The sequence below is a fragment of the Carassius gibelio genome, chromosome A20 (genome assembly GCF_023724105.1).
Source record: "Carassius gibelio isolate Cgi1373 ecotype wild population from Czech Republic chromosome A20, carGib1.2-hapl.c, whole genome shotgun sequence".
NCBI classification, from domain to species: Eukaryota; Metazoa; Chordata; class Actinopteri; order Cypriniformes; family Cyprinidae; genus Carassius; species Carassius gibelio.
The window spans coordinates 25,435,868-25,555,981 of NC_068390.1; the positions used below are offsets into that span (position 1 = coordinate 25,435,868).

General features: G+C 36.0%; 8 protein-coding genes and 2 long non-coding RNA genes across 16 annotated transcripts in view; 5 read left to right on the top strand and 5 right to left on the bottom strand.

Annotated features, from left to right (window-relative positions):
- Positions 1-991: 991 nt before the first annotated feature.
- On the top strand, positions 992-16,749 carry LOC127938605 (WD repeat-containing protein 26-like). The gene is made up of 14 exons (XM_052535323.1): positions 992-1,535; positions 2,760-2,859; positions 6,744-6,800; positions 8,089-8,225; positions 8,443-8,540; positions 9,745-9,901; positions 9,988-10,126; positions 10,303-10,443; positions 11,681-11,800; positions 11,888-12,033; positions 12,123-12,201; positions 12,717-12,846; positions 12,925-13,119; positions 14,591-16,749. The coding sequence occupies exons 1-14, from the start codon at positions 1,330-1,332 to the stop codon at positions 14,614-14,616; spliced, it is 1,731 nt and encodes a 576-aa protein (XP_052391283.1). The 5' UTR covers positions 992-1,329; the 3' UTR covers positions 14,617-16,749.
- Positions 16,750-17,449: 700 nt separating this feature from the next.
- LOC127938921 (fasciculation and elongation protein zeta-2) lies at positions 17,450-25,307 on the top strand. Its single transcript, XM_052535838.1, has 8 exons — positions 17,450-17,749; positions 18,611-18,719; positions 18,804-18,920; positions 19,077-19,218; positions 20,597-20,862; positions 21,144-21,219; positions 22,574-22,639; positions 23,638-25,307. The coding sequence occupies exons 1-8, from the start codon at positions 17,532-17,534 to the stop codon at positions 23,652-23,654; spliced, it is 1,011 nt and encodes a 336-aa protein (XP_052391798.1). The 5' UTR covers positions 17,450-17,531; the 3' UTR covers positions 23,655-25,307.
- Positions 25,308-35,430: 10,123 nt separating this feature from the next.
- LOC127938669 (estrogen-related receptor gamma-like) lies at positions 35,431-50,828 on the bottom strand. The gene is made up of 7 exons (XM_052535453.1): positions 50,188-50,828; positions 47,636-48,015; positions 46,521-46,637; positions 45,846-45,950; positions 44,006-44,188; positions 38,686-38,955; positions 35,431-37,334 (listed from the first exon to the last, which is right to left on the bottom strand). The coding sequence occupies exons 1-7, from the start codon at positions 50,244-50,246 to the stop codon at positions 37,090-37,092; spliced, it is 1,359 nt and encodes a 452-aa protein (XP_052391413.1). The 5' UTR covers positions 50,247-50,828; the 3' UTR covers positions 35,431-37,089.
- Positions 50,829-53,767: 2,939 nt separating this feature from the next.
- On the bottom strand, positions 53,768-63,040 carry LOC127938670 (G patch domain-containing protein 2). Of its 2 annotated transcripts, none has more exons than XM_052535455.1 (10): positions 62,869-63,040; positions 60,698-61,417; positions 59,818-59,882; positions 59,557-59,730; positions 58,754-58,800; positions 58,615-58,670; positions 58,287-58,320; positions 58,128-58,192; positions 57,091-57,179; positions 53,768-55,803 (listed from the first exon to the last, which is right to left on the bottom strand). In XM_052535455.1, the coding sequence occupies exons 1-10, from the start codon at positions 62,916-62,918 to the stop codon at positions 55,634-55,636; spliced, it is 1,470 nt and encodes a 489-aa protein (XP_052391415.1). In that variant the 5' UTR covers positions 62,919-63,040; the 3' UTR covers positions 53,768-55,633. The 2 variants fall into 2 exon arrangements, with proteins under 2 accessions (XP_052391415.1, XP_052391414.1); XM_052535454.1 differs by having other exon boundaries at positions 60,695-61,417; positions 62,869-63,035.
- Positions 63,041-63,839: 799 nt separating this feature from the next.
- Positions 63,840-78,759, top strand: LOC127938075 (phosphatidate phosphatase LPIN1-like). Of its 2 annotated transcripts, XM_052534478.1 has the most exons (20): positions 63,840-64,007; positions 65,840-66,040; positions 66,140-66,235; positions 67,061-67,275; positions 67,590-67,676; positions 67,865-67,979; positions 68,113-68,380; positions 68,467-68,560; positions 69,777-69,937; positions 70,080-70,173; positions 70,263-70,332; positions 71,644-71,736; positions 71,832-71,887; positions 71,969-72,104; positions 74,381-74,529; positions 74,608-74,694; positions 74,777-74,929; positions 75,648-75,762; positions 75,888-75,991; positions 77,588-78,758. In XM_052534478.1, the coding sequence occupies exons 2-20, from the start codon at positions 65,849-65,851 to the stop codon at positions 77,742-77,744; spliced, it is 2,442 nt and encodes an 813-aa protein (XP_052390438.1). In that variant the 5' UTR covers positions 63,840-64,007; positions 65,840-65,848; the 3' UTR covers positions 77,745-78,758. The 2 variants fall into 2 exon arrangements, with proteins under 2 accessions (XP_052390438.1, XP_052390439.1); XM_052534479.1 differs by lacking the exon at positions 63,840-64,007 and having other exon boundaries at positions 65,903-66,040; positions 66,144-66,235; positions 77,588-78,759.
- On the bottom strand, positions 69,338-77,717 carry LOC127938076 (uncharacterized). Its single transcript, XR_008148622.1, has 3 exons — positions 77,580-77,717; positions 71,493-71,859; positions 69,338-69,909 (listed from the first exon to the last, which is right to left on the bottom strand). It is a non-coding gene; the product is annotated as an uncharacterized LOC127938076 (long non-coding RNA).
- A 284-nt stretch (positions 78,760-79,043) lies between the features above and the next one.
- On the top strand, positions 79,044-89,179 carry LOC127938598 (dihydroxyacetone phosphate acyltransferase-like). Of its 2 annotated transcripts, XM_052535311.1 has the most exons (16): positions 79,044-79,190; positions 80,684-80,875; positions 80,957-81,133; positions 81,208-81,337; positions 81,573-81,700; positions 82,468-82,543; positions 82,620-82,771; positions 82,867-82,997; positions 84,847-85,070; positions 85,624-85,872; positions 86,651-86,730; positions 86,799-86,939; positions 87,777-87,876; positions 87,985-88,078; positions 88,177-88,238; positions 88,352-89,179. In XM_052535311.1, exons 1-16 carry the CDS (start codon positions 79,179-79,181, stop codon positions 88,393-88,395), a joined length of 1,992 nt encoding a protein of 663 aa, XP_052391271.1. In that variant the 5' UTR covers positions 79,044-79,178; the 3' UTR covers positions 88,396-89,179. The 2 variants fall into 2 exon arrangements, with proteins under 2 accessions (XP_052391271.1, XP_052391272.1); XM_052535312.1 differs by lacking the exons at positions 79,044-79,190; positions 80,684-80,875 and having other exon boundaries at positions 80,963-81,133; positions 81,208-81,341.
- A 1,685-nt stretch (positions 89,180-90,864) lies between these two features.
- Positions 90,865-98,633, top strand: LOC127938599 (uncharacterized). 3 transcript variants are annotated; one of them, XR_008148745.1, is made up of 9 exons: positions 90,865-91,124; positions 91,521-91,586; positions 92,496-95,529; positions 96,421-97,061; positions 97,162-97,207; positions 97,418-97,509; positions 97,582-97,692; positions 97,866-98,140; positions 98,231-98,633. It is a non-coding gene; the product is annotated as an uncharacterized LOC127938599 (long non-coding RNA). The 3 variants fall into 3 exon arrangements; XR_008148746.1 differs by having other exon boundaries at positions 96,651-97,061; positions 98,231-98,632; XR_008148747.1 differs by having other exon boundaries at positions 97,418-97,692; positions 97,935-98,140.
- On the bottom strand, positions 98,482-105,253 carry LOC127938597 (uncharacterized). Its single transcript, XM_052535309.1, has 17 exons — positions 104,400-105,253; positions 103,872-103,956; positions 103,564-103,711; positions 103,010-103,211; positions 102,835-102,910; positions 102,307-102,587; positions 102,123-102,206; positions 101,743-101,787; positions 101,496-101,569; positions 101,321-101,383; positions 101,033-101,238; positions 100,804-100,900; positions 100,570-100,732; positions 100,362-100,465; positions 99,460-99,604; positions 99,261-99,384; positions 98,482-99,111 (listed from the first exon to the last, which is right to left on the bottom strand). Exons 1-17 carry the CDS (start codon positions 104,415-104,417, stop codon positions 98,750-98,752), a joined length of 2,277 nt encoding a protein of 758 aa, XP_052391269.1. The 5' UTR covers positions 104,418-105,253; the 3' UTR covers positions 98,482-98,749.
- A 2,522-nt stretch (positions 105,254-107,775) lies between these two features.
- Positions 107,776-120,114, bottom strand: part of LOC127938552 (DNA (cytosine-5)-methyltransferase 3A) — a 43,675-nt gene continuing 31,336 nt past the window's right edge. For both annotated transcript variants that reach the window (XM_052535253.1, XM_052535252.1), the window contains 10 exons: positions 119,930-120,042; positions 119,679-119,862; positions 118,204-118,288; positions 116,931-117,076; positions 116,750-116,840; positions 116,475-116,623; positions 115,301-115,386; positions 115,099-115,168; positions 114,851-114,969; positions 107,776-114,056 (listed from right to left, as the gene is read on the bottom strand). In XM_052535253.1, the coding sequence (XP_052391213.1) occupies positions 113,915-114,056; positions 114,851-114,969; positions 115,099-115,168; positions 115,301-115,386; positions 116,475-116,623; positions 116,750-116,840; positions 116,931-117,076; positions 118,204-118,288; positions 119,679-119,862; positions 119,930-120,042 (1,185 nt within the window). In that variant the 3' untranslated portion in view covers positions 107,776-113,914. The remainder of the gene's footprint in view (positions 114,057-114,850; positions 114,970-115,098; positions 115,169-115,300; positions 115,387-116,474; positions 116,624-116,749; positions 116,841-116,930; positions 117,077-118,203; positions 118,289-119,678; positions 119,863-119,929; positions 120,043-120,114) is intronic.

Genomic DNA, 120,114 nt, shown 5'->3' on the forward strand with positions numbered 1-120,114 from the left:
CATGCATCTCTTCAACAGAACATAACATTTTTTGTATATCATTCATTATTTTAATTCTATAATGAAAGCATCAACAGAAGGGAGAATTTTATTCTATATTTGTATTTCATGTATAGCTTTAACCAAGAATATCACAGATACCATATTCTTATTGACGTGTAGTCAGAAAGTTTTTTAACGAATGGCATTTTAATACTTAAACATCTGGTCTGTATCTCAATGCCAGCAGGCAGTCTGATGTTTTAATGCTTTTTTATACAATGACATTCGGTTTGTTTCATGTACACTCTGTGAAACTCATGGTTGTAGATCAGATTATTACTGATAATATATATATATATATATATATATATATATATATATATATATATATATATATATATATATATATATATATATATATATATATATATATATATATAATTTATTTTAATTTTTTGTAGATTGTGGATTTAGAAGCTCAGATTGACAGAATAAGAAATATGATTTAAAGAGTCTTAAAAAGGTACATTAAGCAGCCAAACTTTAGTAGATTATTGCTGACTTCATCGATAGATAGATAGATAGATAGATAGATAGATAGATAGATAGATAGATAGATAGATAGATAGATAGATAGATAGATAGATAGATAGATAGATAGAAAATAAATAAAATTTTATGCATTTAGCGGACACTTTTATCCAATGCGACTTCCAGTGCATTCAGGCTAACATTTTTTACCTAACATGTGTTCCATGGGAATCGAACCCACAACCTTTTGCGCTGCTAATCCAATACTCTACCACTGAGCCACATGAAAAATAAAAAGGACTATTATCAACAAGAAGAAAAAAACAGGTTCCATATATTTTTTTATAGATTCACTGATCTGATAATCTGTTAAACCATGTATATATAAGATCATAATTATTGATGAATTAATAGTCTGTGGTAAGTTTCTTCGTGCGCCCCCTTTTGGCCGGGCTCCGTCCGGAAGTGAGGCAACAGGGGAATGTCCGGTGACGTCAGCACGTCTGGACGCCATTAGATCTGCAGCTGTTTGGAGAGCAACAACAACAAGACGAAAGACCCTTGTACGGAACGCGCTCTGGACCGCGGGAGCCCGACGCCTCTTTCCCCTCCCCCGGGCTTCACCGGCTTCTAACCACGGCCGCTCTCGGTGAGGAAACTCTGGCCTCCGCTTCCTCCTCCTCCGACTCGGACACCGGCGGAGCGTCGCCGCCCCCGCGGAAGAAGCGCCGAGCCTCGTCGGCGGAGGGAGTAGGAGAGCCCGGTGCTTCAGCAGGCCTTACGTCAGCGACCCACCTCAGCCGAACCGGCACCAACATGCAGTCGAACGGGACGGGACAGGAACAGAACCACCCGGCCAGCGCGCAGAACGGAGATGCCAACGGCCTCCAGAGCAACGCAGGCTCGGCTTCGGGGGCCTCCGGGACAGGTTCGGGTTCCCTGAAGAAGAAGAAGCGTCTGTCTCAGGCGGAGGAGGACGTGATCCGCCTCATCGGACAGCATCTGAACGGGTTAGGGCTGAAGTAAGTGTCGCGGTAATGAAGAGTACCACCGGACCGAGTCGGTTCTGTTTTGACAGATCGCAGATTTTGTAGCCGATATGTGATCAACGAAGCGAACTCTCGACGAAACATCGTGTTTTATGACAGTCAAAACCTTTATAGTCTGATAAAATGACATACAGATATCCACAACGTAATCAGTTAACGCTAGACACAAAGAGACTTGCGATCACAGATGACAGCACGCCTGTCAAATATTTGTCGGGCCCCGAAAACATATTTGAGCTTTAATAGTGTCAAAAGTAACGTACAGATAAATTCAGTACATATCAACATCCCTCTGGCGATGTATCACATATGTGTTTTTACGCATTATCAATTGATTTTGACATTGTGTGTTTGCTTTAATGGCGGCTGTGGAATGTGTGTGTGTGTGTGTGTAGCAGCTGGTTTACATTAGAAAGAAGCTCGAATCTAATTTTAGTGAGATCTGCTAAAGCCATCAGCTGTCACTCAGATTCAAACACCAAAAACGATCGCAATGCATATCAGCGTACTTGAAAACTCACGTCCAAGATCTGGACTGCAAGATGAGCTGAAAACGTCAGTAAAAACTGAAAAAACATCCATCCCCTCCCCCCTTACACAAACACACACACACTCTTTCTCTTTTGCAATCATAGCATGACGTCATTCTGTCAGACCCTGCATTCAAAACACTTTCTAGAAACCTTCACCTGTCTGTAGCATCCCAGTCACCACCATCATTTTCATCAGCATGTTTGAGCTTGTTTTTCAGTCTTTAATAACCTAAAAATATATTTTCAGAAATGTTCAATTCTGAATATAGGACCACCACATGCCATAATAAATCTATATGACACACGTAAGAGTTACGATGTGGCAGAGTAATGCAGGTAATTACATATAAATTCCCATTGAACCCCTTCAGCGATGATTATTTTCATTATTTAGCAAGGCATTAGTGTGTTAATGCTTTAATGAAACAGGTAATGCATATGTTAGGAACACACAAGTTAATAGATGGCCTTTTAACTTTATTATTCATGTCAGATAGGATGCAAACAGTACTTGAGATGCCAGCTGTTGTTTTACTCCGAGATATAGCAATTAGAAACAATCAAGATTTAGTTATTGTTTTCACTACAGGTCAGATAAATGAGAAGGGTTGAATGCACTGTGATGCATTGCTCATGTTTGTGAGGTCTCTCTGTCTCTTTCCAGTCAGACGGTGGATTTGTTAATGCAGGAATCTGGCTGTAGACTGGAGCATCCATCAGCCACAAAGTTCCGGAACCACATCATGGAAGGCGAATGGGACAAGGTGAGCTTATGCCAAGCATCATATCATGATTTTGAGTCAGAAGTTATTGGGAGGGATAGTCACCTTTATCCTGAATCGGTCAAAGTTGACAATATTTTCATGCCATATGTGATGCATCAGTGCATAGTAAAGAAAATGTTTGTCCTCATAACCTTTCATCAAAATAAGAGTCTGTATTTTTTGGCAGAATTTTAACCTTGTTCCAATTCTTATGAAAAGTCTTTTCATTTTTTTAAAGTTTGAAGTTAGGCCAGATTTAGTTTTAAATATATTTAATCATAGATAGACATATATATATATATATATTTTTTTTACTTTTGTAATTTGTTTTTATTATTATTTGTTGTTAACAATTACATTTTTCTATTTTTCACTTGTCTCTAACCATGAATATAGCTCTGGTAGCTGGGATGGCACTAAATATAACGATAATAAACAAACAGTTTTTTCCAGTAATTTCCTAGCGGATAAAGTGGCTACTTTTCCTCATTAAATCTCTTACAGTGGGGAAAATATTTATTTGATCCACTGCTGATTTTGTAAGTTAGCCCACTTACAAAAAAAATGAAGGGTCTAATTTTTATGGTAGAATTATTTTTATGGATAGAAACAGAATACCAGCCAAAAAATCCAGAAAAAAAACACATTATATAAAGTTCAGAAATAGATTTTCATTTCAGTGAGTGAAGGAAGTATTTGATCCCCAAGCAAAACATGACTTAGTACTTGCAGAAACCCTTGTTGGCAAGCACAGAGGTAAGACGTTTTTTGAAGTTGGTCACCAGGTTTGCACTCATCTCAGGAGAAGTTTTACTCCCCTCCTCTTTACTGATCCTCTCTAAATCCTTAAGGTTTCTTGTCTGTTGTTGGAAACTCACAGTTTCGGCTTCCTCCACAGATTTTCTGTAGGACTGAGGTCTGGAGACTTGGCAAGGCCACTCCATGATCTTAATGTGCTTCTTCTTGAGCCACTCCTCTGTTGTCTTGGGGGTATATTTCGGGTCATTGTCCTGCTGGAAGACCAATCCATGATCCTTCTTCAGTGTTCTGGCTGAGGGAAGGAGGTTCTCAGTCCATTTGCCTCTAAATGCAGTGAAGTCGTCCTGTACCCTTAGCAGAAAAACAGTCCTAAAGCACAGTGTTTCCATCTTAGTGCTTGACGGTAGGGATGGTGTTGTTGGGGTTATTAAGATCATTAACAAGCTCCTCCCGTGTAGTTCTGGGCTGATCCCTCACCTTTCTCATCATCATCTTTGCCCCATGAGGTGAGATCTTGCACAGAGCTCCTGACTGAGGCCGGTTCATGGCTGTTTTGTATTTCTTTCATTTCTGAATAATCTCACAGTTGTTTCCTCCTCACCAAGCTTCTTGCTGACGGTCTTGTTGCCCATTCAAGCCTCGTCTCTGAATCCTCGGACAGATCTTTGGTCTCGTCTGTGGTGGTGGGAGAGGTTGGAATGGAAGATACAGATTGTGTGGATGGGGCCTTATACACCTAACAAACTGACATTAGTGACCTGTTTACACCTAGACATTTCATGTGTTTTCGCTGAAGGGATATCTATCTGATTTATCAACGTTTGTTGAAACATTTCCAATTACACTTGGCCACATAGATGTGTCATTTAAGAACGGATGTAAATCTAATCTTCAATTCCCGCACTACATTTCAATTTTAATGGAGTCAACAAAAACAAAAGATGAGCACTGTATTTTATTAGTTATCAGCTCATTTAAATATCAAAACCCACAATAATAGAGCGCGCCATCATCACTGGAAAGTTTGCACATCTGCTTGCTGAAGAAATGCACTTCAAACTTCGGTACATTATCACTGTCATATCTGACTATAGTGTCATGTAGCCTATAACACGCTTATTATTTTGAATGTTTTGAGAGGAGTAAAATTTACATATGTGGTTTCAGCAACCAGATGCATTTACACTTGTCCAGTTTAATCTGGAATGCATCCCGGACACTTCCTGAAGTGGTTTGAGTGATCGGATTTTTATGTCTCGAATGTGTTTGAATGTGCATTTACACCTGGTCTTTTCACGATTCGATAGCTATCCGATCAGAAAAAAGGCATGAAGTGACCAGGTGTAAACAGGCCCCTAAGAGGAACTTCTTAAAGTGACAGGACTAATCTGTGTCTGTGGAAGCCAGAATTCTTGCTGGTTGGTAGGGGATCAAATACTCATTTCACTGAAATGCAAATCAGTTTCTAAACTTTTATATAATGTGTTTTTCCTGGATTTGTTATTGTTAATATTCTGTCTCTATCCATTAAAATAACCTACCATAAATATTACAGACCCTTAATTTCCTTGCAAGTGGGCAAACTTCAGCAGGGATCAAATCCTTTTTTTTCCAGTTTCTGTTTACATTTAATTGTTTAAATCTGAATAATAAAAAAGGATCATAACATTTTATCGATTAAATAATTTATTATATTTTAACACTTATAGTTCCATATCATGTTTTATTTTTTCAGAACTTCAGTGTTGTCTGTTTACATTTTTCAGGTTTTTTTTTAATGATAAAATATTTATTTTATGGAAAATGGTGGTAATCTAATTAATGTATACAACTTGAACAATTTAAATAATCTTTTAAAATAAAATTTCAATTTCAACAATTCCTTACCATTTTGGCAAACAAAGTGCTACCCAACAGAGATTTACTTTTTTTAATTAAAACATCTTAATTACAGTTTTAATAATAATAAAAAACAATAGTCGTGGAAAGCATAGGTTTTTTTAATTGTGAATGCTGTGTCATGTTTATTAAGGATGAGCATGCAGACTGATGGGTGAACTGTAGGTCAAAGGTCATGTAAATGTCTATGTGGGGACGGTGAAACGTCATAAAAAAAAGCTTAATTCATTCTGATTTTGTGTGCATATAGATTTGTTCTTCTCTATCTTTGCCAAGACTTTAACATTTTGATTCTTTAATGCAGCAGTTGTAAGTGTGATTTAAAAAAAATAAAATAAAAATGAATTCGACCGTGAATGCATGTCTTTCCCTTTCTGTACACTTCATGAGTAAACTGAAAGAAAAGAGTCTAAAGCTGTTTGAAAAGTGGACTCTCATTTTTGACTGCAGTGCAGTTTAAATGGGTGGAAATAAAAACGATCCAGTTATGTTGTATTTCATCCAGGAAGAAGCAGGTTTATTTGAGAGAGGGGAGTTTGGACTGTTGAAACCAAGCTCTCGGGCAGAAGCAACAATCATGTCCAACCTTTAGGGAAATGCTTTTCAGAGCTCATGGTGGAGTAAGATAAACTCTAGAAATGATTTGCACATTTAGTTGATCGTGCTTCTGGCTTGAGGAACTGTTTGGACCGCTGAAGCAGAAGGTTTAATTTTCCTTGTCTTCTGGCTCCCTGAACTAACAGTGGCAAAGCTGAATCCTATTTTCCACCTTATTCATTTCTAGTTTTCCATCTGTTTAGAGAGGTATATACTGCTTCTTTTTTCTTTTTGTGCAGAAAATGCTGATGAATTTTGAAGCAATAGTACAATCAAATAAACTAATTCATAATGTACTCTCTTTCATTTGTCTCATTATCATTTTGAACAATATATCTATTGTTTTAGAATTTAAATCTGTGTTTTGCTTATTTAATATTTCTTTAAAATTCACAACACTTTTGGTGTTTTGCTATCTAAGATATTTAGACAATTGAAGAGTAACTGAAGTGTCCAGGGGCTATTATATTTAATTCCAATTAATTTAGTTTTTTAGGTTAACATGACTTATTTTGTCTGAGCTTGAGTGTTTTTAAAGTAAACCCTATATGGTTGATGGTGATATTTTTCCTCCCAAAATGCTGGATGAAAATACTGAACTAATGCTTTTGTTTCTTTGTGGGACACAGGCAGAAAATGACCTCAACGAGCTGAAAGCATTGATGCATTCACCCAGCGCTATTGTGGTAAGAGCACCGGACTGAGCTTCTGTAGTGTTGTAGAAAGGCTTATTACCTCGCTAGTTTGTAACTAACTCTTGTGCTTGATTTGGTTACACCACGTGATCTTAAATAGTTCAGCCAAACTTTAGATATGGAGTAATTTAGCATTACATCACTTGCTTACCAATGGATCACCATCAACAGTGAATGGGTGCCGTCAGCATGAGAGTCCAAACAGCTGATTAAACCATCACCATAATCCACAAATGATCCATACTGCTCCAGTCCATCAGTTAACATCTTGTGAAGAGAAAAGCTGCGTGTTTGTAAGAAACAAATCCATCTTTAAGACATTTAAACTGTAAACCATCGCTTCTGGTTCAGAAGTTCATAATCCATATTAATGCTTCCTAGAGTGAAAACATTCAGTAAATATTCATTTTGGCCTGAACTGTTCCTTTAAGGCAGAACATGACTAGTGAGTTGTAAGCGCTATGTAAAGTAATGCATAATCACAAAATATGACATTTACCCCTGATCAAATATCAGCCTTCAAATTAGAGAACAGAAGTTGTTGCTTCTCGTGTTAAGGTTGATTCTAACTTAATTTGTCTCACATCATTTTCTGTAAAAGTAAGTTTGATACTTTATCAAGAAATAGTGTAATTAAGTATTTTATATGGGAACAACAATCAGAAAATATTTGAAGTTGATGTAAATAAAAACTTGAGTTGACTTTATTTGACATGCACATTGAGGAATCGAACGCTGTTTAGATCAGGTTTATTTTGAAGAGCCGTTTATTCACATAATATTCTGTTAATTTAAAATGTAGATGAGTGTAAATGTCAACATTAAATATTTCTAAAGTAGGTGAAGAAATTAGCTTTTTGATGTGATTCACTATCTGCTGTTTTATTTCATCTGAAATTCTTCCAGAAATATTTAATTTATGGATAGAATCATTTCCATGGTGCGACAGAAAAATTTGGCATATTATTTTTAACGTAGTGCCCCTTTATGTACAGATGGAGTGACCACTAGTAGTTTTTAGTGTAGTTCTGTGAGTAAAGGCCAGTCTTTCCTTAAAAAAATAAGATTTAAGTGAAACATCTTTAAAAGAACCCAGTTGTCTTTGCATTCACACTGTCTGTGTCCTTAAAAGGGGGCTCAGATTTTGTGCCATTTTACTTGTAACCATGTTTTTAGTTGTGACTGTTGTGTGAATGTTAAGTGGATTATTGAGCCGTATATTTGAGAAATGTCACTGAAGTGCTACTGAAAGTCAATCTTTCTTCGATCTCTCTTCTAGCGGATGAAGTTTCTGTTATTACAGCAGAAGTATCTGGAGTATTTGGAGGACGGAAAAGTTCTGGAAGCTCTTCAGGTGTTGAGAGGAGAGTTGACTCCGCTCAAATACAACACCGATCGAATCCACGTGCTCAGCGGGTACTAAACACCACACACACATGCACATTAACATACTCCACTTGTAAGGTTTACTTGGTATTGCTAAAATTAAATTTTGCTGTATAGACTTAGAATGTCATTTTTATTTCCAATTTCCTACTGTTGTGCTCTGAAGAAAGTGAGAGTCATTTTGTGATTGTCTGTAATGGCTGTGACGTCTGTCGATGGCTCACTCTGATTGGCTGTGTGTTTTTAGGTATCTGATGTGCAGTCACGCTGAGGATCTGAAGGCAAAGGCTGAATGGGAGGGAAAAGGTGCTGGGTCACGATGTAGATTATTGGACAAACTCCAGAGTGAGTGCACAACCACAAACACACACATATATTTACAGAGCTATATAAGTGAGGACACACCATAGACTCAATGCATTTTTATTAGGGATGCATAATATATCACCCCAATTTTGGTTACGAGCCAATATGCTGTTTTATTGAGTTTTTCCACTGCCATTATTTGTACAATATTTATAAAATTAATATAATTTGTTATACTTTTTTCATTACACATAAAAGAAAACCGTTTTGCATTTTTTGAATGGATTGTTATTAACTGTCACCCCGTTTACTTCACTATATTACAATTAAATCCTAATCTAATCACGACAAACTATATACCATTGGAAAGGTCTAAGACTCCTAAATAGATATTTTACCAATCTTTTTTGTTAAAAATTATGTAGGGAAAGTAATAGATTAATTTATGGCAAGAGTGCACCTCAAAAAACTCCATCATATTAGAAGTTCTGACCTTTGTCCAAAAAAAAAAAAAAAAAGTCTTCTTTGTTGCCTTTTTCTCTATCACACTTTAGATATCATCAGATAATCACTTGATAAATCACTTGAAAACTTAAAATCTCAACCTATTTCAAAATCAAACATTGCGTTACCATGAAAATGGTAGATCAAAGTCATGTTACAAAATGTTTTCAGTCATGAATTATACAAATTTAGGGTAACACTTTAGAATAAGGTTCCATTAGTTAATGTTAGTTAATGTATTAATTAACATGAACAAACAATGAATAATACATTCATTACTGTATTTATTCATCTTCGTTAATGTTAGTTAATGAAAATACAGTTATTCATTGTTAGTTCATGGTAATTCACAGTGCATTAACTAATGTTAACAAGCACAACTTTTGATTTAAATAACGCATTAGTAAATGTTGAAATTAACATGAACTAAGACTTATAAATGCTGTAGAAGGATTGTTCTTGCTTAGTTCATGTTAACAAAACTAGTTAACTAACATTAACTAATGGAACCTTATTCTAAAGTGTTACCAAATTTAGGTTTGGATCATGCACTTTTGCACAGTTACCAGGTTAAGGACATCTCAGAAAGGAGAATTTGTCCAATTTCGCTCAAACTGTGTGGTGGCAGATTTTTGTTCTTCAAGTTTATAGACACAGTCTTTCGTTATTCACACTGTTCTCTATTATTTTCAGATCATGTATCTAGATGTATAATTGTGTGTTTGTGTTTGTTATTTAGCGTACCTGCCCCCGTCTGTCATGTTGCCTCCTCGCCGGCTGCAGATGCTGCTCAGACAGGCCGTGGAGATGCAGAGAGATCGCTGCCTTTACCACAACACCAAACTGGACTCCAGTCTGGACTCTGTGTCCTTACTGCTGGATCACGTCTGCAGCAGGTGTGCCACGTTAACTCTTTCTAACGCACCCCTCCGTGACTCCGTCCTCAGAGATTTCACAGGAGCGGCTGTTCTTGTGTTTGCAGGAAGCAGTTTCCCTGTTACACGCAGCAGATCCTCACAGAGCACTGCAGTGAAGTCTGGTTCTGCAAGTTCTCCAACGACGGCACTAAACTCGCCACCGGCTCGAAAGACACGACTGTGATCATCTGGCAGGTGGAGCCGGTGAGTGAGGATGTCTGTCACATGCAACAAAACATTGCTCTGTTTGTTTAAAGAAAGTTGGTGATTTTAAAGTGACGGTGACCCTTTTTTTTTTTTTTTTTAAATGAACCTAATCTTGAATAACTTGATTTAAAGAGACTCGATGGTCAGGTATGAATGTGCTCTCTCACACACAGGATTCGCATCAGTTAAAGCTCATACGGACTCTGGAGGGTCATGCGTACGGTGTGTCGTATCTCGCCTGGAGTCCTGATGATGTTTACCTGATCGCCTGCGGCCCAGACGATTGCTCTGAGCTCTGGCTGTGGAATGTTCAGGTAAACACAGCGCACATCTCTTTTTTGTAAGTTTTTCCCATTAATATGCATTTTCTGGATTTTAGCATGAGATTTTCCCAATGTAAAGTTGCGTACAAGTCAAAGACGATGAGTGCACATGAACCTAGCTGAAAATTTGCTAGAAACCAAAGATTTAGTCAATAGTACTCATGGCAGAAGAAAATTGGTATTTTATTGTATTATAAATTGTAATGATGGATGTGTGCTATAATTTAGTTTCTGTAGATTGCTTGATGCAGAATCGGTGTTAAGCATGATGGGAAGTTTAAAACCTCACTCATTCAGCCACATTTGAGGCTGACGGCTTATATGACATTTTCCATCATTCTTTGTGGCTCATCAAAAAGGATAATAAAAAAAAAAAAACATTTTTAGATAAAACATTCATTGTTTAAAACACTACCTTTGCTCTTCAGTTTGATGCATGACGCTTATGTAAAACATATTTAACTTACATCATCATTATTACAACATCCACAATCTCAAATAGGATCACGTTTTCAATTATGAAAGAATATTTATTAAGAAAATGTATTAATAATAATTTAAATGTGTATTAACCCTCTCAAGGCAGGCGTTGCTGATTTGCAACAGTTAAAAACTAATTACCTTATTACTCCAGATACATATTTTATGTATCTGGAGTACTAAAAACTTGTTACTAAAACTTAATTTGAGCCTGAGAGGGTTAAAATAACATGATGATTAATAAAGCTTAAAAGCTATTAGAAATGATTACATATATATTTAAAAATAAAAAAAATTTGAAAACATTTTTTTATAATTTATTCCAACAATGTAATCTTTCCATTTACTGGCTTTAAATCATTTTAATGATTAACACTTTCTAAATGGTATTAATAAATAATTAATAAAGAAATTCAGATTAATGAAAATAAAATTGTGTAGAAGTTATTTTTTATGTCAGAAAATCTTGTTAAATTGTATTGTATTATTCATTAATAAATTATTAAAATTAATTTATATTTTAAAATGTATTAATTTCAGAATCTTTTTCCAAATTCAAAATTATTTAAATATCTATTTATTACTTTCGAATTTTTTTTTTTATATCTGTGTGTTAGTATGTTATTTATTTTTCTATTTATTTTGAAATGGTGTAATAAATCTCAATAATTGCCACAGTGTTTTAGATGTAGCCTTCATCTGTAGCTCAGCTCTGACCTCTGACTCTCTTCTTCCACCTGGCGGTCAGACAGGAGAACTGCGGACAAAGATGAGTCAGTCTCATGAGGACAGCCTGACCAGCGTGGCCTGGAACCCTGACGGCAAGCGCTTTGTCACAGGAGGACAGAGAGGGCAGTTTTACCAGTGTGTAAGTTCAGAACGCACTTAAATAGGTTTGATTGTGGGATTCGCCAGGCTTCTCTTTAGTAATGAGTTGTTGGTTGTGATTGGACAGGATCTTGACGGAAACCTGTTGGAGTCGTGGGAAGGCGTGCGTGTGCAGTGCCTCTGGTGTATGGCCGACGGCCGCACTGTTCTCGCCTCTGATACGCACCAGAGGATCCGTGGATACAGTTTCGAGGACCTAACAGACAGAAACATGTAAACAGCTGTTTGATTTGACTTTCAGTCGCTTCTGAGTTTTGAAATCTGTCTCTGACCTTCTTCTTCTCTCTCTGTCTGTACTGTAGAGTTCAGGAGGATCATCCTATAATGTCTTTCACTGTTTCCAAGAATGGAAGATTAGCTTTGTTAAATGTAGCAACTCAGGTAAGCCCATGTGTCTCAAACATACGTTACATATAATATCCAACAATATCCAAAATGTTTACTTTTTCTAATTCATGTTTTTAGAATATTTTCTTTATCATAATAATCAATTTTTTCATATATTTCTTTTTTTTAAATACATTTTCACATGATTTTTATTGTAGCTATATTGCCTTTTATACATTTACTACCTTTGAATTAAATTGTGTAGTTTTGATAATTAAACTTTTATATATTTATATATTTATATATTTATATATATATATATATATATATATATATATATATATATTTTATGCATTTATTTTCAATAATTGTTTAGATTTTTTGATTTTATTAAGTGATGTTTTATTAAATAATAATAAATATTATTAATAATTCCTACAGTTATTTTTTTAATTCATTTTCAGTTATTTTTGAGATTATTGCATGAAATTGCATTGCAGCAATGTTATTCTTTTCATTTAGCATCTTTCTATTAAATTGTGTTGTTCTGTTGTTTGTTGATTATGCAGGGTGTTCATCTCTGGGACCTACAGGACCGTGTGTTGGTCAGGAAGTATCAGGGTGTGACACAGGGCTTCTACACCATTCACTCCTGCTTCGGTGGACACAATGAGGATTTCATCGCCAGCGGCAGTGAAGGTACTTTTGTTTATTCCTCAGCTTCTTTCTTCAGGTGTATTTCGAGTGAATCTCACTCAATCTTGCTGTGTCTCTCAGATCATAAAGTATATATTTGGCACAAGCGCAGCGAGCTGCCGATCATGGAGTTGACGGGACACACACGCACAGTGAACTGTGTCAGCTGGAACCCCTGTATTCCCAATCTTATGGCCAGCGCTTCTGACGACGGCACGGTCCGTATCTGGGGACCTGCACCCTTCCTGGACGCACAAGAGCAGGACGGCCTCAATGGTACAGACATACTCTCCAATCACAGAAAATACAGGAAGTGTAAATGCACTGAGAGTCAGAGCTTCTATTCTTCAGATTCATTGATAATACTAAATACAGACTGATGGAATCAAAGTTGAAATCATTATTGAGTTTCAAAAATGTTTTTAAAATGAGCATGATTTAATACACATTCCTGTTCATAACGTGAGTGTATTATTCACAAAATGTAGATAATTATACAGTTATAATATTATAATAATGCAATGTAATATATATAATGTTATGAATTAGATTTTTTTATATTTATATATACTTCCAACTTCCAACTGCCTGCCATAAAATAAAATATTTTTTTTTTTTACAAAAAAATAAAAATGTAAAAAGTTGAAGAAAAAAAATTCATTGTTTATTAAAACAGTTTTTTGGAAAGTATTGAGTTATTTATTTTATTGCAGAAGATCCCACTCATTTTTTGTCATATCTAATTGAATGCCCTGTTTCATATTGAAATGCTTTGTTACAGAATTAAAATGGGTTTTGTCAAATTCCTTTGGAGAATTTAAGCATTACTGCGAAACTATATAACTACTTTGCTACAGCTTAATCTTTTTTGAGGCTGTCAGACATTCAGCCAGTCGTACATTATTTGTAGTTTTGTCATGAATGCATAAACTAGCTTTTTCTCTATAAGGAACAGAGACTATTTTGTCACTTAGCAATATTTCTAGAGAATGAGACTTACAAAAGCCCAGTTGATTTCACTGTGTTGATGCGACTGACGTTTTTGCACCAAGGAATATTTGCTCTGATTACAGTAGTCAACATTTGATGTGGATCAAAAACGTGAATCAATGTTGTGAATCTAAGGCAAGACATTTTAGGTTTTAGGACAACTTTGATGAAAGGTTTTGATCCACTTTAAATGTTGACTGCTGTAGTCGCTATTTAACAGGAGAGTAGACTTTTTAATACAACACTCTTCTAAAAAAAACTGAAGAAAATAAAATAACCTTTGCTTTATTTGTTTGTCATTTATTTTTTGTTTTTTGGAGTCTAAATCACTCATATTTTACACACTCTTGTTGAAAATTTTGCAGTTGTTTTCTCCTCACCAAGGATGCATTTATTTGAGCAAAAAAATACAGTAAAAAAAAAAAAAACATTTAAACTGCTAAATATTAAAATGAAAATAAAATGTAATTTATTTCTGTGATCAAAGCTGAATTTTCAGCACCATTACTCCAGTCTCCAGAGTCACATGATCCTTCAGAAATCCTTCTAATATGCTTTTTTTGCTGCTCAAGACACATTTCTGATTATTATCCATGTTAAAAAGCAGTTGTGCTGCTTGATATTTTTGTGGGAACTTCTTGGATGAGTAAAAAATTTCAAAAGAACAGCATTATTTGCAACAAATCTTATGTAACATTATAAATGTCTGCACTTTCACTTTTGCTGAATAAAATGTATTTTTCTCTCATTTTCTCAGAGAGTTGCAGCAGTATGGACAGTTGATGGCAGCCCTGGAACAGATGACTTGTTGCAACAGAGAAAAACACAATTACAGCATTGTCCTCCTCCACAACGACACACGAGTCCAAATGCGAAAGAGATTGAGAGCCTTGTTTTCAGGTGTGCGGAGGCTGATTCGACGGATCTGATCTCTTTCCCTCCACGGGATTCCCACATTATTACCCTTTCATTAGCCCGAAGACAAGAGCTGGAGCGCCCGGGCGGCTGTAGAAACTCACACTCAACCTTTTTCTCTCTCTCGCTCTCAATCCTCCAGCGGCAGAAGACGAAACACTTTTTTTTAAAGAAATACTAGTCCTAGCAATTCTCTCTTTCGTTCCTTTAGCAGTCGATCAGCTTGGGCTTTAGTGTTGATGATGGAGTGCTGTAGTTTTTCTGTTTGTTTTTTTTATCTCTCAGAACATAAAAAAAAGCATTGGTTTCAACCGTCTCCCACGTCATGCATCAGCAGGGGTCAGAGGTCGCCGTTTCGTTCTCTAAAAGAGAATTCTGCTTCAGCCTCCCTCCTGTAGCAGAGCTGTGTGTATGTGTTTGAATGTGTGTGCGTGTGTGTGTTCAAATGTGCCTAAAGTTGGTGTACGTTCGCATGTGGCACTGTTCTCACACCAGCGTGAGTGTGTCTTTTGTTTAGCCGTACAAATCATTTTAACAGAATCTGATCGAAGCACAGAGACCTTTATCTGTGGAACAAAAACTTGAGAACCATTTTTTTTTTTTTTAAGAAAGCTAATAGCGAAGTTCCTTGTATTCACCACTTACCTTAGAGATGGGATTTGAAAGAGAGACTGTAATGTTAGTACAAAAATAAATTGACTTTGATGGTGAAACGCACAGCTTTAAACAGAGATACTGTGACACTCAAAATGTCAATCAGATATTCGGCTCCTGATGAGGAGTTTGTGGTGTATAAATGACCTATGCAGAAACGTTTGAGCTGAGAGCCCCCATATAAAGTTTCTCACAGCAGCCATACCAGCATTAAAATAAACCGTCTTCAAGCGCACTACAAATCCACGATGATTTGATCCACGCGAAAGCTCTGCCTGTACGCTAGTTCAGTTACATCCACACTGTCACGTTCCCTGATCTGAGCTGTTTACACCAAATATCCAGCTTCTGAGTCCCCTTTTGGAGAGAAATATTTGCTATGGACTGATATTAAATGTTTGAAAAGAAATGCTTTTCTGCCTGTTTTTATGGAAGTTTTTGTTACTTTTTTTGGTTTACAATATTTTTTTGTTATTGTCGACTTTATCTCTGTATCATTATATTAAACTATAATCAGATAAATTGTCTCCTCTTTTTTTTTTTTTTTTTTTTTTTACTTTTAAGAATTATTAGCTTTTTTTTTCTTTTCTTTTTTTATAAATAGTTACATTAACCATAATTTTAGTAACATCCACATATGCTTTCCACAGTCATAAGATGGTGCTAAACTCCCCGGCCTTTGCCTCACAGGTGAAAGTTCATTCGGAAATCCAAATTGTCCAGAAATTCTTTTCTAAAGTTACGTCACTTTAATACAGATACATTTTTAGGGGTTTATCCTTGCCAACCTGACAGCTTGTGGAAATAATTAGAAGCAATTATTTGAGAACAATTCCTGGATGATTTTCCAGTTACTAAAGGTTTGTAAATGGATTTTGATATCGAATGGCTTTGAATAGGTCACTTTTTAGTTTTAATTGAATTTTGCCTGTTTACTTGAGGACCATTTTGTGCCATAAGCTTAAAAATGGAATACAATCTAAACAATAATTGGCCGCTACTCGGACCAGGCTGATGCTTGTGCACTGTGACACATCTTTGCTGTTCATTTAGCTGATATGAGAGCAGTTTCTTTGGCTTTTACTTCTCCACATTGTTTTAAAGAACTAAATACAAGCCTGCTGGTTACAGCAGTGGACATGTTAGTAATGAGTATGATGATGGGGGTAGTATTGTTACTCTTGTACTGTGGGGTTTGTGTACTTTACGAACCATATGCAAGAGTGTCTTTCTTTTCCAGCTAACTCTCATGTTTGACTGAATCAGACGTGTGAGAAGTTTTCCTCATGATAACTGCTCCTGTACAAAGGGCATCCGTTTGCATTAAATGTGTTATTTCAAAAGTGATTGTACTGTTTTGTATTGTTGTGTAGGGGATGTGTTATGTATGCATATTTTCAATAAAGCATTCAGGGTTTTGAAACACAAAGAAGCATTCCACCTGGTCTGCATGGGTTAAACTGTGCCCCTTTACCTTCACAGAATATTTGGGTACTTTTGGTTATTTGGTGACAAAAATAACCCTGCTACAATAAGGCAGAATAGTAATAGTGGCAGATGTACAATAATTTTTACATAAAATTAGGACAACTACAAAGAATATTACTTTAATACTTCTATAAAGACACCATATGAATTTTTTCATAGCATTTAAATACTACTTTTTTTAAACTAAAGATATAATTACAATTAAAATCAATATACAAATATTCATTATTTACACGAAATAAAATAATAAAAAATGCGTATATAAAACCTGTAATGACAGTTATGATCCAAATAGAACTAAAAGTAATAATAACAAATGCTATTTTTAAATAAACATTGAATAAATAACATCTTACTGCAAACCACAATACATTTATTTATTCATAAACCAAAGATAAAACCAAATAAACAAACCACAACATTACAAATTAAATTAAATAAATATTATTATTTAAAAAATAATAACAGTTGTTACAGGTAAAAGAGGTAGACATAGTTATTAATAAAACAGATCCTAATATCTTACTTGAAAGGAGTAAGTTTGTGAAAGCGACTTAGTGGTGTTTGCGTGGCAGCTTCGCCCCGCCCCCTACGTCCTCTATCGCGCGCGCGCACGCTGCCTCCTGTCGTCCGCTACAGTCATGGCGGCTCCGGTCGCTCCTCTCGATGAAGACTGGGCGGATTTTAACGAATTCAAAGTAGCCGAGTCGCACACCAGCTGGACCGCGGCACCGGAGAATTCACCGCAGATACTAAGTTTCATATCTTTCGACGAGACGCTGAGCGCGAGCTTCCCTTCCTCTCTCAGCGCGTGCACGAACTTCTCAGTGAGTGAGTCCGAGCTGCTGCGCGACGACGAGTGAGTAACAAAAACATACTCCAAATATTATAACAACGTGAAATATGGCATGGAGTATTTCATGTTTTAAACCGTAAATATGTTTGTGTAAATATACTCGCTCCAGTTTTAATTAACGTTACTGAAATGAGAAGATAAATAGTGGTTAGGTTTCATATTTTTTTGCTGTTTATTTACACTACAAAAGTACCATGATTTACTGTGCTAGTACCCTGGTATTCTGGGAAATACCTTTATTGTAAGGGTATTTTGCATATGTCATATTAGCATAAAACTAAATATTTTTGTTTTTTTAATTAGGAGTCCAAAAAACACATAGGGTGAACACAAAACACAACAACAAAACACAAAAACAACAATAAAACAGCAATATTTCTGAAAAATAAGCAGAAATGACAAATGGGTAATAGTAGAAGTATTTAAATAGTAATAGCATGTATAATTATAATGATGATCATATTTTTTTAACTAAATATTAATCTCATCATACTAAAGACATTACTGAGAGAAATCGAGTTACAGCTGATATTTATGTATATTTCTTTTATCTAAATCTTATTGATTTACATTACAAGCGAACAAAATTTGAAATTACTTTCGGCCATATAAATATCAGCAGCTGCATCAAATTGCATATTTTTCCAAATCAGAAGCCTGATTACAGACAAAAACGTACATGCAAACTTTTTTTCGGATTTTGTCTAATTGTACAATAAACTATTCTATTTGAAAAAAAAAAAAAAAAATCATATGTTCCACAGGGTTGAGTGTATGAAGCCATAACCTGCATTTATGAACCTTATGAAATCTGGTAGATACTGTCTTTCTAATTAATTCTTCTGTTTTCTTGTTGTTTCAAAGGATATGGAACACTCTGACGGAGAACTACGGCAATGTGATGCCAGTGGACTGGAAAACATCTCACACTCGTTCACTTCACCTGCCCACGCTGAACATCAGACCTCAGGAGGTGAGATTCATGTGTCCATCCATTCATGCCTCTCTCTTTCAATCAGTACAGACAGAGCTCTTACTGTACGTGTGTGTATTTCAGACGGGAGATGTCAATAATCTTGATGTGTCTGATGACGAGGAGCTCCGAGATCAGATGGACATGCACACCATCATCATCTCAAGTGTGAATGAGGAGCCGCTGTTCACTGCAGAACAGGTTTATACACTTCATACCTTTGAGACTAAATTAGTGAGGGCCAGTTATAGATGCAATAATAACTTTCCTCGATCATTGAAACCTGTTAACAGCAGTTGATTTAATGCCGAACATGATTTGGGTGTTTTATAACCTCATAACCTGTGTGTTACTCAGGTCATAGAAGAGATTGAAGAGATCATGCAGCAGTCTCCAGACGACGAGGAATACGAGAGTCCGTCTCAGTTTGACCTCTCCTTGATGTCGCATGAGTTACATGTGCTCACACAATCCACATCCAGAAGCAGCTGCGAGGAGCGTAAGTACTGCATGTGTGTATTCATGGCTTTTTAGTGTCAGCTGAACCCCTTTTGACCTAAAATATTTCAAGTTAATATTTCAATAATTTAACTACATTTTTGCATGGTTCTCTGATTTTAGTTAATGGTCATGTAGCATCCAGGTATACAAATAAAATATTTAATCTTTTTGTTGTTTTATTTTAATTTGTTTTTATTTGTAAGTCATTTATTTTAATTTTATAATTAATGTCTCATATTTTTGTATTTTTATTAAATTATATTTTTTATGTTTTTACATTATTTATTCATTCATATACATACATATCTAACTATATACAGTGCAGGCCAAAAGTTTGGAAACATTACTATTTTTAATGTTTTTGAAAGAAGTTTCTTCTGCTCATCAAGCCTGCATTTATTTGATCAAAAATACAGAAAAAAAAATAATATTGCGATATATTATTACAATTTACAATAATTGTTTTTAAAATTATTATACTTTAAATGATCATTTATTTCTGTGATGCAAAGCTGAATTTTTAGGATCATTATCACATGATCCTTTAGAAATCATTCTAATATGATGATTCATTATCAAAGTTGGAAACAGTTCTGCTGCTTAATATTTTTTCAGAACATGTGATACTTTTTTAGGATACTTTGATGAAAAAAAAAAAAAAGAAGCTATAATTATATAATATAATTATCTTGTAATAACAATATACACTACTGGTCAGTAATTTGGGGTGAATAATTTTTTTTCTTTCTTTTAAAAATAAAATAAAATCAATACTTTTATTCAGCAAGGATGTGTTAAATTGATTTCCCAAATGGCTTCAATTTATATTATATTACTTTTCGTTATTTATATTAAGAGGATGCCCAGTTAATTGAAATCTTATATAAAATTGTTATATAATTTATAAATATAGTTTTAGATATATAGTTTTTATATGAGATTAAATGTCATATTGCAGTTCAAATCGCAGTCACAATACATTGTAGATAATTTTAAAACGAAAACGATCAAAATAAAACACTTATGTTTTATCTGTTTACTTGCATGCCATCTGGCCATCTGACCATTGACCAACATCAGAGAAAATGCAAATGTGTAATTTAGGAATTAAAATAGTAACTGAAATTCTCACGTATTCTATGTCTTTTGGGGTTTGGTTGATAAAAAAAGAATAAGAACCCATGCACTGGCATGTTTTTGTAGTGTATTTTACTAAAAAGTACTTTTGAGGGATGTTATATTGGAAGTTCACACAGATCTCTGTCAGAGAGTAGTGTTGAAACGAGTGTGTTATGAAATAACAGTGCTGTAGAAATGAAGATAAGCTTGTGTTTTTGAATGACTGCAGACGTTTTAGTCAATCGTTTCTGTCTCAGGGTTGCGTGGTCTGTGCGTGTCTGAGCTGCTGGAGCGTCTGGAGGAGGTGGAGCGACAGATCCGTGGTTTCTCCGAGGAGCTGATCGATCAGCTGGCGGTGAGGGAGGAGCTGGATTATGAGAAGGAGGTGAAGAACACGTTCATCTCGGCGCTCATCGACGTGCAGAACAGACAGAAAGAACATCGAGAGCTGCTGAAGAAAAAGAGGAAGATAAAGGCCACAGGCGGCAATCAGATTTCCAACCGCTCACATGTGCCAGGAACCGTAAGGATGCTAATCACTCATTATCAAAAACACACAAAAATCCCAGCCGCAGAAATCTCCAAAGCTCTGCGCAAAACCCTCGTCTGTTCAATTACCAAACAATTTGGCTAAATTCATAATGCTTTCAAATATCAATACTAATTTAGCTTGCCATGTTTAAATACATTCAGGGAAAATCTGTTCTCGGAGAATTATGATATATTTTTTGTTCATGTTCTGTCATTAAAAAAAAAAACTTTATAAAAATGGCATGTTTTTGATTGTCTTTGTCTATTTTCCAGTATTTGACGACGGTGATCCCGTATGACAAGAGCAGCGGAGCGCCGTCTGTAGAAGACCTGCAGATCCTGACCAAGAGTGAGTCAACGTGTGTCTCTGTTTATTAACATCTCTTCAGGGGGACCCAATTATGAATGTACAAAAATGATACTTTGGACAGGCCATTTCTGTGAACTTCCGATATATGTGCTTAAAAAGGTACTCCACCACAAAATTACAATTTAGTCATTAATCACTCATAACTTTTGGATGAAAACCTTGAGGCTTGACATTGTCCCATAGACTGCCTCGTATATAACAGTGTCCATAAAAGGTGTGAAAAGTCGTCGTCAGAATACTCCATCTGCCATTAGACATGCAATCTGAGTTATATGAAGGGACAGGAACACTTTTTGTAAGTGAAAAAAACGACTTTATTCAATAATTCCTTTGTCCATGGTCTCCTCTTTGTCACTCCATATCATTAAAATCAGTAAAGCCGGTTCTGTGATTAGTAGTAAATCACCATCACCTGCTTTCAGATTGAGCAGCTTTCACTACACAGAGCCGTAGTTCTCTGACAATTAGGCAAAATTGCCCTCATAATCGCAGATGAATCGATATAGATTTCGAACACAATATCGCCTAGCTTGTCAGAGAACTACGGCTCTGAAAAATCTGAAAGCAGGTGATGGTGATTTACTACTAATCACAGAACCGGCTTTAATGACGAAATGCGTATGACAATTGAATGGGATTAATTGCACAGCCCTACTATGGGACAGTCTCAATCCTCCAGGTTTTCATCCAAAATATCTTAAATTGTGTTCCAAACGACATGGGGGTAAGTGATTAATGAAAACATTTTCATTTTAGGGTGGAGTATCCCTTTAACATGATCTTTTAAACTGTATCTTGGATTAGTATAGTTGATTGTCATTAAAATATTCAATTATAATTTAAATATTATTTAAGTTATATAATGTAACCAGCTATTTGGAGTTTTGAAGAAGAAATGTATACATTAAATTTATCAAATGTTGCAGCAAAGACATTTATAATGTTTAAAAAGAACTCAGTTTTTAATAAATGCTGTTCTTTTTAACTCTAAAAGAGTTCTATTTATTTATTAAAAGAATCTTGAATAAAAGCAGCAAATCAGCATATTAGAATGATTTCTGAAGACTGGAGTAATGATGCTGAAAATTCAGCTTTGATCCCCGGAATAAATGTCATTTTAATATACATTCAAATAGAATATTTTGCTTCTAGTACATTCTCTTAATAGTAATTTCCTTCAAAATCATCATGGTAGTGCATATTTTGAATTCTATAATTAATTAATAGTAATCTAAGAGTGATAGTAATTTAATTAATAAATCTAAATTAATAGTGCACGCTCTATAAATCAGTGAAATGTTGCACATGAATAATTGTGTCTGTGTTTCTCTAGTTCTTCATGCCATGCGAGAGGACAGTGACACAGTTCCTGCTCTTCTGACCAGCTACATCCTCAAAGGTAGGTTATGTTATTTCAAATGAAGATGTCCCAAAAGGGATTACATTTTTTTTTACCTCATGTCTGGGGATCATTTTGTCTTCAGACCATAGAATAGAATAGCCTTTTATTGTCATTGCACTGTGAAGGTACAACGAAATTAGGGGTGCTCCCTCACCCATCAAGATACATAAAAACAACATACATAAAACAATGGCAGACAAACAAACAATATTCACTCATAAATGTAATAATTTAATATAAACAGTAATAAATATGTGCTAAATAGTATAAAAAGTATATATATACACCTATGTCTTCCTAACATTTTTCATATACATAGCAGCTAATAAAAATCTTTGATTATCTATAGTTATTTTAAAAACAAGAGAATGCAAAAGTACTTGACTTATTGCCTTGGGGCGATTAAGAATTAATTTCATTTAAGAGCTTGTGTGTGTAAAACCATGAGTATTTGCAGTTCGTATAGCCCAGGGGAAAAAAAACTGTTTGTCATCCTACTAGAATGTGATTTGGTTGACCTGTACCGTCTCCCTGAGGGCAGCAGATCAAACAAGCGGTAGGCAGGGTGTGAGGAATCAGTAGCTAAATAACCCCATCAGACACACAAGTGAGTGTGAAATAGATTTTTGTTGTGTGTAGTATTTGTTGTTTTCTCTGTGATGTATGCTAGGAAACATTATTTGTCACATGAGAAAGAAGATGCGGTGGAAATAACACGCATCAGAACAACTACAGTTCTTCTGAAAGTCTCTTATGCTCACAAAGGCTGCATTTATTTGATCAAAAATACAGTAAAACCAGTATTATTGTGAAATTGTTTTTTAAAACAGGCTTCTTTGAAGAATCAAAAAGCAGCATCTATTTGAAATCTCTTTACTGGCACTTTTGATCAGTTTAATGCATACTTATTCCTGACCCCGCACTGACCCCAAAATTTTGACCTTTATTTATTTTTTTTTGGCTTTTACTGATCTATCCTTTGTCTGTTGTTTCAGTGTTGTGTCCCACGTAGTGTTTCTGGAGCTGAAACGAGCAAATCTCATCGGTTCGCCGGATGTCCGATCATCTGCATCTCTCCAGATGATGTTCTTCTCTGATCTTGCACAGAACTGACCCGCCAGTGGCATTTATTTCTCAGTTTTGTTATGTGTAGATGTAATTGTGTGTTTGAGCATGAGTGCAGTATTTAGTTTATTTCTTAATGCAATTCACATTTCACTTACTGTCAGATTCCACTCTATTATCCTAGTGCAGCTGCCGTAACTCATGCACGTTTGCATCGTATTTGGTTTGTTTTAGCGCGGATCTAGATGCAAGTTTCCCTCTTTCGATATTTCCATCAAATTAAATTAGATTTCAGGAAGTCTAATGGCTAAAAATCATAGAAATTAATGGATTTTAATAATTGAAAAGCAATCTCTCCAGCAAAGGCTGGTACAAATATTTGTGTAGGAACTGTAAAATCGAAAGGTTTATCAAATTAGAATGAAATAGTTCAGTCATGCTGAACAGAATTAGTGGTTCTTAAAAACAACCTGATATTCATTAAATGCATTTCATTGCCAGTTAATAGATCGTCATACTCAGTTTTTGTTCTATTCGATCAGTTTTCTAACTTCTCTCTATAACAGTATTAATACTGAGTTGATGCGGCGTGAACAGTACGAGTATTTTCTAGCAGTTGTTGTGGAATCTGTGAGATCTCAGTGGTGAAGAAAGGACCAGATCTCTGGACTGGATTTCTGTTTGAAGGTATGAAGAGCTAAAACGCACACATAAAGAGATAAACACGTCTGTCTGTTCTCACTACGGTCCTGTAAGATTGTCTCTAGTGTATTAGTTTTTTGTTGAACGATTGGAGGTGATATTTTTGTATGTGTGACTGTCAAATCTGATTGTTGTTTTTCGATGGAGAGATTGAGATTACGTTGTGTTGATTCCTGCAGATGCATGACCTTAAGGAAATAGTTGATGTATGTAGGGTGACAGTTTTCAGCCAATTTCTCCGTTTAAAGGATTATTTCACCCTTAAAAAACTGTTTTAATTACTTTTGTGCATAGAAGTCCATACAGATCATGTGCCATATTTAAAATCATCTTGAAGGCATTCAGTCGCTTTTATATTTAATTTAATATTTTTGTGTTCCATGAAATAAAATCATGGACCATTAATTAAATTTCTGAGTTAACTACTACTTTAAACTCAGCCATTTCTGCATGTGAGGACTAAAACATCTTGCATGTCTCTGTTCTGTGGGTTGAAGGGAAGTCATTGTTTTTATGTTTGTAAAGCATTCAGAAAAGTAGAAGTTGCTGCATGCACTTTCAGTTGGTCTAAAAGGGAACAGTTTTGTAGAGCATGACATTTGCGTGAAGCGTTGAACTACAGATCTTCATCGTCGGATGCTCGTGGCCTGATTCAGAGGAATATTAGGAGTGCACAATAAATCAGGGTACACATAACAACTAGAGATTATTATATATTTTTTACAAGCAATAATGAAATGCTGCCTTGTCGAATGCATTAAATTTTGTATGTTAAAATGACCTTATTTTTAATTCTGACCAAATTTTTTACATTAATGGTCCTTTTGAATTAGAAATTTATAAGCAATGCATTGTATGTAGCAGAGCAGTTTTTAAATAAAAACATCTGTTAATTAAACCTGCTGTGCGTTTGTCTTGAATTAATGTGTATATATATATATATATATATAATTTAAGTTTATTCTTTAATAAAATATTCTATATTCGTAAAAATGTGGATATTTTATATTTAAATGTTTATGTATTAAATCCTTATCACGGGGTTGCATCAAATACAAACTTAGCTTTACACTGATAACTTGATGCATTTTTCCATTAATTTTCTTATGAATTGTCTTTTTTAAGGCAACAGCATTAAAAAAAATTGCAACAAATGGAAATCACCATATTTCCCCAGTTAATTAAAGTACATAGACAAACTTAAAAATGTAAAAATGCACTCAGTTACATACTTTTCAAGATGAGAAATCTGAATATTGGATAATTCAGACAGACTGAAAACTCTGGTTTGATTTTGTTGACACATTAAAGGCTTTTACAGAGGGCATTTTGGATCTTTATTTAAATACGAAAATCAATGCAAAAGTTGTATATTTAATATCTTTATTATGAAGTAGGCTCTTGCAATGTTCCCTCTAAAAAATATTTGGGGCAAACCTGTACAGCACATATAATATAATAAAACAAATATTGTCTTAATTCTTTTACAGTTAACTAAGCATCACCATGTAGTTTGCACACCATTACACCTGTGTGTGACTGTAAATGTCTCAAGAGTTTTGTTATCGCTCTGTGCTTATCATTTCCACTTACTTAAGCAACATGTGAAATTTCTATTTGTAATTGTATTTGCGTTGGCTCTCCTGTTGAGTTATTTCACCCACAACCATTAAAGTATTTGATCTCTACAGCGACTGATTTGATGCACATCATTCTCTTTCAATGAAACCTGTAAAATGCATTCATCGGTTCATACTGGTTTCATATCAATGTCCGCTGTATAATCATGTTTCCTCCTGTTGGTATCACGAGTCCATAAAGTCCCAGAGCAGTTCTGAATTCACCAAAACAGTTCAGTTCATTTTCCGCTCCGTTCTGAGATGATGTTTGGAGACAGTGCTGATGATGAAGGTCAAAGGTTGGTGTCGGTGAACATGGTGTGTTCCTTCCTGACTGTGCTGAAGCCTTTGATGGTGTCCACAAACTCCTCACCTTCAAACTGACAAACATACAACACATCATCAATATCATATTTCAGGAAAAAAAGAAAAAAATGTTGTCCAACAGCAGTAAGTGATGTTCTCACCAGGCCGCTGTCGAGGCGTCTGAAGTGTGGCTCCCATGATTCCTCGTCTTTCTTGTCAATGAGCTGACTGACGCTGCGCTGTAAAGGGTTTTGTGTGTACAGACCTGAGACTGTCACCAAACCATCTTCACCTTCAGCAGAAGGGTCCTCCATCACTTTACTCTCAATCACCTCCTGCACATGTGAGAAGAGGCTTCAGCAATCCTTCAAATGACTTTTAGAGCAACAGCTTCTGAACACACTAAAATGGAGCTAGTAAAATAAATAATTTTTAAAAGCATTAAAGCATTTTCATTTTATTTCATTTTTGCCTTTAAAAAGTGGAATTTTAAATGTATCATATTATGCATTTACAAATATATAAATATTTTTTACAAATTAAAATAAAGTCTAAATGAGATAAGTTTTAGATTTCTGTCAATTTATAGCTAGTATTTATTTTAGAAATTGTATATCATTAACTAAAATTAAATTCATAAAAATATTTTTCCATTACCTAAAATAAAATAAACTTTAAATCATTTCATTTTCTCTTTTAGAAAAGTGGAAATTCAAATGTATGATTTAATGATATATTAAACTTTTATATTTTTTTTTAACAAAAAAATCTGAAAAAGCTTAGGCCTAGACTTTAGATAGACATTAATTTAGATCTATATTTATGTTGAAAGCAGAGCTATTCTTGACAAACTAAAACCATTTAAAAAATGGTTTAATTAGCGGAAATAATGAAAATTTAGAAAAACTATAGAAATATTTGAAAAGGAAATACAAAAAGCATAACAAAATTATGAAAACTTTAAAACTAAAAAGAAAACTGAAAATATAAAAATAAAATCTAATAAAACATTAACAAAAGGTCAAGTGTGTATTTCTTTTCTTTTTGTATATCAAAATTGCACCTCCTGTTCCCATATTACTGTTTAAGCAGAGACAACTTATGTTTGGGGTCATTATTTATTCCACTTGGTGTCGCTAGTGGTGCAGATTTTTTTATGAATATAAAAATAACATTTGCACAATTTTATTGTTAAAGCTAACTAATATGACTATTTTTGCAACACGTGCATTTAAATAAAATAAACGTCTGACCTCCATGTGCATGGTGAAAGCTTTCAGTGTGACGCTGTTCGGAGAGCCCACGGTTTCTGGAATCGTGTCGAACTGTGAGGAACAAACCTGTCATTAGATAAACCCCTCACCCTCAGCAGGATCACAGGTGACTTACAGCCTCATCGGTTTAGGACAAAATTTTATCAAAATCATGTTTAAATAGAAAAACAATGGAGAACGTTCTCAGAACTAGGACAACGTTCTTTCAATGTTATGAACAAACATTCTTCCAATAGCGTAACATTTATAAAACATTGTTCAAAGTTATCAAGTTCTCAAAACGTTGTTTATACATTGTAAAGGACATTCATCTCATCTAATGTATATGTTAATGTTATTATTTATAACTTGTTTCAGAACGTTGAGGAAAACATTCGAAATGTTTGCAAAATGATGGATAATAAAACATTCCCTTAATGTTTTCTGTAAAAAAAAATGTAAAACTTTTACATTAAAAATGTAAATCTAGTAAGGCAAAATATCTAAAACGAAAAAGCTTTGAATTGGAATGTTAGCAAAACATTCTTAGAACCTTCTTATTTAGTTAGCCTGGCTGAAACATACACAATTCTCCCTCAGCCACATGTTTACATAAAAAAAATAAATGGAATACAAAATCTTTTTATTTGTGAATGCTCCCCATTTGTCAGACTTTCACCATAGTTTGAATGTTTCCTGTTCATTTATTCCTGTTCGTATATACATGCTGTCTTCATGCCTATTAAAACTTGCAAAATGTAAAATGAGGACGTTGTGGCCTCACCAGGTAGGAGTTGCTGGGCGGGTAAATGGCCCTCGGGCTGCGGCGCTGGAGGGGCAGTGGTACGAGGGGCGGCCGTTCCCGGGTGAATGGTGGTTTATTGAGGGCCTTGTGTAAAACTATAGCAAGTATGAGAGCCAACAGCAATAGTGCAACTCCAGCCATCAGCACAATGAACCACAGCTCACGGTAGAACGGCGAACCCCCCGCACCTGCACCGAGCCGACCGCCGGCAGGAGTGGGACCCTCGACACCTGAGAGACAAAACACAACACTGTCTGGGTTAGATTCGATTCGAAAGACCGAAGTTTTACTTCAAGAATTAGTTCACCCAAAATTGACTATAAAATAAATCACCCTCAAGTCATCCTAGGTCCATATGACTTTCTTCTTTCAGACTAATCGAGTCTGGGTTATATAAAAAATTGTCTTAGATCTTCCAAGCTGTTTAATGTCACTCAGCAGGTGTTGCAGTGCATCAGTCCAAAAGATGTGAAATAAAAAGTGCACATCCATAATAAAAAACAGCTCCGGGGGGTGAACAAAGTCCTGTATCAAATTGATGCGTTTTTGTAAGAAAAATATCCATATTCAAAACGTAATAATCACTTTAATGTAGCTTGCACCAACAGTTATACATGGAAGCAGCTCTGTACTGATGACGTATGAGGTCAACTTTGCACCCGCGCCGGTGAGTCTTGTGAAAATAAAGTTTGTTAACAGGAGCAAAGGAAACAATGTTTCCTTGCTTTAAAAAGTTTTTAAAGTTTCCTTACTTAAAAAACAACAACATTGTTTTGTACTTGTAATTATTGACTGTTGTTTTGTTTTGATCTCTCCATGCACTTCTGCGTTCGTTACTTCTGAGCGGGGCAACGCCAACAACTGCTTCTTCAGTGAGCACAAGCTAGGTTTAATTGATTATTACGTGTTAAATGTTAATATCTTTCTTATACAAATGCATCAATTCGCTACAGGAGGACTTTGTCCACCCACGGAGCTGTGTGAGAGCCTTTTTTTTAATGGATGGGCGCTTTTTATTTAGCTTCTTTTGGACCGATGCACTGCAAACAGCCGCTGAGTGCCATTAACCAGCTTGAAAAATCAAAGACAATTTTTTATATAACTCCGACTGGATTCGTCTGAAAGAAGAAAGTCATATGCACCTATGATGACTTGAGGGTGAGTAATTTATGTGCTAATTAAATTTTGGGGGGAACTAACCCTTTCAGTTATGAGGCTTAGCGCATGCGTAACCGAACACTGAGCCTTACGACACATGCACAATACAGATGATCAACCTTGTGTCTGCTCTTTATCTATCCCTAAATTAATCTCACATTCTTTATTCAACATTATTTAGAAGTAAAAACAACAAAAACTATATATATATATAGAGAGAGAGAGAGAAAGAGGGAGAGAGAGATTGTTTTGTTTTGTAGAAATGGTACATCACAATCTTGTTCTGACCAATGACATGAACTGATGTCCTAATTACAAATTCCCAGGACTTAAACGCACTAAATACAAGTATAGTGTGTTCATATACGCAGTATGCAACGATATTATTCAGTGCTGATAAGAGGCTGAATGTCACATTCTCCAGTTTCACTGAGGATCCGTTCAGATCTTTCTTAGCAGTACTCACATAACCAGAGATCTCTGTAATGAGACACGTTTGCTCTCTTATCTCTCTCTGCCAGGTGAGGATGTTTGATAGTTGTCCGTCATACTGCTCTTTAGCATTTAAATATGAAAGCCTATTTTCACCATGGAATAAAAATAAATAAATACAGATAATTGCTACTTTTTATCTCACAATTATTATTATTTTTAAACAATTGCAAGTTTATATCTCATATTACAAAAAATCTTAATTGTGAGATTTAATATCAGAATTAAGAGATACAAACTCAGAATTGCAAATATATAAACTCAGAATTCTAACAAAAAAAAGGTGAGATATAAACTCAGAATTGTAAGTTATAAATTGGGAATTGCAAGAAAAATATAGTTGTGAGATATAAACACAATTTTGAGGGAAATAGTCATAATTAAGATATATAAAGAATTGCAAGGGGAAAAGAGAGAATTGCAAGATATAAGATCTGAGATAAAAACTGTTTTGTGTGATATTCAGTATTGCAAGTGAAAAAGTCAGGATTGTACTCTGAAAAGTCTGAATTTTGGAATATAAAGTTGCAGATCTTTTTATTTTTTAATTCCCCAGCACAAATAAGTTTCGATATTTAAGCAGTGAACAAATGAAATATTAATGTGATGGACTGATGTTTACTTCTCTTCATTTTAGCCCAAATGACGCAATGCACATGGTTTATTCATTGATGCAAACAGAAACATCAAGCATACGACAAAGCTGCATGCATCTCATCTCTCAGAGGTCAAATGAACACCATAAAACAAAAATGATGGCAGGATAAACGTCACAGAGAGACAGGAGGAGTTTTACTCACCGGTGTCTGTGTCCGTGGTTCCTCTCATGAGGATTCAGAGACCCCAGAACCGTGTGTGACATGAGACACGGCCCTCGAACATCAACCAAGAGCACTGACCTCAAACATTTTATAGCTGTACATTCAGAAAACACTTCAGTGAAACTATTCAGTCTGTGTAGTTGCTTCAAGGTGAGTGTGAAAGGGACAGAAACTGTGTCTCTCTGAGTGTGTGTGTGTGTGTGTGTGTGTGTGTAAGGTGTCTCTGTAGCTGTAATTGTACTCCAGGGCTCTATGGTAACAGGAGGTGACAGAGAGATCAGTTACCACATCATTATGACCCAGTGAACACAAACTCTTTTTACCTGCTACACACTTTCAGTCTCACTCACTCTTTTCATCCCCAGATGGGACCTCGAGTTTAACCCTACTGACATTATGACATTTCAGAATATCAAGGATTAATGTGTGGAGAATATATTTTTTATTGAGCTGACATCTTTTAATCACATTCATCAAGATTAGAATTCGGCTTGTGATTCTAAACTAACTGAAGTTACGTAACAGTTAGGTCTCAAATAAATGAACTTAAAATATGAAATATGAAACTGATTTATTTGAAAAAGGTTATAAAACCAAGTCGAGCACAGAAATCTATTACCACAAGAAATTTGAGATTTGATTTGAACTGGTGTCAACAGACTTGAATTGAAACTTCAAGCAAAAGTAAAATGCAAAAAAATGTAAAGTAAAAATTAATTATAATTAAAAATATTAACCAAAAGTATAATAATAAAAAGTATAATATGCTAAAACGATATAGATATAAAATAAAAAAGCAAAATTTACTTAATCAGCCAACTTTAAATGATAACACACATATATATATATATATATATATATATATATATATATATATATATATATATATAAAATCAAAATATTAATAAAAACTGATAAGTTTTTTTTTAAGTAAGTATATAAAGATAAGTATATAAAACAATAGGCTACTTTGAGGCCAGTATTTATTATATTTTTTATCTAACATGTTATAGAGATTCAAAGTAATTCATGGTTATGCTAGCTATGTGATTTACAGTGTGCACAGCAGGGTTATTTATTCATTTACTTTCGTTGCAGCAGTGTGTGGATATTGCGGTTTATTGTAATGTCGCATATTGACCACTAGAGGCCACTGCAGACGCACGCGTAGATCAGTTCTGATAGTTTAATTCAGTAGAAACTTCGTCAGTTCGCCAAAATACGGAAATAATCGTCGATTTAACGTACTACTACTATTTACAATTTTGACAACATTTACAAATCACGTTTACTAGTAACTTCAACAAGTATTAAACCGAAATATTCATGACACATAATCAATCTGCTGAAATATAATCAGATATAGGAGGCCACATTGGATGAGTCAGTTCCTGATGTAAAATGCTCTCTATATCAAACCGAGCGGATTTAATTTATGATGACGCTGAAATGCTAATCCATTAATTCCCTGCTCAGCATTCATGTTTCGCCTGGTCGCGTTTGAGACATCGAGGCTTTATTAGTGAATTAATGCACTCCGGGATAAAATCATCTGCAGATGTAATTAATCACACTAACTCACTTACAGCCTGGAAGAAAGCAGCTCTATGAGCTCATCTCCTACAGAGCTGCTTTCTGCTAAATAGCGATGAAAATAATGATGTGCACGCATAAATCATTTATAATGAACACTGAAATATTACAAAAAAAATTAAGAATAGTCCAATTTGGGACAACACGGTGTTTTTTTTTTTTTTTTTTTTTGGTCTCTTGTTATAGGCTACTTGTAGAAATGTGAACGTTTTGTCTTACACTGTTGCCAACTCTCGCGAGACAAATAAGCAACCTAAGCTTAATAAATAAATAAAAGCCTAGTAGGCCTATTATTTAACTATTTATTATCATCAATATTATTTATCAATTATTTCTTACCAAAAATGAGCCTGCAACACATTAAACCAGGGTACTGTCTGCAAGCCTAAATTTAAGACTTTTTAAGACCTGCACAAATAAAATTAAAACCACATGAGCAGGGTACGGTGTGTCTATGATAACATATAAACTGTAAAACTGTAAAATGACTGTGAATAACTTGATTTACAGTTCAGATACAGGTTTTTGCAAAAACAGGGTCAAGTGATAAACGTGCTAAAAAAAAATTTCAGCCTTTAAATCACTTGTAAGAAAATGGATGAGTCAAAAGTATCAATTATTATATTAACTTAAACAATTATTATCAGTCAATTAAATATATTAATAAATAACATCGATTTTTAGCGTTGGTCTGAACAAAAACAGCAGACGGGATCAGTGGAAATGCACATTCATTCTCTTGACTTTGAAAAGTGCAGCGCTCGTTTTTATTGAATGAAATCAATAGCCTTTTGAAGTTTAATCATCACACTAAGCCACAACAATTCTGTTCTTTCCATCCCCAAATTTTAGACCTCTTGAAATCATAATTAGCCTAATTTTCCTGTACCATTTAAGACTTTTTAAGGCATGAATGCATACTATTAGTATAAGTCTACTTTTTTATTATTATTATTACAGTTTGTGATAATTAATACACTACAAAGACGTTGTAAAAATAAAAAAATGTACCTTCATCCCACTCTTCTGTTACTACTATCATCGCTTGGATTAAAGCATCACACACATTCATGTTGAAGGTGATTTTTATCCAGCGAGGGGAGGAAAGTTTGACGAATTACGCTAGAGCACTTTTATTATTGCACTGATTGGCTATTAACTGAGCAGACAGGGTTTCAATCAATGCATTGGAGAATATGGCAAACATGGGCTAAATGTAAAGAAAGTTGCTTGTGTGAATTTCCTAACAAGCAATCGTATTTGTTTTTCTCCATGCAACAACAACAAAAAAAGAAAAATAGAAGGAAACTGTGTTACATTTGTTATTATAAGCAAGGCTAAAAATTTAACAATCAATACAACAGGGTCCCTAGAGTTTTGGACAGACAAGCACAAATCTTCTTAAGATCAAAATTATAAAATATGGTACTTCCCAACTAAAGATAGTCACAGAAACTGAGAGCGGGATCTGTTCTGCAAGCTCAAAACACACACACACTTGAGTTTTTTCAGATTTTAATTCTGTTAGCAGAGCCGTACAGGGTTCTTCCAACATCAGCAACTTTTATCCTTGCCTCATTAATGACTCATGTGGCATCTCTCAATGCAGAGACACTAATGTGTTGATGGCTCCTGACGGCCTGTGAAATGATGCAGGTGGAGCGTCTGACAGCCTGCTAATTTATCTGCATCGATTAGCTTGATTATTCATAGCCATACCAATGATCTCTCTTTCTCAGAGACAAACATTGAAAGAGGAACTTGAGAGGGCTCTACAGACTCCAGCATCCACCTAATTCACACCCTATAGCAAAATCACTGTCACTAATACAGTTTTTGTTCGATTGCTAAACGACAGTGAGCACAACTGGAGTCACATGTGCAAAACTCTAACTACAGTCTGCACTGAAGCAGTTCATGTGGACCAAACTCTAGTTCGTTTTTCATTGCTTGAACACGGTTTTCAAAACTCTACACACGTATCCCACGACTTTAACCTCAACCTGCACAACACTGTGGATTTACAGCACTTTGTTCAAATGCTAACACACTGATGTCAAAACTGTGAAGCACACATTCAAAACAGAAGAGATTTCAAACACTGCTGATTGCAATTTCAGGATTTGCCCTGAAAACTATTTGTTCCAATTACAGTATATACTTTTAGTTTCTACCTTTTTTTCTCATTACTGTAATTCCGTAAATGACTATTGAAGCAAACTGCTAATTTTCATTTACCTTAAAGAATTGTTATGTTCTAAAAATGTAAATAAATCATGTGAAAGAATGTCACTCCTTTCTTTGAAGAAAATATGACTTTGTATGAAGTCACTGAAATAGTTCAAACTGTAAAGATGAAAAGTGACTATTTTCTGTATTGGTGTTTGCTGCTAGTGTTTTTCCTCTCAGTGTGTTCTGAGTGACAGTTTGTGTTATCTCAGTGAGGGTTGTGTGTAGTGTTTGGCTGCACTGAGCCTGTTTTGAGCCATGTGTTAAGAGTTGTGTTGCTTGGAAGGAGTTTTGCAGGTGATGTGAACTGTTTAGCTCAGGTGACTGTTGCTAGTGCAGATTGTAGTTAGAGTTTTGCACATGTAGCTCCAGTTGTGCTCACTGTCGTTTAGCAATCGAACAAAAACTGTAATACATAAGTATTTACTAATCTCAGTGTTTGAAGTCAAATGTACACTTCATTTTTATTTTTCATGCTGTTTTTTTTTTTTTTTTTTTACAAGTAAACAATCAGACTGCCATAATCCAGAAATAAATAATCTGATATTTTTGTGTTTGAACACAAATTAATGTGAAGCATGCAGCTCATAACCAGAATAATCAGTTTTGTGAATATAACCCTGACCGGTGTTTGCTCTCCAAACAGAAAAGTGTTTTAATTCCTGCAGAAAAAAAATCACAGATGAAAAACACAGATGTCACAATGTAATGACATTTATTTAAAAAAGTTATTGCATATGATCAAACAGATAATGAGACAAAATTGAGAGCGTTGTACAACATCCACAAACCTTTACAAGCAGAAAAACACAGAACCGCGAATAACAGAATTCCTCAGAGACTGAAGGAACGTCACCAGAGAATGTGTCTATCACACACAGAAGAGATCAGTCTGCTCCGTTATTCATATTTACAGACACGTTTCTCTGTAGCTCTACTAACTCATTTAAACACTCGTATCTTGCAGTGTTATCATGGTAAACATATTTGTATTTGATCATCACAACATGTATCAAATGCCTCAGTATTGAATGAGAGAATGACTGAATTTCTCTTTCTGGGTGAACGTTTTCTTTGAGTTGGATTCAATTCAAAGACAAATTCAGTAAAACCGTGTTTCAGCAGCTCAGAAACATTGTGTTATTGCTTCAGAAGATCTCTGTGACTGGCTAAAAAAAAAAACAGATATTGCTCTGGCTTTTCCTTTCTGATACGGACTGAGCAAGAACCTTTCAATTTTGCGTGCTGAAATGTTCATAGTAAAACATCGTAAAAAAGGAATAAATAAAGGCTGCAATCAGCTTTGGTTGTGCAGCTGTGTACAGATCTATTGATGAGTATTAGTACAGTATCTATTATGCTATACTATCAAGTCACTCAGTAAAAGTGCTTTGGTACATCTCTATTTGATGTTTAGACACTTAAATGCTGTTCATCTATACTTTATATTTCTGTCTAGACTGCATCTCTGAGCCCTTTAGCTTTAGTTCTGTAGTAGATGTTGTTTAACAGCTTTTTACTTCATATCTGTGTAAGGAGAGCAATTACTGACTACTATTATTTGGCAAGGATGATGCTCCCTAATATGATAAAGCTCTTTTGAAAACTGAATAAAAATAATAACTTGAAAAACTTAAATAAGTAAAAATGCAAACAAGGAATGCCTTCAATTTGAGATGTCATTTCGCCAATAACTGAATGATATTCACATCCAGCACTCACTGATACACCGCCGTTTAAACGTTTGGGCTTGGTACGATTTGTTTGGAGAAAACACTTTAATACTCAACCAAGGCTGCATTTGCTTGATAAAAAATACAGTAAAATCTGTAATATTGTGAAATATTATTACAATTTAGAATAATGGTGTTCTATTTGAATATATGTTAAAGTGTAATTTATTCCTGTGATCAAAGCTGAATTTTTAGCATCATTACTCCATTCTTTAGTTTCACATGACCCTTCAAAAATCATTCTAATATAATGATTTTGCTGCTCAAGGATGTTGAAAACAGGCAATATTTTTGTGGAAACCATCACATGTGTTGTGGATTCTTTGATGAATAGAAAGTTTAAAAGACCTGCATTCATTTGAAATTGAAATCTCAGCATTATAAATATCTTTACTTGCAGTTTTGATCGATTTAATCCATCCTTGATGAATAGACTCATTCATTTCATTAAAAACCCAAACCTTTAAACGGCAGTGTATATTTGATACTTCATTTTAAGTTATCGTATCATCCTCGACTATATGAAACTGTATTTGTCCGAGTATATCCTGTATTATTGTTATATGTCCTGGCAAGTGCCTGTTGTTTCCCCTGGATTTGTGAATAATCTTTCATCCAATCGTGTGCACGAGGGGCGTCACCTCTGTTTGACGGTCCAATCAGGTTAAGGATCAGACATTGGCGTCCAGAAGTTCCAGGAAGAGTTTGTGCATGGGGACGCGTCCGTCCTGCTTGATGCTGCAGAAGTGCTGTACGGCTTTGGTGGAGGTCTGGCGGAGGAGTGGAAGAGTCATGATGAGTTTGCCCGTCCGTCGAGGGTCTTCGCTGTGATGGACACACTCGTAATCCAGAAGAGCTTCATGGAGAGAGTCCTGCAGACCCTGAACGGCCTCCACATCCTCTATATGCATCGAGTCTGAGAGAGGGAATCAAAACATCTGGTCATTCAGGTCAAAAATATTGACTGTGTATTGACTTTTAGTTCGAAAATCGATTGCACAATCGATTGCACCAACCAAAAAAAGTTTCGAAAATGAAAATGGGGAATTGATTTTAACCAAATATGTACACTATTAATTTTAAAATAATTCAACAATTAAAAAATATAGATGTAACAAAACTCACAACCAAGCAGAAAAAGAAAATAAAGAACTCCGAAAGTGCAGTATGCGTTGCGAAAGCTAGATAGTCCTCTTATGCTGCGTTGCGAGCATCTGGAGCGAATAATTTCAAGGTTAAGTCAATGTAAAGATGCGTTTGCGCGTCTGGAGGTCTCGCGGCGCGGTAGACGTGAATTCTCCTCATTAGCGCATCTAGTTACAGGAGATTCTGAGTTATGAAAAGGACCGTGGCAAGCTGACAGCGACCGGCTTTTGTGGTGGAAAATTGGCAGTTTGTTTGAAATGGATTGAATTATTATTTAAAATAATCTTGGAGATTTTTGAAATGCTTAAATCATAAATGCAGTCGGGTTGAAGCCTGCAGTAATGTTTTTCTTTTGTTATGGCAGCCGTCCCCTCTGCATATATATTTTTTCGAGAATGTTGCACTCCTGTTGCTTTTTGTTATTTTGCCAGAAACTTCATGCCAATAAATAAGAAATATTGCTGACCTGTGTGTTTCCAGCGTTCTCTTTACTTTCGTCCGTTATTTGACGTTGAAAAAGGAAACAGTCTTTTTTTAGACATGGAAAATCGATTTTACAATCGATTCAATGAACACTTATGTCTTAAAAATCGAAAATGATTTTTCCACAAAAGTGACAGCCCTAACTGTGAGTAATGTGTTAAGGTTGATATTAGCCATTTTTGCACCCAAAAATAAAAATTACCTCACCCTCAGGCCATCCAAGAGTTTGTTTCTATTTTGGAACAGATTTGGAGAAATGTAGCATTCCATCACTTGTTCACCGATGGATCCTCTGCAGTGAATGGGTGCCGTCAGAATGAGAGTCCAGTGGTGGATTTGCTTCTTACAAACTGGAAGCTTTTCACTTTATAAGACATTAATTGATGGACTGGAGTTGTGTGGATTATTGTGATGTTTTAATCAGCTGTTTGGACTCTCATTTTGACGGCACCCATTCACTGCAGAGGATCCATCGGTGAACAATTGATGGAATGCTACATTTCTATAAGGATACAAACTTATCTACATGTTGGGTAGCCTTGGGGTGAGTGGATTTTAAGCAAAGTTTCCTTTTTAAGTGAGCTATTTCTTTAAATAATCCTTGCAGAAATGTTTTATGGAAGTACCTGTATCTTTACCTGAGTTGGCGAGAGCGATGGCTTTCAGAGTGACGAACTCTTCTCTCTCCAGCCTCATGGATCTGTACCTGCGCACCAGCTGTAATATGGCTTTGTGGAGCTCCAGAAGACCTGCTGATTTGGCCTGTTCAGCATCCATGATGTAATCCTCTGCAAACACCAGCTTGTCCTCACAGAGCAGCGAGCGGAAAACAACACGCAGGATTAGGATCTCCATCCACGCGCTCTGCAGGAGACTCATCTGATCGGACAGACCGAGGCTGGAGAAACCTGCAAGAGTGACGGAGTGACTGATCAGAGAACTGTGTGTTTCAAAAAAACAACACTGAACTAAATAAGCTACTTTTCTAAATAACTGGGTCAAGAAATAATAAAAGCGCCTAAATATCTAAACAAGTCGGAGAAATAAATCATCAATAATCTCCACCTAAGTAAATATTCAGCAAAAGAACTAAAACAACCAATCACCTAAATAACTAATTAATCTACTAAACAAGTAAATAAACAACTGTTTCCCCAAACAACTAAATAAACAAATCATCATGTAAGTAAATAATCAGCTAAATAACTAATCACTTTATTAAATAATCAAATAATGAGCTAAACGAGCAATACAAAACACCTAAATAAATAATCAGATAATAGTTAAATAAATAAAAATTACCTAAATATATAAATATACTAAACTAATACTGTACATAATATAATTAAAGCAAGCTGTCAGAGCAGTAACTCAGCCAAATAACCAAGTAATTTAAATACTAACCAGCTAAAGTAAAAATAATCGAATTAATCACTTAACTATATTTGTAAAAAAAAAAATCACTCAAATGTCTAAATAAATTCAACTGATCAGCTTAAAAACTCCCTCTGAGATATTGAAATAGACAAATGGAAATGACCCTTGAATCTGACAGATAAAACCCACCTAATTTTAAAGCTAATTTCACACTGGACTGTGACCTCTGTTAGGAAAGACAGTTTCTGTGTGTGTGTGTGTGTGTGTGTGTGACAGAGGCTTGTTCCTGAAGAACAGCGTCAATGACGGACGAATCTCTCTCATTCACGTTCTCTCACACTTAATTAAAATGCCAGTGATTAGTTTGGTGTGGTGAAGGAGGAGAGGAGCTTTGATTTGATTTCACCCATCACTGATGTTTATCAGGGGCTGTAATGACTTGTATCTCTCGCTCGCTCTCCTCCTGAGAGACGTTCATTAGCTGATTGGATCTCAGCGCTGATCGATCGCGGGCTGAATGAGACAGCGCTGCCGTTCATGCCGAGCTCCGGGGACGCGGCCGTATCGACGTCTGTGAAACGTGTTAACGGAATCAAAGGGCCCTCGTGACACTCAAACAACACAAATAAAGCAACCCCAGAGCCATTTAAATCAGCAATGTCCTCTTCTATTATATGTCCTGCTTCAGACGCCGAGGAAAAGACAATGCTGCTGTCACACACTTCTGACATGAACATAACCAACTGCTCCTGTGTATGTAAAACACACATACACAAACACACACATGTTGGGTTTTCATGATTTGAGGGGATTTCCATAGACATAATGATTTTTATACTGTATAAACTGTATAGTCAAAGATTTTTTTTTTTTTTTTTATTATTATTTTTTTTTTTATTTATTTATTTCTTTAATGAATTTTTAAAAAAGAAAATTTTGAAAAAGAAAATTTTGTATGATTTATAAGATGTTTTCCTCATAGGGATTAAAAAAATCCCCAAAAGGTCAAAAAATTCAGGATTTTTTCCCATTGTTTCTCACATTTGGTCATCATGACATATGGTTGATCTAGACACATACACATGCACTTTAGTTAAACTTTGAGGACAAAACTGTTCGCAGAAGTGAGCTAACCCCCCCCCTCCCAAAATGTTATATATATATATATATATATATATATATATATATATATATATATATATATATATATACACAGTGGGTACGGAAAGTATTCAGACCACCTTAAATTTTTCACTGTTATATTGCAGCCATTTGCTAAAATCATATAATCTTCTTTCCTCATTAATGTACACACAGCACACCATATTGAGAGAAAAACACAGAATTGTTGACTTTTTTGGAGATTTATTAAAAAAGAAAAACTGAAATATTACATGGTCCTAAATATTCAGACCCTTTGCTGTGACATATATATATATATATATATATATTTTTTTTTTTTAATGAATTTTTAAAAAAGAAAATTTTGAAAAAGAAAATTTTGTATGATTTATAAAATGTTTTCCTCATAGGGATTAAAAAAATCCCCAAAAGGTCAAAAAATTCAGGATTGTTTCCCATTGTTTCTCACATTTGGTCATCATGACATATGGTTGATCTAGACACATACACATGCACTTTAGTTAAAATTTGAGGACAAAACTGTTCGCAGAAGTGAGCTAACCCCCCCCCCCCTCCCAAAATGTTATTTATATATATATATATATATATATATACAGTGGGTACGGAAAGTATTCAGACCACCTTAAATTTTTCACTGTTATATTGCAGCCATTTGCTAAAATCATATAATTTTCTTTCCTCATTAATGTACACACAGCACACCATATTGAGAGAAAAACACAGAATTGTTGACATTTTTGGAGATTTATTAAAAAAGAAAAACTGAAATATTACATGGTCCTAAATATTCAGAACCCTTTGCTGTGACACTCATTTATTTAACTCTGGTACTGTCCATTTCTTCTGATCATCCTTGAGATGGTTCTACACCTTCATTTGAGTCCAGCTGTGTTCGATTATACTGATTGGACTTGATTAGGAAAGCCACACACATGTCTATATAAGACCTTACAGCTTATATAGTGCACATCAGAGCAAATGAGAATCATGAGGTCAAAGAACTGCCTGAAGAGCTCAGAGACAGAATTGTGGCAAGGCACAGATCTGGCCAAGGTTACAAAATAAATTCTGCTGCACTTAAGGTTCCTGAGAGCACAGTGGCCTCCATAATCCTTAAATGGTCCTAAATGGTCCATAATCCTTAAATCCTTAGATGGAAGCCTCTCCTCAGTGCAAGACACACGAAAGCCCACATGGAGTTTGTTAAAAAACACCTGAAGGATTCTCTGGTCTGATGAGACCAAGATATAACTTTTTGGCCTTAATACTAATCGGTATGTGTGGAGAAAAGCAGGCACTGCTCACCACCTGTCCAATACAGTCCCAACAGTGAAGCATCATGCTGTGGGGGTGTTTTTCAGACGCAGGGACAGGGAAAGATGAATGCATCCAAGTATAGGGATATCCTGGATGAAAACCTTCTCCAGAGTGCTCAGGACCTCAGACTGGGCCGAAAGGTTCACCTTCCAACAAGACAATGACCCTAAGCACACAGCTAAAATAACGAAGGAGTGTCTTCACAACAACTCTGTGACTGTTCTTGAATGGCCCAGCCAGAGCCCTGACTTAAACCCAACTGAGCATCTCTGGAGAGATCTGAAAATGGCTGTCCACCAACGTTTACCATCCAACCTGACAGAACTGCAGAGGATCTTCAAGGAGGAATGGCAGAGGATCCCCAAATCCAGGTGTGAAAAACTTGTTGCATCTTTCCCAAAAAGACTCATGGCTATATTAGATCAAAAGGGTGCTTCTACTAAACACTGGGCAAAGGGACTGAATACTTAGGACCATGTGATATTTCAGTTTTTCTTTTTTAATAAATGTGCAAAAATGTCAACAATTCTGTGTTTTTCTGTCAATATGAGGTGCTGTGTAAACATTAATGAGAAAAAAAATGAACTTAAATGATTTTAGCAAATGGGTGCAGTTTAACAGAGTGAAAAATACCGAATACTTTCCGTACCCACTGTGTGTATATATACAGTACAGACCAAAAGTTTGGACACACCTTCTCATTCAAAGAGTTTTCTTTATTTTCATGACTATTGACTATTGTAGAGTCACACTGAAGGCATCAAGGGCTATTTGACCAAGAAGGAGAGTGATGGGGTGCTGCGCCAGATGACCTGGCGTCCACAGTCACCGGACCTGAACCCAATCGAGATGGTTTAGGGGTGAGCTGGACTGCAGACAGAAGGCAAAAGATCCAACAAGTGCTAAGCATCTCTCGGGGAACTCCTTCAAGACTGTTGGAAGACCATTTCAGGTGACTACCTCTTGAAGCTCATCAAGAGAATGCCAAGAGTGTGCAAAGCAGTAATCAAAGCAAAAGGTGGCTACTTTGAAGAACCTACAATATGACATATTTTCAGTTGTTTCACACTTTTTTGTCATGTATATAATTCCATATATAATTCCACATGTGTTAATTCATAGTTTTGATGCCTTCAGTGTGAATCTACAATTTTCATAGTCATGAAAATAAAGAAAACTCTTTGAATGAGAAGGTGTGTCCAAACTTTTGATCTGTACTGTATGTGTGTGTAATATATATGTAGGTGTATGTTTTTAAAATAAAATGTTTTGTTGTTCAGTAAAAAAAAAAGATTAATATAAAATACAAAATGTTCAAATATATACAGATATCAAATTATTGAATCTAACAACTGTAATTCTTTATCTTAAATGTCTAGATATATTTACTTGAAAATGAAACAAAAATATGGATTAAAAAATAGATATTTGCATTTCATATCATTATTTGTGTAGCCAGTATTATTAAACTTTTATTAAGAAACAACAGAAGTGTGCTGTATGACCTCGTACTTATTCACTCAAATGTGAATTTATTTAGCAAATACTGTAATCCAGAGCACAAAACTATGGCATACAAACAGTCACGTGTTAAAGAGACACACACACCTGGTTTTGTGGTTTGTTTTGTAAGCATTACTATAGAGGTCAGTATCAACACAAAAACAGGTGCTGGCCAGTTCTCTGTGTATGTGTGTGTGTGTGTGTGTGTGTGTGTACTAAGATACTGAGATATAGTTGTAAAAGTGAGCGAAATCTGACAAAACCTCCAAGAATGAGGACAGAAGACATCCTTGGATAAATGATTCATAAATAAAGCAAATGTTAAAATTGGTCTGTAGAATATATATTTACATACTAGCTTTAATACCAACAAAAGACTCAAAGATAACATAAATGTGTGTGTGAATGTGTTTAGAGCTGCTGAAAGGGCTGATGACTGAATTCCTCCGAAAGCATCTAATGCATTTGACTTTCCAGTGTGCCACAGAATGTGTGTGTTGTTAGGATACACAGAAGCACATCCGAATTAACAGCACTTTATCTCTGTGTATCCAAAACAAAAGGTAGATAATACATGTGTGTGTGTGTGTGGTTAAAGTCTCTTTGGTCTGTTAGTACCTGGTATGTGTTTGGCCCAGCTGATGTTCAGCACAAGCTCTCTGTCGGCGAGGTCACACAGGGTCGTCAGGGCTTTGATGTCACTGTCGGGGAGGGCGGGGTCAGGCATGGCACATACCTTCTCTGGCTCCGCCCCCAACAGCAGGGTCACCACCTTATTCTCCTCCTGAGCGCTGCAGGATGCTAAAGGAAAGAAACACAGAATATTAGCACTGATATGGTGATCATATATCCTCTTTTCCCCCTATGGGATTTCTAAATTGCCTAAAATATCCAGGTAATGGCTTTGCTTTCCTGATGACATGCATGACATTGCATACATTATCTAGTTTTATTACTTGATCCTGCCTAATTGGTTGATTATGAACACTGCCTAAGCACTTACTATTTTTCAGTCATTACCTTCAGCAAGAATGAAGAGAGTACACTGATGCCCGGCCGCTTAGTTTTTTTTTTTTTTTTTTTACAAACTTTTATTTGAAGCAAAAAAGCATTTGAAAATTGGACAAAAAGGCGAAGGTTCAAGACTGTGCTTAACCGGTTTAATAAGGGAAAGAACTACAATCCCATAAGCCATTACAAATGACAAAATTGAATTAAAAATTATGGAGAAATTAAAACTATGGGCCCTATCTTGCACCCAGCGCAATTGACTTTGTACACCGACGCATGTGTCATTCCTATTTTGCACCCGCGCAAAGCGCGCTTTTCCCTCCACAGTAGCACATCGCTAAACTAGTGAATGAACTTGCGCTCCCTGGGCGGTTCAGCGCAAAAAAGGAGGCGTGTTCCGGCGCAAACAATCCCTGGTGCTATTTTGCTGTTCCATTAAACAATTGCGCCACTGACCAGAAAAAACCTAGTCTAAAGTCAGTTGCGCGTTGTTCATTATGCTATTTTAAGGGCGCATGCTTGACCATAATGTATAGCGTGCACAATGCGCATACACTTTGCTCATGTAATCTACACAGATGCAACAGTTATTTTTGCAAATCATAAATTGTTACACTTAAAAAATATTAACACATGAGATGACGGAAATCATTGTGGTGTGCCACGAAGATGTGAAAAAAATAGGCATAAATCTAGCTTACAAATTATTCAGGCTAATTATTTATTCAGGCTTTTAAAGGGAATGTTGGATAACGCTGTGATTGGTTTATTTCACGTTACGCCTAAACCACACCTATGAATAATGAAGCTACTTCAGACCAACCCATTTTAGATTTGCGCCGGGCGCAAGAGCCATTTATCCTGCCGGGAAAATAGCAACAGCGCCCGAGACCCGCCCACAAAGTTACTTGCGCTTCGCGCTTTGACACTTGCGTTTCAGATCGTTAAAATAGGGCCCAAAATGTTTAAAGTTGCTGTTTGTATGTATAAAAACAATATCTTAAGCTTATTGCAAAATTTGCATTCGATTATGTCATTTCCAGTGCATCATGGGAGTGGGCGGAGCTGCAATTTTCTCTACAGCATTATGGGTAATGTAGTTTTTCACCAGGGATTCTGCTGTTAAACTAAATTATTTAATAAATACTGTAAGTTGAAACAATGCAAAAAGATGGCTTGATGGCTTCAACAAAAGCATTTATTATCGATTAACAAGCTCTGAGTTCAAGTAGCAGGTCTGTCTTTAAAGGTTTAGAAGTTATTGCTAAGAGAAAAGGAATTGCATGTAAACTTCTGGAATCCCGACTGTTGCACTCTATAGTAAAACCAAGACAAAACCCAGACATTTTAGGCAGTTTAGAAATGCTGATGGAAAAAAAGAGGACATATGGTAAACACGTGCACTGCGATGCAGATGTGTACGGCTGAGATGCAGTGTGGTTCTTACCTTGTTTTCTGTGAGGTTCCTGGACACTGAAGTAGACGCTGGAATCAGAGTCGATTCTCCTCTTATATTTCTGCCGTCCTCCTCGAACCCGGTCCAAACGCACACCTGAGTCACACACAATAAAAAACATCACATAGATTCTGGGATGATGACTGAAATGAAAAGCTGCATGAAAACAGAAAACAGTATTTTCTACATTTTTGGCAGTGTTTTAAAAAAGCAGGTGCACTGAAATAAAATCAGGCCAGCAATAATGCGACTCCACACCTGCGCTAGTATAACACCCTTTGCCAATTTGCTGACTGCATATAATTATTATTTTTATGGTTGTGTTTATGAAAGCACTTGAGTACACCTGCATATTCCAGAAGCCCATGATATGTATGTGTGTGTTTAATCTCAGACACTTTCATAGCAAAACAAATCAAAAGAACCTGCATAGAGTGCCATTCATGTTACTTATTGCACTGCATGTAGCGAATCTCACAAAACCTGTCAAGAACACAGCAAAAACAAAATGCAAAAAAATGTATAGGACAATTACACTCATTACATTAGCACATTAAACATATAAACAATATTATAAAAACAATCAAGTAACACAGGCTTCATTTTCTCTGGATTCTGTAGTGAAATATGACTGTTTTTAAGAGATTCATTAACACACGCTCTCACCTTCACGCAGCATTCCCACAGACAGACACTTGGTGAAGCGGCAGGCCTGACAGGACTTTCTCCTCCTCTTCGTGATCTCACAGTCTCTGCTGACCGAACAACTGTACTCGATATTACCTGACACAGACATATACACCACCATCATCATCAAAATATTCATCTAGCAACAACTGTGTACTAAACACGCACAGACACACTTTACCTCCGTGCAACTAACTAGACACGCTTTATTTAATAAGAAATATGGTAAAAAGAGTAATATTGTGAAATATTATTACAATATATTTCCAAATGTAATTGATTCCCGTAAAATGTTATTGCGTCTTCAGTGTCACATGATCTTCAGAAATCATTCTAATATGCAGATTTGCTGCTCAAGAAACATTTATGATTATTATCAATGTTGTGAACACCTTTTGAATATTTGAGTTGTGTTGCTTCATATTATTCATATTTTTGTGGAAACCATGATGCATTTTTCAGGGTTCTCTGATGTCTATAAAGTTAAAAAGAACAGCATTTATTTGAAACATAAGTCTTTATTGTGACTTTTGATCAATTTAATTAAATGAAATTGAATTTTAAACACCCGAATCACCCACTATATTTGTCAAAATGTGTCGAATATAAACAAAGGACATCACACTGGATACTGAGCAATGTGTTCACGTGCTCAAGATGGAAATGATCAAGATGGAAATGAACAAGAAGAGAGTTTCACTTACTATGTATTAAATATATTTAATACAGCGTTTTCATCATTCACTAAAACTAAAGCCATAAAACATGTTCATTACATGAAATAAAATAATCATTAATTGAAATAAAACAAAATCTAAAAGAATACAAACTGATTTTATTTCAGCTAGATGACAAGGAAGCATTTTTTTTTATTAGTTTAACTTGAGGTACTTAACTAAAACTAAATAAACTAAAAACTAAACACACACACGAAATAATAAAAAAAATGACAAAAACACACACACAAAATAACTTTAACCACAAGAAAAACAAAAAAACTTTAACCAAAAATAAAAATGTAGACTCTAATTCAAAATATTAGCAAAAACAAGTGTATCAATGCTACTAAACAGACATCAGGATGACATTCTGACCTTGAATGGTGCGTTTGAAGAACGCTTTGCAGGCCTCGCATGAAGCCACTCCATAGTGAAAACCAGACGCAACGTCTCCACACACCAGACACAAGCGTTTGGGGCCCGAGCTCAGCCCGTATCCACCCTTCACCTGTGTTTCCTCCAGGAGCCTGCAGGGGGCGCCGAGAGGCCTCAGATCCACCTCAGCCGTGGGGTATGAAGCGGGAGAGTCCAGACCTGTCGGGTGTCCTTTAGTCACTGAACTGTAGCTGCTCCCAGTCTCCGACGACGCTCCGGGACTGTGCTGGGTCAGACTGTCCGACAGGGAAGAAGGGCTCGAAGGTTCGGTCTTGATGTTGGCAGGACAGTGACCGTCGATTGACATCATTTCCAGAAAGCTTTGCAAATGAAGAGAATAATGAGAATTAAGACAAATGCATGCCTGCATTATCTTAATATTACATTAAAATTTGATTATACAGACTGTAAATGTTAGATAGTTTAAAAGAAAGAGGTTAAATGCTACATTAAAAGCATGTTAACTAAGGAAATAAAAATGATAAAAATATAAAAACTTTACATTTCTAGCTGTATAAATGATAAAAACAGGTTAAAAAACAATACATGTAATTTTACCGTACCAAGTGCATTGATTTATAGTCAAATCCATATGAAAGAAAAATAATTTTTTTTATAGAAAATTATTTTATTTCAAACAAAAAATATTTTTACATTGTTTACATTATTATGTCATAATTAGTACATATATATATATATATATATATATATATATATAGTAATAAGTCATTTTATTTATATGTACATTTTAAGTCTTTACCGTTCAAAAGAGGGGTTCGATTTTTTTCACATTAAACTGATTTTAAAATGAAACAAAAGCGTTTTATTTCAAATACATGCTGTTCTTTTAAACTTTCTATTCATCAAAGGTTTCCACAAAAATATGAAGCAGCGCAACTGTTTTCATCATTGATATTAATATGCAATGCAAATCATCATATAATGATTTCTGAAGGATCATGTGACAGTGAATACTGGAGTAATGATGCTGAAAATACAGCTTTGATCACAGGAATAAATTACTTTTTAAAATATATATAAAACAGAAAACAGTTAAATTCTTATATTTCACATTGTAACTTTTGAACAAACAAATACAGCCGTGGTGAGCAGAAGAGAAAATCATAAAAAAATCCTACCAACCCCAAGCTTCTGAACAGTACTGTAGGTTTGTTTAATGTTAAAACTAATAGCAATAAAAGTATTATTTTAACATCACGTGTGTCACCCCGATGGTGATTGTCCTTGTGCTGGTCATGCTTTACACATGGTTGTTTATGTTTATAATGTTTGTATTTTTTCATTAGCCACGGTTCACAGAAAGACTATTTTTACTGTAAATTTACCAGGATTTGTTTTACAGTGCATGAAACCCTGAAATGATCTCCAATCTGACAGAACAGCAAATTAGTGGTTTTCTTTTTATCAGCACAACTATAATTCCCACCAAGTCAGACAAAATGTTTACAGCACACACAGCACCTGAACACACCTGTTTTATCACTCCATCTCTCTCTCACACACACACACACAGCGGCCAGTCACGTGATCCTAAAGCCCATCAGGGTTTTTGTCTGGGATCCAGAGGAATTACCTGTGACTCCATCACACATCTCAAATCCTATTGCTGTGAAATGTTCGGTGAATGCTGCATGAAATTGTACTAATTAAAATAACTCTGCCTCACTTCCATAATTTCACTAGAAATCACTAGAATTCTTCCTTAAAGTCCACAGTAATCATTTTATCTGTTCAGAACAACGTTGGTCAATAGTTGATGGTACAGTACATGTTCTTCTGATCAACATATTGGTTTCTGGTCCTTTAAAGCATGAAATCTTGAGGACTGTTATGGTGCTTTAAAGAACTCGAATGCTGAAGTGTAAAAACTCTTTTGAGTTTAACAGGTTCACTTGTATTATTTTAGCTCTGACTGGAAACTTTAATCTTAGTGATCTTAGTCTGATGATGGACAGTTTGCTAGTGGAATGTGCATCTAAAATATTTATTATTGATAACAATTAGCTGATTTATAGAAAAATATGTTTACTATTTTATTTTTTATAGTCAAATTCTAACTGAACATCTATCTATCTAGGGATCAATTAAAAAAAACCTTTTAAAAATGTACTTTCATAAGCACATGTACATACGGTTTTACTCTCGATCACATCCTCTGATTATCCCAATAGAATAAATCAAATATCATGTATAATTCACTCATGAACAGTATAAGTCACATGTCATTATAAGAACATTATAGCCTTTTTTTTTCCTATTTGATCCTGTAAATATATATAATATATATATATATATATATATATATATATATATATATATATATATATATATATATATATATATATATATATATATATATATATACACACACACACACACACAGTATATAACAAAGTTCCAGCAAACCAAATAAAGTACAATACAACAGTAAAAGCCTAATTATGCTCATTTAAATCAACAAAGTCACTTACTTGTTCTGTTCAGAAGGGAAGGAAAAAGATTCCGGATGATAAAACTGCACTAGATCCATTAGACAGCTGAGAATGAAACCAAAACCTGAGGAAACTCTCTCACACAAAACCTCTCACTTTCTTTCGTCTTTAATGTTTTATTGTAATAACGCTCTTCTGTTTCTCTTCACTGCGTTTCTGCTACTGCAGCACGACCGCTAAAACCCCAGCAGCGCTGCTTATGAATATTAAATAGACGTTTCGCATTGGCCCCGCCTTAATGAAGAGGTCAGCAGAAAATCGACCAATGGGAGCGCGCTCTACTGAATATTCATAAACCTCGCGCAGGTGAGGCTGACAGAAGATGATGGCGCTCCAGTTTGAGAATGAAATGAGAAAAAACGCGAAAACAACTGACAAAGAGTATTTCTAAACGCAAGGAGCACGACAAAAATAAAACCATGTCTTTAATAAAACTGGTTATAGTGCATGCATTTTAGCGGCAGTACTGAAATTGTAACGCGTCTCTCAGTGTAGACAGTGTATTATTTTCTAACCAGCTTCCAAACCCGTTATACAGGCTTAGAAACAGTACAATGACGGTATTAGATGCTAATACCATGGTACTTTGATAAGCACTACGCATCTTTTATATTAATATAACATGGTATTTACATTGTACTTACATTGCTCTTTCATTAAAACCATGGCACTACGGTGATATAACTTCCATAAAAGTATAAACACACAGTAATGAAGGGTACATAAAGATTTCCACTATAAACATTAATTCTTGTCTTCAAAATTGCATTTAAAGCAAGAAATGTCTGATCATCTCCTGCACATGCAATTAATGCTCACCAAACTTTCAAGAAACAATAAGGTGTTTATGTGAGATCAAGTGTAACTTTGTGTTTGAAATGAGAAAGCCTCCATTATGCAGGAGGTAAACAGACAGTGTTTTCAGTGGTATTAGCCAGAAAAGCCTCTGTGCACTCATGTGCCAAGAGCAAACATATACTGAGCTGAAAAACAAAGGGAGATCTCAACGCTTTCAGTGTCTAAGTCTGGCATTTGCTCGATCCTGTAACTCTCTCACCATCATCATTGTCACTGCAGTCTTCACAGCAGGAAACGCTCCTCATTAAACATCCTCCTCATCCCTCCTGATCTCAACTACACCCAGATCAGACGGACAGGTCTGACCGCTGCATTACACATATCAGTTCATAACATCAGGTGAAATATTTCACAAAGAGCAAATATCTCACTGCTGGTGTCTTATAAAACATTTTAGAAGCGGTATAGCAGTCCTGGATGCTGCATTAGAGCACAACAGTTTATTTAGAGCAACATCGGTTAGGTATCCAAATCATGCGTCTTAAAGTAACAGTTCACCCAAAAATATGTTTTTGCTGAAAATCGACTCACCTTCAGGCCATCAACGGTGTAGATGAGTTTGTTTCTTCATTGGAACAGATTTGGAGAAATTTAGCATTGCATCACCAATGGATCTGAATGGGTGCCGTCAGAATGAGCGTCCGAACAGCTGATAAAAACATCACAATAATCCACAAGCAACCCACACCACTCCAGTCCATCAGTTAATATCTTGTGAACCGAAAAGCTGCGTGTTTGTGAGAACAAAAGAAGTGTAAATAAAGCTTTACTTACATATAATTAGTAGAAAATGTGTATGATTCTGAATAAGATACAATTCTGCTACTAACTGCTGTGAAGAAGTGCCTCAAACTAAACAGAGTATCTTTCATAAATTCGATGCCACTAACCTGGCAAATCCTGTGATTTGGTCTCCTTCTAAAGCTTTTGACCTGGTTTAAGATCAACTTGAAATCACCCGTCCGACTTTACTCCCTCTGTATAAAATCAGACTACAATGCAAGAGATCAAGAAGTGCTTTCTGGTTTTGTGTGACAGTCATCATGTGGTTAGTAAATGTACTGTATTTTAGGTCACAATTCAGTCCTCTCATATTCTTGTTCTACCACAATTGTTATAATGAATTTGTGTGGATATGTGAGTATCAATGACAGCCATCACCTGTGAACTGAGCCTTACGTAACTCAGGTCTCAAAGTGATGAGCCGAGCAGGATTACATGCTGGATTTCCTGTGACTGTGACCATTCTCATCTCGCTTGTCTCACGCACGTCTGTGAGACAGAGACAGGTGTAGACATGGCTGTTTAACCCTCGTGTTGAGTTCTGGTCACAGTTTGATCTGGAGAAGACTTTCGTTTTCCTGAAAATGCTATTCAATGTTATCACACTGGATTAAAGTTAATATTGCTTTGTTTTGTTTTTTTATTGTGATAATGACCGGCTTATAAAAAATATTATTATGCTCCATTATTACCAAATACTGGATTGAGTGTTTTTTTAAAATGAGTTGTGATTGATTCAATTCTTTGATCATAAGCCTTAATGATGATCAGTTTATGCAATTCAGTTTTTGAGTAAAAATGTTACAATATGATCCATAAAACCTGTACTTATTGATAGAAAACAAGTTGACAAAAAGTTTGAAACCAAGATTTGGTTATAATATAGTAATAGTAAGAGATTTATGAGCAATTTCTGAAACTTTTTGACCGGGAACATGAAATTAGGGAAAAGATTTTTATAACAACTATAATGTTTTTTTTGAGACAGAACTATTAGAACTACTGTACCTTAAAAATTAAAATCAGATAAAAGCAGGTATCTTTAAACATGTCATTCTCATTTCTATTCAACAGTTCAAATTATTAACTGTAAACAATACTATACAAAACTATTAATAAATAAAAAAAATGGACACCCATGAAGGGTTTTGGTCTTTTGGACACTTTCTGCAGTAAATTATGCCACTTCTATGTTCTAAGTTTTTTTTTCTATTATTTTTCAAGTTGTAGCATTGACTGGATTCTATTTCAGAACTGATCAGGATTCCGTTGTTCACACCGACTCTGGATGCTTTGAATAAATCTCAGCTGTTAAGCAGAACAGAAAGCCGTCGAGTCTGCTGGTATAATTTTCTGCTAGATTGCACAGTTATAATTACTCTGGAGATCAGCCGGACTGATGAGAGTATATGAGTATTGATCCGTCATCACAACAAACACACACGGAATATGAAATAATTACCAGAAAACAATCAACATGATAATTGAGTTTTCTCCAACCCATAGTAAACCCACAGGACTGACAACGAAGACATTTTTAACAGACTGTCTGAGCTGCTCTTTCTATTAAAATAATGACAGGAATTTTGGAGGGAACTAACTAACAATGGAACGAAGACTTTTGCATATAATTCTTATATTTTCTGTTGCCACTTTAGTATTAGTAACTTATATTGTGTTTTGCCTGTTTTATTTTTCTATATTGTTTTATTCATTTTATTTTAACTTTGGATATTTTAGTACATAGAGTTAAACTAAATGAAAAATGAGAGATGTTTCCCTGGTAACTAGCTGAAATAAAAATATATATTTCAGTTCACGTTTATTTCATTTTTATGGTTTGTTTTTAATCAACTATGAGAACTGTGCTATGTAATGTAATCTGATGGAGGATCATGGGAAAGATTCAAAGATTGAGCCTTGTGCAGAGAACGCTTTAATACTGATCTACAGTATATGAACAAGACATCACTTTGACTTCAGAAGACACACGTCGAGACCAGATCATCCCCGTTACTAATATGTAAAATGGCAAGAACGACAAAAAAACTGAAGTAAACAAATGTGGCATGTTTGTGAGTTTGGCATGTTGTACAAATCGCAGGAAGAGACAAACCTGACATGCTCCACATTCATTTCAACAACCACTTGAAAACTGTTCATTCTGAGTGCAAACATGGTAAAATACAATGTGTTCCTGAAAGGGAAGTACAGCTCTGTTCAAACACCAGAGAGGAAGTGATGTCACATTCGGCTCAAAGACTCTTCCTGTCTCATCGACCAGATTCCTAAACGTTCTGCCGAGATAATAGCATTTCCAATCATCTAGGATTCAAGCGTTTACCCAACAATGGTGTAATCTTCACCTCGTGACAACCAGAAATGACAGTCGTCAGAAGTAAGTGTGTCGCCGCCTTGAACAGTTAATTCCATCTCAGCTAAGCCAATTCAGTCAATTAATCCTATTCGTTACTCAAACTCTGAGAAACACGTGCATTTCATTGAATTTCGAATCATGCATGCTGGAAATACACAGAATGGACCCCAAACCCTCATATTTCATCATTAAAACACGCGTGAGTTGACTCTCATAAAAGAGCAGCAGTCGCTTGCTCCAGTCTACATCTTTTCAGCATTTCATACATGCAGTTATTAATGAGTGTGTGATTGGCTCAGGTATTGACAATCCGTATTAGTGCATGATATTTGCACAAACGTCAAAAAACAGGATCCAGAAACTAAAAAAAATGTTTAAGTTAATTGAAAAATTAAAATTCCAATTACCAAAAAAAAAAAGACTAAAATATTATCAGCGACATAAGATATACAAGTATAAAAAAAGAAATACACGAGACAGATGATCATTTGGACTGATCTAATCTGCTTAAAACACATTGTTTTTTGAGGTGAAAATATTTTCTAATTATTTTGAAAAAAATGAGAATACTACTACAAATATTGAGCTAATATTTGCTGGTATTCACTGAGTGTTGGATTGTAATTAACATCACTGATAACCACCAACAGGCTCACTGAAATATTTCTGCAGGATGTTGAATTACGGAGTGAAAAATCTACATCAAAATAATAAAATAAATCATATTTTGCATAAAGAAAATGAAGCCTGTTTTTTGTATAATTTTTTTTAAATGAAAATTAAGTGCATTTATTTTTTTTTAATTACTGTTGTTGCAATGTGAAAAAATAAAGATGGCCACTATTGTACTGAATAGAATTTATTCTCTTTGTAACAAAAATCTAAAGTTTTGCATTACAGTAACACGAATGTTGAGGGAAGTGTGCTTAATTAACATGAAAATAATGTCATAAAATCTTAATGGTCTTACAAACAGGCTTCAGTTTTGTTATGCAAAATATAATTAATTATTTTTTCCCCTATGAATCTTGAAGTTAAATATTTTCCCATGAAATTCTTATTGTACAGTCAGAAAAAATAAATAATTACAAAAGGGAAATTCTTGACTGTAATGATAAATTTTTGGTGAATGTTTTTTTTTAATGCAAGTTAGTTTGTTTGCTTTAATGGTTGTGTTGAAGTGAATCGGTGTGTGTGTGTGTGTGTATGTGGGCAGTGAGGCAGCTCTACAGTCAGTCCTCATCTGGGCCAGTCCAGGTGTCCCATTTCGTTTCATTCTGTCCATCATCTTTCCCCATATCTATGTCACCTCAGTGCTGTCCTCTGCTGGCTGGCTGTGGTTAACAGAGAGAAAGGGCCCAGGGCACCGTCTCTGCACGAGTTCCTCTCTCTGTTCTCAGCTCGAGCTCAGTTGAAGCCCAGTCCGGCTCCCTTTGGCCTCTGAGATGCACGAACGGGCTCCGTGATGCCTCTGCCGTCAGGGCCCAGGCCCGACCCCGGGGTCCAACCCATACTCTGCAGCATACGGTTCCCCAAGTTTGACTCCGGGAGAGGAGCAGCGCCCTCACCCACCACACCTGAGAGAGAGAGAGATCATCTGCATTAAACGGTAAAGCTCACTGATCTCTAATGCACTTAATGTGTTGAAAGAGTCCTTACATAAGATCTTTAAACTCTTTTTTTGTAATGTGACTTTCTATTACAATTTCGCACATCTACATCTTAAATATATTGTTTTCCATAGTGGAAGCTTTACTTCTTTTTTTTTTTTTGTTAATTCAAAACATTTTTTACTTTATATTGTTGTTGAATTAATGCAAACTGTTACACTTTACAATAAGGTTCTATACATTAATGTAAGTTAATGCAATAACTAAAAAGCACTCATAATTAACAATACAAGACTTATTAATCTTGGTTAATGTTAATGTTTAAATTTTAGCATTTCAGGCTGTTTAAATTAACATGTGTTAATATGTTAAGAACAAACATATTTAACAACTAAAATGCCCTGGAATGATTTTTAGAAGTTTATTGGAGTAAATTATACACACACAAACACAGTTTCACAATAAATGAAATGTGTTCCTTGCCGATTCTTTATAAATATTTGTGAAATTTACTATTAATTTCTGAGTATACTTTGTTTCCACACTAATTTTTTTTCAGGGGGGTGACAGTTGATTTTACAGTGTTTATGTTACATATATAACATGTTACAATAATTAACACCTAGACCAATTACAAGACCTATTTGTAATTTTCATTATCTTTAAAATAACAACACAAAGCATTATGTAGTTAACCAGAATGGCACAACAACCATTTATGTAAATACATAATGAACACTGTAAAATAAGGTGTAACCAAAACGTTATCCATTTTTTCACAATTTAACCGTACTTTAAAGTGTTAGCATTTAAATCAGTGTTTCTGGACTTGGTTGCATTGGAAATCTCATAACTTAAGTGGAGAGCGCTTTCCTCAGATGTGTTTCAAATAATCTTGATGTTACATGTCACAGTTCCTGCTCCTCACAAACTCTAAAGAGTTTCTGAGAAATTGGTAATCTCAGCTCTGTGACCTCTGACCCCTGAGGGCTGCAGCAGTGTGTTCTGCGTCACAGAGATCACGGCAGGAAATGATGTTCTTTAATGAGGAAATGAGATCAACACTGATCTGCCCGCTCAGATGCCAATCTCATCACATAACCACCAACAAGCTTCTGCCTCTTCCTGATGACACACGGGTCACATGTTTCCATGAAGTGTTTGAGTTCGAATGAAGAGGGAATCATTTACATTTACTATCCAGAAACATTTCAGATCACCCAACAGCTGTGATGGTAAATGAGTGTGTGTTACCTGAGGATGATGGGGCTGCCACAGGCGCAGCTTTCCGTCGTCTCTTTATATCTCCAGTACACAAGGAGCCAAGATGACCACTTGTTTGTCTACAGAGAGAAAGCAAGAGTTCAGGATAGTTACTACTTGGGTAAATATGCTAAAATTACGTATTTTTTTCAATTACACACAGTACGAGAGAGAGCCCCGGCTGCTCGCACACTCACAGTCTTCAAACAACACGAGCGCTTCTTGCTCTCTCTCTCTCCCTCGTGCATATTAATCAAAATCATTAAACACGATAGAAAAAGGGCAAAACACCAAAGTTTCACGCGCGCTCGCGCAGTCTTCAAACTACATGAGCGCTGTCTTGCACTCTCTCTCTCTCTCTCTCTCTCTCTCCCTCGTGCATATTAACCAAAATCATTAAACACGATAGAAAAAGGGCGGAACGTCAAAGTTTCACGTGGAGCATTCAGAGATGTTTTTTTTCTCCATGACAGGCTGCTGGCTCCCACTGTTTATTATTATTTTTTTTTTTTTTGGAAAAGCACTCTCTGTATTAGCTTAAAGCCCTCAAGTTTATATTGGTTACTGTATTCTTTCAATTGCTCTAAACAAGTATTTTGGGTGACCATCTGAAAGAAGAACTTTTTTTCAGTAAGCTAGGCCCTGTGTGTTCAGTAAGCTTGTTTCATGTGTTTTCAAGGCTTCAAGGTTTTATTGAATGCTATCTCTATACAAGTGCAAAGTAATGCATTCTTAGTCAGTCTTTTATTGTGTAATTTTAAGAGCAATAAACATATATTGCAATGTTAAGGAATTCATGTTTTTTTCATTCAGATATGTAAATCAACATGTATAAATTGTTAGTAGTCAATTATTGGGGAGATAATCGAAATCGAATCGGTCTGGAGAAAAAAAATCGTTAGATTAATCGATGCATCGGAAAAAAAATCGCTAGATTAATCGTTTAAAAAATAATCGTTTATCCCTGCCCTAGTTCTTTCTGTTCTGAATGTCATAAATGTTCTTATCTGATTCTTATATATTTTTACCTGCTGGCAGTCTTTAAAGAGCAGCTTTTCCTGTGGCTTCTGTCGCTGCGAGCATCCCAAATCAACTGCACAAACACAAACATGTTAGACACAGACGTGATGATTTAATACACGCATACAGGCCTGAAACGCGCCATAAATAAAGCATAGGCATCTCACTTGGTCTCTTCTGGTCCCAGAGCTGAACCACGACCTGCCAAGGACAAACAAACTCAAAATAAGCCTGATGTTAAGTTATGTGGTGATATCTATTTTATTTAGATAAAACAGCAAATTTAGTACTTTATAGATTTGAAACTTTTATAATTATTTATATATATATATATATATATATATATATATATATATATATATATATATAAAAAAAGATTGAATGCATAAAAAAAATCATATACTTCATAACAAATGAATAAGTCAGGCATCAAAAACTTAAAACTAATGCTCACAGAGCCAATCGCTATGTTGATCTGCACCAATCAGGACTTACTCATGAGGATCCTGGGATAATCTGGGCAATCTATCAGAAATTCCTTGAGAGGTTCCCTGTTGGGAAAGTGAATTATAAAAAAAATCACATACACACATATATAAAAAAATGAGTTCATATTTTAGAAAAGTGCTCCTACCTGTGATTGCTGAAGACAGGCCTGTCTCGCGAGCCGCACTTGAAAACCTGAAAAAACAGGAGTTTGTCAAAAACCAGTCACTAACTATTAACACACATGATCCAAATGAACAGGAATACATTTCTCCAGGTGTAATAAACCTCCTTAGTACATGGACACCTTTACCAGGAAAAAAAAAAATTGCATTTCAATTTTGTTCCTAATAAAAACTGTGAATGCAAAGTGATTTTTAAAATTTTTACTAAATAAATATATAGAATTTAGCAAGTAAGAACAAATTAAGAGATACTATTGTAACATTTCACTGTAAATAAAAAAGAAAAATGTGCCAACTTTTATACTTTTATTCAGCAATAATAATAATATTAATAATAATAATAATAATAATCATGATAATAGCACTATAATGATAATTATTATTATTAGCAGTATTACTGAATAACAAATAACAAATATAAATAAATATATTATAATATTATTATATTTCACTGTAAAATAAACAATTAAGGATTAAAGACTTAAATTTACTTATTCTATATAAGTACATTTTTATAATAATTAAATAAAAACAAATGTTACTTAAGAAAAGCAATATAAGAATCAATACTATTTCAATACTAAAAACTGTGAAAAATTAAGTAAAATTACATTACTAATAATACGGTCTTAATTTCATAATTTCTAAATGTTAAACTATCAAACTTAATTTTTTTTTTAGAGAGTGAGATGAAGGTTTATGGTGGTCTTTGTTTCCTTCACAGTGGTTTGTAGAGCTCTGGTGGAGGTCGTGTGTGAACGCTCACCTCTTTGAGCTCCCTGTGACATTAACGGGAACGCTCCGGTCAGGATGCTGTTGAACACGGGGTCATTGAGGTCCAGTTCAGTAGAGTCTCTCTCCCACCACGGCACCACACCCGCGATTCCACAAGCTCCGCCCGGCTCGCCCTCATAGAACCAATCACTCTGCTCATCGTCACCTGAAACACACACACACAACTCTCAAACACCAGCTGCTCATTCCATACATCATATATACTGATTCTGAAATATAGAAGTACACACACCTTGTCTTCCCTCGTCGTTTGTGTACAGACCCCCATCACTGCTGTTACTCACGCTGCTCGTCTCGCTGTAACAACACACATTACACAGCGTTTTAAGCCTTCATTGTGAAATAAAAGTGAATTAGTGGGAACTAAAAAGGAATTTCACAAAACATGTCCAGGTCACAAAAGAAAAAAAAAAGAACATTTTTGAACAAACAAAATGCTCTTCCTTTAGGAATATTAAGACTTTTAACATTATCACTATTTTCATAACACTTCAGCACATTTTCCCTCAAAATTTTATCATTGTAATGCATCTAAATACTTTTTTCTTTTTTTTTGTAAATCTCTCAGTGGTGATTCTAATTAAAATACTAAAAATAAATTAAAAAAATTATGAAAATGAATTGTAACTAATATTTTACTGTTGTACTGATTTTAATTTTCAAGAATATTACTTTTATTTATATGTACATTTATTACAATACTATAAAAATATTATTAGTATTGTTATATTTCACTCATTTCAAGTATTATAGAAAAATTTAGTATATTTTTATATTAGTTTTTTTATTAAAATCAGCATAATTTAAGGGATTAAAACATTACCATAATAAAATTTAAATTACATGACCATTTAAATAAATGTTATTAATAATTTGCCATTGTGCTATTCGTGTTTTATTTTGGCATTATGCATTTTTGTGCATTACGGTAATTAGATAAATAGGTTGGGTGTAAAACAACTGTCATGAAAAGAACATCGCCGTAAAAAAGTTATTAATACAAAACAGAATTTCCTATTTTCCTTTTTTTTTTGCATTTTGAAATATCTTGTTCTGAAGGAGAGAGTAATGGGAAGAGGAGGGGCTAGACAGGAGAGAAGAACACTAACCACCTGTCACTCATCTCCTCATCTGAGCCTTTCTGCTCCTCAAAGTCCATCTTCTCTTTGGTCGCTTGTCCTGCCTCTTCGCTCTCCACCACCACGCCTTCGTCTGCCGTGTCCTGTGTGAGTCTCTGCACCATAAACTTCCTTTTCTTCACCCTGTTTTTGTTTGCGTCGCTCCCTTTGGCCTCCGGACTAAACCCTGTCTCCCTGCTGCCGCCCACCGTTGTCGCTCTGGAAGGCGGAGCCAGCATGGTGGCGACATCTAGTGGCGGGTCCACAGCCATGCGCTTGACTTTCCGACGCCTTCGCAAACTGCGCGTTCCCAAAACATCCGCTCCGCTCAAGTCGTCCAGCCACAGCGGTCTCTTCCCCCTGCCGGAGTCAGCAGTGAGTGGTGTACGCCGCTTCGCACCCAGCTGTTCATCCGAGTCACTGTTGTTGTCACGTGTGTTAGCGCCCCCTGCTGCCGTGGATGAACGGTAGTCTTTCTGCTCCTCTACGCTGGACTCAGAGCCTTCACTCAGGTGGCAGGTGTCCCACGGCGGGTGAGGGTTATCAGATCGGCGTTTACGGCCACGACGCTTGCGGGCCTGGCGCTTCAGCAGGCACCCGACGGCCAGGGCATGATCTCCACCGTCTCCAAACCCTCCACGGGCTTGTTCTGAACTCTCCTCCAGAGCCGACACCAGGTCATGGACCAGCTCGTCCATCGTCCGCCGAAAGTGCCTGATCAGAATGAGAGAAATTAGGTGAAAAAGAAAATGAAAGAGCAAATGAGAAAGAAAATGTTTTGCTTATAAATGTATAAAGAATTCTAGTCATGTACAATCAAGACAAAAAAAAAAAAGCCAAAAATTGCCATGTAACAATTGCCACATAATGATTTATTAATTATCTATTATTAATTTTTGTTAAATTTAATGATTTATCTATTATTTATTTTTAGATTTTTTGTATCAGTTATGCAATAATTTATATTAATTTATGCATCATTAACGGGACAGATATAGAATATAGAATTTTATAATATAATTTAATAGAGGTTGTACTAACAGGGCAATTACTAGTCAATTAAACATTTTAGAACTAAACATATAAACAGAAACATATCGTATATCTGCTTAAAAAAATATCCATGATTTTTTCTAATTAATTGCCATGTCACATAATGGTTTACTGATTTCTATCATTTCTCTTTTATTTATTTTAATACTTTGATTTGCAGAATTGTTCTGTTATTATTAATTAATTTACTTTATTAATTTTAAGGACCAACATCAGGTCATTGACCAGCTTGTCCAACATCCACCCGAAAATGTCTGATCAGAATTAATGAAATTCGAAATTAGAGCAAATGAGAAAATATATATACATTTATTTATGAGTAGGATTATTAAATATAATTTTATAGAGATTGTACCAATAGGGTCATTTCTTGTAAATGAAATATTTTTAGAGCTAAATTCAGAAAATATAAATTAATTTTGCTTATAAAAATCATGATTTGAAAAAATTATTTGGTTTGTTAATTTCTATATTTTTTTATATTATTCTACAATAATAGATAAAAGTCTTTTCTATTATTTCATATTTAGTTAATTGTTACACTACTGCTATTCCAATATTTAAAGTACATTTTTAAATTAATACAATTAAATTAAATGCCCAGAAATAACAGTTTTCTCTGTTATTTACGAGTTGTACATAACAGGGAATTTATAAACTCGATATATAAATGCAATTCTCAGGATTTAAGGTCCCCACAGATTGTGGTGATGATATCAGATGATATTACCATGATTTGACCTTCTCAATGGCAGTGTCCATACATAATCTTGGTAACGTTAATAATAGTATTTATTGGTTTAATAATTAATCTGGATAATCAGTTGATCGATGGTTTCAAGCGCTGTCTTTGAATAATACACCGGAGTAAATAAAAGTAAAGGTCCAGTGATGGTATTGCCATGAAAACGTTAGTTGTGGTAACGTTTTATTATCATAATCATGTATTGTGCTACTTGGTTTTAAAAAAAAAAACATAGTAAAATATTAAAATCTACATGATAATACAACGGTAACGGTAGTTTATCGCGAGTATGATCGGGTCGGATATCCACACATCAAATAATAAGCAGCTCTGAATAAACAGACGGGATAACACGTGAGACACATACCAGCCGGTTCCCGCTTTACCGAAGCTCTTGATCTCGGCGGCGCGGAACATGAAACCCGCAGAACGACACAAAAACTCACGGGAAAAGATCGAGGCCGCGCCGAAATACCATAGCGCTTCAACGACAACACCACCGCCGCGCCGGAAACGGACTAAGAGAAATAAAAGACACGCATCCGGCGACGAAAATACAGTTTGCTTTCAAATTAAAAGCCGATAATAAATAAATAAACAAACACCTTCTTCATTAATCCACTTAGCTATCTATTTATCTCCATCAGTTAGGTTTATTATATATTTTTATTGTTTTTATGTATTAGGTTTATTTTTTATATTACCAATATTATCCATCTTTTTGTTGTCTGAAAGCCTTTTATCTGGCCCATCACTTTCCCATCACTTCTTCATCATCTTTTACAATATGCTTAAGCTTAATATCCGAAATAAAGTTTTAAACAAACAATTTCAAATTTCAGAATCTAAATAAAAATATTTTATAAACAAAAACCTACTTATTTTCCAATGACTTTTTCATTCAGTATTTTTTCTTATTATTTTATTTAACTGCATAATTAAAATGTAAGGCAAAAAAAAAAAACTTAATATTGTAGGTTTTTATTTATTTGGTTTATTGTTTATATTATCAGTGTCTTTTTGTTGATTTGAAAGTCATTTTATTAACTGCCCTTATGTTTCCCATCACTTTTCATTTTATGAAGCTTATAATATTAATGTATTTCAACTTGCCTATGCATTTAATCTTTCTACATGTAAAATGTTAAAAACAGCAGACACTGAACGTCAGTGAAAGCGGCTCACTGATTGGACAAGAGGATCACCTTAGTAGAGCCACTCGGGACGATGAGAACTGCGCGCTGATTGGTCAGCACAGTCGTCTCACAGCCGCAACTATGTGTCATGAAAGCTGTGCGCTGATTGGACAAAAGAATCAATTCACAGCTTTCACTCAGCAGCGGGTACCTGCAAGAGCGGCTAATTTCTTTGATGTTTTTTTTTTTGGTGTACGTGACGTCACATCGTCCGCTGACGAGACGCAAAATATGACAGCGAGAGTATGAATGTATGAATATTTCTGTTTGTCCTTCACTCCTCAACACCATTAGCTGAGCGAAGCTAGAGGTGAGAGAGACTTTATTTACGAACATACATCTACCTAACGTTAGTATAAACCACTACAGCAAGCTATTGATGATGGTTTGGGATGTGAAATGAAATTGTGTTGTTGATATTCTTAAATGACATGTGTAAAAAATGTTTTCGTATTTATTCTGATTGCATAACTCATATAATGACAGCTGTTGATGAGTCACTTTCAAAGCTGATATTTTGTCCTGTTCATATCATAAGTGTTCATATCTGTCCTTAATCTTTTAGTCTTTTTCTAAGTGTCCGATTATTTGATATCTGAGTCAGAAAAAAAATAGTATGCTACAATATAACATTTTATAATTTATTTATTAATATTAAATAAGACATTAATAGAAATAAATTATAAAAAATATTATAAATTATACTTTTATATATTAGATTATATATTATAATTATTAATTAATGCATATTATATTATAATTTTACATTATTATGTACGCTTAATATTATTATGCTAATTTTAAAATAATATAGTTATAATATAATTTTATGTTGTTAACGATTACATTTTAATTACTGAATACAAATAACTCAAATATATTCTGACAGATTGTCTCTTTCTCTTTCATTTTTGCATTGACTCCACTTAAAGCTTAATGCTTCAATAAGAAACCGATGGCTTCGTAGCCCTCCTCTCTGGATATTTCTGGATTCATCTGTTCTCTTAACTCAGTTAGCATGTCTGGGGCTGACATTATTAACTTATGGAGGAATATGACACTAGGAGGTGTACAGCAGTGATAATATCACATGAGCACATTGACATTGTGTATGTAAGTACAGGACAGATTCTGAAATCTGATCCTGAGGTGTTTGACAGACGGGTGGTCTTAAATAGGGTCTATAAACATGTATGTTATGGTCAGATCATTAACCTTCAGCTGAGGACTGAATGTTTCTTATTGCCCAGACAGTATTTGATAAAAGCATCATGTCTGTTTGATCAAGTGTAGAAGTTACGTGACAGAATTCCTGCTTGTAGTCTGATATACTGTCATGACCTTCGCTAGAGATTATGACAGAAAATCAATAATTAATTTGCCGTTGTTATGAATTAGAATTTAATGTCCTTCATTATACAATGCTTAATATACTCGATTATTTCAAAGCAAAGTGTGTAATTTCTGCACCACTATTGGCAAATTTACCAAACGTAATTGAAAAAATAGCGAGATTTTCTGTAGGAATTGTAAGTGATGCCCATACAAAAGTTGCAACCACAAAGCTGAAGTGTAGCGAGTGCCTTTTAGAGTTTTGTTGTGTGGCTGCTAGGACGTTTTGGTTGGTTGTGTGCTTTTTCTTGTCAAAAACATTCACTTTCTAGTTTCTATGATATGCTGTTCTCTCTGAAAGCAATAGATCACCCCAAAATGACAATTTCCTCACCCTCAGGCCATCCGAGATGCACATAGATGAGTTTGTTTCTTCATAGGAAAAGATTTGGAGAAATTTAGCATTACACAATTTTCTTACCAATGGATGCTCTGCAGTGAATGGGTGCCGTCAGAATGAGAGTCCAAACAGCTGATGAAAACATCACAGTAATCCACAACCAATCCACACCGCTCCAGTCCATCAGTTAATGTCTCAAAAAGTGAAAAGCTGAGTGTTTGAAAATGAACAAATCCATCGTTAAGAAACATCAAAAGTTCAAACCATTGCCAAAATACAAGTGTCATTCTGACGGCACCCATTCACATTGGTGAGCAAGTGATGGACTGCTAAATTACTCCATAAATGTTCCATAGAGTTCATACTGACCATACTCCATAAATGACGTCTCTCATCTGTTCTCCATTTAGACTCAGACCATGAATTACGTGGGTCAGCTGGCGGGGCAGGTGTTTGTGCAGGTGAAGGAGCTCTACAGAGGTCTGAATCCTGCCACTCTGTCCGGCTGCATAGATGTCATTGTTGTCCGGCAGCCAGATGGAGCTCTGATCTGCTCTCCATTTCACGTACGCTTCGGAAAAATGGGTGTCCTGAGATCACGAGAGAAAGTGGTGAGTGATACACTTCTGATATGACTTCTGACCTCTCTATGACATCCGGTTGATCTAGAATGTATTGACTTCTCTTCTCTCTCTCTCTCTGTCGATCAGGTAGACATTGAGATCAATGGGGAACCTGTGGATTTGCACATGAAGCTGGGCGAGAACGGAGAAGCTTTCTTTGTCGAGGAGACAGAAGCAGATCCGGTGCAGAACATGCAATCCCTCACATTATGACCAATTTTCATGCTAGTTTCCTTTCCAAAACTTTGGTCACACTAAAAATGTGCTCCATTCACTTCTATTCATATTAAGCACTGGAGACCAGAGAACGCAAGCTCAAGTTTGGTGACCTCTGACCTATGAATTGACATAGCGCAAAGATATTTGAACTGTAAAGGATATAAACATAACAGATCTCGATTAAATAAATGTAAAGCTGCATGGAAGTCTGAAGTATTTTCAAATGCTCAAAGCCTACTCTGATCCTGCTGTCATCTTGATCCAGTTTTCTGAAACAGATTCTGAACACAATGTAATACTTTTAGAATTTATGTTTTCAAAACATTCTAAGCTCTTAAATTCTAAAAAGAACAGTGCCATATTCTAGAACAGCACAGTGATGTTAGAACATAGAACAGCATTTTGGAACAGAATAGTATACTTAAACAGATTCGTTTTCTGAATGGGATCATATTGAAAGGAATACAGGAAGTAAATTGAGGCCTCTGTGAATCTGACATTCTTTGAGAAAAGAAAAGAAAAGAAAGAAGATGTTTTGTTTATAAGAATCAGACTTTGTGGTGCTAAGATCAGCTGAGTGAATGAACATCCTCTTTTTATTCCCACAGAGTCTTATTTTCCTCAGTTTTGTTGTAATTTAACACTGCAGCTTACTACACCACATTTTATATTTACTCAATAAAGTTACCTGACCCCATTTAGAGCCTAAACAAACGTCGTACTAATGTCTGATGATAGTACAAACTGTAAGTCTCATGTTCTTGACTTTCCCTTTTTGATTCCTTACAGGAAGTGATTCCATCTTACCTGGCCACTTCTCCCATTCCGTCTGACGGGGGGCTACTGATGGGCTCCAGCCGCGAGAATGCAGCGATGAAGAAGAGGAGGAAGAGGAGAAGGAAGTGCAGAGTGGAGGATGTGAAGGTGGAGAAGAGTGTGGAGTTCTCAGAGGAAGAACTGTTCAACATTGACATCAATGACAGCGACGAGCCCGATCAGAACAGGTCAGCTGATCTGTTTAAGCCATTTCAGAGCAAATACATACATATTAAAATAGCTGATAGTGTTTTGTCATAAATGACTCTAATATTATTTCTGAAAGATCATGTGACACTGACGACTGGAGTTATGATGCTTAAAAATTCAGCTTTGATCACATAAATTACATTTTAAAATATATTCATATAGAAAACAGTTATTTAAACTTGTATTTTGATCAAATAAATGCAGCCTAGGTGAGCACAAAAGACTTCTTTTAAAAACATTTTTGAACTATATTGCTCAACATAGGTATCTTCTTATGTATCTATGTGTGTAGAGACCTGATGAATGGAGGTTCATCCACTGAAAACACACAAAACACAATTCATGCTCGTTCAGATGGAGAGTGGAGTCCTGTTCACAGGTGGTGTACAAATACACAGACTTGCTCACACGCACCACTATTCAACAATTTTTCTGCTAAAATATTGCCAAAAAATTTCTGTCAGTGCTCTCCCTGCAATTTGTTTTAGCTTTATTAGCACAGTATTAATGAGTTTTGCATATAAATATCTAGTTTGTGCAATAAAGGAACCTGTTTTTTCTCTCCAGTCCTAATGTGTCTCGTCCGTGCACACCTAAAAGTGACTCTGAGCTTCTTAGTAAAGATCAGCTGGAGGATTCGGCAATGTTGTGGTCCTGGGGGGAGTTACCGCAAGCTGCCACGGTCAGAGTTATCCTAAAAAACAACTCACTGACACATTAATCCATCTAACAGCAACTATAACATCCATGTGATTCGAAATACCCCTCATATATTAAACTCATACTTTCTCCATAACAAAATTATGTATTTACAGCCATCGTTTCTGTCAACGAAACCAGATGTCATGCCTGCGTGTCCACTGTCAATCCTGGTCTCTGACAACACACATTTCAGAGTCATCCCTGAGATGGCAACCCATGGCCATAACAGAAACCGGACATTAGATTCTGATGGCCAATCAAACAGAGCCAAAGAGCAGGATGTGACACCAGCGGCTTGGGTGATGTCAGAGGTTGAGGAGGGCGGAGCAAAGGCTGGACCCCGCCCACAAAACAAGACTGATTCCCCTCCTAAAAGAAAAGGTTATTGTGCATTGTTTTTTTGGTTAAAAATTCAGCTTGTTTTTGTGCATTATGTAATTCATAGTGATGCATGTGTTCTCTTGCAGATAAGAAAAGCCGGCATCTGGGTTCTGATGGCGTGTACTTGGATGATATAAAAGATCTGGAGCCAGAAGTGGCGGCACTTTACTTCCCTAAAAGGTGTGTTATCATAATGTCACCTCTCTTTAAAGCTGCCCTAACTCTGTAAAGAATGAACAAGGAAATAATAGTATGAAAAATCTCATTTTCAGAATTTAATTATTTTATGAGGTAAATCTAAGATCAACATTAATATTTGGTCTGTATGAAGAATTTCAGTCAGGTTTCAGGCCCCACCATAGCACAGAAACTGCATTTGTTAAAATTACAAATGACTTGCTTCTTGCATCAGATCAAGGCTGCATCTCATGTTTTAGTTTCAATTGATCTTAGTGCTTCTAGTTTTAATTGATCTTAGTGCTGCATTCGACGCCATAAATCATGACATACTCATAGATCGATTACAAAACTATACAGGTATTCAAGGGCAGGCTCTAAGATGGTTTAGATCCTACCTGTCCAATCGCTACCATTTTGTTTATTTAAATTGGGAGTCATCTCATTTATTATCAGTAAAATATGGTGTGCCATGAGGATCTGTCCTAGGTCCTCTTCAATTTTGTATTGATTTGTATTGTAAAAAGCGCTATGCAAATAAACTTGAATTGAAAATTGAATTGAATTTCAAAACGAACTCTTACTGAAGCAACTTAGGTTAACTTGAATATACATAAATCATTTTTTAGAAAAATCATAGTAAAATGAGGGTATCAAATATCATGTATTAGGCTTTTGAGGAATGTTTATTTGAGTATCTTGAACCTTCTGACAAAATATTTGTAGAGATAGAAAAAAAGGTTTTCTATCATATTTGATACATCAGGCTGTCATGGATTACATAGTATGATATAGTAAGAATATGAAGCTCATACTTGAGGAGTAAATTAAATAAATTAGGCTATATTCTGAGCACCACTGAGGAAAAATTTGCTTGGTGCAGATGCTGATACTTACATGATCAAATATTAAGATTACATTTTTATAGTATGTAATGTAAATCAGTAAGATTTTGCTTCAGTCCAATAAGTGAATATTTTGAAATATTGCTAAATATATAAGAGTTATTCGTACATCAGTAAAGAATTTAGAGCAAACTTGCTAAAAAGTATAAACTATCAATCAGACAACAGAAGGCAGTAAAGTTTTGATCACGTTGATCATTTAGAGGGCTTAGAAGTTTGCATATCGAATATGATACAGCAGGCTTCATAGGGTCGAACATCCTAGAATGGCTTAGATCAGCAACATTTAAAGAGGATATTTTGTGTTTTCTCAGTGGTTCAGAGTGTTGTGATGAGAAAAGCGTCCGGTGTGAGACTGTGTCTCCTCAGTCCATGTGTAGCTCGGGAGCCGACAGCGGCGTGGACAGTGAAGACATTCCCTCTATGGCCATCTCTCTGTGTGGAGGACTAACAGAAGAGAGGGAGATCACTAAAGGTGCACAGACCCAATCAGCTCTGCTCATTAATTATGTACAGCAGGACTACATGCTTGAAATGCATTCGTTAAGCATTTGTGTCTGTTACATTCACTGTTTATGCATCATTATTGATTTACTGTCCCTCTATTTATCATTCAGAACATTTCCATCAGAAATCTGTGTCATTTCAGCAGTTTGCTGATAATCCATCCATCATTGATGACCCTAATCTGGTGGTGAAGATCGGCTCTAAGTGAGTTCATGTTACGGTTATCGATTCTCATTTCATTTGTCTTGGACTAAAATAACAGCTGCTATATTTGTTTCCTTTTATCTGAGCAGGTATTATAACTGGAGCACCGCTGCTCCTATTATGTTGGCTATGCAAGCCTTCCAGAAACCATTGTCTAAGGTACACACACACACACACACACACTTACACATCAGTGCTTTCATTTTCATTTTATTTCACTGATTCGAGTCACTCACATTTTGGGGGTCGGTAAGATTTATTTTTTTTAAAGCAAATACTTTTATTTTGGTAAGATGCATTAAAGGGATACTCCACCGTGTTTTCATATTTAACTATACAAAACTTCGTCTTGGCGCAGTAATATCTTCACTAGAGGGAGCGTGGGACGGTGAGAGGATTTTTCACGAGTGAAGATATTACTGCGCCAAGACGAAGTGCTTACAAGCACTTGCCATGGTATTCCGCCATACAATATAGTTATCCATCTTACACGCTTAGAAAAGCGCAACGTTTTGTTTTGTGTTACCATCCTAGGTCGAGTTACACTACGCGAGTAACTGTATTTAAATAGGGAAAACGTGGAGGTGTTTGGTAGCTTCTCTGCTTGGCCCATATTGAATGAATGGGCTAAGCTAAGTGCTTTCAAAGTGTCACCGCACTGAGACGAGAGAGGTATGTATCAACTCGTCTTAGGTAAGGGAAAAACATAGTTTAATATGAAAACACGGAGGAGTATCCCTTTAAAATGATCAAAAGTCACAGTAAAGATATTTATAATAATGTTACAAAAGATTTCTATTTACAAATAAATGCTCTTTTGTTTTAACTTTCTATTCATCGAATAATCTAAAAAAAAATTTTCAAGGTTTACACAAATATATGAAGTAGCACAACTGTTCTCAAAATTGATAATAATAATAAATGTTTCTTGAGCACTAAATCAGCATATTAGAATGATTTCTAAAAAATCATGTGACACTGAAGACTGTAGTAATGATGCTGAAAATTCAACTTTGATTACAGGAATAAATTACACTTTAAAATATATTCAAATAGGAAACACAAACTGTAGTATTTCATGATTTTACTGTTCATATTGTGTTTTTGATCAAATAAATGTAACCTTGGCAAACAAACACAAGACGTTTGTAGTTTGACACCTTTACATATGTAAGATGACTCTGGGATAAAGTTTTCCCATGTGTTTTCTTGTCCTGTGTATCACCTCCCTGTGTGTGTGTGTGTGTGTGTGTGTGTGTTTTAGTTTGCAAGGCTCAGTCATGTGTGTTCTATGCTGGAGTTTGTCTTCTGTCACGTACCTCGTTTCTTTACTTCTTCAGTTCGTTGCACTAGTTTCTATCAATCCTTTTCCCTGCATGAGAGCCCAGCATTTGTTTTATTCTTAGTGGCTTTGGTGTCTGAGAGTTTTTCAGTTGTTGAGCATTACGCCTGTGCGCATGTCCCTCACAGGCCACCATAGAGAGACTTATGAAGGAGAAAATGCCCAGAAATCAAGGAAGATGGTGGTTTTCATGGCGAGGAAGAACAAACAGCTCTAAACCGGTACTCAAACATGTACACCTCATCACCATGGGCTTTGTTTCAAGGGTTTGTGACTTTATGTGAAGTCCCTATAGGTGAGTCCTTTGTGTTTGCAGGATTTAGTCTCAGGCGGTTCATCATGTCCTGCAGGAGATGAGACCATCAAGAACAGGTTCATATCTGACAGAATAATGTCATCTGAATTATTGCAGTCTGTAATCATTCATATGCCTGATCAAAAATGTGTTTACAGGCGGAAAGACGAATCCTCCTCCAGCGAGGAAGACTTAACTGCAAAACAAAGCCCTGTCCTTGTCAACTTAGACCCCGCCCCTGCAGGAGGGGGCGTGTCCTATCAGAAAACACTTCGCCTCTCTTCAGAACAACTGGTAAGAATATTGAATTTAATTAAGAAACATTTACAATCTTAATCTTAATTTATTAGATAAACCTGGAACAGATTTGATGCCAGACTGAATACTAGTAAAACCTAATTTAATTAAAGCACCAAAAAGTAATATTTAGCAAAATATTTAATTATAAAACAAATGCTCTGGAATCCCATACAGAACTTGAATCAGTGACTCATTCAAATGAACCAGCTCACTAGAATGATTCAGATTGTACAAAAATACGTACGAGAAGAGGCAAGGATGCATTAAAGTCAAAATCATAAGTGACAGTCAGCGCTTTAAGTGGGCCGGTACACACCGGTACCATAGACTGTAAAAATACCGGCACTTCCAAATATAGCTCTTGAGCGTACTGCCACTTCTCCTTGCACCCAGAACGTGCTTTTAGCGTTTGGTACATTCATTTGGACATCTGTTTTAATAGAGGTTTTAATCCTTTGTCTGCGCTGCCGCTTTTCAGAACGCCCTTCACAATGCACGCTTTCTAATTCTTCCTAGTTTAGAGTATGAAGCGTGAATCTTTTGAGTCAGTTCGGGAGTTCAGAGAGGGTTCGCGAATCATTTGAGTCAGATCGGGAGTTCGGAGCGGGTTCGCAAATCATTTGAGTCAGTTCGGAAGTTCGTAGCGGGTTCGCGAATCATTTGAGTCAGTTTGGGGATCGCGAATCATTTGAGTAAGTTTTGGAGTTCGGAGCCAGGGGGCAAGGAAGTCGACCGGAAGTTGAAGTCGGGTGGGGGCTGCCATCTTGTAGCAGAACTTCACTTGCGTTAGCATTCCCATTGACTCCCATTCATTTTGGCGTCCCTTTGACAGCGAATAACTTTACATCTGAGGCGTTTAAAGACTCGGTTTGTCCATTATTTATTTCTAAAGATACACGACAATGTATAAAGGGCTCCATTACCTTCTATGTTACATTATGGCCCTGTATAAACAGTTTTTGTAAAAAATAGGCTAACGATTGCGTCATAACCACTAGTTTCTCTGTCGCATTACCGTACAGACAGGAGGAGAAGCTCGCAGGCAATTAACTTAATATGGCGTACTGGCGTTACATTTTAAAATACTATACAAAATAATTAATCAGAATACTTCTGCTCATTCACGACAAAGAACTCCCCGCTCAAGCTCGCCATCTCTGCAAGATTAACGATGGCAGTTCGCACGCACAGCTACTAGAACATTTACATCTGTCAGACAGGTTGCTGACGTCGTCAAGCTTCGTTTGAGTCTGCGCGTCAGAAACTGAAGTGCTAAAAAATGCTAAAAATGGTCTTCACTTGTCTCAATTGAGTTCCAATGGGGTCGCTGTGTCCATTTCTTTTACTGTCTATGTTCGGAGCGGGTTCGCGAATCATTGAGTCAATTTGGGGATCGCGAATCATTTGAATCAGTTCGGGAGTTCGGAGCGGGATCGCGAATCATTTGAATCAGTTCGGGAGTTCGGAGCGGGATCGCGAATCATTTGAATCAGTTCGGGAGTTCGGAGCGGGTTTCGCGAATAATTTGAGTCAATTTGAATGCAGTAGCTCTTTCTAAGGGTATTTTTTCAAAATCCTTTTGCACATTTTATTTATGTTCAGTAGTTCTTTCTAGCTCAAGCAAATCCACAAACTAATAAAAGGATTTATTATTAAGGTCACCTGTTGACTGCTGTATATAAAACCCCTTCAATATAGTAATAATAGTAATAATATTTTTTGGCTATAATAGAGTACCGGCACCTCTTTTGGGCCACTCAAAGCACTGGTGACAGTAAAAACATTTATAATATTACTAAAGATTTCTATTTTAAATAAATTCTGGTCTTTTTAATTTTATATTCATCAAAGAATCCTGAATTTGTGTGCACAAAAATACTAAGCAGCACAACTGTTTTCAACAGTCACAGTAAGATAGTACTAAGATAGTTTCTTGAACAGCAAATATTCAGTATATTAGAATGATTTCTGAAGGATTATGTGACACTGAAGACTGGAGTAATGATGCTGAAAATTCAGCATTGCATCACAGGAATAAATTACTTTTTAAAATATATTCAAATAGAAAATAGTTATTTGAAATGGTAATAATATTTCAGAATATTACTGTATTTTTGATCAAATAAATGCAACTTTGGTACACATTAGAGAATTTTGAATGGCAGTTTATATAGCTGCAAAAGATGCTTGTAATCCACCAGTTCGCTAGAATGATTCAGTTTCCAAAACTACCTGTGAGAGAAGTGTCTCTGATTGTTTGTCTGCTGTAGGTCAGTCTGCAGCTAAAGGACGGTCCTAATGACGTGGTGTTTAGTGTGACGACTCAGTATCAGGGCACGTGTCGCTGTGAGGGAATCATCTACCTGTGGAACTGGGATGATAAAATCATCATATCAGACATCGACGGCACAATCACCAGGTACATCATCGCAAACATAATCGTAACCTTAAGCAATAATATATCTTTTCGTGTAACGTTGTTGATCTTCTTTCACAGGTCAGATAAGCTAGGGCACATTCTGCCCACGCTGGGTAAAGACTGGACCCATCAGGGCATCGCAAGCCTGTATCACAGCATCAGCCAGTAAGAGGCCACACACGCTTTCTCTGATTCTCTGATAGGTCAGCAGGATGAGGAGTGAAATGCACCTGTGTATGTTTCATAGGAATGGTTATAAGTTTCTGTATTGCTCTGCGAGGGCGATCGGTATGGCTGACATGACGCGGGGTTACCTGCACTGGGTCAATGAGAGAGGAACCATGTTACCCCAGGGACCCGTTTTACTGAGTCCCAGCAGCCTGCTATCAGCACTGCACAGGTGATTACTCTCACACAAACACGCTGAGAAAAAAAAAGGATTGTAGCTGTAGGATTTTCTTTGATACTAAATAAATTACAAATAAATTTCACAAATAATCACAAGAAAATATCAAGTGACACATTGAATTAAATGTGAATTTTTGAAGCAGGAAGACTGAAATAGTAGTTTCTTGTAAAATGTTTATTTACTACTTGCAGTGCGCACTCACACACACAGATTTAATTAACTATTAGTGCAGTCAAATGATTAATCAATTAAACATAACATTTTACTTAAATATTTAAATGCATGTGTTTTTTTATTCATATATACACATAATAAATATACACAGTACACACAAATAAATTATGTAAATACATTTTTTATTTTGGATGCCATTAATCGTTTGACAGCACTATATATCTGAAGGCATCTCGTGGCCTTCTATTGCTTTTATATTAACCCAGATTTTCATGTAATCAATTCAAAATAAAATAGCACAAACTGATTTAAAAGAATTTGAGTTACATGATTTATTTTTGAGATTCTATAGATATGTTCTGCATGGATATACAGAATTGATTTTATTCTTTATGTTAAAAACTCTAAAGTTACCCTAGTATTTGGACCCAAATAAAGGATTTAATGCATAACAACTTTGACTGACGTTATAAAGTGTCAAAAAAGTAAATATAGTAAAACAAGTAGATACACGCCATCTCTTTCTGTTTTTCAGGGAGGTAATCGAGAAGAGGCCGGAGAAGTTTAAGGTGGCGTGTTTGACAGACATTAAGAATCTGTTCTTCCCAAACACTGAACCCTTCTACGCAGCGTTTGGGAACAGAAACACTGTGAGTGAACGCAGAGAGACGATGAGATTGCAAGAAATGCAGTAGAATATTGGCCTAATAAAGATGCCTGGAGGAGATCTGTGCGATGTGTAGCTTTGTAATCACCCTGTCTGTTGCGTCTGTAGGATGTGTTTTCCTATAAGGAAGTTGGTGTTCCCTTAAACAGAATCTTCACTGTCAATCCTAAAGGAGAACTGATCCAGGAACATGCAAAGACCAACATCTCATCGTGAGTATGAACTATTGAGTGACCAGTGTTGGGGAAGCGCCTCTGAAACTGTAGTTTGTCCAGCTACAAGCTACTCATAATGTCTAGTTCAACTACACACAAGCTACCTTTCTGAAAAAAAGAAGAATTAAAATTGTTAGCTGTTAATTTTGTTAGTAAGCTTTTAATATATACTATATACTAAGCATTGGGGCTCTCAAAATGTTTATTTTTCAGTCAAACCCCTTAGAAATAAAATATTTACTTGAAATACCCTGAGATATAAGCTAATGTTTAAATAATTTAATGACACTGAATCACAAATTCACGGTTCTCTTGTGATATTTGTATGACATGCAAGAAAACATGTTTGTTTTTTCTATTCTTCTTTGTTTTTATTTTCAAAATATTTAGTTTATTTTGAAATTATTATCATTAGTATATACTATAACTATAAAAATGAAGACATAAATATAATACTTAAAATATAAAAGTAAAAAAATAATATTTGAAAATTATAGCATTAAGTTATAGTACTAATGATTCTTCATTTTAATTCCTTTTAACATTTTAAACCCTCAAACTTTTACTTTGGAGAAATACTAATCCAATTCTGATTTCTGTCTGATTGTAAATAAAGAGAATCTAGCACAAATTGCATTGCCAGAAAATCTGAAGACAGGAAATTAATCAGGGGCACGGTTTTTTAAATGGTTCATTTAAATTAAGTTTCCAGAATAAAATTCTCACTAGGAGCCTGTTTACATTTGACAGATTTGATTCTATTAGATCAAACTCTGATGTATTTTCTTTGTAAATAAAATTTGTTAAATAAAAATACCACCATATGACCATACATACAGCGAATGCATTTATCCCAGAATGCACACACATGATTTTGATGTTTAGTAAGTTCCAGTGCTTTAGGGGGCCCAAAAGAGGTGCCGGTACTCTATTATAGCCAAAGTATATATATATATATTTTCTGTTTTTTTTTTTGATGACTCCCCTCATCCCCTGAGGTAACAACAACTATATTGAAGGGGTTTTATATACAGCGATATATTTGCGATCCCCAAACTGACTCAATGATTCTCGAACCCGCTCCGAACTCCCGAACTGACTCAAATGATTCGCGATCCCCAAACTGACTCAAATGATTCGCGAACCCGCTCCGAACTAGGAAGAATTAGGAAGCGTGCATTGTGTGAAGGGCGTTCTGGCAAAGGATTAAAACCTTTATTAAAGCAGATGTCCAAATGAAAGTACTGGTACGCTAAAAACATGTTCTGGGCGCACGGAGAGGTGGCGGTAAGCTCAAGAGCTATATTTGGAAGTGCCATACTACAAGTGTAAACACAGCCTAACATCTATCTATCTATCTAGTCTGTTCTTATGCTTTATATCATAAGTAGCACTCACTGAACCACTAGCATTCCTGAAAAGATTATATTGTTTAGAAAAGAGCTGAACTGTCGTCATGCTACTGATAAATGTAGTTAAGTCTGTTGTGTTGCTACTTTAAGTTAGTTACTCTTGCAGTTACCACTGCTACTGATTGTGTGTTCGTAAACACTTGATATGAATGAGTGTGTCAGCTGTGCTTTACCTGTGCAGGTACGTGCGTCTAGGTGAGGTGGTGGATCATGTTTTTCCGCTCCTGAAGCGCAGAGGTTCTTGTGATTTCCCCTGCAGTGACACCTTCAGCCAGTTCACCTTCTGGAGAGAACAGCTCCCCCTCTTGGATGGACAGATAGTGAACACCAGTCACTGAACAGCTGCGCTGATCCACACACAACATCACGTGTGGACGGACAGACGCTTGCATAAACTGAACACAGAATTAAATCTGTGCGATTATATGAAAATCACACATAATATACATGTGTGCATCTGGAATTCAGAAAAAAATTGCACTTTATTTCAAAGAAGTCTTCACATGTCACTTGTGATTTAGAGTATATTGTTAGTTGATTTGTAAAAATTAGCTCAGATCTTGGATATATTTTTCAGTTTTCAGTTTTGCTTGTGGCGATCACAAGCTTTTGTTGTGAAAAGCATCTGTTAATATATTAATTTACTGCAAGAACAATCCATCATATCAGGACAGTGAGTTTGTTGATATAGATTTCCACAAATTATCAAAAGAGTCCTGAAACTGAATGTTTCACATAATTTAAAATGCCCAGGCCATATTTCACCACAGAATCAATATTTTACAATTTTCTGACCATCAAACACGTTTATTTGTTATTTTTATTACAATTAGGTTTTACAATTTATTATAAATTAAGTTTAAATTTCCATAAATACAATTCATTTTCTTTATGCAAAATATTACCAAAAAATATATTTTTCAGAGATGTAGCCTACTCATTCATTCTCAAGGACATTTTTGTTGGAGTACTAAGTAATATTACTTCTATCATATCACTGCCTTATTCTGATATTCCTGCACTTTACGTTACTGAAGAAATACATGCGGCCATATTTTCTTATGAACTGATAATCATTTCCCTATTTGGATTTATTCCATTTATTCCTAAATAGGGGTTCAGTGGGTTTTAATGATTTATGATATACTGCCATGATATAACTAGTGTTGTTTTTTTGTGTGTGTGTGCCTTTTTTTGATTTTCAGTCAGTAGTTTTAAAGAATGATATGATTGTATTGATGGAGGTTTCTGATTTTTTTTTATATTCTTTCAGTGAAAGAGCAGTAGATCAGAATCTTAGTTGGAAATGTATCAGTTTTGCTCTTCAATAAAACATGACATTAAATATACTGTCATTCTCATTTAACGCTTCAGTTATTTAATTTATACATAGTGGAAAATGTTTATCACTTTTCAGTCGATACAGGTGCTAAAATTCTTCACCATAATTTGAGAATGACTTAAAACACAATCTATGCTCTGCCAAAAGAAATAGTTTTAAAGCTCACCAATGGTCCAATAATTTTATTAATTGTAATTTTAATAAAAACAAATGTTACTGTAATATTTGGCATTTTATTAAACTCTGTTAAATGTGATAATCTTTGACACATTGTTAAAGTTGGAGATCATTGGGGGTAACAGGTCACTCGACGGGAGGCGTTCCCGCGGTGCGCGCGCTCATTGGTGCACGAGCATCGGTCCGAGTGTCGGCAGGTTCGCAGTCAGTCACCTCAGAGCAGGAGAAAACACCTGCTGCTTCTGTATGGGACATGGAGCGACTGGTATGAACATGATCTGTCTGTTGTTTAGTTGTCTTTTTTTATTAATTAGTTTGTTATGTATGCTCATTATAATGAAGAGTAGAGCGACACAACGCGACGCGCCAGAACTTTTTTTATACATTGTATTTGTTATAATAAACGAAGAATGCTTTGAAGTGTAACGTTACACAGCTTTGGTGTTTATAATAGGTAACTAATTTAAAGTACCTTGGTAGTATGAACACGCTGAGAAAAGCGGGTTTGTTTCGCTTTTGTACCACTTTTTGTTCCTTTATTGAAAAAGCCGTTAAGTTAAATAAACAGTGACGTTAACTGTTAGCCTTTAGAAACTAGTTATGAGTTTTTTCATAATAATTCACCTTTCTGAATTTATTATATAGTTTTATTTTTATTATAATTAGAAACAAGAAAAATCAGTTCTTTCTGTGTTTGAGAAATTGACAAATACAAATATAATTTGCAAGTCTTAGGCCTCCCTCCGGTGTTTGTTAAATTGCAATATTGGAAATATTTCTGTTTTAAACCATGAAGACTGACATAATATGTGACGTCTGTTTTTATATTGTTTGTCAGCACAGTTACTGTGTATCTGGATCAACTACGTTAGCCATATAAATGTTTATTCATGCATGCTGAAAATAAGTCAATATTGTTAGCTGATGCTAACTGTCTAGCTTACGAGCTTGCTGGTGCTAAATTGAAGTACTTAATTATTATTATTATTTTAAATAAAATCCAAATATTTTTATTCAACCACCTAGATATATTACATCAGAAAATGGTAACTACACTTATTATCAAAGTGGGAAGTGATGGCCTCTGGGGGCATCAGACAAGGTTTGAGAAGAAAAAAAATCATTATGAAAATCGAATGATATTTTCCTTATAATATACATTATTTACTTTTTTTGGGGGGGGGGGGATTAGGATTATTATTATTATATTATATTTAAAAGTATACATAAAAGTGCAACATAAACATTAAAATATCTGTACTTTTTAAATCAAGTACTTTTGAGTACTTTTAGTGGAGTAATATTTTATTATACGGATCTGTACCTTTACTCAAGTACTTGATTTATGTACTTCGTCCACCACTGCGGATGAGCTTGTTATCAGCTTTTACCTGTTGTAATCGAGGAATGTTGCGACTGACCAATCAGAATCTAGTGTTCCACAGCGCTGTGTAATAAAGACCAGATAACATAAATTAATGTTCTATTAACATTACTGAAACATAACTTTGACCTTCATGTTCCATTGTTACCCCGTATGTATTAAAGTGTTATACTGTCGCTTTGAATCTACTTATTTACATAATTTCACAATGTTTTATTTTGGTTGTATAAAATTAAGATATAATTATTAATATGCATTTTTGGCTGTTCAGGTATGTAAACCTAAAAGCAATCAAAATATGTTTTGTACTTGCTGGTTTGAGACTTTTTATGCATGGACTACTAGATTTTGGCTTTACTGAACATGTGTATTAGAGCACTGATTCGCTGGGAGCTGAAGCCGATGGCTTCTTTGACATGCTGGAGGAGAGGAGGCGGAGCAGTGACTTAGGTTACGCCTTCCGGACCTTCAACCCTCAGCCGTACCTTGGAGCCACGCCCATTTCAGCTAGCACTCTCAAGAGGATGGTGCTTGAATCACAGAACCTGAGCTACATCATACAGGAGGTGAGAGACAGAGAGCCATGGTTATTAAAGGAAGATGTCATACAGAAAAGGTTTTTCTCACCGCTTCTCGCTCACACACAGATCACGCTTGAGAGTGACGAACCACGTGAAGCGCTTTTACAGGAAGCCTCTGCCTTGCTGGATGAGATGAGTCAAAACCTTCAGTTGGGATTCATTCGTCTGCTGGGCTTCGCAATGAACAAAGTTTTTCAGAGCGTCTTCAGCTCTATACGCATCAATGAGGATGGACTCACACGGGTTAGAGTTTCTGTCCTTTTAAAAATGTATTCTCTTTTAAAAGGAATGGTTGACTGAATTCTGTCATCATTCAGCTCCAGCAAGCCATTCAGGAGTATCCCGTCATCCTGTTGCCCAATCACAGGAGCTACATGGACTTCCTTGTTCTGTCTTACATCATGTTCACTTATGACCTCTCTATCCCCGTCATTGCAGCTGGAATTCGCAAGTATCTACTGATTTTGAATGTAATTGTAGGTGGTCAGGTCATATTCTGAATGTACTGTTTAGTTTTAAGGATGCACCAAGTATTGAGCGTCATTTCGACAATTATTTGAAAAGCCACTAAAACACAAACATATAATTAAAGGTGGATTTAATAACTTTATTCCAGCTGTGGGAGTAAATGATTTCTCTCATCACAACTTCCCGAATCTGTCCATGTTTATTTCTCTTACAGCTCTGATGGGGATGAAGCTGTTCGGTGAGGTCTTTCGGCGGTCAGGAGCGTTCTTTATCCGTCGTGCCATTGGCTCAGACAAGCTGTACTGGGCGGTGCTGTCTGAGTACGTCAGAACCATTGTGCGGGTGAGAAAATAGTCTGTACTTTATTATTAGAAATTATTATTCTAGAAATTACTGTACACTACCACTGTATACTGAAAGATGTCTGGTATGCTTACAAAGGCTGCATTTTTTGTTAACAAATACAGGATAAACACTAATATTGTGCAATATTATTACAATTTAAAATGCAATATTTGACTATATTTGAAATGTAACTTATTGCTGTGATCAAAGTTACATTTTCAGCATCATTACTGCAGTCTTCAGTGTCACATGATCCTTCAGAAATCAATCTAATATTCTGATTTATTCTTATTATCAATGTTGAAAACAGTTGTGCTGTTTCATATTTTTATGAAAACCTTGAAACATTGTTTTCAAGATTCGTTGATGAACAGAAAGTTCAGCATGTATTTGCAATAGACTTTTTTTAGTAAAATTAGAAATGCATTTAGTATTAGTATCACTTTTAATTGAATATATTTAATATTATATATTTTATAACTTAAAACTTTACACTGTTGAATGTAATTTTTAACAAGTCTCAAAATTAATATCAATTTTCATACTGTATATTATAAATACACTTGTGGAATATTAATTTCAGTTGTAGTGGTGCATCAACAATATTGCATGATCCTAGTCCTGATTTGTACAATTAATCAGTGCACATTATGTAAATACTCCTGAATACGTATTTGGAAATAGCTGTTGTATATTGTACTGCAAATGTTTTAGTCCCCAGAATATAATTAGTGTTGACATTCACAGTAGTTGTTTTTCTGCAGACAGGTTATGCTCCATTAGAGTTTTATATTGAAGGATTACGGAGCAGAACGCTGAAATCTCTCACACCAAAACTAGGTAAGCTTGTGTTTAAGATGGTGATCTGGAAATGCGGGGTTCTACATGTTCTCAAGCTGTGTTTGGATCTTCACAGGAATGCTGCATATGGTCCTAGAGCCTTTTTTTAAAGGAGAGGTGTTTGACATCAGTCTGGTGCCCATCAGCATCAGTTACGAGCGCGTGTTGGAGGAGTCGCTTCTCGCTCATGAGCTGCTGGGTGTGCCTAAGCCAAAAGAGACCACAGGGGTACAGTCTGTGAAAAACACAAAGAGAGTCAAAGTATAATGCATTTCAAAATACAGGAATGAACTTGGTTCTGAGCTCTTGCTGTGCATCTGCAGGCTTTGCTGAAGGCCAGGACTGTGCTAAAGGAGAATTATGGTTGCATGCATGTGTTCTTTGGCAACCCTGTGTCAGTCAGAGACCTGGTGAAGGGAAAAATAAACCTCGGACAGTATAATCTGGTGCCCAGGTAATAAACACTCTAGGGTTACTAAACTAAACTAAACCTAAAAACATAAAAATTACTTTCATTACTTGAAATAAAATACATTTTAATTGAAATAAAATATACAAACTTAAGCATATTTTATTTCAACTACTTGCCTAGACAACACTTCTCATTTTTATGAAATTTAACTCGATGTAATAAAATTGCTAAAACTTAATACAATCTAAATAAACATTAAAAAAGTAATAAAAATGACAAAACAAACTACATTAAAGGTGACCTATTATGCCCCTTTTTACAAGGTAAATAATTTTTAATAGCTTGTTGAAATTGTCACTTTTAGGGTATGAGCAAAAACGTGCAGTTTTTTGTGTTTGTCACTTTAAATGCAAATGAGCTGGTGCTCCTACCTCCCTTTTCAGAAGAGGGCGGAGCTTCAAGAGCTCATGCTCTGCCAAAACAGGACAATATCACAATCTGACTGTACTGTGCAATAAATGCACGTTTATGAATTACACCGACGGAAAGCATGGCATGATAAAAATAATATCATAGCTGGACTAATGGTGCTGTCGCGTGCTATCACATTATGAGGTCAACAAATTTAAGAAGTCGCCTTCACATATGCTTTCAAATGCAATTTTTAACCACCACATTCCTATTTACGATCATTCTGGTAGCACGTGAAGGCAGCATCAATTAAATCAAGCAGAAACAGTGGTAGCTTTTAGCAACATTAGCCTTACAGATTGCCAAGAAGCTCTTTTGGAAAACAAAATATGAGGCATGATGCTTACTTTGTCTGGACGTTTGTGCACAAAGCATCGGTGTCGATCCCTCTTTCAGATGCAACCTTTACACAACCCAAGCGCTGAATTGACCCTAGTTTGTGAGGCAGGTGTAAAATCATAGGCAAAAACATATAGGACTTTTCAGGGTTTATTTTCTGGGACATTTCCTTCGAAAATTAAATTTAACTGCCGTGTCCTCAGTGGTCTATGGATGTCAATAAGGGGGGAAATCTGGAACCTTTATGATTTATTGGGATTCTAAAAGAATGAGTGGGTGGATTTTTACCTTTATAGGCTGGTTGTTTGCACACTCTGTGGCCATACAACTGTTTTTTTTTAACAACTAATGAAAGTGATTTTTGCATAATAGGTCCCCTTTAAAAACAACTATGAAAACAGAAAACATAAAAATGAAAACTAAAACTAATTAAAAATATGAACACAAATTATAATAGTATCTCTGTGATATTAAAATAACACTCACACACTTGTCTATTTAAAAATAAAATACTAGGTGAAATTGCAGCAAAGCTAGGGTATTAATTATGAATCAGATAGTTTAATATAAGTATTAAAGTATTTATGTATTTAAATATTACTAAATAAAAACAACAAAATTTTAACTTATAAATTTGTTTAATTTGTAAGTGTTTTTGAAGCTTTATTATGCTTTATGTTTATGTTGTTTTTCAAAGATTTTTCCAGCCTGATCAAATAATGAGTCAAAATAGATTTTTACTCTTTTCATGTTTGTTATTTTAAATAGCATTTTTGATCATATTCACAAATCTTTCATGACACATTATTCTGTTGTATGAAATATTGTATAGCCAGATAAAATTAGATTTTTGAAAACAAGGATTGGCAGAATAACTCAATAGTGGAGAAGTGTTGTGCAATAAATGATAGAAAATATCATCAGTGGTGGGGAAAGTTAAAAATCATGATGCAAAAAAATCTTGCTTGTTTTTTGCGTCTTGGTATTCCATGCAAACAGACGCATACTACACAAAGTATACATACTCCATACTGCTGAAGTAATGGTATGCACACTCTTTTTGCTTCTGTCTCTATAACAGAGACCTGCCTATGAAGCCCAGTAAGGAGATGCAGGAGTTTGTATCTGGTCTAGCCCACATGATCGTCCGTTTGCAGGAGAGAAATGTGGTCCTGAGTGCCTGGAACCTGATGGCCGTGGTTCTCCTTCAGAACCTCCAGGGCATTGATTTGGACCTGCTGACCCATAAAACCCTGTGGCTGAGGAGACTTGCCCTGCGGTGTGGAGCTCACCTCAGATGGCCCGGTAAGGACGTGTGCATTACACAGTACTATAAAAATACAATCAGCTTGTGGGTTCAGTGTTTTATATAGACTGCTTTTTTTGCTTGCTGTCAGCTGGCATAGGAAGTATTTGTTTTATATTTGTCCGTTTGAATATTAAAAATCCTATTTGTACTGATGTACTTACAATAGACCTTTATAAGGCAAGACGTTAAAATACTAGCCAAAACTGAAGATCATAAAAAAAAAAATGCATGAGATTAATATGATTAAAATCCAAATTATATCTCACATTTGCATTTATACGGTGTGTTTGGACCATGTAAATGCAGTTATTTCTGATTGACGCACTTAAATACCAGAGAAAGTACAAAAAACTTGATCAATAAACTATTTCTCTATTTTCCCAATATTACCCCCCCCCCCCAGAATATTCATGAGCTTTCCATGGGACACCACTCATATTTTCATTAGAAAAAAAAAAAAAACTCTACTTTTAAAGTGTTTATTATTTAAAAGTTTATTTGTATATATATCAAAACATAAAATTTTCCCATCTTTTTTTTTATTTGAAGAGAATGTTTCAGATTCTGAGGTGATGTCATCGAGCTTGAGCCTGCATCACTCAGTCATACGCTGTGAGAGGGGGCGTGTCTATTTAGTGGAGGAGGAAGGGCCTGGGCCTGTCACTCAAGAGGAGGGCGTGTTCAGACAAGCTGCTGCTGTGCTCATGTGCGCCTCATACAGGAATCAAGCAGTACATGTATTCACAAGACCAGCTATGGTGGCAGTGGCTATGACAACAGCTGCAAGCCATAGGACAGGTGAGTGGTATAACAGGAAGTCAACTACGTAGGGCCCTATGATATCTGCAATGTGGACAGAATCCTGGAATCCAGAGACAAAAATGGAATTTATCGTATAATGCAGAATTTTATAATACAGTTGTATTAAATCATTAAAAAAACAAACCATAAAGATTCAAACTGTTCTGTAAATTCAATTAAACATTCTTTTTTATAATGAAAATGTATATAAACTATTAAAACATAATCCAGAAAGCTGAAATAAAATTTGGGGAATATAATAAAATGGATCTATATAATAAAATATATTTAAATTGGGGAAATAAAATTAAATGGGTTTCATATGGCCCAAACTATATCCCAGATGCTGACTTTTTTCTTTTGTGGGATATTTTGAGGAATTTCAAAGAAGTTATTTTTCATACATGGAAAGTCTTATTGATTTTAAAGCACAATAATCATGTTGCATATGCATATTCAAACTTGAAACAGAAGATTTTCAGTGAATAAATTACTTAAATGTCTGTTTGATCCTTACACAAAGCGGTTGTTCGACTCAAGAGTAGTTAGGATAAAGCACAAAAATAATATTTGCTATTGTTCTTTTGGTATACTTTTGTGTCATTTTTTTTAACTCAACAGCCTCAGTCCCCATTCACTTTAAATGTAAAAAGAGTGTGCTTAAGTTTTGTTCTTGCAGAAGAAAGAAGTCAAACAGGTTTGGAATGACATGAGGGTGAATTAATTATTATTGTCAAACATTTTATCCAGTGTGACTCTGTTGTTTACTTTCTAGATGATATCTTTCATAATTTTGCGTTCCTGCTGGAGCTCTTTTCCAATGAGTTTGTTGTAATTCCTGGTCAAGCTGTTCAGGTGAGTCACACTGTTTAAATAAAGCTGTTAAACATATGACATCCATCTAAACATCCATTCTCCCTAAGGACTTTGAGGAGGGCTGTTCATTGCTACAGGAGTCTGGTGTAATCGGCCGCTCTGATGAAGAGATCCATGTGAGAGACAATGGCCAAGAAACCATCATCTTCCTCAGAGCCATTCTGCAGCCCTTCATTGAGAGCTACCAGGTGATTGTTGGTGTTTACACAATTGTTCAGGCAGTTCACCATCTTCAGTGGCAAGTGTGATGTTTGAATGCACCAGAATTAAAGGAATAATTCACCCAATAATGGAAAAAATGTTCTCACCCTGGCCATCCAAGATGTAGATGATTTTGCTTCTTTATCGGATTTGGAGAAATGCAGCATTACTTGTTCACCGTTGGATCCTCTGCAGTGAATGGGTGCCGTCAGAATGAGAGTCCAAGCTGATTAAAACATCATAATAATCCACAATCACTCCAGTCCATCAGTTAACATCTTGAGTTGTGAAAAGCTGTGTGTTTGTAAAAAACAAAGCGTTTTTGACTTCAAATCTTTGCTTTTAGCTAAATATGATTGCATAATCCATATTAATGTGTTCTCCAGTGAAAATGTACATACCCTGTTGTTCTCCCACATCAAAATCCACCAACACATTTAGTTCAGATCTGTTTTCACTCGTAAACATTGCTTGACATGTCCATATTTCTCTCCTGATTCAGACAAGACGACTTTTTTCACTGGAGAAAACAATGTTATGGGTAGTGGACTCTTCTTTTTTAAGACATTAACTGATGGACTGGAGTGGTGTGGGTTGCTTGTGGATTATTGTGATGTTTTCATCAGCTGTTTAGACTCTCATTATGACGGCACCCATTTGCTGCACAAGATCCATTGGTGAGCAAGTGATGTAATGCTACATTTCTCCAAATCTGTTCCCATGAAGAAACACATTTGCATACAGTTTAGATGGCCTGACATTTTCGAAGTGTTCATTTTTAGCTGAACTACTCCTTTAATATAAATGAAGCTGTGTGTGTTTAGGTGGTGTTTAGGTACCTGTGTGAAGAGAGTTCACAGACACTGAGAGAGAAGACGTTTTCAACCAACAGCCGGAGTTTCATCATGAAGCTCCTTATTTCGGGTCTGGGTCATTTCCAGCAATATCTGTGAAATAATCTTGTGAATTATGTAACAGATTCATGTAATCAGTTAGAAACAGATTATCATTGTCAGTATGTCTCTCTTTCAGGTGAAGTTCAGTCGTATGAGTGTTTATCGTCTGACCTACAGAAGAATGTTCTCTCAGCTTTGCTCAGGATGGATGCTGTGACCAAAACTAAAGTGTAAACAGCTTCAACACACATCTAAGATATTACATTTGAAACTGGAATGGATATACGAGCACAGAAATTAAGATAATTATAACGTCTTTGTTTTTCAGTGATGACCAGAATGAGTTTAGAGTCAATAAATCTGCAGTGAAGAAAATATGGGACATGCTGAGTAAGATTATCAATTGTTTTTTGTTCTCATCTACTGCTTTCTATTGCAAATTAAAGGGTATTCATGCTCCATTGTGTAGAGTAATGTGCTGTACATATTCTTCTTCATTACAGGTAATGGATGGACCCGTCAGATCAGTGTAGACGCCAGACTGTGATGAGAAGAATCGGACAACAGCAACTCTTGATTCTTTTATTGTAGAATTGCTAATATGTATAAGTACTGTATGAGTTTTTAGTGTCAAACACAGAAAAAACCTGCAGTAGCTGCTCTACATGTAGAACATAATTTATTTTCAACTGTTATTGCAGTATAGATTATTTAATTTCATAGATTATGTGAAAATCATACAGATATTAAAGGGTTAGTTCACCCAAAAATTAAGTCATTAATAACTCACCCTCATGTCGTTCCAAACCCGTGAGACCTCCGTTTATCTTCAGAACACAGTTTAAGATATTTTAGATTTAGTCCGAGAGCTCTCAGTCCCTCCATTGAAAATGTATGTACGGTATACTGTCCATGTCCAGAAAGGTAAGAAAAACATCATCAAAGTAGTCCATGTGACATCAGAGGGTCAGTTACAATTTGTTGAAGCATCGAAAATACATTTTGGTCCAAAAATATCAAAAACTACGACTTTATGAACTAATTGACATAATTTTCATTTTTGGGTGAACTAACCCTTTAATGGTACTGGTAACAGCAAAAATCACAAAGATATGATTATTTTAATAATTTTCTAATTGCATAAATGTTATCAAAAATATATTTTTGTATGATATTGTAATATGTTGATTACTGCTTTATTTAAAGAAACATGAAAATAATAGTTTTACAAGATGAGAACAGAAAGCCTTCAGGCATAATTCTTATAAACACAGATATGTTAAGATAAGTGTACATTAACACAAAAAATAAAAAGTGCCATGGTATAAGTACCAGCAGAGTACTTTTTGTGTTCATCTAAAAGTGCAGTTTCAGAAAGAGTGTGGTCTAATGCAGTGACTAATTCACATGCAAGGAAATTATTAGCAGAATGGTTAAATCATATATAGCACTTTTCAAGTATTAGTTCCCAAAAATAAAGATTTTTTCCCCAATTATTTGGTTGATCCAGATTACAAAACTATTTGATTAATTCACAAAACAGAATGATTTTCTCAAGTTCAACTCAGTGTGTGAAGCTCATGTGGCTTCAGAAGCTACTTTTTGTGGTGAACTGTTCCTTTAAGGAATTGTCAACTATGTTCTGTTTTCAGAGGTAGTAATAATCAACCACTTTTTGTCTTGTGAAGTGAAGGGATGATCTCAACAGCGTTTATGTATTCTTCCACCTGTTTTCTTTGTTCCTGTAATTCCTTTCTGTCTTTCTTCTGTTCTTTCTCCCATTCATCCAAATCCTCTTTAGAAAGCAGCATCTTCTGCGGCCAGCGCACCGTGGACGCAATGAGAAACAGCGCCGCCTGCAGGACGTGTCTGACAGCGACACACAGAGTCGACACGACTGCTAGAAACAGAGAGAGAGACTCCCAGAGCAAACACACTCCTTCCAGGAAATAAACAATGGCTTTTCTACTACTCTTAGAAATATACTCGGGCTGAGAACTATGCCATAACAAATTTTCATTCATGCAATCACTGGTCAAATGAATACGCCAAGCTGTAGCCAAGTGTTGACCAGCACGACGCAGGTGTAAGAGCACCAGATTCAGCTGACACACGGCTGTGGTCAACACATGAAGAACCAAACGACACTCGCCAACAGATTTTCCTGCGAATGAGAAAGAATCGCATATAAAACACGCAGATGTTAATGTTTTAAAAGTTTACACATAGCCTAACGTTACTGCTCTCTCGTTTCTAAATATATGAAGGGATATTTCAAATCCATTTTCAGTAGCCCATACTACGATATAAAGTTTCATATTTACCATCTGCGAAAAAAATAATCAAAATAAGCAGCAGAATCCACATTCTGACGATGGCTGTGATCCTCGGACAGACGTGAATATGGAACAGAGACAGTTTATGGAATGAGTTCGTGAGAAACGAAACTCAAGACACGCCACATTTCCGCGGTTTATCCTCCCACAGTAGGCCTGCGAATTATTTTGAGGCAGTTGTGAGATAGTATGTTATAATAACATTGTTATGATAGGCATTTTTGGTTTTCACACTGTATCGGTGTCCGAAATCGGCACTCGTGCATCATGCATGGTCGGTTTCTTCTTTAGGGCAACTCACCACCAAAATCCAAAATGAGAACCGATTTTTTTTTATTAAGGTAAAATATTTTTTATGTTTTGTCAAAAGCCCCGAATCGTTTAGTTTTTTTTTTTTTAAATAACTTCAACTTTGTTTCATTTCCTCTCAGTCTTTCAGACTGGAGCGGCAAAAAATGAAACCAGCTCCATTACCGTGCGTGGTGGCGGACGGTAATGTATCGCACATCACTCAGCTTGTTTGCCAACTGCCAATAAAAACTAACGAAGAAGAATATAAATCTTCTTCTTCGTCATTGTCATCAGGAGCTGGCGGGCTTTTTTATTTCACTGGTGTCATAGCGAGATCCCTGGCTAACCGGCTAAATTTAACATTATGGATATAACAACATTTTTCAAAGGAACACTATAGCTGCGTCCGAAATCGCATACTTCCATACTATATAGTAGGCGAAAAACAGTATGCGAAGCAAGTAGTATGTCCGAATTCTTAGAATTCGAAAAACAGTATGCGAGATGTACCCGGATGGCCTACTACTTCCGGCCGAATTCCGTAGTATGCATAGGATGGACACTACTCTATCCCATGAGGCCACGGGAGAGGACTCGTCATACTCATATTCGAAAATAACGGCAAATCGTGACGCCGCTGTTTTGAAGTGTAAGTACCTTATGGATTAACGCTGTTCATTGTGGTTAAAGTGTACTTGTTTAACATAATCCAAGTAAACGACTGACTTGTTAAAGTTTTACATATTGTAAACTGATGAGACTATTTTGTAAATTGAGTTTAAAAATATGTTTAATAATCATTATCGATGAGAGGCTGTGCCTCAGCTTGTTAAGGCTGCTTTATACAGACGGCTCGTTAAGTAATTTAATGATATAAAGTTACAAAATGTTAAGTAATTGAAACGAGTTAAATTACATTTTACTAGTGTTTATATTTTGATTTTAAAAAATTGTTGGATAACTTACAAGGCAAACTATTGTTAATAGGTGCCTCAGTTTGATCATAAATCATCAGTAATGTGTAAATCCTGTTCTGATCTTACAGAGACTGATGAATACAATCTTGTTCTCATCCACTGATTAAACCCTATCCACTGGAAAGCATATTTCAGTAAGTATATAAATTAAAATTAATCTTAACTACACACACTCTTTACATGTATTTATGTTAGGATAAGCACTGATTTATGCTGTTTTGTTTTTTATTACAATATGAATTTCCAGGTATTTCCAGTTGCTATTTTGTCAGTTGCAAAGTACTTAATAACAAATAACTTTTGAAGCAGTTGTGTGTACTGATTTTGTAGCAGTTTCCAGTTGTTTTTTTATACAGGCAACATCGTAACATCTGAAGAATGTTGTCTTGAGAATGGGTGCCACACTTTAGAGAAATACCCATACAAATTATTATCTTTATGTATTTATTTATTTATTTTTTAAAGCTTCAGACAAAACCACATTAACATTTTCATAAAGTAGTATAATAGAGCTTAAAGCAACAGCAAAAGGGAATTTCTTAAGACGTTTCTATAATAATGTCAGGAAAATAAACTTCAGCAGCTTCATTTCAGTAACTGTAGATGAGGACTTTAAATTTGGGAATCAAAAATGAGTGGAAAACAGTGGAAATCTAAAATATACCCCAGGGATAAAGTAATACATATTATAAAATTAAACTTGTTGTAAATATGTTGGTATGCTATGTTATGTGATATGTTTCTAGATTTTCAAATTGTAAAATTTTCATTTTCAACGGTAATATGAATTCCCAGTTATGAGTGTAATATACTTATGTGAATATATAAATACACACACGTTTAAATTTAAATACTTACATGTGTATTTATACATATTTATGTGATTTTTTTTATAGTATTTATATTTCTTAAATAACTAATATATGTATATCTTGATTTGACAGTCTTAAAATTAACTTACACAACTTACACAAGCTTAAACAATAGCACTATGAGAACATGAAGTGATTTGCAGAGTCTTAACCTGTTCAACTGTCCTACAGGTAATCTGCTCTTGAAGAGCTGCACATGGTCATCTGGTGTGACACAGCTGTGCTCAGATTGTCCCGCACATGCTCTCCTGTGCTGACTTCTGTGTTTTGGGGTTCCAGTGTATCATCGTCATGATCTTCCACAACTTCTGGATCAGCAATGTCCTCATTCAGAAGACCGAGGTGGTGGAGCACTGCACAGCATGCAACAACATCTGCACAAAGGCAGGACTCACTTCCAGGGCCTTGAAGAAGAAGATGGAGCACAGCTGGTCTGCATTATCCTGAAGGCTCTCTCAACAATGTTCTGTGCATGAGCATCATTGGTGTTGAATCAAAGCTGTGCAGGATTGTGTTCAGACTCCCTGTCTGCTGTGATGAGGCAGATGTGTGCACTCAAACAAGGATACCCACCATCTCCCAGGATGTGTTTTCCTGCAGGTGGATAGGCCTCCAGTGTTCTTCAGCACCCTGGCATCATACACAGACCCAGGATACTCAACAAAGATATCAAGGTACTTACCATGGTGGTGACCTGCAGCTGAACAGAATGAAACCGCTTCCTGTTGAAATAACATTGGGCTTCACTTGCTGGAGTTTCAATTTGTATGTGACAGCCATCTATTGTGTCAGCTACCAGAAGAAAACTGCTTCCACTGCCCCCAGGTCATCTGTGGTGAAGAAGGCAATCAGCCTCCTCAAAATCCCCATGACAGACCTGACCTGCTCATTCTGTGCACAATGTTATGCAGCTCTTGGATGTCGAAGGCCAGTGACAGCAGCCTGTATGACGCTGTTCACAGTCTGTTAATATGTAGTTTTTGTTTTTTAGAATAAAATTTCAATAGGTTACAAATTTTTTTGCTGATATATCTAAATCTTAACTATATGTATTTACATATGTGTGTATATTGTCTATAATGTATATATTATGTATGTATTAATGTATATATTGTGATGTGTGTATGTGTGTTTCTGTGTATATTTCTATAATGTATTTGTATTTATGTGTATATATCTGTGTGTGTGTGTGTGTGTGTGTGTGTATGTGTATTTGTCTAAGCATTCATTCAAGTTTATTAATTTATGTTCGTTTTGTGTAATTTTATTTGTATTTATTTATTACAATAAATTACTTTATATCCTTACATAAAATCAGGTTGTCAATCTGTTCACAGCTGTAGCTGCTGTTATTCTGAGGTAGAAAATTAAAAGCTAAATTTATATTTAGTAAAGGATTTACAAGCTGTCAACGAAGGCATGATCTGCGAACAGCTGACCGACGCCTGCTTTGAATTGTTAATTCAAACGATGTAAAAACGCAGACGAAAGCGGTAAGAAAAACGAAAGACATCACCGATGTACGCTCAGTAGAGGCTCTTTAAATTTACGCGCTGTTGTGACGACGTATGTCACGTGACAATGTCAACATGGCAGATGTAGTACGTCCGAAATCCATTCATACTACCCACATTCATACTATATAGAACGTACTTTTCTAACGGTCTAGTAGTACGTTCAAATTCAAATGTAGTACCCAGTACGCAGTATTCGATTTCGGACGCAGCTTATGGCGTTTATTTAGTCTCAAAACTCGCGCACGTAAAATCTAGGCGCCGTGCACAGGATACGAGGGCAAAGAACAGCATCCGCGCGCAAAATGCCATCCTTGCGCGGGCGCATTTCTGCACCGCGAGCGCTCAGAAAGTATTCGCGCGCGTTTCTGCTCCGCGAGCGCTCAGAAAGTATCCGCGCGCGTTTCTGCTCCACGCCCACAAATACTGTCTCGCGAGCACGGGGCTGTGACGCACTCTCGCTCGTTCGGAACATGTTTTACAGCACTCTCATGATCATTCCCCACGCTCTCGCGCTCGATCTGCTCTCACCTGCTGCTTTTGCTCGCTTGAACAAATTTAGTTTTGGCAGTCGAGGGGCGGGGCTTACTGTTTTTATAACCTCAAATGTCATTGGTTACTTCCCATTTTCCGGAAGTCTGTTGTGATTGGACACCTGTGATTTTCAATCAAGTACGTCAAAGGAACGACAGCTGATATAAACGATCAAGATTCGGCAAGAAAGATGGATATGGCGTTTATTTAGTCTCAAAACTCGCGCACGTAAAATCTAGGCGCCGTGCACAGGATACGAGGGCAAAGAACAGCATCCGCGCGCAAAATGCCATCCTTGCGCGGGCGCATTTCTGCACCGCGAGCGCTCAGAAAGTATTCGCGCGCGTTTCTGCTCCGCGAGCGCTCAGAAAGTATCCGCGCGCGTTTCTGCTCCACGCCCACAAATACTGTCTCGCGAGCACGGGGCTGTGACGCACTCTCGCTCGTTCGGAACATGTTTTACAGCACTCTCATGATCATTCCCCACGCTCTCGCGCTCGATCTGCTCTCACCTGCTGCTTTTGCTCGCTTGAACAAATTTAGTTTTGGCAGTCGAGGGGCGGGGCTTACTGTTTTTATAACCTCAAATGTCATTGGTTACTTCCCATTTTCCGGAAGTCTGTTGTGATTGGACACCTGTGATTTTCAATCAAGTACGTCAAAGGAACGACAGCTGATATAAACGATCAAGATTCGGCAAGAAAGATGGATATGGCGTTTATTTAGTCTCAAAACTCGCGCACGTAAAATCTAGGCGCCGTGCACAGGATACGAGGGCAAAGAACAGCATCCGCGCGCAAAATGCCATCCTCGCGCGGGCGCATTTCTGCACCGCGAGCGCTCAGAAAGTATCCGCGCGCGTTTCTGCTCCACGCGCACAAATACTGTCTTGCGAGCACGGGGCTGTGACGCACTCTCGCTCATTCGGAACATGTTTTACAGCACTCTCATGATCATTCCCCACGCTCTCGCGCTCGCTCTGCTCTCACCTGCTGCTTTTGCTCGCTCGAACAAATTTAGTTTTGGCAGTCGAGGGGCGGGGCTTACTGTTTTTATAACCTCAAATGTCATTGGTTACTTCCCCTTTTCCGGAAGTCTGTTGTGATTGGACACCTGTTATAAGATGAAACATGGCTTCATCAACGGAACAAATGCGTGTGAGTTATCACTTAATTAGTTTTCATTTTGTTTTATTTATTAATTGTTGTTTATTAATGTGTAATGTGAATAAATGCATGGTTACCATATAATAGGTTCTTATTAGATTCTACATCAGTCTTATGCATTGTGTTACATACTGTACCATTCTTGTGGTACTAGTGATTGCATTCTTGTTGTTAAGAGATATTTACAGACTGTAATGACACATTTCCATGGTTATTCGCATTGTAAATCTACCAAAATGATTATAAATTGACATTTTATATTTATAGCACTATGATTTGTCTTATTTGCATTCAAATATTTAAAAATAAATTGGAACAAAACGGGAATGTAAAGTCACCACTCTACACAGAACCACTACACTCCCATTCTATATACGTTTAAACTATATTGGTATGTATTATATCATATTGGTTCTGAGAAGCTCAGAAATTTAAAGTGTCCATTAAATCGTTGTAAATATAACAAGGGCTTTGGATGAAAAATAAATTATGTTTTATATCAATAAGCAAGATTTGTTGTTAAGCTTTTTGTTATCATCCTGTGTATTACTAATATGCCAATTTTGAGTGGTTCATTATATGTTCTGTTAAATGTAAAAGGGTTTCTTGCTTCTCAAGGTAAGAGACACTACACAGCATGAGTGAATGCACCGTTCTGAAACCCTACAAATTCTGAAATTTGTCTTTACATCTAATACACCTTTATTTATTTTTTAAAGATATGTTATGTTTACATGGTGTGTAATCATTTATGCTGTGTATTGTACTTTAATTTCTCTCTTGTTAGGTTAGTATAGCTTACAAAAAGTTAGATGATTAAGATAAATATGTAATATTTTAAAAAACTAATGTTGCTGGGTTTTGTTCCTCTGTATTGTGCAGCAAATTCTGAAAAGGCATCTTTTGGAGGAGCTTTTGAGATCTCCACCTGACTTGGATTACATGGAGTTTGTGTGCCGCCAGCAGCTGTACCTCCTGCAAGCTCTCTCAAGACATGCAGAAATACCTTATGAAATCATTCAGGCTCTGCAGGCAGTGTTTGAACTAGTTAGACAACCACCATATTCCACAGCTCCACATGCAGTAGTGGATTCAACTGTTGGGTCTGAGAGGAAGTCCAAGGTTTGCAATTGAAAGAGAAGAGTTAGCAGAGATGCTGCAGACAAACCTTCCTGTCCATTACATTGCAAAAATGATTGGTGTTTCCACAAGAACCATCTTTAGAAGGATGAACGAGTTTGGCCTTTCGATCTCAGGGATGTATAGCTGCATCACTGATGAGGAGTTGGATAACCTTGTGAGAAGCATTAAGGATGATATGCCTGTTGCTGGTTACAGAATGGTCAGAGGGAGGTTGTTGTCTTTAGGAATGCGTGTTCAATGGCAGAGAATAGCTGCCTCAATGCACCGCGTTGATTCAATTGGAATCCTTTCGAGATTGGCCAGGTTGGGATGTGTGGTGCGGCGAACGTACTCAGTTAGAGGGCCCCTTTCCCTTGTGCACATAGACACAAATCGATACGGTAAGTTATGTATGGTGTGTGTATGTGCGTATATATATATATATATATATAATGTATGTCTGTGTATAATTTTAAGATTTTTTTTCTCCCTTGTAAATAGATACAACATTGTAATATTTGGTGGTGTGGATGGTTATTCCAGGAAGGTATGTTTACAGTGTTGAGATATATATATATATATATAGTGTCACTGTTCATCTGGTATCAAAATTATTCCAGTCACTAATTCTATGAAAAAAAAAAAATATTCTTAGCATGTAAAATTAGCATGAAAATTAGCATGTAATACATTTATTTCCAATGCATGTTATATTTTCTCCTACGTATATTTACTTAGTTGCATTTTGTGTTTGCAGGTCATGTACTTAAAAGCAGCAACTAACAACCGGGCATCGACAGCATACCACTTCTTCTCAGAAGCAGTCCAGACATTTGGCTTACCATCTAGGTGAGTATAGTAAAGAAAAGGCATTTGAATTTTATGTCTGGAAATGTATTGTACTATAACAAAATAAATCAGGGTCAGGGGAGACCAAGGAGTGGAGAATGTACAGATAGCCAGGTTCATGTTTTCTTCAAGAGGCACGGACCGAGGAAGTTTCATATCCGGGAAAAGTGTCCATAATCAAAGGTAAATTACTGTCTGAAATTTCACAAATGAAAAGACTTATTTTATATTTTGTAACTTCAGTAATCTTTAGGTAGCTTTTCAATGTCACTTATGTAACAAACTACTTTACATTTATTAGTAATTGATCTCAAATGCCTTTCACTGCATTTAAACCTAATTACGGTTTCAAATAGGATTGAGCGCCTCTGGCGTGATGTTAGAACCATGGTGACTAACAAGTACTCGGACACACTGCACCCTAGAGGCAGAAGGATTGCTGGACTTATCAGTGGTCGAGGACCTTTTCAGTGTGCACTACACTTAACTCCAAAGACTTCAGGCAGACTTGGACACATTTTCCGAAGCCTGGAATCATCATCCACTCTCCTCAGAGGGCAATCGAAGTCCAGAGCAACTGTGGCAGATTGGAATGATGCACATAAATATTGACCCATCGGAGAGATACGAGGTATGGTGACCCTGCTTTAGTTACTCTACTGCTGTTTATGTATTCCTCCAAGTTGATTTTTGACTATGTATTCAATTTCTGTACCTTCAGGACATGGAAGAGCCAAATCTAGACTGGGCAAAGCAGCTTCTTATGATGCCTGTGAAGATTTCGGAGTTGTTGTTCCTGAATTTGAAAGCCCTTTGTGTTCAGATGGGTTGAGGGCTCTCGAACACCTGCTTAATTCCACTGGTCCCAATATCCCGGTTAAAGAACTGTATTTGCTTTGTCGGGAGTTTGTTTCATCAAATATGGTGTAATAATTTAACAAAACACACCAATCAAGCATAAAGACAGTACTGCAGCTAACAGCTTTATTTTGCATTGAAGCCTACTGTATATTGTTATACATTTTCATTTCCAAATTGAGTTTTGGAACGATACAGCAGCAATCTTTGCTGCATTTTTTTGCAATGCATGTCAATGATAAACAAAACTAAATAATAATAAAAAAAAGCTGCATTTAAATATGTAAAAGCTACTGGATCTCTATCCTTTTAAATAACTAACACTATAACAATAACAGAGAGAACACAGTTCAAGGAGTAAACGCTATATTAGGAATCCAGCTCATGAACGACCGAATTCTCTGCTATTGCTCACAGCCTGCCTCATAATGTCGAGGAACTCCGTGTAAGTCCCTAGGTGCCTAGTAGGCAAGGTCACAGTACAGGAACATGCATTTACAAGAGGGTAGCATAAATTGTGCTCACCATATTGTAGCTGACAGTCATGATCAAATTCTATGTGTATTTTAAATTTTTCTCTTTGTGCAGACGTAATGGGAACATGTCCCTGACCAGTAAGCCACTGCATGAAGCTGCTGACGGTGATCTGGTCTTGTTCTGCGTTTTCTTTTGTACGGTCCTTGGTTTCATCTACCTTTTTGTTGTCGTCCTCACCTCTGCTCTCCCTACCACTGCTCACTTCTTCTGCACGAAAAAAAAAACAAAACAAAAAAACACTTGTGTCTAAGCCTTTACAATACCGGACATTGTATTTTTTAAAATCGTGACTGAGGGCAACATGCTCAAACTGATATAATTTTAATATAATTTAGAATATTGAAAAATGTTACCACCTTCTTCAAGGCTTTGAATGAAGTCCTGTAAGTAGTTCACAATTCTTGATTCTCTCTGCCGCTTTACCGAACCCAGCTCACTTAAAACGGGTAACAGGGCCATCGTGAGAAAATCTGCATCAGGCTGCAAAGAACAACCTTTTATTAGACAAAACTCAAAAGCAACTATAAAAAAAAAAATGCAAGTAACAACACTTACTTTTGTGAAATGGCCAGGAACAAATAAAGGCTGAAATAAAGGCTGATTTTGTTTCACCATTTTATGGAGGCCATAGAGCTCTAATCCTTTGCACATCTGCTGCAGCATTGGTAGGATTCGCACACAAGAATGCAGGACAACAGCACTGTATATAAAAGTAAATCCAGGAAAAAAGTAAGTGTACAAAAACTTGTTCATGAAGGTTAATAAAAGTGGTTGGTTCACACAAAAGAGACTGAGTATGGAACATTAATAACCCTTTAGTATCCAGAAAAAAAAAAAAAGAAAGAAGAAGTCCACAATGGACAAAAATGCCAGTGTCAAAAAAAACTGTCAAATATTTGAAGCACAGACTTAATGTTGGACACATTTTAAAGACCCATGGCAGATAAATGTTGAAGAAACAGTTATAGCTAGAAACCCATACAAAGTTAAATTAAGTTTAAGATTATGATTTATGAAGAATTTTATATAAAATATATTTTATGAAACATATTTAACTCTAAAACTGCTACAAAATTAAAGCGAAAAATCTAAACAAGTCATGTTCCAAATGTGAGGTAGAAAAAAATTTGGGCGCAGTAAGGGATTTTACCCATTAGATGCCAGCAAAACTCCACTTGTGCACAAAGTGGTTGGGTTTGGGATTTGCAGTATATAGATTTTGGGATTTTCTTTAAAATATTACAAGCACACAAACGTACACACCAGTTAAATCAAAGTAAAAACTGGGTTTATACTTTAACTGAATCTCCATAAGATTGGAAAAGCATAAAAAAAAAAAAAAAAGATTTTAGAAACCGTTATTTAACAGTTTAGGTCTATATTACAGAGTTCTAACCCTAATGGGTGGATTCGGAAGAAAAAGAGCCAGATTAAAACATCACAGATTCACATTATACCTGAGAATGTCCTCCTTTCTCTCACACGTTAGAGGTCCAGTGTATCCACATGCTACAATTCCTTCAGAAAGGTCAAGTAAGGCTGTATCGTCTGCGGTCTCAATCTAATGAAATACAACCAATACTTTCATCTGTAATTTGGTTTGACTACAACCTAAATTATAAATAAATATGTGTATATTTTGGTGATAGAGTTTAATTAGAAAACCTTAGCAATAAGATCTAGCAGGTCTGCATCTGTTACATCAGCCTTTGACAGCTGATGTTTATTGATCTCCCCGGTAGAGATGAAATTGTACATCCACTCCATGAAAAAGTTAGGTGGAGGGCCATCCTGTGTAATGCTCACAGCCATTATTTCACCAACTGTCCTAAAGTACATCATGAGCCGTTCATAAATGGGCAAAATGGCATTAAATGAAAAACTCCAGTATAGACATACCTGAAATTGTCATTCTGAAATTCTGTAATCGAATACTTCAGATTTTTCCCAAAATTCCCTCCCTCGAAGAATTTTGCCTCAATCCCGGCCATCATTTCTGTGAAAAAGATTACACTATCAGTATTAATAGACATAGGAACTGAAGTCAGTTAAGAAAATTGTGACTATTTTATAAAAGTGCATAAATGTATGCAATGGCACTGCTGCATATAACGAAGACAAAACATACCGGTCAGGAATTCTTTCATAAGAGCACCACTGTCTATCCCAGGCTCTCCAATGAAAGTAACTCTGAGGGGATTCTTTGGAGACGACTTCTTCTGCCGCTTCCATTGTGCCAAGCCTCGGTTGAACATGTCCTCCCTTGTGACACAGACACTGAAAATGGTTGTAGGGTCTATTGCCTCTTTAAGTTTGCTGACTAATTCTGTAAGGCTTGAGAAAAAGAAAAAATACAGAAACATTATTTGGTTTTTGTCCTGGAAAAAATGGCACTATAACTTAAACTTAAATTCACCGGTTTTGATTGTCTTCGTGTTGTTCTGTAATTTCCAAATCTATGTTTGGTCTATCTTGAATTCTGAAAGTAAGAATACAATTTAGCTGAATGCAAATTTCTACCGCACACACTAACACCTAATGGTAAAGATTGTATGTTAAAGCAATAATTTGATAAACACAAAAATAGTAACCTTTCCCCACAGGTACTAGCATGTACTTCAATGAAGTCTTCTGAATACAAGGCAGAACACACAGGACAAGGTACCTTACAAGTGCAGGGAAATACATAAAACCAAAATAAAAACCATCATTATCAAGTAAAAATGAACTACCTTTATGACAACAAATTAACCTGAAAATAAAATGTATTTTATACTCATTACATAACATTTCCTTGTATAAAACTACACTAAATAGTCCTGCATGCATTGGTCTTACCTTGACATCAATCACTGCTGAAGAAGAATCCAACTCATCCCTTAACTGTGGATGTAAACCAATGGAAAATATATGATTTCATGTGAGAAATCACTTCAAAGTTTTTAATTTCAAAATGACTCCTTACATTACCACTTAAACTATAAATTGAAGAAGTATATGGCTCTTCTGTATCTGTAGGGTACTTTATATAAATTACAGTTGTCAGATATGGCTGCATTAATAAGGGTAACACAAAATAAATGTCTTGTACCAATTAAATTAGTAGACTTAAAGTTAATCTAAATTGTGTCTGATGTAAAATCATGTTAAATAAATTAAGGAGACTTATACATTATTTAGAAGTTAAACTGCTATAGGCATGACACTGAACAACCTACATTGGCATGATCATCCTCAACGTTTGTGGAAATAGAAGGCACTTCTGTATCAATCTCTAGATTCTGTATGTAATCTCTAGGCTCCTGTAACAAATTAAATGCCAATTTAAAATTGACAATTGTAAATTCATATTTTATTTACTATTACTGAAATGAAAACATTTAAAAATTAAATTGACTTTACTGATTCACAATCACTGATGTCAATACACAGGTCTGTATCGCACTTCTGGACGTGCACTGCGAGCAGCTGAACAGGCATATCTGTGAAACATTTAGCGCATCGTGCTTTCGGCATTTTCTCAAACTCTTTTGCGGAGTACGGTAAAGGAGAGATGTCTAGAGTATTCTGTAGAGGCATGATATACAGACAGCCCTTTCCTCCTGCAGTTTTGATGAGATAGGACCCGGTGTATCCTTCAGCTTCCGGCGCAACAATGTTCAGCTTTCGCTGACCTGATCCGCCTGAGTGAAAAAGATCAGAATCCACTATCAGCTATTTATATGGAAAAATAAAGGTTTCAGAAATTAAATAATATTCTATTTCACTCTTAACATTGATAGCCAAGGTAAACTAAGATAAACTAATTTTGTGAGTACTTTTAAAGAGGTCATACTTTTAGCAGAGATGCCCCTCAAATTAACAATCCAGTCTAGTGATGTGTAAAGTTGAAGTCACAATAAAATTTAAATATCAACCAAGTTATCTTACCAACAGCTTTATAGAGCATCCAGGCTCCCTCCAATGAGTCCATTTTTGTATACATCTCCAACAATAGCTTCGATATCTGGAGGTATTAAATTCAAGCTTTATTAAAACAAAACTGGTTAAATGAACAGTAATTTTAAAAAGGGCCCATTTATATGTAAAACTTGAAGTGCCAGACCTCAGAGTGGTCAGCATCCTCCGGGATGATAATAGTCCTCCGTCCTAATCCAGCCTGTAAAAGTAACAGCTCATCCGAGGCTTTTGGGGTCCTTTCAACACTTTTATTTAGGAGGAAAAACTGGATTGGCGTTGACCTGGCATGCCTTTTTTTAGGAGTAGGGATAAAGCCTTTTCGTCCCTTGAACAGACCAGGGAATGCTCTGAAAGGAAAAACAGATGGGTCAATGTTGTAATATTCACTTCAGTCAGTCTTGAAGCATAATACCAAAGGCCTCATCTAAACTGCCCATTTCAACACAGTTATACCTTAAAAAGGTTTAGGAAGTTATGCTTGAGACTTATACCCAAGGCTTGCTTTATGCTACTTGAGGATTGATACTGTAGGTATTTTAACAATGTCAAAAGTCTCAATGTTACATCTTTATATTATGTATGTTATTATTATTATTGGTCTACCAGTATTTATTAGCACATAGTGAGAAAGAACGAGAATTTTAAGTTTAAATTCTCATAATGTGAACTATAACATTTGATTATTTGACAGATCCAAACCTGGCCATACTCTGGTCCACTGAATTTCCTGATGCAACACTAATGGGCCGCTGTAGTCTCATTGTAGTCTGCACCCTGTCACCAGGGTTTGCCTGACCCTGTATCATCCTGCCTGCTGTGACCTGCTCTCTCTGAACCTGCCCTTCAGCTGTTGAAACCATTCAAAACTGTATAAAAAAACTGAAGCCCATTGTGTCTATACGTATTAAAAAGCAGTATTATTATGGCCAATCATAATCATTACATTCCAATGTAAGAAAGGTCTGCAACGTTTAATTCAAAGAAATGCCACACAAAAATGAATTTACCCATCTGTGATGGTGAGCTTGACTCACTAGTTAGGGCATTGCGTAAAAGGGACACAACGTGCCTGGCAGCATTCTGCAACTCGGCCTAAATTAAATTAATAAAGAAAGCATTATTAGCCCCAACTTTAAGAACAAAGTAGCAAGAACACCACATGTATATATTCTAAAATAGTATTGAAATTATTACACTATTACACGGTTTATCTATTAAACAAGTAATCGCAACAAGAAGCTTCTTGTTACTAAGTCCATTTATTTTCTTTATGATAGAGAATCAATGCACTAAATTTACAAATATTTTAGATATTTTTTTTTTTTACAACTACTACATACATGAAGCATGGTAATATGTTTATGATTGTTGTGGTTAGCTGCAAGCTAGTTAGTTAACAGTCTTTTACTGAACAGAAATCGCATCTTAATGGCCTGCTGATCTCCACCTTTACAATGTTTTCAAATAAGTAATACAAATCATAAAGTGTCAAAAAAAAAAAAAAAAAAAAAGGCATTAATTTGGCAATCACGTACCTCTCTTTGACTATCCATCTTTCTTGCCGAATCTTGATCGTTTATATCAGCTGTCGTTCCTATGACGTACTTGATTGAAAATCACAGGTGTCCAATCACAACAGACTTCCGGAAAATGGGAAGTAACCAATGACATTTGAGGTTATAAAAACAGTAAGCCCCGCCCCTCGACTGCCAAAACTAAATTTGTTCAAGCGAGCAAAAGCAGCAGGTGAGAGCAGATCGAGCGCGAGAGCGTGGGGAATGATCATGAGAGTGCTGTAAAACATGTTCCGAACGAGCGAGAGTGCGTCACAGCCCCGTGCTCGCGAGACAGTATTTGTGGGCGTGGAGCAGAAACGCGCGCGGATACTTTCTGAGCGCTCGCGGAGCAGAAACGCGCGCGAATACTTTCTGAGCGCTCGCGGTGCAGAAATGCGCCCGCGCAAGGATGGCATTTTGCGCGCGGATGCTGTTCTTTGCCCTCGTATCCTGTGCACGGCGCCTAGATTTTACGTGCGCGAGTTTTGAGACTAAATAAACGCCATACCATTTGTCCATTAATTATTTCTAAAGAAACATGAAAATGTAAAAGTCTCCATTACCTTGTATCTTATGTTATGGCGCCGTAGAAGCAGTTTTTGTAAAAATAGGCTAATGATTGCGTCATAACCGGCGACTCTCTAGCCCTCTCTGCCATTCCGGCAAATACACAGGTAAAGTGTTCCTGCAATTGTTCATGGGTCGCTAGATTTTGCACTTTCACACTGCCAGTGATGACCTGGTATACAGTATGTGCGTGCTTTCACACACAACCCTTGAAGATCCCGTAACGACACGTGACATCAGCGCGTGACGTGTAATGTACGAGTCGACAACGCTAGGCACGTTATACTGAAGCAAGCAAACGATCTCTGCGTCAGCGCGGAAAGTGAGGAATTAACTGATTTCTGCTTCATTACAGTTTGCACATATGTTTTCGTCGCGAACGTTGATCTTCCTTCAAAACAGCCGGTAAAAGAGTCGCGCGCGTCATCACTTCGACACGGAATTAGATCTGGCTTTTGTTCACACAGCGCTCGTCCCGGGTCGAACCCCGCAATGTTACTAGGTCCCTGCCCCGGGTTCAATGCGGTAATCAATCCCGGGACGTGGTTGCTTTCACACAGAAGGCGACCCGGCAATGTTCCGGAAATATTGTGGGTCCGACATGCAGTGTGAAAGGGGCTTCTGTTGCACAGTAGAGAAATTACCGTATGGACAGGAGGAGAAGCTCGCAGACAATCTTTTACTGTCTATGAGGCAATCGGGGGGACGTGGAGGCATAAAGTCAAGAGGGATAATTAATCAGAATACTTACCAAAATTTGCTCCTGTTCACGCTCGCCATCTCTGCAAGATTCAGATTTCTCTTGGAAGAGCGATTAGAAGACTTACAATTGTCAGACAGGTTGCTCACGTGACCTCTACATCATCAAGCTCAGTTTGAGTCTGTGCAGTACGCTCGACCCCCAAAGCAGGGCGTGCTTCTAATCGACTTCATTTTTCTCCGTTGAATCCAATGGGGTCGCTGTGTCCATTTCTTTTACTGTCTATGCTCAGACCCCTCCCAAATCAACCCAAATTGGCACATGACTCCTCACTCTCAATAGCAATGGCAGCTTCAATGACATGCTGACTTTAACGTTCGATAGAGCAACCATATTGAGCATTGGATTTTTCCCCTTTCAAAACTATACAAGTGACATGTCTCGGTACTATGTGATTTTAGACGCAACGCTAGTCTTGAGGATAGAAAACAGGTAACAGCACTTACTAACAACAAAGAAATTCTGCCAACGCACTAAATAGTAATATCCCAATGCAGCATGAACTTAAGCAACCCCCTCCCCAAAGAATCACTTTTTCCAGTTCATCAAAGTGTAAAAAATTATTTCTTTACGATTCAGATTTTCAAGTTCAAATCAATGATTCACTGATTCACAACGGCAAAGCTCACTGGAAGTAGAGACTACTCTGAAAGCTTCAGTAAATATATAAGATATTAAATCTACAGCGGTCATGAGGGTAAATTATAACAAAAAGAGATTTTTTGAATAAAATATCCCTTTAAGGAATTGTCAACTATGTTTTCAGAGGATGTAGTAGGCCTTATTTTTCCTCTGAAGTGATCAACAGTATTTATTCGTCCACCTGTCTTCTTTGTTCCTGTAATTCCTTTCTCTCTCTCTTCTGTTTTTTCTCCCATTCATCCAAATCCTTTAAGAAAGCATTTTATTTTGGAGACAATGAGAAAGAGCGCCGCCTGCAGGACGTGTCTGACAGCGACACAGAGTCGACAGAATCAGAGAAAGAGACTCCCAGAGCAAACACACTCCTTCCAGCAAATGAACAGAGGCTTTTATAAAACACCAAAAAAGATACCTGGTGCACTCTTGATTAGTACAATGTATTGACGTGACGTGACGTGAATATATTGATTTGATAGCTGTATCAAAAGCGTCAAAACATATTTTAATTAAATGATTCAAGTGTTGAGCCGCATGACACAGGCGCACTGCTGATAGTTTTTCCTGTTAATCAGAGAAAAAAAGTCAAAAACAGACAAATACTGTAGGTATCTTTGTCCTTATGTTTTTATTGATGCCTCGCCTCTGCCTGGTAAACAATAAAAATAATTATGAGATAGTAAAAATAAATAATAGTCACAATTGTGGGATATATAAGTAATTGTAAAAAGATATATAACTTTTTACTCTGCTGAATAGATTCTATTGCTCTTTCAAAATCCATCTGAAGTAAAAAAAAAAATTCTAAAATACTTACCATCCACAAAAAAATGACTGACCACCATGCAGAATTCACATTTTGAAAGTTCTCAGACAAACATGAATGTGGAACTTAACACACACCTTAACCACATCGCCACAGTACATTATCTCTTACATAAAGAGCAGTGTGATGATGAGGTCATCGTCTCAATGGCCGGAGTGTGTGAAGTCCTTTTAAAAATGTGTCTCTTTACATTGTTAGTGTTTAAGGTTTTTTTGACTTTGGTGTAGTTTATAAGGCTTGTTTTAATTATGTTTAATCCAGTTTCAATCCAGTTTATTCTGGTATAACTGCGTTTTATCTTCATTTATAAGAGCGATATTCCTCAAGATTCTTTGAATCTTCAAAACATCCAGTCTTTAATATATTTTAGATTTGTTTTTTTATCCTTGGTTATGTGAACATTAAGGGAACATCCCATTTTATCATCAACTTAACGAAAAGCATTTCAAATCATTGTCTACCCAAAATAGGTAAATGTTACAGCCCTGACCAAATTCAATCAAAATTGAGTTGATGTTAATGATCTTCACTCGCACCTTAAAAGAGAGACACGACAAGAGTGATTTTAGCACAAAAACAGTACATTTAATTCAAGTGTTCCCCAGCACAAGTGCACAGGAAAGGAGCCGAAGTGTTCGGCAATCTTTCCTTTCACTGCGTACAGAGAGAATTATGGAAGGATGAACTGCTACTATAACACTCCAAAGACCGTCGAAACACAACAGAACTACAGCCACACCGAGAGAGAGAGAGAGGGTGAGGATAAATGTGTTACAGTGGATGAAAAAAAAGTATAAGAGAGAGACCTGTGGACTGATCAGATGGACAAGGCTGTAGGGCAATAAATATTGAGGCAACGACAATCATAAAAAAAACATTACAGTCTGATCTTAGCAAGAGTACATGGAAGGAGTCTGTGGAAAGGAATGTTGGGTAATGTAGTTTTGCCATCACTTCCAAGCAGTTACGTAACAGTGTACAGTAATGCTGCCTTCAAGTCCTCTGAGGAAGCTCCTACTTATGAATTTGAAAGTCGATGCAAAGTGGTTGGAATAAAATGTATTTCATATTTCTCTTCCTGACAAACACAAGAAGCGTTTCAGCAGAAAATCAAGAGCAGAAGAGGTGCATTAGGTGAATTTTTTGACACTACTGCAGTGATTGATGGGAAATGTAGTCCCACCCCCCATTAACTGGTGACTTTAGTATTTTCAGATTCGCTAGCTTTCACACCAAACTAAATTATGCGGCCGGTCAGCTATTGCAATGAAAACCAAATTATGACCGATTAGAGCGGCAAACTGACACAAAACCCAAAAATGAAAGAAAACCCAGAGTTTCTCAATGGTTAGTGCTCGACTCGTAACTATAATCGTTCCGTTGGACCTGAAGGCAACATGCGAATACAGTATGAATGAATGTTTCTTACTGAGAGGCACCCACTACAGTAATGTCTAAGCTAAAACACATGAATCTGTACATTTGTATTTGTCTTTTTTACTTCGACATTTTCATCAAGTACAAAGTTAAAATGTCTTCTGTTAATATATTCATAAAAGAGTAGAATAATATGCTTTTTCAAGACTACACAACATAAAAACAGTCATTGTCTAGACCAAATCACTTCTCAATGATATATTTTCATTTCATTCTTTTCTAGTTTATCATTTAAGAATAAATTGTATAGCACCTTTTTGAAACAACCTTCTCTTATTCCCAATATTATTCATAAAATAACCTAACGCAAGACCCCGCCTCCTTTAAAGCTGACAACAGGTTACTGGTCGGCTCTTGAGCGGATCACAAATCAATCATCTTCTCCAATAAATAGAAAAGAATTCTCTGGTAATTGCATTAATTGGCCACGCCCATCACTAGCTCACAGCCCCGCCTTCAACCCATCCCCTTTATTATAACAGCCATGCATATAATCATACACTAGCCAATAATCACGTCAGAATTACTTTAAATGAATTTTAAAAACACCCAGCACACAAAACGCAATAAATTTCTAAAAAAAGTGGAAAAACTTATCAATGTACAATTAATTTACCACTGAAGTCTCGACTAAAAACAATCAAACCTCACGCTGCATTACGAGATTCACCAGCCTTCACCAAACAAACACAAACAGACTCTAAGGCTACGAGCGGTTCGACCCAGCACAGTGCCATGAAGATCCTGCTAAAGGAGTCGGATTCTACCAAGCCAACCTTAAAAGGAGAACATCCTGCATTTTAGATGTTCCTTTTCAACATCAGCCGAATGTTCTGCCTCTAAATGATACTGGAGCGAAATGAAATATCTGATATTATTGGGTTAGCATTAAAAGAATATTGAGTTTAGGGTAGATTTGTCTAAAAAACTCAAAAAGACATCATGCTGGTCCTGGAAGTGCATGTTTGTCTGAGAGGTTTCTGGAGAGTGTTTTCATTTTTGACCAAAAAAGTAATTTCTAGACATAATACGCTGACCTTTTTTTTTGCATTTAAACTTGTTAAATGGATCTGAGAGATCTCAAAACTTACTGTATTCTGAAATTAGATAAAAAACGGCTGAAATACGATAATGTATAATGCATCATGTTTGCCCAAAGTGAATTACTATTAAACAACATTCCAATCAAATGACTAAATAGCAGGATGTTTCCTTTTAAGTTCAGTTTCTTAGCAGAAGTTTATTATAAACTGTGGGCCATAAGCATATTTCAACATAGACTGTGATATAACAATTTAGATCTGAATCTAAACTGCAAATAAAACCATTATTCAGGTAATGAGTTGGTTGACCAGCTTTCAACACATCAGTCAAAAGTTCGAAGAAATGTGCAACCCCCAAATAAGAAGTAGTCAAATGTGCTAGTTTGGTTAGAGAGAAACCAGAAAAGTTTTCTTTCACGGTTGAAATGTGATCTGTATAATCTCTTCCCTCCAGCGAGGGCCAACTGAATTAGCAAATTCGTACAAAAATCCTCAATTTTCGAAGCACATCTCTGTGAGCACCAGAGTCCTGTTTATTTCAGATGCAAAACAGGATTAGAAAACAGCACACACAGTAGAGTTTTACAGTAATCCAGTTTGCACGTAACCCAAGTGTGAACTCTCCACTTGCACCACAAGAGGACTCTGGATTCTGGGAGCACCATGTGACCAGTTTTATGACATCACACAGATGGGCCACTTTCCCAGAATCCTGAGCGAAGGAGCACTCAATATGTCAAGACTGTCAAAAACCAGAATGGCAGAAACACAATATCAGTCAGCCTGTAGATTAGCATGTAGGCTGATTCGTACGCTGTTCAGCATGAGAGAGAAAGGCCATGTTCACATCGCAAGAGCCTGATCCAGAATCAGTAATATTTTTCAATTAATTTTGTAAAAAAAATTTTTTCAAAATCCTAAAAATAAATCTGCTTATTTTCAAAATACACTTTGTATCCCAGATTTTCAGTGGGGTCCCCCTGACTTTAGGACAGCAGTTTTTCTATAAAGACATTTGAATACATTTCATTTATCTACATATTTTATGTAAATATTACAATCTCCTCACAGTCTAGAATAGAACTGAAAAATTATTCAAATTTACACCAAGGTTAAATCAATCATCGCAATTAAAAGTTTGTGTTCGGGCAAATTTTTCAATCATTTTAAAAGTCTTATGCTTACTAATGCTGCATTTACTTTATCAAACATACAGTAAAAACAGCAATAATATGAAATATTGTTAAATTGCTGTTTTCTATTTGAATAAACTTTATTTATTTCTGTGATGCACAGCTGAATTTCCAGCATTACTCCAATCTTCAGTGTCACATGATCCTCCAAGAAACATTTCTTACTGTTATCAGTGTTGAAAACAGTTGTGCTGCTTCATGTGATGATTTTTTGATGAATAAAAAGTTGCATTATTTATTAAGACCAGCATTTACTTGAAATACTGTTTAAATCGTATGTAACGTTATAAATGTCTTTGTTGTCACATTTAATCAATTTAATTAATTCTTGTTGATTGCACATATTAATCTTAAAAAAAAAAAAAAATCGTATTGATCCCAAATGTTTGATCAGTAGTGATGTTAACAACTGGATGAACCACTGCATGTTTCCGTGATTCACTTCAACATATGATAGTGCCTCAAAAGGAAGATGATAACATGACGCTTCATCAAAATCATTAAAAAACAGATCTGGACCAATAATCACGCAACTGCGGTGTGAACGTAGCCGAGCTGAACCGGAAGCAGAACACAAGCCAGGAGAGAGTGAGAGAGAGAATCAAGCACCATGAAGCTGCACCATGGAGTAAATGCGGCACCATTGAATTTCTGCACCAACAGTAGAAACACATGCAGGGGATAAAAACAACACAACATCCCTGATACCTGACTGAATACACACAAACCCAAAATACAGTAAGAGTGGTGGAGCTGGACTGAAGTGTTGAGCAAAAATCTGTCAGAATCGGATGCAAGTAATTCTATTTCTACATGCTGAAGATCGGTGTGTGTTGCATCAGAGATGACAGCAAACAACATGATCTTATTAAGAAAATAAACTTCTTTCACAAATAAGTAAGTAGTCCACCCAAAAATGACACCTACGTCATCACTTATTCCCCCTCATCAAAGTAATACTACAAAGTAATAGTTTGTCTATTTGAATTAAACTCAAGCATTTACAACCATTTGTATGTAAGCTCATTATGTTGTTATTTGCTGTTTTTTCTAGGAAGATCTGGCAAAATTAATGATTCCAATTGTACCTTGTTCACTGTGATTTCTTGCATTACACATAAAGAAAATACACAGGTTTAAATACTTAATGAACAACTAGTTGTTGAGTTTGGTTCTGTAGCAGTGTTGCCAACAATGCAAGGAAACCCGCTGAAAAAAAAATGGACCAGGCTGGCTTTGTTTTACAAGACCTGGCAACCCTACATAGAATTTTTGTAAATTCGGCTGAATTTTTCAGGACTTAATTTGGTTGTTAATGACTTAACTGTGTATGTAGAGAACAGGATTAAGCATTAAAATGTGAACTGACAACCAAAATTAACTGCAGCTGGAAAGTCAGGTTAGGAATGCCTTGAGGGTAAGTAAATGATGACAGAATTGTAATTTTTGGGTGAACTGTCCTCTTCAGGTGTATGAGTGTGTTACACAGCTCTCAGCTCTCTCATATGTGCCCGATAGGCTCCAGCAGAAAGGCATCATATGGGACTGTGTGCTGTGTGTGTATTGCTGAGAGAGAGACAGGGAGACTGAGAGACCACCACAGTGGAGTTAGTTGAGAGTGAGTAGTTGTAGTAGTTTAGTAGTACCATATTAAGAGCACAAGCTGTAAACAGTGTATTGTTGATTCTTCAAGCACATCTTCTCTCTCACTGGAAATATGTGTTTATGTGTGAAATGATGTTTGTGTAGATGTTACAGACACGTATACTAACCAGGCACAACATGACAAAGCAATAAGTGATGAACTGCATCCCTTTATCCCACTTTATCCCAACCTGACTTCTATTTGTGTAATAGTAGAAATAATGGGTAGCACTGCTTAATCAGTCTCATGAAAATACACTCTTAACCAAATTTCATCCAAAGAATAAATTTCCTTTTTCCTTAGCCCATTTTAGGACCATCTTTTTTTTTTTTTACATTTTTATATAATTTCTTTTTTTCACTTTTATATCAGAGTAAAATATGACCTAGACATATTTTCTTTGAGATTCTTTGTACATTAAACATTAACTATGATTTCATGATTTTAGCTCTTCACCACATATTTCACTGAGACCAGAAAAATGACTTGTTTCCATATCATACCTGGTTAGTTCATGGCGTAACACGTTTTAGGTTCGAGGGATGGGATTCGCCTGCTTTGAGTACTCAGAGAGCGTCTGCTTCTGTTTCACACCTGTCATCCAGCGCTTTGTGCTCTATATTTTCATGCTCGGACAAACATACACTTGCAAAGTGAGGAATTGCACACACACATATTTAGTCTAAGTCAGTTCTGTGAGAGAGAAAGAGTTGTCACAGTTGGAACATGACAAAAACAATTCTGAAATCCCCAAAAAATCTGGAGCCAGTTAGGTTTTAAAATAAATATCTGAAGTGTGGCTGTCTAGTGGGTTGAATAATAATATTAGGATAGCACCAGCCGTTCACAGGCCATGAGCAAAAATGAAGAACTCAAGAAGGTGGAGCTTATTGGGTTAATCAGGAAAGGAAGAGGAGGGACGTCACGATTAGGGTTGGGGCGATGTCTAGCAAATTGGCATCAGATGATGTCTACAGTGAAACATTGCGATGGACGATGACTTCGGTGGGGTGGCACACACATTTTGGCATGCTCTGCAGCAGCTGACCACTAAAGGCTCATGTATACTTCACTTTCCACGTTCTGTTCTGTCCACGCAGCTCTTATAGTATGCTCAGCTGCTGATGAGCGAGGACGGATGAGCAGTGTCACCTACTTGACTCGCGCTGTCTCAACATTCACCTCGTGCCTGGGCTGTTATACACGGACCGTCTTCGTGGTCCCAAAAAATGGACTGCACGCAGAGGGGAAGGTGGGTGGGGGGGGTGAATCATGATTCCGGCTCAACATTGTGATGTCTGTCAGTCATCGGTGATGGATGATGACATCGTCTATGGGCCCAACCCTAGTAATGACGCCATCACGTTGTGTGGTGGGCGGAGCTTCAGTAACAGGCAAAGTATTCCTTCAGCGGAGCGAAGAGGTGGCGAATCACAGGAACACTCCACGACCTTCCCAGAAGCCTTTGCCTGGCGAGACGACTCATGTTGGACACGTCTGTGTAATGGACGGGGAAGCCGAAAACTCTGTAACACACACAGCAGTGGATTTTACATATAAACACATACAGTTGAATCTCATGAATTCAAAAGAAAGCCACAACAACCTAATAAAATAAAGCCTATTTTCAGGACTATTACCATTTTTATTTTTATTGCATTGTTACATGTTTATGATTATTAATTATATTATTATTATATATTATATTAAAATACATAAAGCATATTTTCTTTAAAAAAATCTGGATTAATTTTTTTATAACTAAAGTTTTTTATTACTACTATTATGATATCTTTTTATTCATTTTATTATTAAACTACACATTTTTTCAATTATTTAACTTACTAAAATTATTGACATTGACATTTAAATTGACATTTTATATTTCCCATTATGCTCAATGATAAGTGTAATACAGTATTTTTTACTTTTACTGGATTATTGTAAAATGCACATTTTACAAGTCCAACAAGCTACAACCATACTAAAATTGCACATATTTAAATAATTTTTACAGGATTCTTTAATGAACAGAGCGATTAAAAAAATTATTAAAATACAAAAATATATATATATTTTTAATTCATGTAGTAGGTTTTAATTTGTTTGTTTAATTGCTTATCATTTTATTATTTGTTTATAAATATTATAGAATTCAAAATTTCTTTATGGTATTGAGAATTCAGGAGAAATGTGCATAAATTTAAAGAAAATTATTTGTCATTCTCTGAAAATCTCCCAAAAATTATATGCTTTATTTTCTGCAAAATATTTTTTTCCCTTCTGAATTTGGCATGAAATAATATTCGCAGGCCCTCACCTCTCCATCTCCGTGCACCACAGGATATCCTCTTTATTGTTCATGTAGACAGGAAAGTGCTGGTCTTTGCCCTGTTTTATTGAGTTTGAGCGAGTTGTGATGGTTCGCACTTTATAGAACTGAAAAATAAAGATGCATGTGAATTGAAGCCTGGATGTAGTCAACAACAACTTTGAAACAAAACATCAGGACAAGCTTTCCCAAATCGTTTCCATGCACAACAAAACCTCCAAAATGATCCCACACACCTTAGCTGTGCGTCCATGTTCCAGACACTCTTGCAGCTCGAGTTTATCATTTACCATGGCAGTCAGCGGCCTGAGAGACAGACAGAGATAGTATGCTCCCTTGTTTTTCAAATCTGATGTTCACTCTTCAGGCCTGTTTCACGTGTAACTCAAACTACAACATCTAATCTCACTCAAATAGCTGATTTGCAAGCAGTCGTACCGGTTCATTCCAGGTAAGTTTCCCCAGAAGTATCGAGCTCTGTGTGCGGCGGACACCTCCTTAGCGTCGATCATTACTGGATTACACTGAACACAGACAGACCCATTATATACAGCATTATACTGCAGAACAAAGTCAAGATTAGACAAGATTTTGTCATCAAGTCATCAAGGCTGCATTTATTTAATAAAAATACAGTAAATACTGTGAAATATGATTACAAGTTAGAAGAACTGTTTTCTATATTAATTTATTTTAAGATGTAATTAATTCCTGTGATGCGCAGTTGTATTTTCAGCATCATTACTCCTGTCTTCAGTGTCACATGATCCTTCAGAAATCATTCTGATATGCTGATTTGATGAACAAGAAACATCTATTATATATTTATAATTTTTATCACTGTTAATAAACAGTTATAATATTTGAATGATATTTTTGTAGAAACCGTGATACATTTTTTCAGGATTCTTTGATTAATAGAAAATTCAAAGGAACAGCATTTATTTGAAATTGAAATTTAGTGTAACATTATAAATGTCTTTACTTTCACCTTTGATCAATTGATGCATTGTTGCTGAATAAAAGTGATCTCTAACCTTTAAAATGTGTGTGTGTGTGTGTGTGTGTGTGTATGTATATATATATATATATATATATATATATATGCAGTGTGCAGAGACTCTAAACTGTATTTAGACAGTGCCTGAATGTCACTGCATTAGACAAAACTAACAAAATAATAAATACTAACATAAAAACATTTTTTTAAACCTTTTTGTTGTCTGACAAATAATTTTCATACGGTATAATCATTAAATATTTATTATATTCTAAATAAATATAATAAATACAAAAATGTAAGTGAGTTGATGAAAAGTTAAAATACACCTAATAAAATAAATATCAATATAAGTTGCATTAATATCATTTATGCTACAGAAAGCAAAACATTTCACAAAAAAGCCTGGTTTTAAATGATAAAACAATAGATTGATAATTGTGTTGATGATGAAGAAAATAACTTTGTGTTTGTCAGATTTGAGTCGAATTTAGACATTTTTTTAGTATCGAAATACAATATACATGTTACACGTAGAACCACAAGAGGGCAGCACTACGCATGATTCACTCTGTGCATGAGAGTGTGTGTTTGTCTTGTGTGTGTTCGCACCTCCAGAAAGCGTGAGATGTCTCTCTTGTCACTGACTCCCATGGCGACAACATTTTCAAACAGCCAGAAAAACGGTCGTTCCTCTCCTTCTTTGGGTAGCGTTTCGTGAAGCAGCCGGTAGAACTCAAAGAACAGACGCCCGGTGCCCTCTACACACACACACACACACACACACACACACACACACACACACAAAAACACTTATAACAACAAACTAATGCATCAGAATACACACATAATGTATGGTTGTTGCTGCTGGAGAGTGAGCGTCGTACCGTACAGGCCTTTCCTGGCAGGGTTGACGATGGACAGATCGTTACAGGGGCTTCCACCGATCACGAGATCAAACGGCCCCCAATCCTCAATCTGCAGGGAAACGTGACGCAGAAAGAGAGACGTCAGAAGTGTGTCCAAGAGAAGAGACACTAACGGACAGAGAGAAAGCCACAGACTCACGTTCTTGCGTGTGACGTTTCTGACGTCTCCCACATAACTGATCATTCCCTCGTGTCGCACCATCCCCACCGTGATGGAGTCCTCGCACACTTCTGACGCCACGTACCGCCCCACCTGAATGCCCAAATCCTTCAGCACTAGCAGCCCTGACAGCAAAACACACACACACACACACACACACACACGGCTTATTTACACTGCCATGTGTGTTCAATTAAAGTGGTAGTTCACTAAAAAAAAAAAAAAAAAATGTTTATCACAATTTAATTAATCTTTTATTAATACATTTATATATATTTTCCATTTGTTGTTTTTATTTTAAAGCGATAGTTCACCCAAAAATGAAATCATTCACCATTTTTGGGTGAACTATACATTTAATACTATTTTCAGAATTACTGCAAATTTCTGTTTTATTTGCTCAAATTACTCCATAATCATGCAATAAAAAAAATGACTAAATACTGACAGAATTATTTACTTATTTATATTAGTTAGCATGTTTCTTGTAGTCTTATTTTTCATCAACTTTAATATATAGTATATTTCAATTAGATGTTTTCATCAATTCACTATCAATTCAATGCTTTTATTGAGACACATGACTCCATAATCATTATTTATTTATTTGTCAGTTAGTTTTAGCTTTCTGTAGTTTTAAAGTAGTATTTATTTTACTTCAATTTAGGAACAAGTAAAATAAACTGTCAAACTGTCATCATTAATTCACTTCAGATGATTGTGACTAAAAAACTATTTAAGTTACTTTTAGTTTTTTTTTTAATTTACTTCATTTACTATCTTTTTCTACTTATTTACTAGAAATTATAGTAAAATTATAATAAAATCTATCTATCTATCTATCTATCTATCTATCTATCTATCTATCTATCTATCTATCTATCTATCTAAATTAGTTATAGGTTCTTGACTATTATTATATCTCATTTCTACTAATAAAACTTTTAAAATAGGTTTTTATCAGTTTTATCAATTTATTAATTTATGTGACTACAATGTGATTATTTATTTATTTACTCCTTCAAACATTTTTATTTCAGATGTACTAAAATAACTAAAACTAATAATAATTCATTAAAAAAAACTATGAAGACATACAAAAAAAATGACAAAAAACACAACAGAATGACTCAAACTTTTAGCTAAAATGAAAAAGAATACAGAAAATACAAAAATAAAATCTAACTCAAAGTATTAACAAAAACTCTAACAGTATCTCAGTGATATTAAAATAAGACAGGTGTGATCTCACCTGTAGCGATGCCGTCAAATAAAGAGAGGACTCTGATTGGCTGCCTCTTCTCTGCTGCTACTGGTGAATACAGCTTCAGCGGTTCCTGAGGAAGAGAAAGGACAGATTTTTATTTTTACAGTGGTCATGAAATGCATTTTTTTAAATTATATTTTGTTTCCTGAGGTTCACTTATAATGCTTGTATGTTTTTTAATGTAAGTCATAATTTACTTCTACCATGAATTCAGCCTTTGATTTGGATGCTCTATAAGAAGGGTCGTGTCTGCTGTAAGACTGTTATAATAATAATAATAATAATAATACGTTTTATTTATATTGTGCATTTCCAGTGCTCAAGGACACTTTACAGTAAAGATACAATTCAAAAAAGAAAAACAGCAATATAATAAACAAAAATATTAGACATATTAGAATGAAACATAAGAATGTTCATAGATCTGGAAAAAGGAGGCGGGAACCGACGAATATTTAAAGACAAAACTTTAACCCCTTAAGTGTCACGCTTTGGAATACAGACTTAAGGTTGGACTCTTTTTAAATAAGACAATCAGCATTTAATTGTAGAAGTGGAAATCATTTTAAAATATGAAAGTATCAAAAAATTATATAAGTTTAAATTACTTTTAAAGTTTAAAAACTTTTATTTTATTTTATGTAAATTAAATATTTTTCATAACAGGTTGGACTCTAAAATTGCTATAAAATTAAAGCCTTATGTCAAGTTCCAAATTTGAAGTTGATATTAAAAAAAAAAAAAAAACAGTGGAATGTGAGATTGTATTTATGGCATTATACCACAAACAGTCACTGTGTTACAACTGAACTCCTTTTAATTTTTTTATGCATTTTATTTTATCTATATCTCTTTGTCTATATCTGTCAATATTACTTATATCACAAAATAACCACTAAATATTAAATCTTTAGACTCAGACATTTCCAACGATTTGTATTGTGTCAAAATTATAAAAAGATTTGATTGTAAAATACTGTTTTACATTTTAAATATGACACCACCCACTAAGGAGGATAAGACTGCCAAAAGATTTTAAAGTACCATTTCCATGGTAGAGCAATGTCCAGTTTCAAAATGAGTATGAATTTTGAGTTTTAAGTTTGAATGAATGAATTATTTTAACTAGTTTGTCTTAGATTATAGACCGACTGCAACCAGTTTATCCACTACCCCTCTACGAGCCCAACAGCAGATCACAAAAACATGAGGGAATGAGCTCCAACAAGTTCCCCTAACTTTTCAAAGTGTGTGTTTAAAGCACCACTTAGTGGTAAAAGGCAGCAAAAACTAAATTCTAATAAAGTATTATTCTGGTAAGTATCATCCGTATGTGTGTAAACATCAAGATGACCTCTTTCACTTCCATTTGTGTTATTAGTTAGTCTTGATGATTGCAGTAGATCAAACCTTGTTGAATTTGCATCAAAACCGCTACGACACACACTAGATGGACTCACAAAGTCCTGGTCGTGGTTGTTGGCGAAGAACAGCTGCAGTCGTGAGGTCCAGTCATCTCTGCGCCTCAGGAGGCCGAAGACGTTCCTGCTGCAGCACATGTAGCAGTTCCAGGGGTCTTCACGAATAGCGGCCTGTGCGGATCCGGCCCCGACGAGCAGATCGACACACTCCACGCAGTAACACCTACACAAACATAGAGTTACAGCTCACAGATCTCGCTCAGGTACCGAACGAGCCCGCACACACTCACCTGCAGCAGTTGTTGTTCCCACACATGAGTACTTCTCGTCCTCCGCAGCAGATGCTGCAGTACGACTGATAACCGTCATCGTCGTACTGATACGCGCACTCCAGGAAACAGTTCTGTAGGGGAGGAGAACACCACCTCAAGCACCAATCAGAAGTCAGAACAGGTTTGATTGACAGGTGTGCATG

What these genes read in the sequence shown, in the direction of transcription:
- LOC127938605 (XM_052535323.1), top strand. Translation starts at nt 1,330, where the DNA reads ATGCAGTCGAACGGGACGGGACAGGAACAGAACCACCCGGCCAGCGCG. An exon ending in TGGAAGGCGAATGGGACAAG is followed by an intron (nt 2,860 to 6,743) that starts GTGAGCTTATGC and finishes TGTGGGACACAG; the next exon opens with GCAGAAAATGACCTCAACGA. An exon ending in CTGGATCACGTCTGCAGCAG is followed by an intron (nt 9,902 to 9,987) that starts GTGTGCCACGTT and finishes TTGTGTTTGCAG; the next exon opens with GAAGCAGTTTCCCTGTTACA.
- LOC127938921 (XM_052535838.1), top strand. Translation starts at nt 17,532, where the DNA reads ATGGCGGCTCCGGTCGCTCCTCTCGATGAAGACTGGGCGGATTTTAAC. An exon ending in CAGAAGCAGCTGCGAGGAGC is followed by an intron (nt 19,219 to 20,596) that starts GTAAGTACTGCA and finishes TTTCTGTCTCAG; the next exon opens with GGTTGCGTGGTCTGTGCGTG. An exon ending in GCTCACATGTGCCAGGAACC is followed by an intron (nt 20,863 to 21,143) that starts GTAAGGATGCTA and finishes TCTATTTTCCAG; the next exon opens with TATTTGACGACGGTGATCCC.
- LOC127938669 (XM_052535453.1), bottom strand. Translation starts at nt 50,246, where the DNA reads ATGGATCTAGTGCAGTTTTATCATCCGGAATCTTTTTCCTTCCCTTCT. An exon ending in CTTCAAACGCACCATTCAAG is followed by an intron (nt 46,638 to 47,635) that starts GTCAGAATGTCA and finishes TGTCTGTGTCAG; the next exon opens with GTAATATCGAGTACAGTTGT. An exon ending in TGTGGGAATGCTGCGTGAAG is followed by an intron (nt 45,951 to 46,520) that starts GTGAGAGCGTGT and finishes TGTGTGACTCAG; the next exon opens with GTGTGCGTTTGGACCGGGTT.
- LOC127938670 (XM_052535454.1), bottom strand. Translation starts at nt 62,918, where the DNA reads ATGTTCCGCGCCGCCGAGATCAAGAGCTTCGGTAAAGCGGGAACCGGC. An exon ending in CCTGTCTTCAGCAATCACAG is followed by an intron (nt 58,671 to 58,753) that starts GTAGGAGCACTT and finishes CTTTCCCAACAG; the next exon opens with GGAACCTCTCAAGGAATTTC. An exon ending in TTATCCCAGGATCCTCATGA is followed by an intron (nt 58,321 to 58,614) that starts GTAAGTCCTGAT and finishes TGTCCTTGGCAG; the next exon opens with GTCGTGGTTCAGCTCTGGGA.
- LOC127938075 (XM_052534478.1), top strand. Translation starts at nt 65,849, where the DNA reads ATGAATTACGTGGGTCAGCTGGCGGGGCAGGTGTTTGTGCAGGTGAAG. An exon ending in AGAGAGGGAGATCACTAAAG is followed by an intron (nt 69,938 to 70,079) that starts GTGCACAGACCC and finishes TTTATCATTCAG; the next exon opens with AACATTTCCATCAGAAATCT. An exon ending in GTGGTGAAGATCGGCTCTAA is followed by an intron (nt 70,174 to 70,262) that starts GTGAGTTCATGT and finishes TTATCTGAGCAG; the next exon opens with GTATTATAACTGGAGCACCG.
- LOC127938598 (XM_052535311.1), top strand. An exon ending in ATCTCTCACACCAAAACTAG is followed by an intron (nt 82,544 to 82,619) that starts GTAAGCTTGTGT and finishes GGATCTTCACAG; the next exon opens with GAATGCTGCATATGGTCCTA. An exon ending in GCTGTGACCAAAACTAAAGT is followed by an intron (nt 88,079 to 88,176) that starts GTAAACAGCTTC and finishes TTTGTTTTTCAG; the next exon opens with TGATGACCAGAATGAGTTTA.
- LOC127938597 (XM_052535309.1), bottom strand. An exon ending in TTGAGGATGATCATGCCAAT is followed by an intron (nt 101,788 to 102,122) that starts GTAGGTTGTTCA and finishes TTACATCCACAG; the next exon opens with TTAAGGGATGAGTTGGATTC. An exon ending in GCTAGTACCTGTGGGGAAAG is followed by an intron (nt 101,384 to 101,495) that starts GTTACTATTTTT and finishes TCTTACTTTCAG; the next exon opens with AATTCAAGATAGACCAAACA.